The sequence below is a fragment of the Rana temporaria genome, chromosome 8 (assembly GCF_905171775.1).
Source record: "Rana temporaria chromosome 8, aRanTem1.1, whole genome shotgun sequence".
NCBI classification, from domain to species: domain Eukaryota; kingdom Metazoa; phylum Chordata; class Amphibia; order Anura; family Ranidae; genus Rana; species Rana temporaria.
The window spans coordinates 163,869,111-163,997,688 of NC_053496.1; the positions used below are offsets into that span (position 1 = coordinate 163,869,111).

The 128,578-nt window shown below is 44.8% G+C and overlaps 2 protein-coding genes across 3 annotated transcripts; both read right to left on the reverse strand.

Annotated features, from left to right (window-relative positions):
* Positions 1 to 2,430: 2,430 nt before the first annotated feature.
* On the reverse strand, positions 2,431 to 13,144 carry LOC120910726 (cobalamin binding intrinsic factor-like). 2 transcript variants are annotated; one of them, XM_040322464.1, is made up of 4 exons: positions 13,013 to 13,144; positions 8,432 to 8,576; positions 4,021 to 4,139; positions 2,431 to 2,601 (listed from the first exon to the last, which is right to left on the reverse strand). In XM_040322464.1, exons 1-4 carry the CDS (start codon positions 13,077 to 13,079, stop codon positions 2,540 to 2,542), a joined length of 393 nt encoding a protein of 130 aa, XP_040178398.1. In that variant the 5' UTR covers positions 13,080 to 13,144; the 3' UTR covers positions 2,431 to 2,539. The 2 variants fall into 2 exon arrangements, with proteins under 2 accessions (XP_040178398.1, XP_040178397.1); XM_040322463.1 differs by having other exon boundaries at positions 2,431 to 2,606; positions 4,026 to 4,139; positions 13,013 to 13,140.
* A 12,068-nt stretch (positions 13,145 to 25,212) lies between these two features.
* Positions 25,213 to 71,105, reverse strand: LOC120909330 (cobalamin binding intrinsic factor-like). Its single transcript, XM_040321081.1, has 10 exons — positions 70,885 to 71,105; positions 70,601 to 70,789; positions 57,561 to 57,710; positions 53,373 to 53,525; positions 47,963 to 48,135; positions 38,841 to 39,024; positions 34,384 to 34,528; positions 32,216 to 32,334; positions 25,836 to 25,992; positions 25,213 to 25,382 (listed from the first exon to the last, which is right to left on the reverse strand). Exons 1-9 carry the CDS (start codon positions 70,955 to 70,957, stop codon positions 25,931 to 25,933), a joined length of 1,248 nt encoding a protein of 415 aa, XP_040177015.1. The 5' UTR covers positions 70,958 to 71,105; the 3' UTR covers positions 25,213 to 25,382; positions 25,836 to 25,930.
* Between the last annotated feature and the right edge of the window lie 57,473 nt (positions 71,106 to 128,578).

Genomic DNA, 128,578 nt, shown 5'->3' on the forward strand with positions numbered 1-128,578 from the left:
AAATAGAGACGGTTTCTGAACCAAAGCCTGAAACGGTGCATGAGACCAAATCCGGATGTAGTTTCTGGGGAACAGAGCCTTTGGAAAGTATCTACTCCAGGTTGAGACGGAAAATATGCCCTCCAAAAAGGCTGACGTATGATACCTTTTGGGGAAAATTCTGATGAACTTATCCCTACTGCGCAACGTTCTAGTCTAGCATCCACCTCCTTTATTGAACCTTTAGTAAAGGATGACTTTGATCCACCCCCTGACACTACTGGGTGGGCCACTAACTTGTTACTGGCCTGCCACAAGATTAATATGACTTTGCCTGACAATGTATACAGTATAATTTAATGTTAGAAGAACCTTCTTTGGATCAGTTGTTGGCTGTTACTACTTCTGGTTTGTCATATTATTAACCATTCACTTTCTTATGATACAGTAAGATGATCCCACAGGTTTTTCTGTCTTGGGAGACCAAAGACTTTCAAGTGGGGGGATGTAGCTATATGGACTACAATTGCAAAGTGTGGCAATTCCCCCATCATTTCTATGTATTGTTTTGTCCCTCTAGTGCCCAGCATCACTAACTGACATCATCTCTGTGAGCCAAACCAAAGGCATTGTGGTATTAATAGTTCCTCAGAATGGCAATTGCCAAGCATGACTATACACCTGGACTACACGTCCCAGGGATCTTTGCTACCATCAGAGAAATTGCCGGGAAGAGCTATAAAAGAAGCCAGAGACCCACCCCACGCTCTCTTCCACCTGGGCCTCGTGTGTGATGGACCTCTCTGTACAGGGAGAGTGAGGTCACGGCCTACCACACAGTGTACAACATTCCAACCTGGCCGAGAAGGGCCTAACACTGCTTGCTGTTCATCAGACATCTATCCAGCACCACCTCCACAGACCGACAACCCACTCTTTGTGCTTTGCATCAGACGATTATAGCAAGTGGTTTCGCTGCAAGGACGCCTCCCTGGGAGCTGCTGTTCCAAAAGGCACTGAATCGGCCTGGTCGTTGGCGAGAGGGCAATTGTCCACCTTTTTAACCCTTTATTGTTGCTTCACTGGCACACTGTGTACAGACAGCTTTACCCCGGGGAAAACATTTTACTGCTTTTCTAAACACTGTACATAGACACCTGTTGCATCAACCATGTCAAGAAATACAATTGCCTTGTTACTGCACCTTATTGGATATAGTTAATGAGCTTCGATTGCTGGTGAAGACCATCAGGCCTGCAACTGGGACATTGCTGTCAATACTACTTAAAGGGCCCTCACACCAGTCCTGTTTGTTTTGACCTCTCATTAGGATTAAAAGTTAAATAGGCTGGTTCCCCCTTTAGAAGTATTGCCAGAATTAATGCCTAACTCTTGGTTATCCTTTCAGGTCATGTTCAAGTGGTACTCCATTGTACATATCCTTCTCTCCAACATCAGTGCCTGACCTCACAAATGTGCTTCTGGAAGAATGGTCAAACATTCCCAAAGACACACTCCTAAACCTTGTGGACAGCATTCCCAGAAGAGCTGAAGCTGTTATAGCTGCAAAAGGTGGGCCAACTCAATATTGACCACTACGGACTAAGACTGGGATGCCATTAAAGTTCATGTACATATAAAGGCAAATAGAAGAAAGAAAGTCACCGCTCCAGGTGGGTCTACTATACGGTCACACACTGTTACAGGATTCCAAGGGTGCTGGCGGTGCACTAGACAAGCATAAAAGATAGATGAAGGATGGATGGCCGCACTCCAAAAACCGTACAGGTTGTCTTTTATTAAATGAACAGCAGATACATCACCAGATCAAAACAACAGGAACAGGGGAACAGCCGACGTTTCGCACAAAATCAGTGCTTATTCAATAAGCACTGATTTAGTGTGAAACGTCGGCTGTTCCCCTGTTCCTGTTGTTTTGATCTGGTGATGTATCTGCTGTTCATTTAATAAAAGACAACCTGTACGGTTTTTGGAGTGCGGCCATCCATCCTTCATCTATCTTTTATACATATAAAGGCAGGTGTCCCAATACTTGTGACAATATAGTGTATGTCCCAGGTACTGTGAATGAATGAATGAATGACTTGTATAGCGCTGCACATGCAAACTGAATCGCCTCTAGGCGCTTTTTCCAGCCAGTGTCTGCTTGGCTGGTGCGGTCATTTTACCCCGTAGGATCTCGAAACACACTTGGGACACACAGTAATACACACATATATACATATATATACTGGGCCAATTTGGACAAGATCCAATTTACCAACCAGCATGTCTTTGGAGTGTGGGAGGAAACCGGAGTACCTGGAGGAAACCCACGCAGGCACAGGGAGAACATGCAAACTCCAGGCAGATGGTGTCATGGTCGGGATTCGAACCAGCGACCCTTTTGCTGCTAGGCGAAAGTGCTACTCACTACACCACTGTGACTTATTGAGGTGAACAAGTATGTGCCTATTGGCTCCTTTTATTTAGAATAAAACAATCTGATAAATTTATATACATGCAATTCAAAAATGTAAAGTAAAAAATTGATTAGCGATCAGAATTTGCTGAAGACAGCAATGATGTGCTCATTGTTGCTGGGTATGTAGTCACTGACACCTACAGAGACAAAAGAAAATATGGTAAAGTACGCTACGCAAGTTTGCATTGTAAAATTTAAATGAGGAACCCCCCCCCCCCCCCCAAGCACTCCCCAACCCAATACACTATCCAAACATCTATAGATACAGCATTACCTATGAAATGAAATCAAGGATAGATACTCGATTCAGGGCTCTAATCCCCCTCTGTCACGGATGACTGGAGCAGGTCGGAGGTCCTTTACAGTTGTAGGCTTTAAGAATATACTCTACAGCAACTCCATTTATCCTTCAGTCTAAAAAAAGAGACCCTGGAAACATCCCAATGCATTTCGTTCATCACTATAGGGTGACTCTGATTAAGCTCCTGGCCAAGTGAAATGCGTTGGAGTGTATGCATCTTGGATAGATTGGTCTCTTGGTTGGACTGATAAATAAATGGATATGAAGTGTTGACTACAGTGAGACGTTCTCTTTCTTCTTTTGAAATGTCAAAATAAAAGTTAATTTTTAAATTGCTTGAAAATATCTTTTAATAAACATCCTCTATAGCCGCCGGCTGTATCATGGGAGCATGCCCGCAAGCTAACCCCCTTGGGAGAGAGCTTCCCATGAAGGGGGTTAGCTGATGCGGGGAGGAGCCGAGACAGCCGCCGAGGGACCCCAGAAGACCAGGATCGGGGCCACTCTGAGCAAAACGAGCTGCACAGTGGAGGTAAGTATAACATGTTTGTTATTATTATATTTTTTTATATTTGAACCTTTACAACCCCTTTAATTACTTTGCTTGTACAATGCACTTTGAACAGTTTGCACCCCTGATGAAGCCACAATTCGTGGTGAAACCTGTAGGGTTGGTTGTGGGGAGCACTGAAAACTTTTTTTTTTTTTTTTTGGTAGACTGGTGCAATAGGAGCGAATTTTTAGGAAAGATAACAGAAAATAACAGAAAAAACCCAGCTGGAAGAATTTAAGATGTATAGAGAGAAAGGAGGTAGCAACAAGCTGAACAGTAAAGATACAATGTGGAGATGCACAGAAATATTGTTTGTTATTATTTTGCACAGACATACACATAATGCTCCTAAAACACCTCTCAGCTGCAGGTTTGAAATGTTAAAAGGGAAGTAAATTTGTAGTGTACTTAGCCTTAGTAGGCCCGGATATGCTCTCCCTGCAGTTCTGCAGAGGCGGATACTTACCTGAAGCTACTCGGTGGAGAAGTTAACAGCCTAGCCTGTCCAATGCCACAAAGTCCTTCCTCATTGACTCCAATGCATTTTTTTTCAAATTGGCAAAATATCATCAAAATTTCCTAATACTCCCCCAAAATTTCAGATAAAGGAAAATTGCTGGTCATTAGCTTATGATTAGAAATCTGCATTTCTATTCAGACCCATAATAAGGGACGGCACACTCAAGTGTACTGAGTACTCACCTTCCATCAGTTGATTGTTACCACTAAAGAACTGCCAGTATGTCTTTTCATTGGTGCTTGCGGCAAGTTTGCCAATGGCCGTAATGTAAACTCCGAAAGGGTATTCTTGTGTCTGGAAGCTGAAGTATGGTACAGATGATAAAAGTGAACAATTAAGGGATACAGAACTTTTATAGAGCTACATAGTTAAGGTAAAAAATGACACATATCCTTCAAGTTAAAAAAATAAATAAAAATGACCATGCCAAAATATAATTTTATCCAGAGAAATCAAACAACCAGTCTTGGTCCAGTTTGTTCTTACTTGGAAAAAAATCCTTCCTGGGTCACCAAAGGCAAACAGATACTAAATGGATCAATGTTCTACAATGCTATTTCTTACATAGTAGTGGTGCAACGGATCACCGTTGATCCGTGATCCGAATGGGTCACCCCCTTCGGATTGGCACGCTATGCGATCCGCGGACTGCCCCCGCGGCCATAGCATTAGGAAAGGCCGCGGCTTCGGCCTAGCTCTGGAGCCGCGGCCATCTTGGTACACCCGGCGGCGGCCCTCCTCTCTGTTTACACCCACAGAGGAGGAGGAGCCTGTGCTCGAAGGACACACACGCCGCTGTCTGAGGTCTGCACTGAGGGGGTTACTGTCTGAGGTCTGCACTACTGGGGGGTTTCTGTACTGTGGAGGGGGGGGGGGTCTGTACTGAGGGGGGGACCATAGTGGGTGGGGGGGTGACACCATTTTTTTTGGCACCGGGTGACACCAACCCTAGTGACGTCATTACAGTGGGGGGGGATGTGGATATTACAGTGGGGGGGGTGTGGATATTACAGTGGGGGGGGTGGATATTACAGTGGGGGAGGGAGATGTGGATATTACAGTGGGAGATTTTTTTTTTTTTGCTGATCCAAAAAATGATCCGATCCGTGACTCCTGATCCGAGGAACGATCCGAACCGTGAGTTTTTTGATCCGTTGAACCCCTACATAATAGCCAGCTATATTTTGTGAATGTAGAAACACCTCTAGACTTTGAAGAACCTACTAAATTAGCTAAAACTAGGCTGTGTAGGACCCTTCTAGGTAGGTGCTAGAAGAGAGTATTGTTTTGAGTCTTTCTACTGACCAGGAAGATTGCCAGGTAAATTTACAGGTGAAACTCAAAAAATTTGAATATCGTGCAAAAGTTTATTTATTTCACTAATGCAACTTAAAGGGTGAAACTATTATGAGATAGACTCATTACATGCAAAGCAAGATAGTTCAAGCCGTGATTTGTCATAATTGTGATGATTATGGCTTACAGCTCATGAAAACCCCAAATCCACAATCTCAGAAAATTAGAATATTGTGAAAAGGCGCGATATTCTAGGCTCAAAGTATCCCACTCTAATCAGCTAATTAAGCCAAAACACCTCAATAGGTTCCTGAGCCTTTAAATGGTCTCTCATTCTGGGTCAGTAGGAATCACAATCATGGAAAAGACTGCTGACCTGACAGTTGTGCAGAAAACCATCATTGACACCTTCCATAAGGAGGGAAAGCCTCAAAAGGTAATTGCAAAAGACGTTGGATGTTCCCAAAGTGCTGTATCAAAGCACATACATTTTTTTGAGTTTTACCTGTAGATGCTTTCTGCCTACTAGGGAGCAGGGATTCATCGATGGGGTCTGCTCATGGTGTCTGAATGTTTTACACTGGTCCAATAGGGGGGCATATTGGACAGTGGAAGGGAACCTGACAAATGAAGGCACAGGCCTTGTTAAAGTCCTGGCTATTGGCAGAGGAAAGTGCCGCAGTGCATGCTGGGTGACTGTATAAAGGCCAAGGGCACATGTGCTTGGGGTCTTCAGATGGAGAGCGGGGTTCCGGAGGGAGGGGGCGACTGCCCCTCCTCTGTAGAAGCTGTTGTGTGGCCTTGGGTGTCTGACCTGAATAAATCGCTTCCCTAACACTGACCCGCCTCTCAGCCAATCGGGTTACCTGTCACCTGATTGGCTGAAGCGACAAGCGCTAAGATTGGACGACTATCAGGTGTCCAATCATAGCAGAAGACATGGAGGACTCGAAGGGAGCGTGGAAGACAGCGCCATGACCCGAGACAAGTAAGTTTGGGGGGAGGTTGGAGGAGCTCACTGGCAGCAATTGGTCGGGCACAGTAGCAGTAGCGGCAGTTAATGAAGAACACTGGCAGCAATTGATGAGGGACAGTAGCACCAATTGATGAGCACACTGGCAGCAATTGATGGGTACAGTAGCTGTGTTTGATGGCACAGTGGCAGCAATTTATGGGCACAGTGGCTGCGCTTGATGGGCACAGTGGCTGCGTTTGATGGGCACAGTGGCTGCGTTTGGGCACAGTGGCTGCAATTGATGGGCACAGTGGCTGCGTTTGATGGGCACATTGGCTGCACTTGATGGTCACAGTGGCTGCGTTTTGTGGGCACAGTTGCTGCGCTTGTTGGGCACAGTGGCTGCGCTTGTTGGGCACAGTGGCTGCGCTTGATGGGCACAGTTGCTGCACTTGTTAGGCACAGTGGCTGCGCTTGATGGTCACAGTGGCTGCGTTTTTGTGGGCACAGTTGCTGCGCTTGTTGGGCACGGTGGCTGCGTTTGATGGGCACGGTGGCTGCGCTTGATGGGCACGGTGGCTGCGCTTGATGGGCACAGTGGCTGCGCTTGATGGGCACAGTGGCTGCGTTTGATGGGCACAGTGGCTGTGCTTGATGGTCACAACAGTGGCTGCAATTGTCATTCTGTTGGGCACAGTGGCTGCGCTTGATGGGCACAGTGGCTGCGTTTTGTGGGCACAGTTGCTGCGCTTGTTGGGCACCGTGGCTGCGCTTGATGGTCACAGTGGCTGCGTTTTGTGGGCACAGTTGCTGCGCTTGTTGGGCACGGTGGCTGCGTTTGATGGGCACAGTGGCTGCGTTTGATGGTCACAACAGTGGCTGCAATTGACATTCTGGTGACATTGTTATTTACTTAAAGTGGAGGTTCACCCAAAATCTTAGGGCCGGATTCACAGAAAAAGTACGCCGGAGTATCTGCTGATACTCCAGCGTACTTTCAAATTTGCCGCGTCGTATCTTTATTTGTAATTCACAAACAAAGATACGACGGCTTTTGGCTAAGATCCGACAGGCGTACGGCTTTGTACGCCTTCGGATCGTAGGTGTAATTCTCCTGCGGCCGCTGGGTGGAGTTAGCGTCGTTTTCCAGCATCGGGTATGCAAATTAGCGGATTACGGCGATCCACGAAGGTACGCGCGTTCGTCGCATTCTCTTACGCCGGTTTTCCCGTCGTAAAGTTAAGAGTGCTATTTAGATGGTTTAAAATTACACCATCCATGTTAAAGTATGGCCGTCGTTCCCGCGTCAAATTTTTTTTTGCGTAAGACGTCCGGGAATACGAAATTACGTTACGCACGTCGCCGTTCAAAAAACACGTTGGGGCGCCGTAATTCTGCGCAAAGCACGGCGGGAAATTTCCTAGCGGAGTATGCGCAGAACGTTCGGCGCGTGAACGCGCCTAATTTAAATGGTACACGCCCCATTTGAATTAGGCGGGCTTGCGCCGGACGGTTTTACGTTTCCCCCGCCGCAAGTTTACAGGCAAGTGCTTTGTGAATCAAGCACTTACGCCGAAAACTTGCGGCGGTGTAACGTAAACGGGATACGTTACGCCGCCGCATTTGTACCTGAATCTGGCCCTTAATTTTTAACCTTAGATTCCTGCTCATTTTGTCTAGGGGAATCGGGTGTTTTTTTTTCAAATCGAAGCTGTACTTACCGTTTTAGAGATAGATCTTCTCCGCCGCTTCTGGATATGGTCTTTGGGACTGGGCGTTCCTATTTGATTGACAGGCTTCCGACGGTTGCATACATCGCGTCACGATTTTCCTAAAGTAGCCGAACGTCGGTGCGCAGGCGCAGTATAGAGCTGCACCGACGTTCGGCTTCTTTCGGCTACTCGTGACGCGATGTATGCGACCGTCGGAAGCCTGTCAATCAAATAGGAACGCCCAGTCCCGAACACCATACCCGGAAGCGGCGGAGAAGATCGCTCTCTAAAACGGTAAGTACGGCTTCGATTTAAAAAAAAACACCCGATTCCCCTTGACAAAATGAGCCTCAATCTAATGTTAAAAATAGTTTTTCGGGTGAACTCCCACTTTAACCTGTCAATGATCTTAATGTTATGGCTGAATAACATATACAGCCTGATAAAAAATAAATAAAATAAAAAAAATTGTCTGGAGTTGGGTTTTTAATGACCTCTAAAACTATAGGCCTAGAGAAAGGTTCTAGCAAGGAGTGCTGATAAACGCTCGCTGAGAACCGCGCACGTGTTTCATTATCAATAGTCAAACAAGAAGCGGCTTTTCCTCAAAGTCAAATGGCAAGTTCTCACCTGAATTCCTTGGGGTTCAGTTCAGCAGCTTTCTCCATGACCTGCAGTAGCGTGGACCCGTCTCTCACTTCTACAATAATGGAATCCTTAAAAAAGTTCCCTACTAAGTCATTCACGACTGTGAACTCAATTTTGATTAAGCCAACTGCATGGATAGAAAAGAGAAAAACAGCGATGAGTAGAGATATTGAGGAGGAACACATAAACCTAAATCCAGTATCCAAACCAACTGTTTTGTATGGTAACAACACACATACTGATATAACTTTTTTTAATTTTTTATTTTCAATAAAAAAATATTTTTTTCATGTATTTCCCGCCCAGCCCAATTCTGATATTACATGTAAAAATCATAATTTTTGCTGGAAAATTATTTAGAACACCCAAACATTAAATATCTCTTTTAAACAGAGGCCCAACTAAATAAAATAGTTTGGTGTTGCAATTTTTAATGTCACATGGTATTTGCGCAGCAATTTTTCAAATGCAATTTTTTTTGTAAACAAAAAAAAAAAACACTTCACTTCAGCTCCGGAAGATTTGAATGCTCAATGACCGAGCCATTTTTTGCGATACGGCACTGCGTCACATTAACTGACAATTGCGCGGTCGTGCGACTCTGCACCCAAACAAAATTGACGTAGTTTTTTTCCCACAAATAGAGCTTTATTTTGGTGGTATTTGATCACCTCTGCGGTTTCCTATTTTTTGCACTATAAACAAAAATAGAGCGACAATTTTGAAAAAAAAAAAAACACAACATTTAGTACTTTTTGCTTTAATAAATAGCCCCATTTTTTTTTTTTAAAGAAAGCTAATTATTTCCTTAGTTTAGTCCGGTATGTATTCTTCTACATATTTTTGGCAATAAAAATCACATTGGTTTGCGCAAAAGTTATAACATCTATAAAATAGGGGATAGATTTATGTCATTTTTATTATTATTTTTCTTTTTTACTAGTAATGGTGGTCTGCGATTTTCATCAGGACTGCGACCTGGTGGGCATATCGAACACTTTTGATACATTTTTTGGGACCACTGGCACTTATACAGCGAGCAGTGCTATAAAGATGCACTGATTATTGTGTAAATGCCACTGGCAGGGAAGGGGTTAACACTAGGGGGTGATCAAGGGGTTAACTGTGTTCCTGTTCTGCCTCTCGTGCCGCCGGCCGTGAGCATCGAGCAGCAGGCGTGAGCATCGCTATCCTGCTTAAAGGATCCGACGTATGCAAATGGTGTTCCGCGGCACACAGTTTGAGAATCACTGTTGTAGCTGCAGGCATCATCCCGGTAGAACCCCTGAAATTCCAGTTGCTTAACCACTTAAGGACCGCCTCATGTACATATACGTCAGCAGAATGGCACAGGCAGGCACATCCACGTATATATAAGTCCTCTGCTTGACGTGGGTCGGGGGTCCGATCGGGACCCCCCCTGCTACATGCGGCGGTCCCCGTGGCTTCAGGAGCGATCCGGGACGACGGCGCGGCTATTCGTTTATAGCCGCTCCGTCGCGATCGCTCCCCGGAGCTGAAGAACGGGGAGAGCCGTATGTAAACACGGCTTCCCCGTGCTTCACTGTGTCGGCGCATCGATCGCGTCATTCCCTTTATAGGGAAGACACGATCGATGACATCATTCCTACAGCCACACCCCCCTACAGTTGTAAACACACACTAGGTGAACCCTAACTCCTACAGCGCCACCTGTGGTTAACTCCCAAACTGCAACTGTCATTTTCACAATAAAGAATGCAATTTAAATGCATTTTTTGCTGTGAAAATGACAATGGTCCCAAAAATGTGTCAAAATTGTCCGAAGTGTCCGCCATAATGTCGCAGTCACGAAAAAAATTGCTGATCGCCGCCATTAGTAGTAAAAAAAAAAAAATTAATAAAAATGCAATAAAACTATCCCCTATTTTGTAAACACTATAAATTTTGCGCAAACCAATCGATAAACGCTTATTGCGATTTTTTTTTACTAAAAATAGGTAGAAGAATACGTATCGGCCTAAACTGAGGAAAAAAAATGTTTTTATATATGTTTTTGGGGGATATTTATTACAGCAAAAAGTAAAAAATATTGCATTTTTTTCAAAATTGTCGCTCTATTTTTGTTTATAGCGCAAAAACTAAAAACCGCAGATGTGATCAAATACCACCAAAAGAAAGCTCTATTTGTGGGGGGAAAAAGGACGCCAATTTTGTTTGGGAGCCACGTCGCACGACCGCGCAATTGTCTGTTAAAGCGACGCAGTCCCGAACTGTAAAAACACCTTGGGTCTTTAGGCTGCATATTGGTCCGGGGCTTAACTGGTTAAAGAGCCAGTCAACACAAAAATTATGCATGGAGCCTGGTGGGCTGAATCAGCTGCTGGATTCTTTGTGTTTCCCATCTACTCCAGTTACATTATCTTTATTATATATAAAAAAAAGTTCCATCAACAGAGCCCCCAGGAGAAGAAACTGTCAAATGTAACAATACTTCAGCATCTCCAAAATAATGAAATATGAGTTTTTCGGTGGATTGACCCTTTTAATTAATTCATTGACTGTAAAATATCACAAACACTATCATCAAGATTTTTGTCGGTCTAAAGCTGGATACATACTATACATTTTTTCTGTAGATTTTTTTCTTTTAGATTTACCAAAACCATATATTATGAGGTCAAACCTTAATGCCGCGTACACACGGTCAGAATTTCGGATGGAAAAAGTCAGATTGGAGCTTTTCATTGGATATTCCGACGGACTTAGATAGAGAGCAGGTTCTCAATTTTTCCGACAGAAAATTCCTATCCCCAATGGGGAAAAAACACGCATGCTCAGAATCAATTCGACACATGCTCGGAAGCATTGAACTTCATTTTTCTCGGCTCGTTGTAGTGTTGTACATCACCGCGTTCTTGATGGTCGAAATTTGTTGTGACCGTGTGTATGCAAGCCAAGCTTGAGCGCAATTCCGTCGGGAAAAAAAACATAATTTTTTTTTTTTCAGCAGAAAATCCGGTCGTGTGTACGTGGCATAAGAGTTTCAATTTGTATGCAATCAGGCAGGCCCTTGCACTACATGGTTTTGGTAAGTCTAAAGAAAACAACAAAAGTTGTATATTGTGTATGGGGGTCTTAGGTTTACTGAACTTGATTGGGTACTTCAAATTTAAGTCGGCCCCTTGACATTTACATAGTTGAGGTTGGAAAAAGACACAAAGGTACATCTAGTTCAACCAATAAAAGAAAATACATAACAAACCTCCATATACAGAACCTTATACCTACAATTGATCCAGAAGAAGGCAACAAAAACCCTATTAAGCATGATACAATCATAGGATCCCCCGAGGCAATCAGACTCTCCCTGGACTAATAAATACTGGCATTGGGGTGGATTCAGGTAGGGGCGCGCAAAACTGCGGCGGCATAACGAATGACATTTACGTTACGCCTCCGCAAGTTTTACGGGCATGTGCTTGATTCACAAAGCAATTGCCTGTAAAGTTGCGGCGGCGTAGCGTAAAAGGGGCCGGCGTAAGCAAGCGTAATTCAAATGATCCCGTAGGGGGCATGGATCATTTAAATTAGGCGCGTTCCCGCGCCGAACGTACTGCGCATGCGCCGTCCCTAAAATTTCACGACGTGCATTGCGGTAATTGACGTGGCAAGGACGTCATTGGTATCGACATGAACGTAAATGGCGTCCAGCGCCATTCACGGACGACTTACACAAACGACGTAAAGTTTTCAAATCGCGACGCGGGAACGACGTCCTTACTTAACATTGGCTGCACCTCCTAATAGCAGGAGCAGCCTTACGACGAAAACGACGTACGCAAACGATGCAAAAAACTACCGCCGGGCGCACGTACGTTCGCGAATCGGCGTAAGTATGTAATTTGCATACTCTACGCTGACATCTATGGGAGCGCCACCTAGCGGCCAGCGTCAGAATGCACCCTAAGATACGACGGCGTAAGAGACTTATGCCAGTCGTATCTTAGGCTAAAGTCGGCGTATCTAGCTTTCTGAATACAGAAAGTAGATACGCCGGCGCTACTTAGCAATTACGCGGCGTATCTATGGATACCCCGGCGTAATTGCTCTCTGAATCTGGCCCATTATTGTCTATTAATATCAAGTTATATTTCGTGCATCTAGCAATATATCCAGCTCTTTGGAGAAAAAAAAAGTCTACCAAGCTGACCGGAACTAACTTACTATGAAGAGCAATGTGGGGGGTCACTATGGTCTACTCATGTGTTAATACATGGTGATCAGACCCCTCCCACCACATAGCCTTTTCTCTAGAGAGAATAAATTCAGTTCCTCAAATCTTTCCTCATAGCTGAGCTCCTCCATGCCTCTTATCAGTTTGGTTGCCCTTCTCTGCACTTTCTCCAGTTCCCTGATATCCTTTTTTCGAAATGGTGTCCAAAAATTAATAGAAATAAAAAAAATATATTTTGCTTAATTTGGAAACTGCATTAATCAATGATGAAAATTAATTGCTAATCTTATCACAGCTAAAAGGAGTTATCAGCATTATAAACAAAGGTCCACAGGTGACCCTCTTACCGTCTTCTTGTGCTCCCGTGTTCTGGAGGCACAACAGACAAACCACACCGAGCAGATAGGCCAACATGTTTCCTCTTCTGGACAGAAATTTGGACAAATTTTACACCTATGCTATCAACTCCTCTTTATATTCTCATGTGACCACCCAGTCACGCTCTCCTCTTACTCAAGCCACCAGTAGAACACGTCTCATTATCGAAAACCTTTATCTTTCGACTAAGCAAATAAAAAGTTGGAAACTAGGTTCTCCAGGAGAGATTTGGCTGTGTACATTACTCTGCATGTAAAAGCCTGCACAGTACAAGGTCACCTCTAACATATTAAAGAGGAGTTCCACCCAAAAATGGAACTTCCTCTTAACCCCCTCCTCTCCCCCTTACATGCCACATTTGGCTGATGTTTAGCATTGGTTCTGAGCATGTGTGTTTGGACTTTAGTCCGATGGACTTGTGTACGGACGATCAGATTATCCTCCATCGGACATTTGTTGTCAAAGTTTGAGAACATGCACAGCGAACATTTGTCCGTTGAAAAACCAACAACAATTGTCCGATGGAGCATACAGACGGTCGGATTGTCCTATAAAACAGGTCCGTTGGGCCGTTGATGAAAAGTCTGATTGTGTGTATGGGCCTTTAGAATTCTGTGTAAAGAAATAGCTGGTTGTTAAGCAGCAGGCCTGCTTCCTTAACAACCATGAGTAATCATCTGTTAGCGGGCTTCCCCACTGACAGATAAATGTAATGAAAAGAATACCGGCATTGTCCGGCAATAATTTTTTTTTTTTAAAACAGCGTAGGCCCCCCAAAATCCATACCATACCCTTATCCGAGCATGCAGCCCGGCAGGTCAGAAAAGGGGGGGGGGGGGACAAACGAGTTCCTCCCTCTCCTGAATCATACAAGGCCACATGCCCTTAACATGGGGGGTGGATGGGTGCTTGTTGATGGGGACAAGGACCTCTTCCCGACAACCCTGGGCTGTGGTTGTTGGGGTCTGCAGGGGGGGACATATCGAAGGGTCCCCCAGATCCCACCCCCCATGTGAATGGGTAACGGGTACATCGTACCCCTTCCCATTCACCGAAAAAGGGTAAAAAAATAGTAACACAGGGACAATTTTTTGACAAATTAATAAAAAAAAAAAAACAAGTGTCCCCACTGTAGATCCGTCGTCAATCCTGCCGCCCACTGACCCAAAAAACAAAAGTGAAAAAAACTTTTTTTTTTTTGCCGTCACCGAGGCGCTATGCCTACTGCAGGCTCCTCCGTTTGACAGTTCTTTTATAGGGCCACCAGGTAATGTAGACAGGTGGCCCAACCCATTCCCTAAAATATTATTGTCAAACGGAGGAGCCTGCAGTGGGCATAGCGCCTCCGTTTCAGCAAGAGCGTTTTTTTTTTTATTTCCGGGTTGCGTAATTGACACATGGGGGACAGTTTTTTTTATTTATTTTTTTAAATAAAGGCTTTGTCAAAAACTGTCTCTGTGTTTTTATTATTTTTTGAGAGTTTTTTGCCGAATGGATAAGGGTACAGTGTACCTGATACCCATTCACATGGGAGGGGGGCAGGATCTGGGGGCCCCAGATTGTGATAAGCCCCCACCCACAGAGCCTGATAACCACAACCCAGAGTTGTTGAGAAGAGGTACATCAACAGGAAAAAGTGCTTTGGGATGGGGGGGGGACGCAGAACCCCCCCTGCCCCAAAGCACCTAACCCCCATGTTAAGGGCATGCGGCCTGATATGGTTCGGTGGGAGGGATGCTCGCTCGTCCTCCCCCTTTCCTGATCTGCTGGTCCGCATGCTCAGATAATGGTCTGGTATGGATTTTGGAGGTGAACCAATACCATTTTTTTTTTTCATTTTGGCGTAGGGTTCCCCTTAAAATCCATACCAGACCCGAAGGGCCTGGTATGGACTGGGGGGGACCCCGATTTCATTTTGCTTAGCATTTTTCTATTGCCGGGCAATGCCAGGATTCTTTTCTTTACATTAATCTGTCAGAGGGGAAGCCGGCTGAAAGATGATGACTTATGGTTTTTAAGGACACAGGTGGCCGGCTTCCCGGCCCGATGCTTAACAACCTGCTATTTCGTCATACAGAATTGTATTGGTCAACATACGATTCACCGATTTCTAATCGTTCTGAAAAGTTGGAATTCGTTGAAAATTAATAAATTAACCAAATTTTTACGAAAACGAAATTTAACGTAAACAAAACAAAATTAAACAGATTCCAAAACCAAATGAAACTAATTTCATAAGGAAACTGAATTTATAACAGTACAAATCTCTCTGAAACTAAACAAATGTTTCCGTTCTGCACATTTCTACTATTTATGCTTTCCTCAGCCAACCACTGAGCATTCTTCCCAGGGATTGGCTGAGACCACATAAATATTCAGGCCAACGGTCTACTATAAGGTGACCAGATTTTTTAAATGAAATCCGGGGACATATTTTTTCTTTACTAGTAATGGCAACAATCAGCGACTCTCTGCCCGTCGCCGCCCACTTCACAGCCTCTCAAGTCTTACTCTTCGGGCCCCGGCTACTACTGGATGGGGAGCGGAGGAAGATCACTCCGCCAGGGAAGGCAAGGAGATAGGCAGGTGGCTGGCCAGGATTTGAGCCAAGGCAGAACGTGCAATGGAAGTTGAATGGGCATGCGCCCAAAACGGAAGAAATATTCTCTCCGCTCTGACCAGCACATGATCATCAGAAAGGGGCACAGATAATGGGAAAAATACAACCCCCCCTATGCTAGTAGGCACGGCGGAGCGGGGGTGTGTAATTCTAATTTTTTTATTTTAATTTTGCACTGACTGGGGCAGATCCACAAAGCGAGTACGCTGGCGTATCTAGTGATACGCCGGCGTACTTTCAAATTTCCCGCGTCGTATCTTTGTTTTGAATCCTCAAAACAAGATACGACGGCATCTGGGTTAGATCCGACAGGCGTACGGCTTCGTACGCCTTCAGATCTTAGATGCAAATCTTGGGCGTCCGCTGGGTGGCGTTTCTCTGTCGTATTCCGCGTTGAGTATGCAAATTATCTATTTCCGACGATCCACGAACGTACGAGCGGCCGTCGCATTCTTTTACGTCTTTTCCGTTCGGCTTTTTTCAGCGTATAGTTAAAGCTGCTATTTGGTGGCGTACGCAATGTTAAGTATGGGCGTCGTTCCCGCGTTGAATTTTAAAATATTTGTTTTTGTTTGCGTAAGTCTTCCGTGAATGGGGCTGGACGTAATTTACGTCCACGTCAAAACAATGATGTCCTTGCGACGTCATTTAGCGCAATGCACGGCGGGAAATTTAGGGACGGCGCATGCGCAGTTCGTTCGGCGCGGGGACATGCTTCATTTAAATGAAACACGCCCCCTACTCGCTGATTTGAATTAGGTGCTGTTACGCCGCGAGAGATACACTACGCCGCCGTAACTTACGGCGCAAATTCTTTCTGGATTCAAAGCTTCCAAAAGTAAGTTACAGCAGCGTAGCGTATCTCACATACGCTGCGCCCATGCAATTGTATGTGAATCTGCCTCATTGTCTTTGAAATTGCCCCTGGGGACAAAACCAGGGACAGACTTGGTCCGGGGACAGTGTCCTCAATCAGGGGACTGTCCCCTGAAACTGGGGATGTCTGGTCACCCTAGTGTACTACTTCCAGCCTGCTACATTCTAGAATCCACTAGAAGGCAGGGAGAAGTAGTCAAACCTGCAGCCAGTGGGACCCAGAGCAGCCAAGAATAATCACACACTGCTCCAATGTTTACAGAGGAGCCAAAAAAATAAATAAAATAAAATGGGTTGCTAGAGAAGCTCAGGTAAATCTAGGTGGGCGCTACATATGCACCCTACATGTCCTGCAGTAGGGGGTGAACAGGTTCTGCAGGACAAAACAGTGGTTGGGGCACACCACCTCTAGGCAGGGCATGTCTGTTTTTTCCTATCTAATTGTATCCATGCTATTCTACCAGAGCCCATAGAGGGAGGTAATGTATGAAAATATCTGTTCTCTCTCCTTTACACATACAGTATATTATTATTTTTTTCGCTGTATTGAACTGCATCAGGTGATTATTGTTTTGTAGTATACTGACATCTAGTGGTAGTTTTGGGCCACTACAACTTAGATTCAACTTCTTTGTCTTATTAACTACTTCATCATATGAAACACTTCCATTATAGATGGATTTGTGTCTTTTTTCAACCAGACTAAGGGGCAGATCCGCAAAAGAATTACGCCGGCGTATCGGTAGATTTTAAATTTCCCGCGTCGTATCTTTGTTTTGTATCTTCAAAACAAGATACGACAGCATCTCGGGTCGATCCAACAGGCGTACGTCTTAGATCTAAGCTGCAATTTTTCGGCAACCGCTAGGTGGCGTTTCCGTCGATTACCGCGTGGAGTATGCAAATTAGCTAGTTACGGCGATCCACGAACGTACGTCCGCCCGGCGCATTTTTTTACGTCGTTTGTGTTCGGCTTTTTCCGGCGTATAGTTAAAGCTACTGTTATGAGGCATACTCAATGTTAAGTATGGCCGTCCTTCCCGCCTAGAAATTTGAAATTTTTACATAGTTTGCGTAAGTCTTCGCGAATAGGGATTTGCGTAGAATGACGTCACCATCTGAAGCATTGGCTTGTTCCGGGTTAATTTCGAGCATGCGCACTGGGATACCCCCACGGACGGCGCATTCGCAGTTAAAAAAAAAACGTAGTTTACGTCGGGTCACAACGTATTTACATAAAACACGCCCCCATCACAGCCATTTGAATTCCGCGCCATTACACCGCCAAAGGTACACTACGCCGCCGTAACTTACGGCGCAAATTCTTTGTGGATTAGAAAAAAAAAAATAAGTTACGGCGGCGTAGTGTATCTTAGATACGCTATGGCCGGCGCATAAATGCGCCGCTGTACGTGAATCTACCCCTAACTATTTAACTATGTAATACGGGGTATTTTCACCTCCTGCCTGCTCAGCTTTCAGCGCTGTCATGCAGCACTGTACCCATATTAAATTTTTTTGCATTTTTTTTTTCACACAAATAGAGCTTTCTTGTGGTGGTATTTAATCACCACTGGGGTTTATTTTAAAATTTTGCTAAATAAATGAAAAAATACTGAAATTTTTGAAAAACAAAATTTGTTTTTCTTCTTTTCTGTTAAAAAACTTTGCAAATAAATAATTGTTCTTCATAAAATTTAGTCCATAATTTATTCTACATTATGCTACATTTCTTTGGTGTAAATAACCCAAATCAGTGTATATTATTTAGTCTGTAGGAAAGTTAAAGGGCCAGAGTCACATAGGTTACGCGGATCTAAAGATCCGCTAACCTATGTGATTTAAGATCCACCGCCGCAAGTTTTTGAGGCGAGTGGGTAATTCACAAAGCACTTACCTCAAAACTTGCGGCGGCGTATGGTAAATCCCCCCGCGGAATTCAAATTCCGAGGCTAGGGGGAGTGTACTATTCAAATCAGGTGTGTTCCCGCGCCGATCGAATAGCGCATGCACCGTCCGCAAATTTACCCAGCGTGCATTGCGCTAAATGACGTCGCAAGGACGTCATTGGTTTCGACGTGAACCTAAATGGCGTCCAGCCCCATTCACGGACGAGTTACGCAAACAACGTAAAATTTTTAAATTGCGACGCGGGAACGACGGCCATACTTAACATTGGCTGCGCCTCATAGAAGCAGGGGTAACTATATGCCGGAAAAAGCCGAACGCAAACGACGTAAAAAAAAAGCGGCGCTCGTTCGTTTCGGAATCGGCGTAACTGCTCATTAGTATAATCGTCGCGTAAAAGATAGGGAAGCGCCACCTAGCGGCCGGCCTGGAATTGCAGCCTAAGATCCGACGGTGTAATACAGTTACACCTGTCGGATCTTAGGGATATCTATGCATATCTGATTCTATGAATCGGTCGCATAGATACGACCGGCACAACTCAGAGATACGACTGTGTATCAGGAGATACACTGTCGTATCTCTATGTGAATCTGGCCCATAGAGTCCACAAACTATGGTATGTATCTGAAAATCGATCGATCCAGATGTACCGCCTATCTCATTTCTTGAGGCAAGAAAACGCCAGGACAGTACAAATACTCCTCAATTGATCTTTTTGAATAGTTGAGAATCTGAGATAGTGGGCCAGATTCACGTAGATCAGCGGACCTTTAGATCCGCTCGATCTACCTGATTTAAGATCCGCTCCCGCAAGTTTGAGAGGCAAGTGGGTAATTCACAAACCACTTACCTCCAAACTTGCGGCGGCGGATCGTAAATCCCCCAGCGGAATTCAAATTCCGCGGCTAGGGGGAGTGTACTATTTAAATCAGGTGCGTTCCCGCGCCGATTTAAATGAGCATGCGCCGTCCGTGGAATTTCCCGGCGTGCATTGCTCCCACTGACGTCGCTAGGACGTCAGTGGTTTCGAAGCTTACGTAAACGACGTCCATCCGTATTCGAGAACGACTTACGCAAACGACGTTAAAAAATTTAAAATCGACGCGGGAACGACGGCTATACTTAATAGCCTCTTAGAAGCAGGGGTAAGTAAACGCTAGGGAAAGCTGCTACGGAAACGTCGTAAGAACACTGCGTCGGGTACGCGTACGTTCGTGAATTCGCGTATCTCGCTGATTTACATATTATTCGACGTAAATCAGCGGGAACGCCCCCGGCGCCATTTTCAAATTGAAAATAAGATCCGACAGTGTAACACAGTGTAACACTGTCGATCTTAGCCATATCTATGCGTACCTGATTCTATGAATCAGGCGCATAGATAAGACCAGTGTAAGTCAGAGATACGATGGTGTATCAGGAGATACACCATCGTATCTCTTTGTGAATCTGGCCCATTGAGTAAGAAGCATGACACGTTTTTTTGTACCTGTACTTTTTTGTAAAATGTATGGGGAAAATTAAGATTTTTTTTTTTTTTTTTTTTTTACATATTGTCACCAGGTGTGGCGGTGATCAGGGACACAAACTTTTATATTTTACCAAAAAAATTGTAAAAAAATGTGTTTGTGTGCACTAAACTTAAAGGCTAAGTGCACCTTGACTCCCCATTTATCACCACCCTCTGAACTCACCCTTGTAGCCGGTTTTCAATCCATGTCGGCACCCTATGGTCCAATGGACCTTATTTTGTACAGTAAACGTTTATAGGGAACTGTGCCAAATGCTTTTGTAAAATCCAGATACACCACGTCTATGGGCCTTCTTTTATCTAGATGGCAACTCAAGGTTAATAGATTGGTTTGGCAAGAACGATTCTTCATGAACCCATGCCGATTACTGCTAATGAAATTACTAAAATCTTGTATATAGTCGATTATCATCCCCTCCAAGAGCTTACATACTATTGATGTTAGGCTAACTGGTCTGTAATTCCCATGGATGTATTTTGGGCCCTTTTTAAATATTGGTGCTACATTGGCTTTTCTCCAATCAGCTGGTACCATTCCAGTCAGTAGACTGTCAGTAAAAATTAGGAACAATGGTCTGGCAATTACTTGACTGAGTTCCCTAAGTACTCTTGGGTGCAAGCCATCTGGTCCCGGTGATTTATTAATGTTAGGTTCCCAAGTCTAATTTTAATTCTGTCCTCTGTTAACCATGGAGGTGCTTCCTGTGATGTGTCATGAGGATAGACACTAAAGTTTTGGTTACTGAAGCCCCCCGATTCCCTCGTAAAATCTGAGGAGGAGAATAAATTCAATACCTTCACCATCTCCATCTGTCCTTCCTCATTCTTTATAGGGCCAATATGGACTGTCCTCCCTTTTTTAGTGTTTACATACTTAAAGAATTTCTTGGGATTTTTTTGCTTTCCTCCACAATGCGTCTTTCATGTTCTAAATTAGCCGCCCTAATTGCACCCTTACATTACTTGTTGCATTCTTTATAAAGTCTGAATGCTGCTGATGATCCCTCAACCTTGTATTTCTTGAAGGCCTTCTCCTTTGCTTTTATATGCATTTTTACATTGGAGTTAAGCCATCCAGGACTTTTTGGCATCGGATAATGCCCATATTTAATATGCTCTTAAAGCAAACCCATCTCTCCTCTGAGTTCTTTGTTTTTAAGATTTTATCCCAATTTATATCTTCTAGCAAGGTTCGTAGTTTTGGAAAGTTGGTTCTTTTGAAATTCAGTGTCTTTGTATTCCCCTTATGTTTCCTATTAGCGTGATTTATACTGAAGTCAATTATCCTGTGATCGCTGTTATCTAAATTGCCCCCGTATTTCCACATCAGTGATCAGGTCTGTATTGTTGGTAATCAGTTGATCCAGTAATGCTTTATTTCTAGTTTGTGCATCTACCATCTGACCCATAAAATTGTCCTACAAGACATTTAGGAACTGGCGAGCCTTAGATGAATGCATGGTTCCCTCCACCCAGTCTATGGCTGGATAATTAAAATCCCTCATTATGATAACACTTCCCATCCTTGCTGCTAATCCAAATTGTTTTATGAGATCTGTCTCCCCCTCCTCCCTCAGGTTAGGGGCCTATAGCATACTCCTAGTATTATTTTCCCTTTAGCTTCATCCCTTTGGAGCTCTACCCATAAGGATTCCACCTCCTCCCTTAGTGATGTCACCACTCACATCACTTGTACATTATTATTGATATATAGGCATACCCCTCCCCCTTTTTTTTTGCCAGCCAATCATGAGAGCTGTTGAACCAGGTCTCTGAAATTCCCACAAAATCCAAATCCTCCTCCATGAGTGCAAAAAACACAAAAATGCCTCTGGTAGTGAAAGAATAAAAAACACCACACTCCTTGAAAAATCCTTTATTGCCCTACATTGTAAATCCAAAGGTCGGCTCCTGTCCCCTCTGTGATCCCTCTGGTGCAGGTGGCCCATCTGTGTGTGAGAACAGCGGAGGGGAGGGGGCAGTGCAGAGTGTACGGCGGCTATTGGAAAAGTTCTTGGCAGGGGATACTGAGGAGCAGCTGGGTGTCGGGAACAGTACCTGGTGTGCCTGGGGAGCCCTGCTCCAATGGATTATCACGGAGGCCAGCACAATCAACTGATCTACACTGTTCATATGGGGGGGGTGTGAGTAGTGCAGGAATCAGGTAGGTTAGTGTAGTGGGGAGTATAGGAATCCGGTAGGTCAATGTAGTGGCGTAGCGTGGGGGGTGCAAGAGGGGGCACTGCCCCGGGCGTAAAATTTAGAGGGGCGCTGTCACGAATGTGGAGAGGAGGGAGCGCCAACAACAGATGGGACATAGTAACATATGCATGATGTCATCACTCCAGGCTTTACCAGACATTATCAAGCACGCTCTCCTCTTCCCTACAGCCACCACTGTCTCACACAGTGGATCATATGACCAGACTGGAGCTAGCTGAAAATAGGTATGTCCATGGGTCGGGGGGCACAAATTACTTGCCTCGCCCCAGGCGCTGACAACCCACGCTATGCCACTGGGTCAATGTAGTGGTCAGTATAGGAATCATGTAGATCAGTGTAGGAATCAGTTAGGTTATTGCAGTGGTCAGGTATGTCCAGGCCCGGATTTACTCCCTTTGCCACCCCAAGGCCAGGTCCTTCAATGCCACCACCAACACCCCCCCCCCCACACACACACACACACACACAATCACATAGGGGGCCTTCATCCAGACCAGCCCAGGGCACAACACATCAGGGTACAGTGCAAATCAGGGCACGGTCCAGAGCTCAACGCATCAGGGCACAGCATGGCCCACCACGTACAGGGCACAACACATCGAGCAGGGGGCACATGGCACATCAGGGCACATAGTTTACCAGCCAGCATGCAGAGTAGCGCAGGAAGCGTGTGTAATAAGTTCACTCTCATGTCACTCTGCTCCCCGGCGGCCTCTTCTCTCTTCTCATCCATCCCAGATGATGTCCCAAGCAAATGGGGATGAACGAGAAGAGAGGAGGGGCCACCAGGGAGCAGAGTGACATGAGAGCAGCACCGTCCCTGCACCCACTGCCACCCCGAGGCCTGGCCTCGGTGGCCTTGTCTGGAATCCGGGCCTGGGTATGTTCGTGTAAGAATCAAGTTGGTCAGTACTACTGTACTAGTGGAAGGGACTCGGAGTGCCAAAAGTCTGGTGGGGGTGCAAATTCCTTGCCTTGTCCCGGGCACTGACAACCCACACTACACCACTGACTGCATATATAATTTGAGGAAAATATGCGTATAAAATAGTTTACCATTTGCCAATAAAAAAATAAATATATCCCCGGATTTCATTTAAAAAATCTGGTCACCTTACCCCATGTGTCCAGTGTTCCTCTTCCTAACACTGAAGCCTAGGACCTTACTGTAATTACAGTGGAACCTTGGATCACTCGCATAATCCGTTCCAGGAGAGTGTTCGTAATGCAAAGCACTTGCATATCAAAACGAGTTTCCCCATAGAAGCCAATGGAAACGAAAATAATTAGTTCCGCATTGACTTCTATGGCATGCAATACCACATGTGGCCAGAGCTGGGGGGGCGCTGATGAGCCTCGGAAATACTCAGGACAGCTCGACTTTTCCGAGTATTTCCGAACGGCTCCACTCGGCTCCGGCACCCCCGCACCTCTGGCCAAATGCGGTACTGCACACCGCTGTGGCTTGAATCCTGCTCGTGTTGTGAGATAGCACTCGCAAACCGAGTCAGGATTTAAAAAAAAATGCTCGTATTGCAAAACGCTCGATAACCGCACTGGGTCTCTCTCTCCATACTGGCCGAGACAGCAGCAGGAGCCATTGGCTCCCTCTGCTGTTAATCACAGCCAGTGATGAGAGAGTGGGGGGCAGGGCCGAGCCCCGACTCTGTGTCTTATGGATATAGAGTGGGGGCTCAGGAGCGAGCACACACCTGTGCCCCCATAGCAAGCGCCTTACTATTGGGGGCACTGGTCAAGGGGGAGGAGCCAGGAACGCAGACGGGAGACCTGAGAAGAAGAGGATTGGGGCTGCTCTGTGCAAAAACCATACCTCCCAACTTTCTGAGATGGGAATGAGGGACACCTATCAGCAAAAGTATGCAGGCATAGGACACACCCCTTGCCACGCCCCCTTAAAGGAGAATTGTACAAAAAAATAAGATTGGTTAAACCCACAAGTGCTTTTTTTACCACTAATATTCCTTTATATTGGATTTTGGAATTTACAAATGCAGCAATTTAGAAATCAGATGAAAGTTTAGTGCTGGTAAACACTTTTTGATAGATAAAAAATGCATTTTATATACATCTATATAGATCAGACCAAAATGAGGGACAAATGAGGAGGAATGAGGGACAGAGGGACATTGCTCCAAATCAGGGACAGTCCCTCGGAATCAGGGACAGTTGGGAGGTATGCAAAAACCATCACACAGAGCAGGTAAGTACGTTTTCCCTCCCAGTTCAGTGTTAGTTATCCATAATTGTTCATTGTGTGCAATTCTCCCAGTATGGAGTTTTTTTTTTTAACATTTCTTATCAGTTTTGTATGTATTGCAGTTTCACAACATAAAGGACAAATTCAGTAAATGCAACTACAAGAAAAGTAAAGTTTCTTCTCCTTTATTGAAGAGTTAAAGCGTAACGCAACCTTATCTGAGCACCACAAACTAAAAAAATGTTTTTAATGCATTTTTTTATATTCAAAGCAATTTCATCCATCCATGTCTCCATGCATTTCTAGCTGTGGCCATCTTGAGTAAGGGCAGATGATTCATTTAGCATTTACTTCCTGGAATCCATATGCCCTTAGCTCAGTGAATAGAAGAAAGAAAGTCACCGCTCCAGGTGGGTCTACTATACGGTCATACACTGGTACAGGATTCCAAGGGTGCTGGCGGTGCACTAGGCAAGCATAAAGGTTGAATGAAGGATGGATGGCCGCACTCCAAAAACCGTGCAGGTTGTCTTTTATTAAACAAACAGCAAAAGCATTACCAGATCACAGCAACAGAAACAGGGGACAGCCGACGTTTGGCACAAAATCAGTGCTTTTTCATGCCATGAATAAGCACTGATTTTGTGCGAAACGTCGGCTGTCCCCTGTTTCTGTTGCTGTGATCTGGTAATGCTTTTGCTGTTTGTTTAATAAAAGACAACCTGCACGGTTTTTGGAGTGCGGCCATCCATCCTTCATTCAACCTTTATGCCCTTAGCTCAGTCATGCAGGCAGGAGGATGCTTAGCTCAGATGAAAGAATAAAATGCCCATGAAGACTCCTGAGATGTATGACATCACTTGCCTAGGCCAAAAACCAGAAAGCAACTGAAGACATGTAAAAAAAAAAAAAAAAGTAAAGTAAATATAATATACCTTCATATCTATTTAATGTTAACAGCTTAAAGCGGAGTTCCAACCACAATTAGCATTTTTTAAATGTATGTCCTTTCATCCTGCGTTTTTATAATATAGATCCGGTCACTTACTATTTTACAATCCGCCGCCGATCCGCATAGATATTCAAAAAAGATAGTTTATAAAACTATATCTACACTGTTGCCATTTTGCTTGTGGGCATTGTGAAGCCTACAGGCACTTACTTCCTGGAAGTCTTGGATGGGGAGTGATAATTGGACAGCGCACTGCATCCTGGGAAATGATGACACACATTTCCCAGGAGCATTAGAGGGAGATGATGTCAGAATCCTAGGTGGATTCAAAGGCAGATTTCGTGGGACTGCATAGCAACAGGCATTTCCAGATGAGTAAAAAAAAAAAATATGTTTTTTTTCTTTTTTAGTCGTAAGCTACAGTTTAAAGCAAAAGATTTTTTTTTTTATGGAACCTCCACTTTAAGGAATAATAAAATGCTGATTGAGAGAGTTTAGTTCTTCTTTAAAGTTGTTAAGCCAGCACATGGAGATATATTCTAGAAGGCCAATATAATTAGTATTTGCTGAAGATGACGGTGATATGGTCATTTTTCTTGGGTATGTAGCTACTGACACCTAGAAGGGCAAAAGAGAACATTGTAAAGTAAGCTTACACATTCATAACTTAAACTTAAAGGGGCAACAGGACCCCCCACCCCCCCCCCCCCATCGCAAGACTTATATTGATCTGTCCCCACTCCTCTACTTCCTACTTGGAGCCACATGGCCTCATCACTATAAGTCTCCCGGTTCTGCTCCTTCCTTAAATCTCCATTCAATTCTATGGAGAGGCTGTCCGCTTTTGGGACAAATAATAGACAACCTTTCCAGAGGAATGAATGGGCAGCTCCCACACAGCTTTACATGCAGCTGTGACTCTTTAATCTCCATGACTGGCATTTGTGGGGGATAATACCAAGACTTCTGCACCAAATATATCCTGTTGGAATTAATCTTAACCACTTAAGACCCGGACCTTTAGGCAGCTAAACAACCCGGGCAGTTTTTGCGATTCGGCACTGCGTCACTTTAACTGACAATTGCGCGGTCGTGCGAAGTGGCTCCCAAACAAAATTGGCGTCCTTTTTTCCCCACAAATAGAGCTTTCTTTTGGTGGTATTTGATCACCTCTGCGGTTTTTATTTTTTGCGCTATAAACAAAAATAGAGCGACAATTTTGAAAAAAATGCAATATTTTTTCTATAATAAATATCCCCCAAAATTATATGAAACATTATTTTTTTTCCTCAGTTTAGGCCGATACGTATTTGTCTACCTATTTTTGGTAAAAAAAAAAATCGCAATAAGCGTTTATCGATTGGTTTGCGCAAAATTTATAGCGTTTACAAAAAATGGGGTAGTTTTATTGCATTTTTATAAAAAAAAATTTTTTACTACTAATGGCGGCGATCAGTGATTTTTTGTGACTGCGACATTATGGCGGACACTTCGGACAATTTTGACATATTTTTTGGACCATTGTCATTTTCACAGCAAAAAATGCATTTAAAATGCATTGTTTATTGTGAAAATGACAATTGCAGTTTGGGAGTTAACCACAAGGGGGCGCTGATGGGGTTATGTAGGACCTCATTTGTGTTTCTAACTGTAGGGGGGTGTGGCTGTAGGTGTGACGTCATCGATTGTGGTTCCCTATAAAAGGGAACACACGATCGATCACGGCGCCACAGTGAAGAACGGGGAAGCTGTGTTTACACACAGCTCTCCTTGTTCTTCAGCTCCGGGGACCGATCGCGGGACTCCGGCGTTGATCGGGTCCGCGAGTCCCGCAGCCACGGAGCTTTGGACCGGGTCGCATGCACATGCGCGACCCCACGGCTGGGCTTAAAGAGCCACGTACATGTAAGTGGATGTGCCCAGCCATGCCATTCTGCCGACGTATATCGGCGTGAATGGGTCCTTAAGTGGTTAAGCAAATTCTTGCAAAGTGTTATGCCGCATATTTCCGACAAGAAATGTTCAATGTGAGCTTTTGGTTGGAAATTACGATCGTGTGTAGGCCCCATCGGACATTTTCTGTCAGAATTTCCGACAGCAAAAATTTGAGAGCTGATTCTCAAATTTTCCGACGGGAAAAGTTCTTGTCGGAAATTCAGATGGTCTGTATGCAATTTCGACACACAAAAATGCTACGCATGCTTGCAATCAATTAGACGCATGCTCGGAATCATTGAAATTTATTTTTCTCGGCTCGTCTTAGTGTTGTACGTGACAGCGTTCTTGACGGTCGGAATTTCCGACAACATTTGTGTGACCGTGTGTTTGCAACACAAGTTTGAGCCAACAATCCATCTGAAATTCACGAAATTTTCGATCGTGTGTACGCGGCATAACTCAGATGTCACACTCCTAAACAGCCTGTGGACTGGATCAGCAGATAAAACATGGCCTGAGCCTGAGCTCCACAAAGTCCACGACCTCTAATGCATTTCACTCAACACAAAGGGCTTAGTCATAGAGGTTGACTAAGCCCTGTGGGTGGAGCAAAATGCATCAGTAAGCATGGCCCAGGAGGAGCCTAGGCTAAGGCCACTTTCCATCCGCTGATCAAGTACACAGGCTGGTTGACTAAGCCCTATTGAGTTTGCAGCATGAGCAATGCTTGTTTAGCTCATTATTTATTTTATGTATGCTGCCATGTTGGCATCAGGAACATGGAAACTTGTATCAAATACTTACAGTAATTACATTTTCCTGGTGCCAGTCCATGGCAGCATACAAACCCTCCCTTTTTTCTTCTTGTTCTTTGTACGGAGAATGAGGGAGGTTGTTCTCAGTCAGACTTTTATACTTGTGGAGGCTTTGGAGGGGTCCTGGTGCTCTTGCACGTATGCATTCTGTGCCATATGTAGTAAGTTGCCTTACTTGATATGTTTTCCTATATACATGTTATGTGCTTTTATGTGTTTATGACACTTATTACTGTTTATATTTTTAGACTGTTGTCCAATCTGTTGCTCTTGAGAACCCCCAGACGAAGACCCTTGAGTCAAAACGCGTAGGGGTACCTACGAAACTTTTTGGGATCTAGAGCCTTTTCCTTTTTTAGAAGAAAGTCCTATTATTCTGTGCAAAATTTGTATTCACTGTTGCATGTATTTTATTATTGTCTTACGATTGTATTTAACCACTTCATTACTGGGCACTTAAACCCCCTTCGTGCCCAGACCAATTTTCAGCTATCAGCGCTGACGCATTTTGAATGACAATTGCACGGTCGTATAACACTGTACCCAAATTATATTTTTGTAATTTTTTCCCACAAATAGAGCTTTCTTTTGGTGGTATTTGATCATCTCTGTGATTTTTATTTTTTGCGCTATAAACAAAAAAAGACAGAACATTTTGAAAAAAAACGCAATATTTTTTACTTTTTGTTATAATAATATCCCAATTAAAAAAAAAAAAAAAAAAAATTCCCTCGGTTTAGGCCGATACGTATTCTTCTACATATTTTTGTTAAAAAAAAATTGCAATAAGCGTATATTGATTGGTTTGCCCAAAAGTTATAGCGCCTACAAAATAGGGGATAGATTTATGATTTTTTTTTTTTTTTACTAGTAATGGCGGCGATCTGCCATTTTTTTGTCAGGCCTGCGATATTGCGGTGGACGTATCGGACACTTTTGACACAATTTTGGGACCATTCACATTTATACAGCGATCAGTGCTATAAAAATGCACTAATTACTGTTTAAATGTGACTGGCCGTGAAGGGGTTAACACTAGGGGGTGAGGAAGAGGTTAAATGTGTATCCTGGGTGTGTTCTAACTGTTTGGGGGGAGAGGACTGACTGGGGGAGGTGACCGATGATGTGTCCCTATGTACAAGGGACACAGATCGGTCTCCTCTCTCCCTGACAGGACGTGGAGCTCTGTATTTACACACAGAGCTCCACATCCCTGCTGTCACCGCCGATCGCGGGTAACTGGCGGACATCACGGCCGCCAGGCACACGCATCGGCTGCCCAGTGATGAGCCGGGCACAGCGTTTCCCCGCTGCGCGCCCCCAGCGGCACGCACGGGGAATGTAAACAACAGAACGTGCAGGGACGTCCACCCGGCACTTGAGAGCCGCGCTGTGGATGTTTTTCGTCTATGGCGCGGATCTCAAGTGGTTAATAAAAACTATATTTGTATTTTTTATATATGTGGCGGCTTTCCAATAGTCCCTTCCATAACCCTTCTTTTTGATTATACTTACCGGGATGTAGCACCATCATGGCTACCAAACTGATCATTCAGATAAGAATTTTTGATTTCAGACTTTTAAAGACTTAAATAGGTCCTGTGGCTGGTGATAGGGGAGGAGCTATATCATGTATATTGCCATGGATTGGTGTTAGGAAAGGAAAATTACCATAAATATTTGATACAGTTTTCAGTTTTTTGCTCTCTTTGTCCCAATGGGGTGATTTACCTTCCCTTCCTGACCAATAGCCAAAACAGGAAGCAGGAAGAAATCCCTGAAAATTAAGGGAATTTCTTGGGGATCACCAAAACTAGTGTCCTCATTGGAAGATTTCACCACTATTACTTTTCTGGGGACTACTCAAAATTTGAGATTTTCTTTTTCTTTCACTTTCAATGATAATGGGAAACAGGAGACATAGAGAGGGTGAATCACTCTAACAGGGACACAGACCGAAATACAAATTAACAGGTGTTCTAATCCCTCTCCACTTGTTGGAAGGCAGCATGATTTAAAATCATTTCTGGTATTTTCACCCCCTGGAGGATACAGGCAGATGGCTCCCAAGTTGGAATGTAACCAATTACGCCTCTAACTGTGCATTACAAAGCCTGATTCCGGGCCGGCTAGGGCGAGAGGATGGGAATCATTGATTACCACTCTGCAAGCAATCTTCAAAGAGAGCTATGGCTGCCAAGATAATTGATGATAAAGATCAAAGGAGCAACCGATACTTGGGGATGATATATGGACAATGCTGCCCCTAGAGGCCAAAACGGCATGACGGATAGTAATATAATCTATTGAGGAGGACTGCCCCTGAACACTTTGATTTGTCCAAAAAGTTAGGCTGGCAATGGGGTGGGTCTGGATGATGTGTGATTGAGGTTTAAAAAGGTCTGTCTAAAACACAGAGCCCTCATTTGCCATTTTGAGCCCAGCTGATGAGTCTATTAGGTGGATTCAGAAAGACTTAGGCTGGCGTATCAGTAGATACGCCAGCCTAAGTCTGAATGTGCGCCGGCGCTAATTTAAGCGTATTCTGGTAACCAGATACGCTTAAATTAGGATCAGATACGAGCGGCATAAGTATCTTACACCGTCGTATCCTAAAGTGTAATTTTTAGGCTGACCGCTAGGTGGCGATTCCATTGCGGTCGGCGTAGAATATGTTCTATTCACGAACGTACGCCCGGCCGACGTAGTACAGATACGCCGTTTACGTAACGCATTATCAGGCCTAAAGTTATTCCATCAAATAGCTGGAATAGTAATGTTAAGTATGGCCGTCGTTCCCGTGTCTAAATTTGAAAATTTTACGTCGTTTGCGTAAGTCGTCCGTGAATAGGGATTTACGTCCACGTCAAAACCAATAGGACCGTGCGGCGTACTTAGCCGCAATGCACACTGTGATATGTACACGGACGGCGCATGCGCCGTTCCAAAAAAAGTCAATCACGTCAGGTCAACCCAAATTAACATAAAACACGCCCCCTCAGCCTATTTTGAATTGGGCGCGCTTACGCCCGCCGCATTTACGCTACGCTGCCGTAACTTAGCAGGCAAGTACTTTGTGAATCATGTACTTGCCTCGCTAACTTACGGCGGCGTAGTGTAAACACGATACACTACGCCGCCGCAAGGATAAGCCTGCCTACCTGAATCTAGCTATATGTCTAGAGGATTGTGATAAGTATTTTTGATGATCTGCTGTTATAACTTTTTGATGTTAGAACATTCCTATTTTCTTGGGAAATAAATTAAAGATATTGTTTTACTAAGCAGTGTGTTTACTTTCATAGATAACCTTATATCATTGAGCTTATCAGAGTCTTAATAGACTAGCTAATTATAGGTGTAGACAACTTATTACATATCAATAGATAGAGGGAATCTGTAACCACCTTTTGGAAGAATAATTTGTATATTGTAGCAATTCACCTTTTAGTTATACTTTTTCTGTATTACTTTCGGTGCATCCATCTTATTTTTACCTTCCTATCTGACTGCAATGCATTTTGCTAAAATGGCAAAATTTCTCTGATATCTTCCAATATTTCCCAATATTTCAGTCCAGTCATTTGCTCATTGCTTATAGTCTGCATTTCTATAATAACAAACCGGGACCAGAGGATCCACAGTGTGTATTAGTTTCACAATAGGACGAGCAGCAGTCTTGCTTACAATTTTTTTTTATTAATACCAAACTTTCATACATAAATAGAAAACACAATTTTGGCATTTGTTCTTAATGGTGAGTTGTGGAGGCCATTCTATGTTTTCTATTTATGTATGACATTTTGATATTAATAAATATTTTTTGTGGGTGAGACTGCTGTTGATCTTATTGTGGAACTACTAAACACTGAGGAACTTCTGGTCCCTGTTTGCTATTGTGGATAGCTTTTTAGTTCCTAGGACGCCACCTAAAACATTTTTAGGTGAGTCGTTATCACTTTGAATTTGGACACTGTTGGAGTACCCACATGTCCTGGGCTGGATCCTGTTTTTATGTATAGTTTAATCTGTATTTCTGCTCAGAGCCGTAATAAAGGATGGCGCGCCTAAGTCTACTGACTACTCACCTACTTCCAGTGGTGTGTTATCGCTAAAGAACTGCCAGTAGGTCTTATCATTGGTGCTTCCAGCAAGGTGGTTAATGGCCGTGATGAAAACTCCCCAAGAGGAATCTTGGGACTCGAAGCTGAGGCATAACAAGGCACATAAAAGTTAAGTGTTCAGACATACAACACTTTTATATACATAGTTAAGGTAAAGCACAGTAAAGTTGTCTTATAACAGAAGGTATTCAAAAGTCTCATGCCAATATATAAAAAAACTATAACACATACAGTAGCAACCAGTGTAGTGTCCCTTGATAATACCATTCTGGAAAGAAGTCCATGAGTGTATTGTCAGGATCACTACATACTTTTTGGAGTTCTCCCTGGCACAGTACTTATTGCACTATACGGTATTGCCAAGGAAACATTACATAGTCACTAGCAATGCACCTCGTTAACGCCGCCACACAGTGTGTCCCCTCGAAATGGAAATCTACCTCTGCCTCCACGTTGCAGGACTGGCACCTCAGAGTGAATAGAATTAAAGACATGGAACAACTTATGCATCGTGCTAATGACACACATGATAAATTTCGAGAAACATGGGCCTGTTGGATTCATTACAGGGAATCCTTGGCCTTAGTGGATCCACCATCCCCTGCTGACACATCCACGGCCCGGCCTTCTGGGCATTGACGTCTATATACCGTGCACAGCTGAGCTCTCCCCTCCCTCCTGGAAATCCCCCCCCTTTTTTTTTTCTCTTTCTCTCCTTCCCCAACACTCCACCCCACTTACTGATTGAGTCCCATGCCCTGGGGCCTCACTCCGTCCACAGACAGCTCCCTATGGGGTGGGCGTTTGGTTATGGGGGCCCTATCTGGGCTCGTGGACGTTTTGACATTCTAATGTGCTCCTCTTCCCTAGGTCTCTCGACAATGTCTGATCAGTTGCTTACATGCTGTATCTGTACCGTTTCTACGATTGACGCAGTCTGACCTTACTTGTTTGTATCTACCCCTGTTCCTTACGTACTGTACTGCTGGTTGCATCCAGTAATGGAATTGGTTGTATTACTTGCTGAATACTTAATAAAACAGTTTTAACCAAAAAAAAAAAACAGTGTAGCCTCAACGCCATTGGTATGAATAAACTCTTTAATTTGATGCAGAGGAAACCTTAACGGGTGGATGCTTAATTCATTTTTTTCCCCATGAAGATCCCTCAGGATATCTATACATATAGCCATCTCAAAAGGTCATAATGATGGTGGAGCACCCCTACAGGAATCTTAGTCTAATACCACGTACACACGATCGGCTTTTGCCCGGCCAGAGTAAAATAGAACTTGTTCTATATTTAAACTCTGATGGAATTCATTGGAATTTCCGATGGAATTTCTCCGATGGGGCATACACATGGTCGGAATTTCCTATGGAAAAAGTCCGTCTGACTTTTCCATCGGAAATTCCGATTGTGTGTACACGGCATTAGTCTACACTTGATCTTTGCAAAAGGACTGAGAAGGACAGTGTTTTGAGTTTAATCACCAGTAGTGGTTTGTGTTTTGAATTGTATTACGGAAATATTGATTCCCAGCTAGATTCCATGTTATATAGCCCTAAAGAGACTATAGTATGCAACCACTTGTTACTGTACCAATATTTAACCACAGAGACACTGCTGTGAAGTCTGAGCCCATGTTTGTGCAACTTTCATATTCTGTTTTAGCTCATTCAGGAGTGTATGAATGTTCTTTAGCATTCTGACCAGTGGCAGCTGGTGCTCAATATTTTGGGGGGGGGGGGCAAACAACTGTGCCCCCCTACTTGCACTGCTGACTCCTCCCCCCCGGGAGAGATGGATAGAAAGGCAGGGGTTTAGAGGTCTTACCATGAGGAGGAAGACGATATGGATCCAGGGTAGGGGCTGTTGCCCCAGGAGGTTCTGGGAAGAGCCAGGGCTTCTCCTCCCGGCCGAACAGGATTAGGCGGGGCAGCACCCCTACGCACCTTATGGATGGGCCGCAACTGATTCTGACCATGTTTTGCACCAGTTTATTATACTTCAAATTACAGTTGCTCTCGGTCTGGTCATTTAGCTGTTTAAGCATCTGGTTACACTATTGCCTAAACTCCAAACATCAAATAGGAAATAGTTTTTGTCATTGTTAGACTGGAAGTTCTCACCTGAATTCATTAGGATCTTGTTCAGCAGCTTTTTGCATGACCTGCAGTAGAGTTGATCCTTCTTTCACTGCTACGATAGTAGGATGACAAAAATGTTCTCCTATTAAGTTATTCACAATCGTGTATTCCACTGAGATTAAGTGAGCTGCATAAAGGTGGAAGACAAAAAGAGGTTATGAATACAGATGATGAGAAACACAACTTTAAAAGGAATTACAGGCTTTGTGTTGTAGCTCTCCAATACAACTTACAGGCGGTCCCCTAGTTACAAACGACTCCTACTTACAAATGGGGGGTGACAACAGGAAGTGAGAGGAAATCTACCCCTAGAAAGGGGAAATTCACTCCTGCAATGCCGCGTACACACGATCTGGCTTTTGCCCGGCCAAATCACATCGGAATTCCGACGGAATTCCATCGGACAAAAATAGAACATGTTCTATATCTAAACTCCGATGAAATTCATCGGAATTTCCGATGAAAAAACTCAGATGGGGCTACACACGATCAAAATATTTGATGGAAAAAGTCAGTCGGACTTTTTCCATCGGAAATTCCGATCGTGTGTACGCGGCATTAGAGTTATTATGGGAAAAAGGAACCTCCGCTGATGGTTTATCACCAAAGCTTGTTTACAGAACAACCCAAAAGCCAATTGTCGTCAAGACAAATAGTGAGGTGAAATCTTTTGAACAGGGGCACAGACAGCAAAACAAACATTACAGAAGTGATAACCCTTTACTATGCTATCCAAAAAGCTTAAACGTTTTTTTTGGCTGGAGCTACACTTAAAAAATTTACCTGTTCCGACTTACAAACAGATTCAACTTAAGAACAATTCATAGGCCCCATACACACGATAGAATCCATCCGCTGAAAAATCCCAGCAAATGGGTTTCAGCGGATAGATCCTATGGTGTGTACACTCCAGCGGATCTGTTTCCGTGGATTTTTATCCCCTGGGATGGATTTCCAGCGGAAAAATATTTGATGACATGCTATCAAATCTATCCGCTGGAATCCATCCCAACGGATGGATCCGCTGGTCTGTACAGACTCACCGGATCCATCCGTCCGAAGGGATCCCCCGCATGATTCGACGCATGCGTGGAATTCCTTATATGACAGCGTCGCGCACGTCGCTGCGTCATAATCGCGGCGACGGCGCGACACGTCATCGCCAGAGGATTTCGGCGCGGATTTCAATTCGATGGTGAGTACACTCCATCGCATGGAAATCCGCGCAAATCCTCGAGAGGATTTATCCGCAGATACGTCTAAATTACCTTAAAGGGCCTAAAAGTGGTGGTAAAGCCGTGGGCTGAGTCAGCTGCTGGCTTAAGTCTTGGGTACTCCAAAAGTAACATCTCCCTGTCATAATTCTCTGATCAGTCCTATCCACCTGGGAGTTTTGATTATTCCTGACCACTTTTAGCTTCTTCTGTTACATTCTAAATATTATAAAATCCATATAAAATCCAGCAGGAATAGTACATTTTAATGGCACAGCGGGTCTGCGTACCCAGTAACTTGGACACCCCAGGAGATGGGAGAAACTGTCTGGTAGTAGTGCAATTCTCTATCATCTACGAAATGAAATATGAGTTTTGGGTGGACTGATCCTTTTAGGCCCCGTACACACGACCGAACATGTCCGCTGAAACTGGTCCATGGACCAGTTTCAGCGGACATGTTCGGTCGTCTGTACGTCCGACCGGACAATTTTCCGGCTGATCGGACAGGTTTCCAGCGGACAAATGTTTCTTAGCATGCTGGAACCATGTCCGCTGGAAGCCTGTCCGTCGGACATGTTTGGTCGTCTGTACAGACTCACTGGACATGTCCGCTTGGCCGAAAGCCCTCGCATGTGTCGAAGTGATTCGACGCATGCGTGGAAGCATTGACCTTCCAGGGCCGCGCACGTCGCCGCGTCATCGTCGCGGCCACGTCACCGCATATCGTGTCCGCGTGGATTTCTGTTTGATGGTGTGTACAACCATCAGACAGAAATCCGGCAGCGGACATGTCCGATGAAAATGGTCCGGCGGACCGTTTTCATCGGACAGTCCGTCCGTGTGTACGAGGCCTGAAATCAACAATTGTAAAATGTCACTAAACCTACTATCATAATTTGTGGGGGTTAAAAACCTACAAAATGTTATTGGATATTTGAAATGTGAAATAGTTCTGCCTCTTATTATTACATTTATATATGGTGAAAAATAAATTGCTATTCCTATCACGGCTCAAAGTAGGTATCAACATTATGTCCATAAATCAGCATTAAAGATGTTTTGTCCATTTAAAGGTTTCTAACAAATGTCTAATTGAATATTAATGTGGTGTATATATATACACACATTCCCTTGTCTACCCCATCTCTAAGCCCAGATGGGTGAAACATATTAAAGAGACGGACCCAGGATGTAGGATGTCGTGTCTATCAACAAAGCTGTTGAGCTTTTGGCAACGTCATTGGTGTGTAGCCCTTTTCTTTCAAAAAGTGGAAATGTAATTCCCCTAAATTAAAAAGTATATTCCCCTAAAGTGGGAGTAAACTCCCAAAAATGCATTATAAGGCTTACCTATCGGTACTGAAAATATATCTTAAATGTGCGCCGTTTAGAAGATATTCACTGCACATGCAGCCAGTGACATCACCTGGCGCATCGGCTCTGAAGGAACGGCCACCCGGGTCGTTCCATCAGAGTCCTGTGCCATAAATAGCGACTCCCGCGTGCATGTGTGGGAGCAACATCATTGTGGCTCTGGGCAATCATGCAGCGGGAGTCCACAAACCCGGAAGGAAAACTGGGTGAAGATGGAAGCCCTGTCAGCGGTGACAGCTCGCCACTGGAAGGGCTTCGTTCTAAGGTAAGTTTGTGCTAGTATGTGGTTTAATACTGCTTGAACCAGTTTAAATTGGAGCAAGTGTATCCATTGGACTATTTCCTCTTACCTCTTGATCTGGCGACAACTGTAGAAGCACACGTTGCCACCCCATCTGCAGGTCCCTATCTGCCCTTTTGCATTGTATTGCTAAAAACTCATGCTTTGTGCCCATACCATTCAAACTAAGCATGCCCTGACATGGTACCAAAAAAAAAAAAAAAAAAGATGCCATTAAAGGACCAAGCACCAAGAACTATGGGCCAGATCCACAAAAACCTGACGCAACGTAACTTTTTCAATTTAAGTTACACGGCCGGAAAATTTCTACCCAAGTGCCCGATCCACAAAGAACTTACCTAGACATTTTCGGCTGTGTAACTTAAATCCGGCCGGCGCAAGGCGTTCCTATTCAAATGGGGCGAGTCCCATTTAAATTAGGCGCGCTCCTGCGCCGGCCGTACTGCGCATGCTCATGACATAATTTTCCCGATGTGCTTAGCGCGGTTTTACGTTGCGCCGGGTTTTGAGAATCGCGACGGGCGTAAAAAAAAAAATACGAGTTGCGGCGGGAAAAAAAAAAGACGGCGACGCGGGATAGAAGGGTCTACTTTTACAAGGCCTAAACAGTTTAGGCCTTGTAAAAGCAGCCCTAATTTTACGATTGCAAACTAATACTTACGGAGAGAAAAAATGAAGCGTAAAAGCTTCAGTGCTAATTTGCATACCCGAAGCGGCATTTCGACTCGAAATGCCCCCAGCGGCGGATGCGGTACTGCATCCTAAGATCCGACAGTGTAAGTCCCTTACACATGTCGGATCTTCTCCCTATCTTTTGGAAACTGATTCTGTGGATCAGTTCCAAAGATAGAAACAGGGATACGACGGCGTATTAGTAGATACGCTGTCGTATCCCTTTTGTGGATCTGGCCCTATGTGCCAACCCCCAACCAAATTAATAGAGTCTCATTAATTTCCTAATGTACATTTTTGTAGCCATGTTTTTTTTTTTATATACTAGACATTGGTTAAAAAAAAAACTAATGGCATCACCTAATGGTAAAAAGTGTTGCAGCGAAAATATGTTGCATTCCATGGAGAATTCAACAAAATGGTGTGGCTCTTTGCACACAGACACCAACTCCCTGTTGTATAAATGTGAATGAGATGGGTAAAAGATGGCTTCTGTTCTCAACCTGTAGTGAACTCCTCAGATGTGTTTCACTCTTTTCTTCTACGATTAAACCCCAAAAGGGTGAAACGCGTCAGTGGAGTTTTCTACAGGTAGAGAACAGGAGCTGAAGCCGTCTTTTTACCCATCTCATTTACATTTATACAAAAGGGAGTCTGTATGCAGATGGCCACCATTTTGTTAAAGTCTGCTAGAGCCAGAAACGCCGATCTTGTTAGTCTCGCACCCGTCTATGCACATGCTGATTTGGGGGGGGGGGGGGGGGCATTCAAGAGGTACTTTTTTTATTGTTTTTGGATTCCATGAAGAATACTACTTTAGAATTTGATGTATGTGAATCGGTGCTTTGTATTACTAAATTAAATAATTGAATTACCATCATCTTCTGGACATTGCAGACTCTTCACAGAGACATAGCTTGTACCCCACAGGAAAGGCAGCACCTGGGCAGCAGCGATGGGCAAGGAGAACGTCTTCTTGGGTATTAGGTCAAGCACTTTTTGTATTGTTCTAGAACAATTCCAGTTCACTAAAAAATACTTCTCTGCAGCCAACAAAGCCTAAAAAAACAAAATGGAGACACAGGATTTTAACCTCTTCCATACAGGGCAGTTATACACACCTCCATACCAGGCCTATTCTGGCACTTCTCTCCTACATGTACAAATCATCATTTTTTTGCTAGAAAATTACGCAGAACCCCCAAACATTATATATGTTTTTTTAGCAGACACCCTAGGGAATAAAACGACTGTCATTGAAACCTTTTATTCTGCACGGTATTTGCACAATAATTTTTCAAACGCCTTTTTTTTGGAAAAAAATTGTTTCATGAATTAAAAAAATAACAAAACAGTAAAGTTAGCCCAATTTTTTTGTAAAATATGAAAGATTATGTTACACCGAGTAAATAGATACCTAACATGTCACGCTTTAAAATTGCGCACACTCATGGAATGGCGCCAAACTTCGGTACTTAAAAATCTCCATAGGCAACGCTTTGAAATTTTTTACAGGTTACCAGTTTAGATTTACAGAGGAGATCTAGTGCTATGAATTGTTGCTGGCAGTCTAGCGCACGCGGCGATACCTCACATATGTGGTTTAAACGGCGTTTACATATGTCGGCGGGACTTGCGTGTGCGTTCGCTTCTGCGCGCAAGCTACTGGGGACAGGGGCGTTAAAAATTTTTTTTTTTTTTTTTTACATATTTATTTCTTTTTTTACACTTTTTTATTTTATTTTATTTTTTTTATTATCACTTTTATTCCTATTACAATTGTACAATTGATTGTAAACATCCCTTGTAATAGGAATGTGTGTGACAGGTACTCTTTATGATGAGATGCGGGGTCAATAAGACCTCACATCTCCAGGCTGGAAAGCATGAGATCGTGAAAAAAAATTCACAGATCTCATGTTTACCGTTGCTTAGCAGCCGCAATCGCGGCTTTGTTTACTTACGGGGACCCGGGCGTGACGTCATCACATCGCGCCCGGGTCCTCCGACGGTCATAGAGATGACTGGTGACCATCTGGTCACCAGTCATCTCTATGCTTCCTGCGAGCGCCGGACGATTCGTTCTCCGGGCCCCCGATGGCACGGGAGAGCCCGGAGAAGCACCGGATGGCGGCGGGAGGGGGGGGATGTCCCCTCCCGCCGCCTGTAAGAACGATCTAGCGGTGGAACCGCCGCTATGATCGTTCTTACGTTGTGCAGAATCGCCGGCACAAGAGAAGGATATCTGAATGATGCCTCTAGCTGCAGGCATCATTCAGATATCCCCCCCACAAAGCCCAGGACGTCATATGACGTCCACTCTGAACGGCAGAGGTTCTTTGTGGACGTCATTTTACTATGGGCCGGTAGGGAAGTGGTTAAACTAAGAGAAAGCACTGCTATATCGGCAGCCATGGCAAAAAGTTTTGAGAATGACACAAATAATAATTTTCACAAAGACTGCTGCCTTCGTTTTTATGATGGAGTTTGCATATACTCCATAATGTTATGAAGAGTGATCAGATGAATTGCAATTTCAAAGTCCCTCATCCCATAGAAATATCTGCACTGCATTTGTGAAGAAGGCTTCAGGGCTCCCAAGAAAGTCCAGCAAGTGCCAAGACCGTCTCCTACAGTTAATTCAGTTGCAGGATCGGGGCACCACCAGTGCAGAGCTTGCTCAGGAATGGCAGCAGGCAGGTGTGAGTACATTGGCACACACAGTGAGGAGAAGACTTTTGGGGGATGGTCTGGTGTTAAGAAGGGCAGTAAAGAAGCCACTTCTCTCCAGGAAAAACATCAGGGACCGACTTATATTCTGCATAAGGTACAGGGATTGGACTGCTGAGGACTGGGGTAAAGTATATTTCTCTGATAAATCCCCTTTCTGATTGTTTTGGGCATCCGGAAAAAAACCTTTAGGTAGATTCACGTAGGGGCGCCTAACTTTAGGGCGGCCTAGCCTTTTTAGGCTACACCGCCGTAAATTAGTTAGGCTAGTAGTGATTCTCAAACCACTTACCTACTAATTTTCGGCGGCGTAGCCTAAAACGAGCGGGCGTAAGGGCGCCTAATTCAAATGACTTGGAGGGGGGGCGTGTTGTATGGAAATGAGGCTTGACCTCACGTTTGACGTTTTTTGACACTGCGCATGTGCCGGGCGACTACATTTCCCAGTGCGCATTGCGGCTAAGTAGGCTGTATGGGCCTATTGATTTAGACGTGTACGTAAACGACGTAAATCCTGATTTGCGGACGACTTGCGCAAACGACGTAAAAAATTCGAACCTCGCGGCGGGAACGGCGGCCATACTTAACATTGTTATTCCACCTCATAGGTGGAATAACTTTAGGCGGCCTATCCCTTACGGAAACTACGTAATGCGGCAGTGTAGGCCTGGCGTACGTTCGTGAATCGGCGTATCCCCTCATTTACATAATCTATGCCGGATGCAATGGAAGCGCCATCTAGCGGGCAACCGAAACATTGCAAGCTAAGATAGAACGGCGCAAGCCAGCCTATCTTAGCTTTGTTTAAGTGTATCTCTGTTTGAGAATACACTTAAACAAACGCCGGCGTAGATTCAGAGTTAGGTCGGCTTATCTACTGATAAGCCGGCCTAACTCTTTGTGAATCTACCTACTTGTCCGGAGAAGGAAAGATGAGCGCTACCATCAGTCCTGTGTCATGCTAAAAGTAAAGCATCCTGAGACCATTCATGTGTGGGGTTGCTTCTCAGCCAAGGGAGTGGGGGGCTCACTTACAATTTTGCCCAAGAACACCGCAATGAATAAAGAATGGTACAAAGACATCCCCAGAGAGCAACTTTTTCCAGCATGATGGAGCGCCTTGCCATAAGGTAAAAGTGATAACTAAGGCCCAGATTCACAAAGCACTTACACCAACGTATATTAAGTTACGCCGACGTAAGTGCAAATGTGCACCGTCGTATCTGTGCGCAAGACCCACAAACAGAGATGCGCCTAAAAATAGGCTTCACCCTCAAGACGTAACTTGCTTATGCTGACGTAGAGTGGGCGCACATTTAGGCTGGTTGCATGGTGCCGCTCCCATTGATTAGCTATTCAAACATGCAAATGAGGGAAATACGGCGATTCACGAACCTGCGTGCGCCCGACGCAGGCTACGAGAGGTGCGCGTAAGGCCTCGTACAGACGGGCAAACATGTACGATGAAAACGGTCCGCCAGACCGTTTTCAGCGTACATGTCCGCCTGGAGATTTCTGTATGATGGCTGTACACACCATCATACAGAAATCCGCGCGTACACGATATGCGGCGACGAGGCCACGCCGTCGCTGCGAAGATGACGCGACGACGTGCGCGGCCCTGTCAGTTTAATGCTTCCACGCATGCGTCAAAGTCATTTGACGCATGCGAGGGATGGCGGCCGCTCAGACATGTACGGTAAGTCTGTACAGACGACCGAACATGTCCGACGGACAGGATTCCAGCGGGCATGTTTCTAAACAAGTTTAGAAACATTTGCCCGCTCGAAAAAGGCCCGGCGGGCAAATGTATGCTGGAATCCTGTCCGCTCGGCTGTACAGACGACCGAACATGTCTGCTGAAACTGGTCCGCGGACCAGTTTCAGCAAACATGTTCGGTCGTGTGTACGGGGCCTTAGTTGTACGTCCGGCGTAAAGTTATGCCCCATAAAGGAGGTGCAACCCAGCAGCAGACATGCAAAGGTCTGCACCAAGGAACACAAGCCGGCGCATTTTACGTTGGACGTGTGTCTGGCTGGGCGTAGGTTACGTTCACGGCGTACGCAGTGATCCGGCGTATCTTAGGCAGTTGTTCCGACGTGGTTGTGAGCAGGCGCAGGGGGATGCGTTCACGTTACGGCGCATGCGCAGTTCGTTATAAGTACTTGTCTGGCGCTCGGCCCATCATTTGCATGGGGTCACGCCTCATTTGTATGGGTCATGCCCACTTCCACCTATGCCGGCCTGCACCTTTGATACCCACGCCACGCTGGCGCAGCGTTGGGAGCACTGGCTTTCTGAATTCCATGCTTGCCTCTCTGCGCTGCGTCGGCGTAGTGTACATGGGTTACTCTACAGCGGCGTAATGTGCGCCATGCTCTCTGTGAATCTGGGCTTAAGTGGTTTGTGGAACAAAACATCAAAAATTTGGGTCCATGGCCAGAAAACTCCCCAGACCTTAATCCCATTGAGAACTTGTGGTCAATTCTCAAGAGGTGGGTGAACAAAAAACCCCACTAATTTTGATTGACAGCATGCCAATGCGAATTGCAGGGGTCTTGATATAGAAGGGTCAACACTGCAAATAATAACACTGAAACTTAATGTAATTGTCAATAAAAGCCTTTGACACTTATGAAATGCTTGTACATATACTTCAGTATACCATAGTAACATCTGACAAAAAGATCTAAAAACACAGAAGCAGCAGACTTTCTGAAAATTTATATTTGTGTCATTCTCAAAACTTTTGGCCACGGCTGTATACTGTGTGAAAATGTTTTACAATACTGTCATCCTATTCAAGTGCATTTCACTCTACTAGAGCAAAGCCTAAAAGGTCCAAATATCATTAGGTTCTGTCAGAAATTCAGAGCTGTATATAAAAGTAGGATTGATGGCTTTGCACCACATCCCCAATGTCATATGCAAAAATCAGGGGAATTAAACAATCTTGGTACATTTAAAGGTGCCACAATGTCATCAAAAACAACAAAAACATTTATTAAATGGGTTGTTTATATTTTTACAAATACTGTATGAATAAAAATATGACATTCAAGCACATAAAATATTAACTACCGTATTTATCGTCGTATACCGCACACTTTTTTCCCCTTAAAATAATGGGAATATTGTGGGTGCGCGATATACGCCGATCCATGCTTACTGCGCTGTGTTTGAACGCCGCCGCCGACATATACCGAGCGCAGTACACTCGGGTACACTCGGCCAGGCTCGGCTCCCCTCGCGGTCACGCCCTGTGCCGCCTCCTAGCCTTTATGCGAGAGGAGCAGAGCGTGGCCGAGCATGCCCGAGTGTACTGCGCTCGGTATATGTCGGAGGCGGCGTTCAAACACAGCCCGGGAAGCGGGGATTGACTCAGAAACAGCGCGGGAGAAGCGGGGAGGACACCACCAGGGCCGCAGACGGATGCCGGACCGGACAAGGCCGCCGATGGACACCGGGCAAGACACCGACGAGGGGCATTCAAACTGTAAGTATTTTCTTTTTTTCAGGAAATTTCCCTTCCAGGTTGGGGGTGCGCGCTATACGCCGGGGCGCGCTATACGAAGATAAATACGGTATATGGTATAACAGTTATTATATAAATCAATTATCCTTCCCATTTGGCTTACCACCAATCTACTCCCAGAGAAGACTAACAATATGCAGATCTCAATGTTGGTGGTGGCAGAACACGTTAACCCCTCACAGTTACTCTTGTTGGGAGCAGGACTGGCCCTGCTGTTAAATATAGTTTCATATTTTTTAATTACATGCCCCTGTTAAACAGGGGCAGAAAACTTGGGCCTTTGGTGGTGGTGGTTCCCTAAGGCAAAAATATTGTTGGAAGCTAGCATCATCATGATTGAGGAGGAATAGGATAGGCAGTCTTCAAGGGATCCCAGATCTATAGCAAATTCAATCCGTTACATCAGCATCAGATGCTTGATAGCTGCTGATCCATGAATGTGAGCCTATCAATTGAGTGTGTGGACAAGCCCTCTCTTTGATCCGTTACAAATCCTCCAGCAGAACTGAATGTGCGTTCAGAAAGCACACTGGATGCAGGATAGGCCAGTAGCTCAATTGCATATTGAGCAAGTTCTGGCCAGTGGTCCAACCTCAAGACCCAGTTACTCAGTGGATGCTCTGTTGGAAAGGTCTCCAAGTCTGCTCTTTCCCCTAGATATTCCTCCACCATATAATGCAGATCCTGGCGATGGTTGCTGGAACCTGACCTTGGTGTTGAGGACTGAAAAATAATTTAAAGGCATCGGTCAGCCAGCCACATTCTCCACCACTCTTCCTCTGACTGAACGAAGCCTCAGAAACACGTTGTCCAGCACCAGGAAATGGTAACCTCAGAGGGTCTGGAAATGCGTTACACACACTTTTCTGCAGGGCCTCCTGAACATGTTTCATCCTCTGCAAAGGCAGGATGAGTTCTGCAACCTTACCCTTTTAAAAAAAAAAAAAATTATACATACCTGAAGTGCCTGTTGCTAGGCAGATCGTCCTAATCTGCCACTTCCTGATCCGCGGTCCGTCTTCTTTCTTCTGCTCCTCGGCTTCCTCCTGAGGAATGGGGGAGCCAAGCGTTTACTCGGCTTCGGCTGCCATCATCGCGGGCACCCTGGACAGGTAAGTCTCCTTATTAAAAGTCAGCAGCTACAGTGTTAGTAGCTGCTGACTTTTAAAATTTTTTTTTCAACCGGACCTCTGCTTTTATACCACGAATCCTAGGGTCCTTTCACAGGCTTTGCACAATCAGGGAGGCCATGCAGCCTAAGTTTGCAGAGGCATTTGATTCTCTGGGTCACTAAGGATCACATTATTTATAACTACCTCCTCCCAGCCACGTACAACTCCTTGGGTTGCCTTGTGGCCTCTGCAAATGGTGACAGTGCATACATCCTTGATCAGTAGCAACTGGAGTAGCGAAAATAATCCAAGCTCATTGATGAGTTCCAACTGGTAAGCATGTCACAAATGAGGCGGTTGATGGGCAGGTTGCATTCCCTTTGAATGTCAGCCAGCCGAGCAAGGGCATTGTATGACCGACGGAAATGACCAGACTTTTCTGGCCTGCCTCAGGAGATCTTGTAAGCCTGGGTACCTGATCAAGAAACACTGCACAAACAAATTCAGGACGAGTGCCAAACATGGAACATGGGTCAAGTGTCCCTATTGGAGGGCGGAGAGAAGGTTTGTGCCATTGTCGCATACAACCATTCCTGGCTGAAGCTGGCATGGTGTCAACCATCTCTGAGCCTGCCCCTGCAAAGCTGACAGAAACTCTTCCCCAGTGTGGCTCCTGTCCCCTAGGCAGACCAACGCATGACATCTTTTTGCCTGACTGCTTGTGTAGCCCCTTGAGCATTTAGGGAGCACTGCTAGTTTAGAAGACAATTCTGCAAAAGAGGTCATAGAGGAAGAAGAAGAGGAGGGAGGGGAGCATACAGATGTTGTGGCAGAATCACCACTAGCTTTTTGGAGGTATGGTGGCGGAACAAGCTCTGACACTAATGATTAAGCATAGGATGAATGTGTGAAACGTGTCTACGTGACTCTATGTTGGTGTCCTTGATGTTATCACGGTGATCAATAAAAGGGCAATCGGTACCTCCGGATGTGCAGCTGTTTTTTCTTTGATTCTTCAAGTTTACCACGGAGGTGGCACCCTGAGAGAGGTTCCATCTAGGCTTGATACATGTACCTGGAGCAGCGGTTCTTTTTCTTTGGGACTTAAGCTCCAACATTGAACCCTATCCTGCATCCATCTTTCACAGCTGACAGCAGAGTTACCGAGTGTGCCGTGAAGGAAAGGTAACATCCTTGCCCATGCCTACTGGACCATGAGTTAGTGGTAATATGAACCTTACTGCTGAATTCCCTGTGCAACGAGGCTAAAACACTGCCTACGTGGCAGTAGAGAGCCAGAATGGCCTTGCATGAAAAGAAATGTCATTTTGGAACCTGCCACTGTGGTACAGCATATTCCACAAATTCACGAAAGGGGGCTGAGTCTACCACTGAAAAGGCAGAAGTTGCAGTGCTAGCAATTTGGCCAAGCTAGCATTCAGAGGCTGAGCATGTAATGGCTGGGACTGAATTTCTTTTTACGGTTCAGCATTCGGAGTAGGGAAATTAGCCTGCTGAAATCAACTGGTGGTGTACTGCTAGCAGATCATCCCCTCCCTCCTTATCACTGGAGAAAACTTGGCAGTATTCTTCAGCTTGGGGAACATGACTGCCAGTTTCTTGTCCTTCTGTGGCACCCCCTCTCTCTAGGCTCATGTTACTCCCTTCCTCCACTTGGGAACCAACATCAGAACCTTCAAATTGCTGCGCACCCTCCAGCAGCATGTAACCGACACTGTGGTCGAATAATTCTGGGGACTTCTCCATGCATGAGGGTGGGGCTATGGATGGAGCAACTATGGACAAGGAGCCAGTGGAATAGGCTGCTTTGGCAGCTGCGTTGGAAGGCAAACTACTATGAGCCTGGGTTACGGATGGCTTTGTTAATCCACTTCACCAACTCTTCTGCATGTTATGGCTCAATAACACAGCCAGCAGCAGAAAAAAAGGCAAGCGTGTCCCATGGCCAGTGCATAAGTCCCACGGCCAGAGGATGCTCCACCACTATTGACTGTAGACATAGAGACTGCTTGCCCTCTTTTAGTGGCCTGTGAGAGTCTGCCTCTCCTTGGTAGCCTTCTGGACATGATGGGAATTTTTTAATTTCACAGCACACTATACATACAGTATTCCTGCAGTATGGGGGCACATGTATATATCCTGGCAGTATGGGGGCACATGTATATATTCATGCAGTATGGGGGCACATGTATATATCCCAGCAGTATGGGGGCACATGTATATATTCCTGCAGTATGGGGGCACATGTATATATTCCTGCAGTATGGGGGCACATGTATATATCCCAGCAGTATGGGGGCACATGTATATATTCCTGCAGTATGGGGGCACATGTATATATTCCTGCAGTATGGGGGCACATGTATATATTCCTGCAGTATGGGGGCACATGCAATGCAAGGAGATCAACTAAAAGTAGTTGTATCTGTATGTGCGTTATAATTAATCGAAATTAGTCGATTAATTGATTAAAAAAAAAAAAACGATGAATCGAACACAAACATTTTAATCAGTAACAGCCCTAAGTTTTTTTATATACACTTATATATGTATACTTATGTATACCTCATCCTAAACATACAAGTTTACTGTCCATACCTGTGCAGCTAGGCCTGTGCTGTAAGCATTGCCGATAAGTCCGTCTTCTCGATGCTCCAAAATATAACCCAAGAGACCAGCCAGGGTTGTCCTCACTTCTGTAAGTGTTTGTTCAGGGACATTTTCCATGCCAAGCACACAAACCAACCCCATCACTACTACGGCTGCGGTGTCTGTGAAGGCAGAGCTTTGGTTATGCCAATACTGAAAACCTTTGATGTCAGATAATAACACATTTTCACCTCTTTCCATCAGTGCTGCTGACTACAGCCTCTTTTTGCTGCTGTAATGTTGTCATCTTCTAGTACACTTTCCCAGTTGGGACTGTAGAATATTTTTTTAACAATCGAATTAGCATAGATTTTTTTTAACCAAAATATATATATATATATATATATATATATATATATATATATATATATATATATATATATATATATATATATATAATCTAAAGCCTCTCACACACGGTACAATTGTTGGCAGGGGATTGTCTGTTGACAGACTGTTGTCCTAAAATCTTACCGTTAGTACGCTCCCTTTGACAATTGTTGTCCAATTTTCAGCCAACAAATGTTGGATGGCAGGCTAGTAAATTTTCTGCGGACAACGGCTTGACGTCTGATTTTCGTATGGTCAGTACACAAATCCGTCACACAAAATTTGAAAGTACAAACACGCATGCTAGGATTTAATGCTCACCAAACACAGAGGGTTAGATTCACGTAAATGCGCTCCTTCTTACGGTGGCGCAGCGTATCGTATTTACAACTTACAGGAGCAAGTGCTGTATTCACAAAGCACTTGCTCCGTAAGTTGCGGCGGCGTAGCGTAAATGTGGCCGGCGTAAGCCCGCGTAATTCAAATGTGGAAGGGGGGCGTGTTTTATGCTAATATGTGATGACCTGACATGATTGACGTGATTTACGAATGGCGCATGTGCCGTCCGTGTACATATCCCGGTGTGCATTGCTTCAAATGATGTCGCAAGGACGTCATTGGTTTCGACGTGAACGTAAATTACGTCCAGCCCTATTCACGAATGACTTACGCAAACGACGCAAAAAATTCAAATTTCGAAGCGGGAACGACGTCCATACTTAACATTGGCTGCGCCACCTAAAAGCAGGAGCAACGTTACGCCGAAAAAGCGTTACGCAAACAACGTAAAAAACTACCGCCGGGCGCACGTACGTTTGTGAATCGGTGTAACTAGGTAATTTGCATACTCTACGCTGAAAACGACAGGAGCGCCACCTAGCGGCCAGCGTGAGAATGCACCCTAAGATATGACGGCGTAAGAGACTTATGCCAGTCGTATCTTAGGCTAATGTCGGCGTATCTTGCTTTCTGAATACAGAAAGAAGATACGCCGGCGCAGATTTGAATTTACGCGGCGTATCTATAGATACGCCGGCGTAAATTCTCTCTGAATCTAGCCCGAAATTAGCAAAAGAGGCCCAAAGGGTGGCGCATGAGAGATGAAATTCCTCGTAGTACGTCACGACGTTCGTGTTTGTGGCACAACAATTTGTGTAACGTTAGTATGCAAGATAAGCTCCTGGCACGCGCCCTTTTGACAAAAATCAGATGCTCGGTTGGCCAACAATCATACTGTGTGTATGAGGCTTTACCCTCTGAATATTACCTTAGAAATGGGTCCACATATCATTTAAAACAGTGGCATAGCAACCCATGATGCCGCTATGGAGAAGGAAGCTCCTCTAGGGAGGTTTTCTGAGGTCTCCAATTCAGAAAAACACCGGATCATTCATTTGGTAGTCACAGATCTCCTACTCACGCTCTCTATATGAGTGACTGTGAGTAAATGTATTGCCTTCAGAGTCTTTGGTCATTCTGGCAACCTGTCACGATCAGGCGTCGGGCTTGAAGGCCAATTGCTACAGCAGTTGCAGGACTACCACTGACCAGCAAGATAGGTACACAGGCCTGGCAGATGACAAAGGCTCACCTGAGGTGCGGAGTCTAAGGCCCAGATTCTCAAAGGACTTATGACGGCGCAACGCCATGTATGCCGTCGTAAGTCCTAATCTGGGCCGTCGTATCTATGCGACTGATTCTTAGAATCAGTTACGCATAGATAAGCATTAGATCCGACAGGCGTAAGGCTCTTACGTCGTCGGATCTTAAATGCATTTTTTTTTTTGCCCGCTAGGTGTCGCCGACGTAGTTTTCCCCGTCAAGTATGCAAATTAGCTAGATACGCGAAATCCCGAACGTACGCGCGGCCGACGCAGTGAAGTTACGAAGTTTACGTTAGGCTTGTATATGAGGCGCAGCCAATGTTAAGTATGGCCATCGTTCCCGCGTCTAAATTTTAAAATTTACGTCGTTTGTGCAAGTCGTCCGTGAATGGGGCTGGACGCCATTTACGTTCACGTCGAAACCAATGACATCCTTGCGACGTAATTTGGAGCAATGCACCCTGGGATATTCTTCGGGCGGCGCATGCGCAGTGCGTTTGGCGCGGGAACACGCTTAATTTAAATGCTTCAGCCCCCTACCCGGCTAATTTGAATTAGGCGGGCTTGCGCCGGGTGATTTACGCTACGCCGCCGCAACTTTACAGGCAAGTTCTTTGAGAATAAAGCACTTGTAAAACTTGCGGCGGCGTAACGTAAATCCGATAAGTTACGCCCGCCCAGGAAATTCTAAGAATCTGGGCCTAAGATGCAATGCAGGCATAGCTCTGCAGAAAATTGTGGGTGTGGCCAAATTACAGTAACAGCGGGAGGGACCTAAACGGCTATCGTAAAATAAAACCTCCGCCTATGCTGCTATGGGTTAAAAGTGTGTAATGAGGCCCGGTGTAAGGAACATACAGAGCACAGAGGTCAGGAGTAAGTAACACACAGAAAACAGAGAACAGGAGTAAGTAATGCACAGAGTACCGAGGTCAGGAGTAGGTAACACACAGAAAACAGAGAACAGGAGTAAGTAATGCACAGAGTACCGAGGTCAGGAGTAAGTAACACACAGAAAACGGAGAACAGGAGTAAGTAATGCACAGAGTACCGAGGTCAGGAGTAGGTAACACACAGAAAACAGAGAACAGGAGTAAGTAATGCACAGAGTACCGAGGTCAGGAGTAGGTAACATACAGAAAACAGAGAACAGGAGTAAGTAATGCACAGAGTGCAGGGGTCAAGTGTAAGTAATGCACAGAAATCAGGAGTAAGCAACATAAAAAGAACAGAGGTCAGAAATAAGTAATGCACAGAGTGCAGGGGTCCGGTGTAAGTAATACACAGAGTACCGAGGTCAGAAGTAAGTAACACAGAAAACAGAGAACAGGAGTAAGTAATGCACAGAGTGCAGGGGTCGGGTGTAAGTAACACCCAGGAATCAAGAGTAAGTAACATACAAAGAACAGAGGTCAGCAATAAGTAATACACAGAGTGCAGGGGTCAAGTGTAAGTAATGCCAACATTGCAGAGGTCAGGGGATAGCAATGAAAAGATTGTAGGGTTTAGGAGTATGTACCACACAGATTACAGAGGTCAGGAGTAGCTAACACATGGATTGCAGTGGTCAGTCATAAGTGACACACAGAGAGGGAAGCCAGAAGTGTGTAGTGCATGGAGAGCAGAGGTCAGGCATATTTAACATGTGCACAGCAGAGATCATCAGTAAGTAACACAAGGAGAGCAGAGATCAGTGGTAAGTAATGCATGGAGTAATGCATGTAATGCATAGAGGTCATCAGTAAGTAATGCATGAAGAGTAGAGGTCAGAAATAACACATGGAAAGCAGAGGTCAAAAATTAGCAAGACATGAAGAGCAGAGATCAGGAGCAAATTATGAAGAGCGAACAGAGCTCAGGAGTAAGTAACAAGTGGACAGCAGAGGTACGTATTACATGGAGTCCAGAGGTCAGGAGCAAGTAATGGACAAAAAGTAGGAGGTTACACATCAGCAACACACCAAGAGCAGATATCAGGAGCAAGTAACGAAAAAAAGAACAGAATAGGTCAGGAGTAGGTAACAGGTGGACAGCAGAGGTCATCAGTAAGTAATACATTGAGTTCAGAGGTCAGGAGTAAGTAATGCACAGAAAATGGAAGTCAGACATTAGTAACGCACAGAAAAAAGAGATCAGAAGCAACTAATGCAGAGAGGGCAGAGGTCAGGAGTAAGTTATACACAGAGGCCCAGATTCAAGAAGCAATTGCGCCTGTGTAACCATAGGTTACACAGCGCAATTGCTTACTTGCCCTGGCGTAACGAGTGCTCCTGATTCAGGAACCTTGTTACGCCGACTGCAGCCTAAGATCTGCGCGGCATAAGGCTCTTATGCCCGCATATCTTAGGCTGCATTCTTGCGATGGCTGCTAGGGGGCGTTCCCATTGTGCTCAGCGTATAGTATGCAAATTGCATACTAACACCGATTCACAACGTTGCGTGAGCCCTGCGTACGCAATTTACGTCGTTTCCATACGGCGTTTTTTGCGTAAGGCTGCCCCTGCTATTAGCAGGGGCAGCCAATGTTACGTATACCCGTCGTTCCCGCGTCGCGAAATTTGAATTTTAAGTACTTTGCGTAAGTGATTCGTGAATGGCGCTGGACGCCATTCACGTTCACTTTGAAGCAAATGACGTCCTTGCGACGTCATTTGCCGCAATGCACGTCGGGAAAGTTTCCCAACGGAGCATGTGCTCTACGATCGGCGCGGGAACGCGCCTAATTTAAATGATTCCCGCCCCCTACGGGATCATTTAAATTGCGCGCTCTTGCGCCGGGCATTTTGCCGGCGCACCCGCGCAATTTACGGAGCTTCTGCTCTGTGAATCGAGGGCAGCGCAAAAAAATTGTGGGGGCGCAGGGCAAAATCGTTGCCCTGCGCCTCCATAATAAATGCGCAAATCTAGCTGAATCCGGGCCAGAGAGCCAAGGACAGGAGCAAATAGTGCAGAGCGTGCAGAGCACAGGGGGTCATGAGTAAGATGCACAGAGTGCAGAGGTCAGAAGCACATATTACTGTGCAATAAGTGCAATTGCAGTATATTTAAAATATATTGCACCTTGTACTTTAACTTGGCTCACTGGTTTCCCACATGGTGTCCATCTGTTACCTTCCCTATGGTAGGCAACCCCTGCATGCAATATGCAAGCAACAATTGAAAATAACTTTGCTGGAGCCACCCATGCATGCACAAAAAATAGGTTGTCATTCATGCACAGGCTGTTCCAGCAGTATGTATTTCAAATGACACTTGTGCAATGCGACTGGAGTTGGGTCCTGCGCCCTGCAAGATTTAGGGTACACTGCCAGGCTTTGCATAATCTATATCATTTTGGCAAAATACATTGATGTTAGTTGAATATTATTAACTGGGTGTGTTTAATATTGCAGAAATCTGAGCATAGGTCCAGTTCATATACTCACCTACAGAACCACACACCTCTGGTGTAGTGTGGTTGGCCACAATGCATGCTGCTGAAATAGCATAAGGGCTGGACATGGTGCAGAGACCGATAAGGTCAAGACCTACTTGGTACCAAGTGGTTATTACGGATGCCTTTGGAGATGGCCCATTTTCTGTAATAAGAATCACTGATTATTCATAGATTCTAACAAACTCATAGTCAACCTCACAAGAAAAAAAAAGTGGACATCTAATTAGTTACATATCTTTAAAGAGGGGGCGAAATATGAAAACCTTCTACATCATTTTTGGGGGTCTTCTCAACAGTAAGAAAAGAAAAAGTGAGTATTTCCAGTTGGGACAGCAAAAAGAATCCTACAGAGGCCCTAAAACATTTCCCCACTAGAGTCATAATTGAAATATGATATTTTTAATTTGCACTAAAGCCATCACTATTTATGGAAAAGTACAGCCAGGCAAGCCTCAGTTTTGGGTGCCGTATATTAGACTTTAATACCCTTCCACTGTTCCCCAGGGATGGACTGGCCATTGGGACTACAGGGAGTTTCCCGGTGGACCGATGGCTCAGTGGGCCGACTTCAGTGACAGCAGACCGTCGCCCCCCTCCGCTCCTCTGTCTCTCCCTTCCCGCAGCGCTCAGCTCCTCTCCCTCTCTGCAGCGCTCACCTGGGGGGAACAGAGAAGCAGGGGGAGGACCAGAGGAGCAGGGGGGGACCAGAGGAGCAGGGGGACGACAGAGGAGCATGGGGGAGGGGACATACAGCTGACTCAACAGCTATGGCCTGGGAGTTTCTCACTTCTGCCTAATCTTGTCCCATAAGGGGGGGCACCAAACTGATTCTTTGCCCCGGGTGAAATAATGTCTAGCTTCCCCACTGGTACTGCCTATAAAAGTACCAGTACCAGCCGTTCTACTCTAATAAAGTAGAATGGCTAGTGGCTAGTGAAGGGAGAGAGGGGGCTTAGGGGGCGCGGGGGGGGGGGGGAGGGCGGGAGTTGTCCGGCCACCATGAGAGAGACCTGTCAAAGTGGGCCAGTCTGGATGAAGTCCAGGGCCAAATTTTTTTCCCAGTCCAGCCTTGCTGTTCCCCCATCTCTATCTCTCAGTTATAGGCACAACAGCCCACCAAAAAAGGTGTGGAGTGTTTTTTTTAAATGCAATGCAAACTATAATGATTTTTGTGACTTTTATGTGGACAAATAAACATTAAATACATGACAAAGGACATGTTGAGCACTGTTGGATAGCTACTCAGACATCATAAGAGATGCTCCCTGACACCAAGTTGGCTATGTCTGATTGACACTGTAAAGTGAATGTAAACCCGTACATACAAGTCACTGGCCACAGGTGATACACAGCTATGAAACAAATCCTCCTACATAAAGTTTACCTGTCTATCTGCAGCCTTCCCTTCTCTACATCTGTTCAAAATGCTGAATTATAAAGTTTGTCTGAGAGTTCAGAAAAAAGGGGGCGGAGAGCTGAAGTCAACCTCTGCAGAGCTCAGCTGATTGTAGAGAAGGGACACACCCCTCCACACAGGAACAGAACTGAGGCTGTCGGTCCCTCCCCGTCACCATTTTTTTCTTTGCGTCGGGAAAACTTGTCAGAAGTGATTCAGGTTGATAGCAGAGCAATGAGGCAGCAGAAAAAAGTGATACTTAGTGCTCCTAATTGATACAAATACACACTATACAGTGATATGCTTCGTTCATGTTTCATGTCTGAGGTTTTCAACCACTTTAAGCTGTTAAACCCTGTAAACAATTACCTTTTAGCCACTTGATGCACATCCACAATACATTTATTGTGGGCAGGCGGCAGCTACAGTCTAGGCAATGTACCCATATGTCACTGTGCGCTTTCAGGTTTTTGGGTGTGCGTGAGCATGCCCCCTTCTGACACATACGATTTGTCAGCAGGTTTCAGCAAATGATTTTGACCCTATACCTGCGTATCGGTCTGTAGTGGTCAATCCCACACAGAGTTCTGTGTTTACAAACACATAGAGCTCTGTACACAGACTGTGATCTGGCTGTTTCTTCTCCCTGAGGCCGGAATCACACTAGTGCGGTGCGAATTTCATCTCTCTTATCTCTGCAGAGAGATAAGAGAAGTGTTCAGCAGATTAGCAACATTTTAGATGCGAATTTGGAGACCTGGGAGAAGTTACGGGTGAGAGGAGAGTGGGGGAGAAGTGTATTGAGCTGAATGAGAGAAATTCCTGAAGAGAACTGAACACATCTGCGAATCAGCTGCGTACCCATAGAAGATAATCGGCTTGAATTCGCACCTGAGCCGCACCGCAATGCCTAAAAGACGCACGCGGTTTTACTGCAATGCGCAGTGTGAATGCATCGCACATATGTGAACCAGCCTCATTGAAAACAATGTATTTAGAAATGTTCTGCGTATTGGATGCGGTTTAAGCCACACTCAATTCGCATAGTTGTGAACCTGGCCTGAAATCAATTGTGAGTTCAGAGAGAAAAAGAAATAAAGGCTGTGAGCAAAAGCAGCACACATTACACTTGTTAGGAACATGGTTAACCCCTTGTTGAGCCAGTGTCATTAGTACAGTGTACAGTAGTATCACCGATCACTGTATTAGTGTCACTGTTGATGTCAGTTTCAATTAGTGTCCCTGCTAGCCAGTGTCTGTTAGTGCCAGATTGTTGGCCACATTATCACAGTTACACCACCATTACTAGTATAGAATCAATAGCTGCATAAATTCCAGTATATATACACCATAGTTTGTAGACCCTATAACTCACACAAACCAATTAATATACACTTACAGTGGAACCTCGGATTGCGAGTAACGCGGTTAACGAGCGTTTCGCAATACGAGTACAGTTTTTTTTTAAATCTCGGTTTGCAAGCGTTGTCTCGCAAAATGAGCACGATTCAGGCCGAAGCTGTGTGCAGTACTGCTTTAGGCCTCCGTTGGGGGGGGGGGTGCCGGAGTCAAGCAGAGCCGAATGTCACCGATCGGCACCATTCGAAAATGCACGACTGACCTCAGCAAATCTCGGGTAGGAAGTCTTTCTGAGGTTTGCCAAGGTCAACCGACGTGTCCTCGGGCCTTTTCGTGCCACTACGTGTAGCAATATGGTTACATTTAATGAAGGTACAACATTTAGCAGCTTACATGGTTGATGATTAAAGAGGCACATCTAAGTATGCAGGCATCCGGGGTAAAGCTGTCCACATAGACTGCCCTCCTCACCACCAGCTCTCACTGCTGTCAGTCTGCAAGCGTGACCAGGAAGACTATCCTGCAGTAGAGCGATCTGAAAGCGAGGCTTGAACCGCTCGTGGAAGGGATGACGTTGATGGCGATACGGAGAATGGTCTATGTGGACAGCTTTACCTCAGATCCCGGCATAGTTAGATGTGCCTGTTTAAATCATCAACCATGTGAGTTGCTAAATGTTGTGCCTTCATTAAATGTAACCATATTGCTACACTTAGGCCCGGTACACACGAGCAAACATGTACGATGAAACCGGTCCGTCGGACCGTTTTCACCGTACATGCCTGCCAGAGGGCTTCTGTACGATGGTTGTACTAACCATCGTACAGAAGTCCGCGCGTAAACAATACGCGGGGCGTGTCCGCGTCGTCGCCGCGACGATGACGCGGAGACGTGGGCGGGCCTGCCATTTAAAGGCTTCCACGCATGCGTCAAAGTCATTCGACGCATGCGAGGGACGGCGGGCGCCTGGACATGTACGGTAGGTCTGTACTGACGACTGTACATGTCCGAGCGGGCAGGATTCCAGCGGACGGTTTTAAAACACGTCCAGGAATATTTGCCCGCTGGGAAAAGGCCCGGCGGGCAAATGTTTGCTGGAATTCGGCCCGCTCGCGCCTACACACGACCGAACATGTATGCTGAAACTGGCCCGCGGACCAATTTCAGCATACATGTTTGGTCGTGTGTACGGGGCCTTAGAGGTGACTCTTCTATTTTATGCTCAGTGGTGACATGACGCTACTCTTATATCAAGACATCGCTTGTAGTTGATTGATTAAATTGATTAAAAATGTTTGCTTGTCTTGCAGAACGCTCTCAAACCAAGTTACTCTCAAACCAAGGTTTTACTGTATTTACACAAATATCTACAGTATACATACTTTTTTAACAATATTAAGGATTCTTGTTTCTATAACTTACCAAAAGCATGCAGCTCTTCACGAGTCTTGTTCTCCAGAAGCTGGACAAGGTTAATGCTTCCTTTTTGGACAGAGATGTTGCTGGGATCAACACACGAAGAGCGAAGAGCCAGAACATAAAGGGCCACTTTCCCTGAGGTAAAGGGCACATCTACAGAGAAAGAGAGAAGGTCCAAATGAATCATCCAGAAGACAACCAACCAAAGACTGGACAGCTGGCCATGTAACCAGAAGAATACAAAGGATGAGATTTTTTTAAGTTTTTAAGAATAAGATACATTTTCTCCATAAAACAACCGTGGCATAAACAGCTATGATCATTTCAGGCGAGTGTTCATGGTTATACACTAAATGCACCCTAAACTCTGGCTTTACTTTGAATGAATGAATGAATGAAAAACTTATAAAGCGCGGCGCATGCGAACTGAATCGCTTCTGGGCGCTAGTTGTTCGTGTCTCATGACATCAAAAGAGCAGAGTTTTGATTCGTCTTCTGAAAGTCAGGTGGTTTTCCTCCAACCGAATGCTGGTTGGTAAAGCGTTCCATAGTCTAGGACCCTGAAAAGCAAACCTTCTTTCTCCTTTGGACTTGTATTTGGTTTTTGGTACCCTGACCAGATTTTGGTCGGTGGATCGCAGAACGCGATTCGAATTGTGAGGTTCTATCTTGTCGCAAAGATATTGCGGAGCCTTCCCATGGATGCACTTATGTGTCAGGCAGAGTGCTTTAAATGCAATTCTGTCTTTTACTGGCAGCCAGTGAAGGGTTCTCAACGAAGGTGAGATTGATTCCCATTTTTTTTTCCCAGTCACCAGTCTGGCGGCCGTATTCTGAACGACTTGCAGACGGGAGATTTGGTACTTTGGGAGTCCGAGGTACAGGGCGTTAGCATAGTCCAGTCTGGAATTCACGATTGTTCCCACCACGACTGCTACGTCTTCTTTGGGGATAAATGGAATAAGTCTGCGTAGTAATAGGTATGTCTTTGATCAGTGAACACAAACCAAGGCTGCTTGGGGCCTGGTTAATTGACCATAGATCGAGAAAGAAGAAGAGGGAAGGTTGTTTGGGACTTTAAAGGCACTAGTATACAACAATATAAAAAATATATATAAATATTTATTTTGACAGATTATATTAATACAAATTGTACAAAAGATATACAAAACAATTGGGACAAACCCCACTAATCAGATTGATCACAGGACCATTGTCTAACTGGTGGAGTCGTAGTCTCGACCGGTTTCGCAGTGTAAAACTGCTTCTTCAGGAGAATGTCTATAGGGTATATAGGTGAGATATGGTAAAATAAAAGAGTAATAGCAAGCAATTATATACAATAATTTAATAAAGAAATTTCATGAACTCAGTGTTGCGTCTTGTAGGAGAGTCAAAAGACTACTCACCTTAATTTGCCAAGGTGATCGTGGATCGGCCAGGGCGGTGGCCCCCTAGGGCGCACGTGGGGGATAATAGGAACGGGCTCTGATAGAAAGGGTTAATAGATTATTCCTAGTAATGGGTGTATTAAGGGACGGTTGTGCAAGAGGAAGAAAAGTGTGGTGGAAAAGTAAGGTTGAGGGAAAACGAAAAAATAATAAAAGAAGAAAAGGGAGAGAGAGTGAGGAATAAAGGGGAAAGGGGGAGGGGAAAGGTGGGGGGGAGAGGGAGAAAGGGGGGGGTAAAAAGAGTAGAATGAAAAAGAGAAAAGGAAGAAAAAAGAGGGTGTAGTTGGGAATAGAATATGAAATAAGAAGAATGGGTGGGGCAGGAAGGAAGGAATGGGGAGGGGGAGAAGGAAAGGAAAAGGTAAGAAATAAAAAGGGGACGAGGTTGGAAATTAGAAAAATAAGAAAAACTTAATCAGAATAGAGTGGAAATGGGAAAAAAGAGGGGGAAAAGAGAAAAAGGAAAAGGGGAAATATAAAACAGAGAAAGGGGGAAAGAGAGAGAAAAGAAGGGGAAGGGGGAAGGAAAGAAGGATTGGTTAAGAACTGGGGGGACAAAGAAGGGGGAAAAAGTTAGTTGAGCACAAGGGGAAAATGAAAAAGAAGAGAGGTCATTATGGGGTGGTGAATAGTGGAGATCCAAAATGCCCAAACAGAGGACTGAAAAGGACAACCAAAAAGAATTGATAATTCAGCAACAGGACACCAGGGGGTGACAATCAGGAAGTGGCAATCAGTGCTGGGATGGAGGGGGTTAAAAATAATAAACTCCAGCTTACCGTCCAGGATAATTTAATCAATTTAATTGATACTGGGGTGATGGACACATAAAAGTAACAGGTATATACCGGTAAGCAGTCAAGAAGCCAGTGTGAATAAGCACCGGCAGGAACCAATCTAAGAAAGATGTGACATCAAACAATTAGTTGGAAATAATTCTTCCAAGGTAATAGACTGGCGCAGAGGTAGTTGGTGCGGGGTCGGTATATATAAGGTTTGCTTACCACAGAGTGTGGAGTGTCAGTCCGTCCCCAGGGAGAGCTCCGCCGTGCATCTCACTACAAGCCGCTCGTGGAGCAGCTTAAGTGAGGAATCCCAAGGCACGTCATACGTCACGTGGGCGTGACGCAGACGTGACTCACCGTTCAGACGGCCGCGCATTGGTCAATGCGCAGCCTTGCAGACATGACACCCAATGGCCGAGGGCCGGGTTCAGTGCTGCAAACAGCGGGCGCCAATTGGAGCCCGTGGTCTGAAGGGTCCAGCGTGCGCCAATCAGGAGACAGGGGGCAAGGCCAAGGCCGGCCCGATCACATGATGCAGGTCCTAGGCTGACAAGGCACAGCACTGAGACGTATAGAGGAAAATTACAACATAATCATTGATATACAAGTATCATAAACGTTTGATTGTAAATATATACAGGGGGATATACCTGCAATACTTTTCATTGTGGAGTCATTAAACAACAGCAATTCAAAAAAATTCAGGAAAGAGACAATTGAAACGAAAAAGATTCAAATGAGATGTAACAGGCATTTATAATATAATGGTGACATTGAAAGGAATAAAATTATAAGCAGTAATAGAAATGATAATTGAATAAATTTGCAAGTGGTGGGGTGCAAGGAGGATTTGTTTGAATACAAGATGACGTTGTAATGGAACAATCAAGTATATCAAAAAAGTATATCAAAAAATGACTATGGGTGAATGAATAGTCAATCAATCGAGGTCCCCCCTAAATGAAGGACTTATATGAATTGACCTCATTCAAACCTGGATAAGTCATAGCATTCAAGTGTTCTATCCATAAACATTCCTTTTGGAGAATGGATTTATCCCAGTCGCCACCACGTGGATGTGGTGGAATGACCTCTAATATAAGGAATCGTATCACTGTCAAGTCATATCTGTGATAAAGTCCTATATGGCGTCCAATGGTAGTCAATTTACCCACCCCTGTGTCATACAGGTGGTCACCAATGCGTTGGCGGAATTCTCTAATTGTTTTTCCAACATAAAAGGCATTACATTTGCACACCATTAAATAAACCACGCCCTTGGTGCCACAGTCAGCAAAGAAGGAAGGAGAAAAAACTTCATTATTAGGTAAAATAAACCGTTTGCCCTCCAATATCCACGGGCAACGCGGACAATTGCCGCATTGATAAGTTCCCCTGAGTGTTGGAGGGGATGGGCGTTCTTGTGAGTAATGACTCTGAGTAAGTCTGTCTCGCAGTGAAGACGCACGGCGATAGACCATTTCAGGATGTACTTTCACATGTTTGGACAAAGTGCTGTCATCAGTAAGAATATGCCAATGTCTGTTGAGGATGTCACGTAAGACATTGTGATGGGCAGAATAAGTAGTGATAAAGCGTACAGGATTGTTAACTGGAGTGGTTGTATTTCTCTGTTTAGGTGTATCATATAATAATGAATTCCTAGAGCGTAAACAGGCCCTATTATAGGCTTTTTTAAGGTTTGTCCGGGCATAGCCACGGTCAAGTAGGCGCAACCTTAGTGCGTCTGCTTGCTTTTTGAAATCGCTGGGTAGTGTACAATTCCTGCGTAGTCTTAGATATTGGGCGAAAGGAATACTTCTAATTAATGGCTTAGGGTGGGCACTGGTAGCAAACAATAAGGTATTTCCAGCCGTAGGTTTGCGGTACAAGTCCGTATGTAGAATACCGTCACTATGTTTGATGACAGTCAGGTCAAGGAATGGGACCCGAGTGTCATCAAATTGGACGGTAAATCTAAGGTTAAATCCATTTATATTGAGTAGACGTACAAATTCTAGTAAGGACTCCGAAGTACCGGTCCAAATGATAAACAAATCGTCTATAAATCTATACCAAAGTAAAACCTGATCCAAAAATCTTCGGAAAATATCGTTGGCATGTAATGAACGTTCCCAGCCACCAAGATATAAATTGGCGTATGCTGGAGCGCATGATGTGCCCATCGCTACGCCCTGATTTTGCAAAAATAATTCGTCGTTGAACGTAAAGTAGTTTTTTGTAAGAATAAATGATAATAGCTGTAAAATAAATTTAACCAATGACCATGAGGTGTTTTCCTGTTCATATAAAAAGGACCCAGCCATTCTGACACCCTGCTCGTGGGGGATACTCGAGTACAAGGCCTCGACATCCAAGGCCACGAGCAGGGCGTCAGGAGGGACTTGGGTCCCTTCAACATGTTTCAAAAGGTCAGCGGTGTCGCGAATGTATGATGGAAGGCTCGTGACATGAGGCATAAGGAAGGCGTCTACAAATTTACTAGCGTTATCTGTAAGAGATCCCATGCCGGACACGATAGGTCGGCCGGGGGGATTTTGTACGTTTTTGTGCGTTTTAGGCAAAGAGTAAAAGGTGGCTAACCGGGGAAATTTGGGGATCAAGTATTCTAAAGTATCCTTATCAATCAATCCTAAAAAATAAGCATCTGTACAGAGAGACCTGAGTTCTGTAGTAAAGTTAGATACAAAGGTGGAAGGGATCCGACTATACCAGTCGGTGTTGTTCAATATTGAATAACACATGTTTTGATAAAGTTCATGAGTCATAAGTACAATATTTCCACCCTTGTCTGATTGCTTGATTACAATATCGGTACATTTTTGCAGAGATTTAAGGGCTCTGGTCTGTCTGATGGTTAAATTAGGAGATATTGTATGCCATTCCTGTCTTTTAAGATCTCGAATTGTAGCTTGTACAAACGCCCAAATCGATGGGCAGGTCATAAGGTCAGGGAATCTCCTAGAAGGGGGTCGAAAGGGTTTACGTGGAGGTCTAGTAATTGGGACAGATACAATGGGATCATCTACAGCGGTCGATAATGAATCGGTATCACCTGGATTGCTCTCATCATATAAGAGCATTAGGTCTCGGAGGGCACGGAATTCGTTCATAGTGAACTGTTTGGTTCTTTCAGCTAGTTCACGTTCTAAATTGATTAGGCCACGGTCTCTATCAAAAATGAACTTATATGTTAGGTTGCGAGCAAACAAATAAAGGTCTTTGATAGTATGAGTAATTTTCAAGGGATCAAGTGGGCAAAAGCCTAAGCCAAGCTGTAATACTGAGGATTGATCCTCGGATAGTATTAATGGGGTCAAATTAATTATGTTAAGGCTGGTATTTTCAGAGGAGTTGGTTGTAATGGGGGCGGTAGGTTTGGCATTGATTTTAGGACAAATGTATCTAGGTTTCCCTGCTGCTTCTTCAGGTCTAAAAAAATGGCCTCATCGTTGGTTTTTGTATATTTATTAGTCATCAAAGATGAATTAAGGACTTTGGGTATTGCTCCATGTAGGGATGTGGATCTACCCAAGTTATCAGTAGACAAGTTGGTGTCCACAAGATCCCGTGCAGTTGGTACCCGTGTCTTTATTGCCTTAGCAGTTTGTCTATCCTTTTTAGCTGGTAAAGGTGGGGGGGTAGTCCCTCCATATCGCAGCCTTTTTCGGGCGGATTTAATGCCCTTGGAAGTAGTGGGAGGTCTTGTTCCACTTTGTTGAGAAGTTAAAGAGGAAATAGAAGAGTCGGATTCCACTTCAGTGTTGGAATTACCAGGGTGTTGAACGCGTCTGTTACTCCTCCTATTGCTCTGATTGATAGACCATTTGTATGCATAACCATCTGCATATGCTGATTTATCTTTGTTGAATTTTGTTTGTTTACTCACAATAATGTCTCTGTTGAGTGTCTCTAAACGGGTTTTTAGTTCCTTCCATTTGTCGGTATATAAGGTATTACCGATCAAATGTTGGAATTGACTGTTTAGGTTATTGATTTCCGTATCGAGTAAGGTCATGTCTGAAGTATACTGAATCACTAATGACTTCATTAAATCAGTACTACACCCCAATAGGGTGGTTTCCCAATTCTTTTTGAAGTCAGGTGAAGGTTCCTTGATGGTAGGGAAGATTTGGATACGTAGTCCAATAGGACAGATGTTATCCAGTAAGTAACGTCTGAAATATTCAATATGCCAGTGTAAATGAGATTTGCGTTTCAAAAAAGCAAAGATCTTCCCGAAGTATACCTTAAGGTCGTCATCTATTTTGTGGGTATTGAGAGTAGAGGTTTGAATGGTAGTCATGAAACATGTCCAGTCAGAGCCAAGAACTTCCATGATATCTAGTTCGACTAAAAGGTCACTCCCATCATAAAGAAAATTACCGAAAAATGGATCTCCACAATAATAAATAAAATTAATGTTTAATAGAATTAGAGTGAGAGGCACTCATAGAGTAGACCTAAGTGAGTTGTTAAGCTCAAAAATTAGGTTCTACAAAGAGAGAAGCGGGTGTGTTATCCACCCAGTTTAATAGTCAAAGTTGTGAGTATTGCCTCATTAAAATTAAATAACAAGATCTATAAACTATGCCAACATCCCTAGTGTTTGTAATAGGTATGTCTTTGATCAGTGAACACAAACCAAGGCTGCTTGGGGCCTGGTTAATTGACCATAGATCGAGAAAGAAGAAGAGGGAAGGTTGTTTGGGACTTTAAAGGCACTAGTATACAACAATATAAAAAATATATATAAATATTTATTTTGACAGATTATATTAATACAAATTGTACAAAAGATATACAAAACAATTGGGACAAACCCCACTAATCAGATTGATCACAGGACCATTGTCTAACTGGTGGAGTCGTAGTCTCGACCGGTTTCGCAGTGTAAAACTGCTTCTTCAGGAGAATGTCTATAGGGTATATAGGTGAGATATGGTAAAATAAAAGAGTAATAGCAAGCAATTATATACAATAATTTAATAAAGAAATTTCATGAACTCAGTGTTGCGTCTTGTAGGAGAGTCAAAAGACTACTCACCTTAATTTGCCAAGGTGATCGTGGATCGGCCAGGGCGGTGGCCGATCCACCGGCGGCGGTGGCGTAGTAGGCGCAACAGATGGTGCGCTCCGCTGACTACTGACCCTATTTGTGCGTCCATTGTCATGAAGGTGTCGAAGATGACCCCGAGACTTTTGACTTTGGAGCTAGGGGTGATGATTTGGCCCAGAATGGGCGGGGGTGTCCAGGTTGTTGCCAGTTGACTCTTTCGGCTGGCGTGAAACATAAGGAGTTCTGTTTTTGAACTGTTGAGTTTAAGATAACTCTTGGTCATCCAGTTTTCTATCAAAGAGAGACATTTCTCTAAACTGAGATGATGATCCTTTTTGTTGCAGATGCGAAAATACAGTTGCGTATCGTCTGCATAAGAGTGATAGAGTAGTTCTTGGCTACTGATAATATCAAAGAGAGGGCGAAGATAGATGTTGAAAAGCACCGGTGACAGGGGGGATCCTTGGGGGACTCCACATGACACCGTGCGCTTTTCCGACGTGAAACAACCCAATTTAACTGTTTGTGATCGGTTTTCAAGAAAGGAAGAAAACCATGGTAAATCACCTTCTGCGACTTCTGCTACCTTGGCTAGTCGCATCAGTAACAGTTTGTGGTCTACCGTGTCAAAGGCTGCGCTTAGGTCCAGCAGAACCAGGAGACAAGATTCTCCTTCGTCTGCGGCCTCGAGGGCATCGTCCCATATTTTGAGTAAGGCCGTTTCTGTCCCGTGTCCGGGACGGAAGCCTGATTGTAATGGATCCAGTAGATTGTGGGTATCTAGATGCTGTTGCAGCTGTTGTACCACTACTTTCTCCATTATCTTGGAGAGAACATTTAGGCCTGTTATGGGACGGCGGTGAGTTGGGTCCTTGGGATCCAGGTTAGGTTTTTTCAAGATGGGCTGGATTGTGCCCTCTTTCAACAGGGATGGCACTGTGCCTTCCTTAAATGACTGGTTTATAAGCTGTGTGATGGGTGGTGCCAGGATGTCGGCACATTCCTTCAGCAGTTTGGTGGGGATGATATCATTGGGCGATGTGCTGTTCCGCAAAGCACCAATGATATTTTTTGTGGTATCGATGGAGATCGGTTCCAGAGTGAACTTTGTTGATTGTAGAGCGTTTCTGTGGGTGTTTTGTGGTTGATTGACGGTGGGGTTGAGGGGGGTATTGTTTTGCATGATGCTTTCCCGGATTCTTTCAATTTTGTTGATGAAGAAATCCGATAGTTCATTGCAGAACTCTTGGGTGTCTGAGTTGGGGACTTCAAGACATCCTGGGTTCATGGTCTGGGTGACCATCTTGAAGAGTTCGCGGGGGCGGTTTAGGGCGCTGTTAATCGCCATAGAAAAATTATGTTTCTTGGCTTTGAAGATTTCTTTATGATATCGTGTTGTTATTGCCTTGTAGATGATGAGGTTATCCTCTGCAGGACTTCTTTTCCAGTCGGCTTCCGCCCTTCTGCGCTCTTGCTTCAGAAGCGACAGCTGGTTGTTGAACCAGCCGGACTTTCTTTTTCGGATGCAGGCTTTGCGTTTCGGTGCTACTAAATCGGCTGACTGTAGCAGGGCTGCGTTTATGGCATCCAGTGTATCTGCGGCTGTTTGATGTGGATGGATTGTAGGAAACAATAGCAATAATCAAAGAAAATAGTATAGATGATTGATTTTTCCTAAAAATCTGGGCCAGGGGGTGCTTGCTGAGAGTGCATCCTCTCTTCATCCAAGTAAAATTGGGTCTTGGTCTAATGTCTGTTGATAGTAACAATTACTGTATGGCTGGAAAACCCTATAAGGGTTAAAGCAGAGTACATTTCTACATAATTGCAAGGCTGTGTCTGATTCATACAAACACCTCTTACACAATACAGGACAGACCTGCTATTGTTTTTTTTTTTTACAAAAGATTATTACAATAAAGATTTTGATAAAATGTAAGGGGTGGAAAGGCGTACCGTGTACCCACCTTCTAATAGCTGTAATTTGAGAAGGTGTACCACCAGGGGCGGACTGACAACTCATGGGGCCCCCGGCAATAGAAGATTATGGGGCCCCCAGGCAATAGTTTATGGGGCAACACTGGGGTAGATTCAGGTAGGGCTGCGCACTCTTACGCCTCCGTAAATTACATGCGATACGCTTCATTCACGAAGCAGTAGCTCCGTAATTTGCGGGGGCGTTCCGTAAAAGTGGCCGGCGTAAGCGCGCGTAATTTAAATGATCCCGTAGGGGGCGTGGATCATTTAAATTAGGCGCGTTCCCGCGCCGAACGTAGTGCGCATGCTCCGTCGGGAAACTTTCCCGACGTGCATTGCGGTAAATGACGTCGCAAGGACGTCATTTGCTTCAACGTGAACGTAAATGGCGTCCAGCGCCATTCACGATTCACTTACGCAAACAACGTAATTTTCAAAAATCACGACGGGTATACTTAGCATTGGCTGCCCCTGCTAATACCAGGAGTAGCCTTACGATGAAAACGACGTACGCAAACAACGTAAAGATCGAACGCCGGGCGCACGTACGGTTGTGAATCGGCGTGAGTATGCAATTTGCATACTCTACGCTGACCACTACGGGAACGCCACCTAGCGGCCAGCGTAAGAATGCAGCCTACGATACGACGGCATAAGAGCCTTATGCCAGTCATACCTTAGGCGCAACTAAGCAATTACGCTGCGTATCTATGGATACGCAGACGCAATTGCTTTCTGAATCTACCCCACTGTATACACACACGCACATACATTATACATACACAGTATATACACACAGACAAACAATATACACACACAGTATCATAGGTGTGCACAGCCTATTACATTAGGGTGTGCACCCCAAAACTCAAACACACATGCGTATATATATATATATATGTAGGGCAGTAGGGCAATGACAGCATCAGTATGACAGTTGATGGTGTCAGTCAGTGGGCAGGGACTGTTGTCAGTAGTTTATTTTTATTCTTTTTTTATTATTACTTTTTACAATATTTTTTTTTTTTTTTTTTTACAATAGTTTTTTATTATTTTCTTTTACAATTTTTTAGGAGTACCATTGGGGGGCTTTGGTGAGATACCAGGGGCCTAAACAGACCCCATATATCTTACTTTTGAGACAGGGAAAGGGGCTGAGGACTGAGATTCCTGAGTCCCTTTCTCTGCAGCCAAGCAGCAGGGGGAATATGTGCAGCACAGGGTGATTAGGGTGTGCCTGGGCACTCCTGGCATACCCTGTGCGCACGCCTATGCACAGTATACATACCCACATAATACACACACTGAAAAGGTACTTCAGGGGCGGGGAAGCTATAATCTTGGGATTTTTTTTAAAAAAACACAGATTTTTACATACTTTCCCTGGTTTTACTGGAGGCTGGCAACCCTGATGGGGCCCCTAGTGACATAGGGGCCTTCGGGCAGTGCCGAGAGCCGATTGGTCAGTCCGCCCCTGTGTACCACTCACATTCTGTTCCAGCAACCAAAAGTAGGATTTTCCCTAGTTTTTTCTTCTATTTAGGACAGAGATAGCAATTAAAAATGTAAAGCTTGCATTTACCATAATATCACATGTGGGCCAATGCCTAAGGCCGCGTACACACGGTCGAACGTGTCCACTGAAACTGGTCCGCGGACATGTCCGACCGTGTGTACGGCCTAGCGGACAGGTTTCCAGCGGACAAAAGTTTCTTAGCAAGCTAAGAAACTTGTCCGCTGGAAACATGTCCGTCGGACATGTCCGATGGTTAGTACACCTAATCGGACATGTCCTCTGGTTATGACGTGTAACCAGCGTCCCGAAATCCCGCGCATGCGTCAAATTGATTTGACGCATGCGTGGAAGCATTGCACTTCCGTGTTTGAGAACGTCGGTGTCTTCTACATCACTGCGTTCTCTGTCCGCGGGGATTTTGGTCTGATGGTGTGTACACACATCAGACCAAAAGCTCCCAGGAGACATGTCCGATGAAAACGGTCCGCGGACCGTTTTCATCGGACATGTCTCCTCGTGTGTACGGGGCCTAAGGCAGCAGGATGAACATTGGCAGTGCCAAACCCCAACATTTACAAAGTTGGTATAACTTTTTGATCCCTTTTTTCTAGCCCCCCTGTGGACAATTTTGGCTAAATTCAGCAATAGAACTGGAGGGAAAGGGAATAAAACAAACCAGAACATGATTGCCCAAAAGAGGCATTGGTACTACAAAAAAATGTTACATAGTTAGGTTGAAAAAAGTCCATCTAGTTCAACCAAAAAAAAAAAAAAAAAATCATACAATCCCATATAGGCAATCTTTCACACACAGTTGATCCAAAGAAATGCAAAAGAAAAACCAGCAAAGCATGATTTAATTTGCTACAGCAGGGGGGGGGGGGGTTCATCCTGATCCCCCCAGAGGCAATCAGATTTTCCCTGGGTCAACATTCCCTATAAATGTTAGCACAGATTTAGATTATGTACATTTAGGAAAGTATCCAGGCCTTTTTTTAAAGCAATCTACTGAGCTGGCCAGAACCACCTCTGGAGGGATTCTATTCCACATCTTCACAGAAACCTTTCCGTCTTTGGAGATGAAATCTTTTTTTCTCTAGACGTAGAGAATGCCCCCTTGTCCTCAGTGATGACCTTAAAGTGAATAACTCAACACCAAGTTCACTATATGGACCCCTTATATATTTGTACATGTTGATCATATCTCCCCTTAATCTCCTCTTCTCAAGAGTGAATAAATTCAGTTCCTCTAATCTTTCCTCATAGCTGAGCTTCTCCATGCCTCTTATCAGTTTGGTTGCCCTTCTCTGCACTTTCTCCAGTTCTCTGATATCCTTTTTGAGAACTGGAGCCCAAAACTGAACTGCATATTCCACATGAGGTCTTACTAAAGATTTGTATAGGGGCAAAATTTTATCTTTCTCTCTGGAGTCCATACCTCTCTTAATACAAGAAAGGACTTTGCTCACTTTGGAAACCGCAGCTTGGCATTGCATGCTATTACCGTGTTTCCCCAAAAATAAGCCCGGTCTTATATTCATTTTGGCAACAAAAGACACAGTAGGGCTTATTTTTGGGGTAGGTCTTACCATGTAATGTGCTGTCTTCTCTTCCCCTCTCTCGACCTGCCTGTTAGGAATCCCCAGTATGAACTTAGTTAAAATGCTTGTAAAATCTTGTAATCCACTCTATTACTGTAGTATATAATGTACAATGTGTGTATTTCTGTAATATAATTGTGCCAAATACCTTCATTATAGCACCGCTCTGCGCTTTTGTGACCTGCCGGAGCTCTCTTCCCTGCCTTTATGTTACAGAAACACACACATTGTACATTGTGTACTAATGTAATACAGTGGGTTATAGGATTTTAAACTAGGGCTTATTTTCGGGGTAGGGCTTATATTGCAGTCCTCCTGTAAAATTACGCTAGGTCTTATTTTAGGGGTAGGTTTTATTTTCGGGGAAACAGGGTATTAAGCTTATGATCTACCAAAACCCCCAAGATCCTTCTCCCCCCGTTGTACTCCCCCTAGTATGTATGATGCATGCATATTCTTAGCCTCCAAGTGCATAACTTTACATTTATCAACATTAAACCTCATCTGCCACTTAGTCGCCCAATTAGACAGAGCATTGAGGTCGGCTTGTAAATTGGCGACATCCTGTAAGGACGTTATTCCACTGCATAGCTTGATGGACAGCTAAAAGAAGGAAAGATGAAAATTACTTACTTTTTGACACTCTATCCACTGCATCATTTTTCAACTGTTCGATTAGCATGTCTTGGGCTGTCGGATCCTTGACCTGTCCCAGGTTAAGTGCCAGAAGGACGCTGGGATCAGGAGGGACACACGGCCCCACGCTACGAGCCATGTTAATGGCAAGGCTGGTGACATAAGACTTCTTGGTGTCAGGAACATCTGCAAAAAAGATGGAGATCCATTTGATTATTTTTTTTATCAGAATAGAAGCCACGTTTTGTCACTTTCCATCTTCTGATATTTATCATACTCACTACAGGTGTTAACAGCTTTGCAGAAACAGGTAACGCTGAGTAGCACAAGGCATAATCCAAGCCAGTTCTCCATGTTGACAATGTCTTACAAAGGACAAGTTCTGTCTTATATACCGGTTATTGTCTTTGCTTTTTTAAATCCCTGGATTGAAGCCAATCTACCTCCCAGTTTATATATTCCACCTTCTCTTAGCAAGATGTAGCTAGCTGACTGTGACGCATAACACAGCACTGAGGGATTACGCAGTACAAGGCACGATTAAGCTCGGCCAACTTTTAGAGAAGGGAGTATTGATTGCAAAATTTATTGCAAAATATCCATATGAAAATTTCTGAGAAGTTAGCCACCTTTAAAGCAGAACTCCAGGAAATCATTTTAACACACAGTTTAAGTACATATGACTTTCATAGGAAGATGTTAAGAAAAGGGTTAGATTGTATTGAAAGTCAAAAGTTTTGATTGTAGTTTTGGGTGAGAGCCTGTCTTAACCACTTAAGGACCGGATCAATATGCTGCTAAATGACCCAAGGGGTTTTTACAATTCGGCACTGCGTCGCTTTAACAGACAATTGCGCGGTCGTGCGACGTGGCTCCCAAACAAAATTGGCGTCCTTTTTTCCCCACAAATAGAGCTTTCTTTTGGTGGTATTTGATCACCTCTGCGGTTTTTATTTTTTGCGCTATAAACAAAAATAGAGCGATAATTTTGAAAAAAATTCAATATTTTTTACTTTTTGCTATAATATAACATTTTAGTTTAGGCCGATACGTATTCTTCTACCTATTTTTGCTAAAAAAAATTGCAATAAGCGTTTATCGATTGGTTTGCGCAAAATTTATAGTGTTTACAAAATAGGGGATAGTTTTTTTATTATTATTTTTTTTTTACTACTAATGGCGGCAATCGGCAATTTTTTTCGTGACTGCGACATTATGGCGGACACTTCGGACAATTTTTACACATTTTTGGGACCATTGTCATTTTCACAGCAAAAAATGCATTTAAATTGCATTGTTTATTGTGAAAATGACAGTTGCAGTTTGGGAGTTAACCACAGGGGGCGCTGTAGGAGTTAGGGTTCACCTAGTGTGTGTTTACAACTGTAGGGGGGTGTGGCTGTAGGTCTGACATCATCGATCGAGTCTCCCTATAAAAGGGATCACTCGATCGATGCAGCCGCCACAGTGAAGCACGGGGAAGCCCTGTTTACATACGGCTCTCCCCGTTCTTCAGCTCCGGGGAGCGATCGCGAGGGGGCGGCTAGAAACGAATAGCCGCGCCGTCGTCCTGGATCGCTCCTGAAGCCACGGGAACCGCCGCATGTACGGGGGGGGTCCCGATCGGACCCCCGACCCACGTCTAGGCAGGCACGAACAGGTACGTTGATGTGCCTGTCCGTGCCATTCTGCCGACGTAAATGTACATGCGGCGGTCCGGAAGTGGTTAATTTTGAGTTGCCACTAGAGGTGTACTAGATGGGACATTTTCAAAAAAGGACACTAACAGGAAAGTTCCTTCATTTTGAGGGAACTTTCTCTTACATCCTGTTGTGCATACAGGACAGCGACATACCCATCTGTCACTGGACTAGAATTGGGGGAACAGTTCAAGCCAAGCAAAAGTTCAGCTGAACATCGCCTGTTTGCCGAAAACCTGAATTTATGGGGGCGATCGGCTGCCAAGCACCCCACAATGCACTGCATGCTGCATGTTGATGGGGACAAGAGCCTCTTCCCGACAACCCTGGATGGGGTGGTTATGGGGGTCTGTGGACAGGGGGCTTATCAGAATCTGAAACCTTTAACAAGGCCCTCCTATGTGAATGAGAAGGGGTACATTGTACCCCTTCTCATTCACCAAAAAAAGTGTAAAAAATAAAGACAGGAGGCAGTTTTTGACAATTCCTTTATTAAAAAATAAAAAAACAATGTTCCCCGATGTAGATCCATCGTCAATCATGATGCCCGCTGCACCAAAAAAAAAAAACGCTCCGTCACAATAATAATAGGTAAGGGGCGGGGCCACCTGGTGGCACTGCACCCTTGTGTTGTCACCAGGTGACCCTGCCCCTTATTTAACCACTTAAGCCCCGGACCAATATGCTGCTAAATGCCCAAAGGCGTTTTTACAATTCGGCACTGCGTCGCTTTAACAGACAATTGCGCGGTCGTGCGATGTGGCTCCCAAACAAAATTGACGTCCTTTTTTCCCCACAAATGGAGCTTTCTTTTGGTGGTATTTGATCACCTCTGCGGTTTTTATTTTTTTGCACTATAAACAAAAATAGAGCGAAAATTTTGAAAAAAATGCAATATTTTTTACTTTTTGCTGTAATAAATATCCCCCAAAAACATATATAAAACAATTTTTCCCTCAATTTAGGCCGATACGTATTCTTCTACCTATTTTTGGTAAATAATATCGCAATAAGCGTTTATCGATTGGTTTGCGCAAAATTTATAGCGTTTACAAAATAGGGGATAGTTTTTTTTTTTTTTTTTTTTTTACTACTAATGGCGGCGATCAGCGATTTTTTTCGTGACTGCGGCATTATGGCGGACACTTCGGACAATTTTGACACATTTTTGGGACCATTGTCATTTTCACAGCAAAAAATGCATTTAAATTGCATTGTTTATTGTGAAAAATGACAGTTGCAGTTTGGGAGTTAACCACAGGGGGCGCTGTAGGAGTTAGGGTTCACTAAGTGTGTGTTTACAACTGTAGGGGGGTGTGGCTGTAGGACTGACGTCATCGATCGAGTCTCCCTATAAAAGGGATCACTCGATCGATGCAGCCGCCACAGTGAAGCACGGGGATCGCTCCCCGGAGCTGAAGAACGGGGAGAGCCGTATGTAAACAAAGGCAAGGACGCACCTGTACGCCCATTTGCCTGTACGTGCCATTCTGTGAACGTACATATACATGCGGCGGTCGGCAAGTGGTTAAGAACTGTCAAACAAATTCAGCGGTTAACCTTCCTTGCGTGCAAAGCTTTTTTTTTCTTTTTGGGTTCGGTGGTGCTGCAGCAGGTTCTATACACAGTACAGACTTTACAGGCAGACTAGGGGACCCCCCCGGGGACCCCCCCCCCCAGGCACTATATTTAAAGGAATTTTTCATTTTTATTGTTTCACTTTAAGCATCATTAAAATCCCTGCTCCTGTAAAAATTATAAAAAAATTGCATTGATACCTGTCCCCCAGGGCAGTACCCTGGCCCCCCATACCTCTTTTTTTATGGCCAATAACTTGCATATAAGCCTTCAATATGGGCACTTTTTCGGTTCCCTAAGACTTTGATGGATAGGGTTGGTGTCCGAACTTTTGCGATGTTCGAGAGATCTGGTGCATTACCCCAGTATCGTTTTTTACAGCTGGCGGTCGTCTATCTTGTAATAGCAATCGGAGCCGCTCGATTGCAATTACAAGCAGCCGGAGGGGATGTCCCTTCCCACGGCTCTCTCAGGCTCTGTAAGCGATTACATGACATCACTTTCAGTTTACTTGGAAACCATCAGCGCCATTTTTTTTTTAATTGAAAGCATTCGAAAACACTGATCTTGGTGTTTTGAATGCTTTTAAGTGCAGAGGGATTTGGGGTATTAAAGAGCCTAAATTCCTCCATAAAAAGTACTGTCATGTGCCTATTGCTGTCACAAGGATGTGTACAGCAATCAAAGTAAAAAAAAAGAGAGAAAAATTAAAGCAATAGTGTAAAAATACAAAATAAATTAATAATTAAAAATAAAGTAAAGTGCCCCTGTTCTCCTATGCTTGCGTGTTCTGGTCCTGCATGCACACAAACAGTGATCGTTCCACACATGTGAGGTATCACCACGAATGTCAGATCCTGAGCAGTAATTATAACACTAGACCTCCTCTGTTAATCTAAAGTGGTAACCTGTAAAGGCTCTTAAAGCATCCCCTGTGGATAGTCAATTTACATTGTTTGCCACTGTTGCACAATTTTAAGGCATGAGATGTTTGGTATCTATTTACTCTATGTATCATTTACAAAAAAAAAAAATGTGGTTATATGTTGTGTTTTTGCATTACAACTCTAAAAAATGTATTTTATCCCCAAAAAATTGTACAAATACCATACAACATAAAAAATTGCAAAATTCACCAATTTATTCTATAGGGCTTCTGCTTTAAATTATATATCAGGGCAGATCCACAAAGATCTGCATCGGCGCAGCGTATCTAAGATACGCTACGCCGCCGTAACTTACTTGGCATAAGTTGGAATCCAGAAAGAATTTGCACCGTAAGTTACGGCGGCGTAGTGTATTTCTCGCGGCGTAAGGGCGCGGAATTCAAATGCGGCGAGTAGGGGGCGTGTTTCATTTAAATGAAGCACGTCCCCGCGCCGAAAGAACTGCGCATGCCCCGTCCGTCAGAGGCACAGCTATGGGGGCCAGGTTTGCCCCCCAGCTTTGTGAATCCCTTCATGAGATGTTGGGAGAATTTCTTCATATAGAAAAATAATCTGTTTGGGGCAAACCTGGTCTTCTATGATATATATATCGATGACATTCTGATCATTTGGGATGGGTCTGACCAAGATTTAAGCAATTTCTTTGAATATTGTAAAGACAATCTCTTTGGTATAGAGTTTACATATGTCGTCAATAAAGATTGTCTAGTATTTCTGGGCTTAGAGCTTAAGGGAAATCCTTCTGAGGATATGAATAATGAACCATCTTGATAGCTTTGCATGATGACCATGGATATTTAAGAACAGAGAGAACTTTTAGTTTAGTCATGGATAGGTTCTTTTGGCCCAACATGAGAGTAGAGGTAGAGAGTTATTGTAACTCCTGTTTAGCTTTTACCCAGACATTACCCATTCAGGCTGCTCCCATGGGACACTTGCAGAGCCAGGGACCTTTGGAGTTGGTTTGTATTGACGTCCTGTGCCTGGAACCTGATACAGGTGGAAGAAGTAATGTCCTGGTGGTGACTGACCATTTCCCCTGTTATGCACAAGCCTACCCCACTAAAGATTAGCAGGCGACCATAGTAGCCAAAGTTCTTCATGCATTATGGACTGCCAGTTATAATCCACTCTGACCAAGGTTGGAACTTTGAGAGCAGGGTAGTCCATCAGCTGTTGTGTATAAAGAAGCTTTGGCATGCGCCTTATCACCCGCAAGGAAATCCTCAACCCAAGAGATTTAACAGAACTTTGTTGAATATGCTAGGGACTTTGCTTACTAAGAAGAAACAGCATTGGGGAATCGGATTGTAGTCCATGCCTACAACAGTAATGTGAGTGATGCTACTGGCTATTTCCCCTACAACTCATGTTTGGAAGAGAAGCTTGCCTTCCTATTGAACGAAAACTGAAAGATCCGACATAAAAAATGCTTTATTTTCGTTTTCGTTGCGGTAAAAATTTGATATAGAGAGATTCGACATTATAGGGAAAAGATTCGACATCATAGAGAAAAGATCCGACATTATAGAGAAAAGATTTGACACTATAGAAATAATAGATTCGACATTACAGAGAATAGATTTCGATTTATGAGAAAATAGATTCGACATTATAGAGAATAGATTCGACATTATTACTAGTCATAGAACATTAGAATTCTTGTAGGCAGAATATTCGAACGGAAATGTACGATTCAACGTAAAGATTCGACGTTCCGTTGAATATTCGTTTGACCATTCGACAGAAACCAAGTATTATTGGATTTTCGGACGAAAGCTATTCCCCAACGAAAAACGAAATAAATCAAAACGATTTTCGGGAGTAACTAAATAAATTTATTTTCCAAACGAAAACTAAAAGACGAAACAAAATATTCCAGTCTGCACATGTCTAGTTGACAACACTTCCTTGACTTCTCACAGGGGTTATGTTAAAAGGTTACGAAAGAATCTGCTGCAAGCATATGAAAAAGCCACGGAACATGCCTTGATCAGAGAACTAAGGAACAAAAATAATTTTGATTTAAAAGTGAGCTTGCAGGATTTGCAGCCTGGGGATTGTGTGTTGTTAAAGAACTTGGGGTACCGGAAAAACATAAGCTGGCTGACCAATGGCGATCACAACCTTATGTCATTTGTAAATTGCTTCCTGGGTTGCTGGTAAATCATTTCAGATGTGAGGGAAAGCAAGGGCCCTTGAAGATGTGGCATCTAAATAATTTGCTTCCATTTTCTGTCAGGATACCTCAAGCGCCCCCTTTGCCTCCTCAGAAATCAACCCCACCCAGGACCCGTTCACGACAATGAGATCCTGTACCTACTGTGTTGCAGGAGGAAGAAGAAGATAGTAAGGATGAGGAAATAGTACCTTACTGGCTGTGGCCTTCAGAAACAGAGACTGATGCAAGGACCGGTGGAGTGAGTAGAGGAAGAGAGCTGAATGAAGCAATAAGAAGTGTACCTAGTCCAGAAGTTGAGATTCTACCATCTTTTCAGGAAATTGACCGGATTAAGGTTGAAAGTATTAGCCCAACTTCTGAGAAAGAAAAAGGAGATCTGATCAACTTCATTAATCAAGCTTTAATACTAGACATGTGCACAGCAAAAATGTTCGTTTATTTCTGTTTCGTTTCTGTTCGTTTATCGTGATTCGTAACGAGTCGTAATTTCGTAAGACGTTAGTTATCGTATTCGTAACACTCTTTTTTCCGTTTCCGTTTTTTTCTGTTAGTTTATTTTTCGTTGAATCGAGATTAGTATTTTCGTTATATTTTGTATTCTGTCGCGTTCGTATTTTTAAAATGATTTTATTCGTTCCTTCGTTTTTACGTTAGTTTAATTTTCGTTGTTTTGCTATTCGTATTTACATTATATTTTCCATCATGCCGCATTCGTATTTTCGTAAGAAATATATTTTTATATATATTTTCGTTGCTTTATGATCATTCGTATTTTCGTGTCTAATTTCCTTTGATTGTAAAAACGTACTTTTGTAGATTTTATTGCATTCGTAATTCTGTTAGAATACATTTTACGTTTATTTGACACACTACTCTTCGTAATTTTGTAATTCGTACTTTACTGTGATTGACTTGACTGCCTTAGTTAGCACACACACCCTGTCTAGAATGAAGTCTGACGTAGAAGAAAACTAAAATATGTCAGATATTACAAATACAAATCTAGAAATTAGATGCACTGCAGTCTAACACAGAAAAAGACACAAGGAGCCAGGAGGTAATGAGAAAGAAGCTCATTGGGGGAAGGAACAAACTTCTTCAGAGGAAAGGGACAGCGCTCAGTGGCTATTGGTCAATGTCCAGAAATATTTCAGTACTAACGAAAGCTAATTTACATTATTTAGTATTTTCGTTGTTTTCATTTCCGTTTTCCGAAGATTCGTAATTTATTTTTCGTTAGTTTTGATTTTCGTTTTTTATTCTTTGTTCGGCATTTCGGTTGTTTTCTTTTCGGTCTTCGAATATTAGTAAGTTTGCATTTTTGTTCATTTTGTTTTTCGTAATTTTTTTTTTTTTTTTGGTTCGGTATTTTCGTTGTTTCTATGTTTTCGTTTCTTTCATCCTTCGTATCTTTGTTGTTTTTCATATTCGTTATCTTGAAAATATCGTTATTCGTTATTAATTGCGCTAAACCATTCGTTCATTCGTATGTTAACGAATCAACTAAAATAATGAAAATTTACGGAAAACGTATTCATAACTTAAAAAATTGCACATGCCTATTTAATACCACTTGAGCTAGATTGCCCTTCAGAGCTTGAAAGTAGGGAATGCCAAACACCTGTCAATGAGGTCATTGAGAAGATTGATCCCCATCTTCTACCACCTTGCCCTCAATCTGCAGTTAAGGATTTTCCCCTGGAATCATGCAGCCTTGCCCATGCCAGAAACTCAGCAAGTAATTCCCACCCAACACCTGAAGAGCATTTCTTAATTCGGCTGAGAATATACATCCTCCAACGAGACTCACTTATGATACTTTGGGGGAAAGCTCTGATAAGCTGATTCCTACTATTCAAAGGCAAGCTCCCCCCCCCTACTGTCAATTGGGTAGGGGGTGACACTGCTCTGACCTCAAACACTTATGGGTTGGACACAGCAATTGTCCTGGCCTGTTCGAAAAATTATTTTGAATTAACTGAAAGTGTGTGTATATACAGGTGATACTCGAAAAATTTGAATATCGTGCAAAAGTTCATTTATTTCACCAATGCAACTTAAAAGGTGGAACTAATATATGAGATGGACTCATTACATGCAAAGCAAGATAGTTCAAGCCTTGATTTGTCATAATTGTAATGATTATGGCTTACAGCTCGTACACCCCAAATCCACAATCTCAGAAAATTAGAATTTTGTGAAAAGGTGCAATATTCTAGGCTCAACATGTCCCACTCTAATCAGCAAATTAAGCCATAACACCTGCAAAGTGTTCCTGAGCCTTTAAATGGCCTCTCAGTTTGGTTCAGTAGGATTCACAATCATGGGAAAGCCTGCTGACCTGACAGTTGTGCAGAAAACCATCGTCACCCTCCAGAAGGAGGGAAAGCCTCAAAAGGTAATTGCAAAAGAAGTTGGATATTCCCAAAGTGCTGTATCAAAGCACACTAATGCCTTGTACACACGGTTGGACTTTTGACCATGCAAAAGTCTGCCATGAGTCCGTCGGAAATCCGACGGAAAGAAAGAGAACAGGTTCTCTATCTAAGGGGTGGGGCCAGGGGTGGGGCCCACGCTGTCCTGTTTCCTCCGCCGCGTGGGCCGCGAGGCCGCTCTGGAGAAGCTGTCACGTACCTGGGATGTGAGCCTGACGTGCAGAGGAAGGCCTCTCGTACAACTCCGGCTCGCGGACTACAGGCAGTGATACAGCAGCCACAGGAGCACGGTAGGGTATGAGTGCCTGTAAACAGTTCAATAGTCCCTGTAGTAGCTGTGGTCAGCAGGCAGATAGTAGATGAGCCGACACGATGCTTGACTGGTGGCAGGCTGAGATGAACCACGGAGCCGTACCAGATGCAGGCTTGCAGGGCTGGGAGCTGTAGCAGGCTGGATGAGCGAGATGCAGGGTCAGACGGGCCGGGTCGGTAATAATCAGGCAGATCAGGCATAGACGTTAGGCAGAAGAGACGTCAGGTCACAAGCCGAGTAGTACTGGAAGATCATCAGACAGAATCAGCAGGCAGGATCAGAGTCTAAGGGAAGCCGGGATCAGAACAGGCAGCAAGTACTCACAGGTAACAACAAGCTGGATCAGGATCAGAGGTCACACAGGAAACAGGACCAAACAGCAAGGAATCTCTGTAGGAGCCTTGCTTAAATAGCCTGCCTATCTTCAGTATTAGTGACAGGTGTGTGTCTTAAAGTGCTAGTACGCATGCGTGCATGCCGGGCGCTTGCATGGAAAGCCTGTCTTCCCTGATAGAAGCCTGGACGAATGCCCACTGAGCTCTATCGGTAGGGATTATTCCTTCCTTCGCAGGGGGGGGGGGGCGCGGGAGACTACCTGTCTGATGCTGAGCTCTGGGGGAGGGGTCTGGCAAAATGCGTTGGAGGCGGAGACCTCCGAGCTCGTGCAGTCTCCCTCCCTCGGTACCTGCTGCCGCCTTCGACCGTGCCAGCATTGGCCCCAGGGTCTCCTGTAACCAACCCGAGCCCCGTGTCGCTGCTTCAGCCCGTAACTGGGTCAGAAGCTGTTCTACATTGGACATGCTGCTGCTCCCTAAACTTTCCCTCACGCTGTGGTTACCAGGGGGAGGGGCCTGCTCCTTTTCTTAACTCCTGCCCCCTCCCACTCTAAACTCTACCAATTCACATTCTCCTACTAGCCCTGTACCCTGTTTCCCCTGTCATGACAGTCCTGTGACTATTTATTTTGCTCCGGGCTTTTCTATCCTTGTTTTATTGATTGCATGTAATATTCAAATATTCTGAGATTGTGGATTTTGTGTTTTCATGAGCTGTAAGCCATAATCATCACAATTATGGCTTGAACTATCTTGCTTTGCATGTAAGGATTCTATCTCATATTCTAGTTTCACTTTTAAAGCGGAGGACCCCCCAATTTTTTTTTTAAAAGCCAGCAGCTACAAATACTGCAGCTGCTGACTTTTAAAAAATCAACAATTACCTGTCCATTACTCGGTCCTCGGATGCTGCCGCCACCATGCTCGGTGAGAGAATAAGGAAGTAAAGCCTTCACTGCCCAATTCCCTACTGCGCATGCGTGAGTAGCGCGGCACGCCGTTACTGGTCCCCGCTCTCTCCTGGGGACAGTGTGTTTCCCAGAAGACGCGAAAGGGCGTGACTCCCGTGGGGGTCAATACCCGGAAGTGGTGCAAATACCTGTTTTATACAGGTATCTGCACCCTCCTGAAAGGTGCCAAATGTGACACCGGAGGGGGGGAGGGTTCCGAAAAGTGGAAGTTACATTTTTGGGTGGAACTCCGCTTTAAGTTGCATTAGTGAAATAAATGAACTTTTGCATGATATTCTAATTTTTCGAGTATGGCCTGTATATGGTTCCAGCAATATCCAGATGTGTGTCACTATTTGCTGAGTTTAGATTGTGGTTAATGTCATTATAGACCTGTTAATAACCTTTTCCTTCCATAATATTTAAATACTTTGTATACAGGGGGGAACTAATGCGCAAAACCAACCTAACCATAAGCAACTAAGTAATAGTCAATATAAAATATCGACACAATTAAATAAATGCTAAATTAAGAAAGCAGCAGCCACTACCAAAACAGTGCTCACGCGCCAAATGACATATGTAGAAGGGGGGTGTGTAATGGCGCTTGCCAGTGGAAAAAATAAATTAAAATAGATGTCAAATAACGCACAGCAACATATAGATATTGACCAAAGGGATCCAATATATGTGTTCCACTCCTATTTTCCTCAAAAGCCCTTCATAGCATCCACAACTAAGATGTGAAGGGTGGGAATAGTGAGATTGATAAAATGAAATGAAGACTAAAAATAATGATTTAAAGTCAATAAATAATGTGAAAAATAATTATAAATCCTGTGCTTACACCAAAATCGACAAAACAGTGATGTCGTGAATAATAATGATCATGTGTAGTCCAAAAAACACACAAGGTGGAACCTCTCAGTAGTGTTGATAAAAAAGAAACAAAAAAAATGTACATTTTTGCTAAAATAAAATTAATAAATGTTCATGCATAAGAAAATCTATATAAAAATAAAATTATATATAAATAAAGTTCAAGATGTTCACTGTTCCAAGTAAATTCCAGCGCTTGATAGAATAATCAAAAGGTGCAAAAAAACTGTAGTATATAATACAGTTGATAAGGTGCTTGATTCCAAAAATTCCCAAAGGTGCAAATAGTGTTTTAAAATTATATATAATTAGTGCTGCAATCCACCGCACGATACTCCAGTGTAGTTGTGCAGACCCAAAGTGAAGGTAACACTAGCCTCTCACCTCACAACAGGTTAAACCAGCCTGTTAGATGTAATTAGAGCTCAGCAGCACACACTCTGGATCCAGGAAGGCTAAGGTCATTCCAAACGTCCGGCAAAAGGTTCATCCAGACCACTCTCAATGAAAGTAAAATGCAAACTCCATAGTGTAGTAAATTCAGTACAATTTAACCACTTGCTTACTGGGCACATATACCCCCCTCCTGCCCAGGTGAAATTTCAGCTTTCGGCACTGCATCGCTTTAACTAACAATTGCGCGGTCGTGCGACGTGGCTCCCAAACAAAATTGACGTCCTTTTTTCCCCACAAGTAGAGCTTTCTTTTGGTGGTATTTGATCGCCTGTGCGGTTTTTATTTTTTGCGCTATAAACAAAAAAGTGAGACAATTTTGAAAAAAATACAATATTTTTTACTTCTTGCTATAATAAATATCCCAATTTAAAAAAAAAAACAAACATTTTTTTTTCTCAGTTTAGGCCGATACGTATTCTTCTACATATTTTTGGTAAAAAAAAAAAAAAATCGCAATAAGCGACTGGTTTGGGCAAAAGTTATAGCGCTTACAAAATAGGGGACAGAATTATTATTTTTTAATTATTTTTTTTTACTAGAAATGGCGGCGATCTGCGATTTTTAATGGGACTGCGGCGTTATGGCGGACACATCGGACACATTTTTGGCGCCATTCACATTTATACTGCGATCAGTGCTATAAATATGCACTAATTACAGTATAAATGTGACTGGCATTGAAGGGGTTAACACTAGGGGGTGAGGAAGGGGTTAAATGTGTGTCCTATATAGTGTTCTAACTGTAGGTGGAGGGGGGGTGACTGGGGGGGTGACCGATCTGTGTCTCTATGTACAAGAGACACAGATCCGTCTCCTCTCCAGAGACAGCGCCGCTGTCTCTGTGTAAAACGGCAATGAGAGATGATCTCATATGTTTACATATGAGATCATCTCTCATTGGCCGCACAGATCGCATCGCGAACGGCCACTCTGATTGGCCGTTCGCGGCGATCTGTAATTGGCTGTGTCCGAGGGACACGGCCAACACAGATTTTCCCCGCAGCGCGCTCTGGAGCGCGCGCGGGGACCGCCCTAAGGGGCGGACGTCAATTGACGGCAGTTTGGAGATTGGGATCCGCACTGTAGCCGTCAATTGACGGCAGGCGGATCCCAAGTGGTTAATAAACAAATAGAAGCACTCACATTTAAAATCGATGTAAACAGCATGCAGATGATTTACAGCGAATGTTCAGTAGATAGGCAGCAGATCTCTGCTCTCGGCCGCGCTAATCATAGGTATCATACCTATGATTAAGTAGCGTTGATCTGCTACGCAACGCGTCAGGTGAAGGAGAAGTGCCGTTGGTGACGTCATCTCCGCTCGCGGCCGAGAGCGGAGATCTGCTGCCTATCTACTGAACATTCGCTGTAAATCATCTGCATGCTGTTTACATCGATTTTAAATGTGAGTGCTTCTATTTGTTTATTAAATTGTACTGAATTTACTACACTATGGAGTTTGCATTTTACTTTCATTGAGAGTGGTCTGGATGAACCTTTTGCCGGACGTTTGGAATGACCTTAGCCTTCCTGGATCCAGAGTGTGTGCTGCTGAGCTCTAATTACATCTAACAGGCTGGTTTAACCTGTTGTGAGGTGAGAGGCTAGTGTTATCTTCACTTTGGGTCTGCACAACTACACTGGAGTATCGTGCGGTGGATTGCAGCACTAATTATATATAATTTTAAAACACTATTTGCACCTTTGGGAATTTTTGAAATCAAGCACCTTATCAACTGTATTATATACTACAGTTTTTTTGCACCTTTTGATTATTCTATCAAGCGCTGGAATTTACTTGGAACACTGAACATCTTGAACTTTATTTATATATAATTTTATTTTTATATAGATTTTCTTATGCATGAACATTTATTAATTTTATTTTAGCAAAAATGTACATTTTTTTGTTTCTTTTTTATCAACACTACTGAGAGGTTCCACCTTGTGTGTTTTTTGGACTACACATGATCATTATTATTCACGACATCACTGTTTTGTTGATTTTGGTGTTAGCACTGGATTTATAATTATTTTTCACATTATTCATTTCATTTTATCAATCTCACTATTCCCACCCTTCACATCTTAGTTGTGGATGCTATGAAGGGCTTTTGAGGAAAATAGGAGTGGAACACATATATTGGATCCCTTTGGTCAATATCCATACGTTGCTGTGCGTTATTTGACATCTATTTTAATTAATTTTTTCCACTGGCAAGCGCCATTACACACCCCCCTTCTACATATTTAAATACTTTAATGTCTCCACCTCTTTGGGGACCAGAATTTAGCTGCATCCAGAGGGACACCTGCAGACAGCATTCCCATCTACAGTCGGAGGCTGTTCTGGGTCCTCCAGCGACGCCTGCACTTCAGATCCGGGTAGGCCGCGGCGGGGTGTGATGGAGGTTGGACACCATTCCCAGAGCCAGGATCCAGAGAGAGTTCTTGAAGCAGTCATCCTTATCTGCACCGTTAACAGCAATCTCTGTGACGCCAGTGGTGAGCGGGCATTTGCCCATTTAGTTCTTTAAGACACTGCATATAGACATAACTCACTCAGCCCAACTTTCTGGTACTTGTGGTACTACTAAAGCCAGTTTATTCTTTTCACTGAACGCTGTATGCAGGCATCAGACAAGTATGGAGCCGTAGTGAAACGTAGGTGGAGTACAGCATGACAGGGTGTAGGTAACTGGCAGTGGGGAAGAGGTTAAAGGAATGGGGGTGGTCAGCAGAGTAGGAGTCTTACTGGATTGGAGGATGCAGCAAAGGGGAGGAGTTGGCTGGATTCGTTGGGAGAGAGGAGGAGGGGGCAGCAGCAGTCTAGGAGAGGAAGCCTGCAGGGAAAGTCATCCAGCATCCTACAGCGGTACGTTTGGCCTGGTTAGACAGTGAGGGACCATGAGTGAGGTAGCTAGCTTGTTAGAGCAGCTTAAGGCTGTGGCGGAGACTCATGGAGCGGACTGGCTACAAAGCCAGATTACCGCGTCTCTGCGGGGGGTACAGCAGGGCCCTCCCACCACGCGGCCTGCATCCACGCGCTCCAGGCGGTCTATTCCGCCGGAGCGTTTTAGCCCGGACAATACCCCCAGGTCACAGAGGAGGGTGAGGAGCCCCAGTCGGTCCCCGTCGGGCCCCCCCGCGAAGCAGGCCCAGGCATCCGGTTCCCGCGCGGGGGGGGGGGAGGGCGCAGGGCGCGCAGCGCGGCGATTCCCGGGGTTCTAGGCCTCCTTCCCCTATAGTAGTTCGGGTGCAGATTCATTCGGCTGCCCCCACTGGCGATGCTCCGGTCGGGGGGGCGGCCCGACGCGGGAAGGATCCTCCAGCAGGCGCCGGCCTAGCGCGATCCACAGGCGGCGGCCTAGCACGTGGCGAGGCCTCCACTAGCGGTGGGGGGGGAGCGGCAGCAGTAGATTCGCGCCAGTCGGGAGGTCCCGCCTCCAGGTCTCGGCAGGGGCCTGGGAGGGTTGACCGGAGAGAAGATGGTGCTCAGGCCGCGTCGGCGGTGCTGAGGGACGAGCTTATAGAGGAGTTCAGCAGCGATGGAGAGGAGAGCCCTCGGGGGGGGGTCGCCCCCGCCCCTCTCACTACGCCAGCTGTGTCCAGAGGTCGAGGTGGAAGAGGAGAAGAGCGTCTGCGGCCACACGGGCAGGCGGCGGTGCTATCCAACAGCAGTGAGGAGGGGGAGCTGACGGAGGACCCCCTGGAGGACGAGAGAGCAGCAGGACTTTCGGCTGGAGGACCGTCACGGCCGCGCCGACCTGGTAAGACCAAGTCTCAACGTTCTATGGGGGGAGGTGGGTCGGTTGGGTCACATGAGATTAGTGGGGGGGTGGCGGTGCTTAACCACACGGGGGAAGGGGGGGTCTGGGATGCTTTGCGGGAGCTTCTGCGTAGGTTAGATGGGAGTGCCCCCCAAGTTCCAGCCCCGGTGAGTCCATGGGTCCCTCCCGCACAGGTGGGTCTCCCCACGGGGTCAGCACCCCTTTTGCAGGCAGCGCAGGTACCAGTGGTTACCCCCCCCACACAGACAGCACCCACAACAGGAGTTGCAGGGACGCAGACAGAGAAGGACAGCGAGGGATCTGCGGCGACGCGGAAAGACAAGGACAAGGATAAGGACGTCGAGAAAGTCCGGTTGGACGACGCGGCAAGGGGAGAGATTTACATTTGTTTTGAGGGGCCGCTAGGGGCCCACCTGAAGCCGGAGGTGAGGGAAAAAATTGCAAAAGACGAGTTTGTGGAAATATTTTCACTGCTCCCGCTGGAAAAATTTAATCTCGACCGGGTAAAACCGGACGAGAGTAAAAAAGATGAGGAGGAGAAGCGCAGATACAGGCTGATTCCACGCACGTTTGCGAATTGGCTGCAAGCGTTTGCGATTTTTGCGAGCGTAATTGGGGAAAAGGCCCCCGAGAACTGCTCCGCACTGTTTTGTTACCTTGATGCCATTCATGAAGCGCATAGGGTTTATGGGGGGTTAGCATGGCTGCGGTATGACGAACAATTTCGTCAGCGTAAGGCAGTGCGGCCGTCCATTCGGTGGGACCATAAGGACATTAGTTTGTGGATGAGGTTGATGACCAGGCCGGCGAGCCAGTCTTTTCCAGGGGGGGCCGGCGGCACTTCCGCCGCGGGATCGCCGGCCCTTAAAAAGAAAGGGGTCTGTTGGCAGTTCAATGACGGAACCTGTAGGTTTGGCGGGTCATGCCGATTCAAACATGAGTGTTCAGGATGTGGGGGGACACACGCCTTTAACAGATGTTTTAAACAAGGGAAAGGACGTTCCGGAGAGGGCGCTGGAAAAGGGACTGACGCCGGTGAGACTGGGAAGGATGCTGCCTTTTCTAAGTAAGTATCCGGATAGGGCGGCGGCGGGCTTGTTGGAAGCGGGCTTCAGGGAGGGTTTCGTGATCCCTAGTACGATGCTGGAGGTCCCTCCGGTGTCGGGGAATTTGAGGTCGGCACTGCTCCATCAAGGAGTGGTGTCGGCAAAACTGGCCAAGGAAGTGGCGCTAGGCCGGATGGCTGGCCCATTTCCGGAGCCGCCGGTAGCGGGCTTGATAGTGTCCCCGCTAGGGGTGGTTCCTAAGAAAGAGGCGGGGCAGTTTCGGATGATTCATCATCTGTCTTACCCAAAGGGGAATTCGGTGAATGATGGTATTGACCCGCAGCAATGTGCGGTTACCTATACGTCGTTCGATGCGGCGGTTTCCTGGGTTCGGAAATACGGCAGGGGTGCCCTGATGGCTAAGACGGATGTCGAGTCGGCATTTCGGCTTTTGCCGGTGCATCCCGCCAGTTTGCGTTTGTTAGGATGTCACTGGCAGGGTGAATATTTCGTTGATCGTTGCCTGCCGATGGGGTGCTCCATTTCCTGCGCCTTGTTTGAGGCGTTTAGTTCATTCTTTGAATGGACGGTCAGGGAGGTGGCGGGGGTGAATTCCGTCGTCCATTATTTGGATGACTTCCTGTGTGTGGGGCCCCCGGAGTCCCGCTGTTGCGGGGTGTTGCTAGGCACAGTGCAGTACTTGGCGGAGCGTTTTGGCATTCCCTTGGCGGCGGACAAGACGGAGGGCCCGACGTCGGAATTGGTTTTCTTAGGGATCACTATTGACTCCATGGCCATGGAGTGTAGGTTGCCAGAGGACAAAGTGGTGGCGCTGCGGAGTGAGGTAAGTGTAGCTCGGGTCAAGAGGAAGATTCGGTTGAAGGAGCTGCAGTCTTTGTTGGGAAAGTTAAATTTTGCCTGTAGAATCATTCCTATGGGGCGCATTTTCAGCCGGCGGTTGTCGGCGGCCACGGCGGGGGTTCGAGTGCCGAACCACTTTGTGCGGCTGACCGCTGAATTGAGGGATGACCTTAGGGTTTGGGGGACCTTTTTGGATTCCTTCAATGGTCGCTCGGTGTGGCAAACAGGACCGGTCAGCAACGCTGATTTGGTGTTGTTCACAGACGCGGCAGGGTCAGTTGGTTACGGAGCTTACTGTCAAGGTCGGTGGAGCGCTGAGCCCTGGCCGGAGGCATGGAAGGAAGCGGGTTTCCTTCGCAACTTGGTATTACTGGAGTTATTTCCCATTGTGGTGGCAGTGGAATTGTGGGGGGAATCTCTCAGGAATAGGAAAGTGCGGTTCAATTGCGACAACATGGGGGTGGTGTGGGCCATTAACAATCTCTCGGCATCCTCCCCCCCAGTGATCAGGCTGCTGCGTTACCTGGTGCTTAAGTGTTTGAGGATAAATGCTCTGATTTATGCGGTGCACATTCCCGGAGTGGATAACAGATTGGCGGATGCTTTGTCTCGTTTCCAGTGGGAAGAGTTCCGGAAGTTGGCACCGGAGGCCGAAGGGCTGGGAGAGCCTTGCCCGCAGAAGTTGTGGGCCATTGCACTGGAGTCGCCGCAGGACTGATACGGCAGTCGCTCAGCGAGGGAACATGGAGGGCATATTCCAAAGTGTGGCAAGAATGGGGCGCACTGAGGGAGGAGGTAGGAGGGTCGGAGGACCCGGAGGAGGTGCAGGCGTTAGTTTTGTTTTTCATCTGCAGCAATTATGAACAAGGTACTTCGAGAGCAGCCATAGGTAAAAAAATGTCGGCGTTGGCGTTTTTATTCCAAATGGCGGGCCTCAAGGATTTTACGAAATCCTTCGTGGTGCGCCGGGCGTTGAGAGGATACGGGAGGGGCGGTCCTTCCAGGGATTCCAGGCGCCCGGTCTCATTTGCGGTTTTGGATACTGTATTGGGAAAGCTGGGGCGGGTATGTTCGTCACCTTACGAGCAGATACTATTCCGGGCCGTTTTTGTGTTGGCCTTTTTTGGGGCATTCAGGGTGGGGGAAATAGTGTCTCCTTCCAAGGCGGTGGTGGGTGGACTACAGTTTCGGGACATCCAGTGCTCCGAGGAGTCGGTAGCGATCTGGATTAGACGGTCAAAAACTGATCAGCAAGGGAAGGGAGTAAGAGTGGAGTTATTTCGGGGGCATTGCCCGTTAACTTGCCCAGTGGTGACGGTAAGACAATTTTTGGGGGTTCGCCCACAGGGAGATGGTGCCTTCTTTGTGCATCAGAAGGGGGAGTGCCTGTCGAGGTTCCAATTTACAGCGGTCTTTAGGAAGTGTCTAAAGGAGGGAGGTTTGGTACCAGGGGAGTATTCGGCACACTCATTTCGCATTGGGGCAGCAACGGAGGCGTCAAGGTGGGGTTTGCCTGCAGATTCTGTAAAGCGGATTGGCAGATGGGAATCTAACAGATATAGACTGTATGTTCGTCCTCATTTGTTATGAATATGCTGACTGAGGTGGTTATGATATGTCATGTTATGTGTTAGTTGGGGCTTTTTTGTTAGGTATTTTCAATTTTTGTCATTTCAGATCCCCAAGGATGCCTAGTCTGGATTTTGGGACATTCATTTGTTTTTTGGGGGGCAAGGCGGGCGGATGTCAAGCCGGGGGGTAGACAGCTGGGTTTGCCCAGGGAGGAAGGAAGGGTCAGGTGGATTGGTATCCGGGGCTTGATGTGGCAGAAGGTAGTACCGGAGGTTCACAGGGGCGCAAGTTTAGACCGGGTCCTGGACATTTTGGTAATACATGCGGGGGGGAATGACCTGGGCATTCGTCCTATGCGTCAGGTTATTAAGGACATCCAATGGGATTTCCGGCGGCTCCGGGCCTCTTTTCCCGACTTAATCATAGTCTGGTCAGATATTGTGGCTCGTATGGCGTGGAGAGAGGCTCGGTCGCTGGAAAGGTTAGATAAGGCCCGTATAAAAGTAAACAGGGAGGTGGGCAGGTTTGTAGTCCAACAGGGGGGGGTGGCAGTTCGCCATCCAGAACTCGAAGTCGAGACCTGGAGGTATTTGAGAGGAGATGGGGTGCATCTCAACCCGATCGGGATCGATCTGTGGGCCCTGGGATTGGAGGAGGGCATCAGGAGGGCTTTTTTTCGTTTGGCGGCGGGCACAAGTGTGAGGTGTCTCACTTGTGCCGCAGTGGCGGTGTGTGCCCTGACGTTTTTCTAAAGAGAAGGATGGTTGGGTACAACGGTAGGGGCACGTTTCAGGGATTGAGTCCCCCTCGGTGGTCTGGTGTCAGTCTGGACCACCAGGGAGAAGTGGGTGGGTCTGTGGTCAGCTAGGGTCCTCGAGGCGGTGGTTGCGACTGGGGACATGTTGTTAGCTACGAGGGTACCACAGGCCTAAAAAGGAGTGATCAGTGGGTTGTCAGGGGGCTGACAACCAAGGAATGGTAAAAATGTTTATTTAAAATGTTGTTGTTTATATATTTGGGATTGGGATATATATATATATATTTTTATATATATATATACAATTATTTTGGTTATTTTGTTAAATAAAGGCCGAACAGGCCATTTTAATCCAGCAGGTGTCAGTGTGGTCATTTTATAGAGAGTTAAGGGTTATATGTATTTGTGTTGGTTGGTGCAGTAAGTTATCCGGCTGCCCTAGTCATGTGCCCTGTTTACGTTTCTACCATCCGTAATCTTATTGAATACAATAATATTAAACCACATAGGAAGAGTTTGGAGTAAAACAAGGATAAACCACAGAACTAAATTTGTTCTACTATACCATCAAGGATCTCCATATTCATAGTACTTCAAAGCTTTCCGTATTTTAAGGAGTAATTTTCAAACCCTTTTTATCCTCTTCTTATTTGCTTAAAGGAGTTCTAAAGGCAGAAGTTTTTTTTTTATCTTAATGCATTCAATACATTAAGATAAAAAAAAAACTTCTGTGTGTAGCAGACCCCCAGCACCCCCCTAATTACCTACCTGAGCCTCTTCTCTCTGCAGCAATGTCAAAGATCCCCTCAGCCATCCAGGACACTCCTCCTTATTGGCTGAGACGGAGCAGTGGCGCCATTGGCTTCCACGGCTGACAGTCAGCCAATCAAGGGATAGAGGGGGTGGGACCAGTCCGGGCTCTGTGTCTGAATGGATACACAGAGCTCTGACTCAGCTTGGGTGTCCCCTGTAGCAAGCTGCTGGCTGAGGGGCACTCAAAGATTTTTAAAACCTTTACAATCACTTTAAAGCGACTAAAGTTATTTTTTAAGCACAAAGGGTCTGCTCTTACTTTTCCTGGAACTCTATTTAAATAAGTCATTCACTTTGAACACAATAGTTTGAATAGTGTTTGTCATGTTGTGTTGATGTAATGGCCTGTGGGTTTAGGAACCAGAAGGGAGTGAACCTGACATAGAAAGTAGAGTGTCAGTTCCCTACCCTTCTGCCAACCTGTTCACATAGGCTTTGTGACAGAAATAAGGTCTAACTGAATTCAGGTCATACTGTCTACTTTGTATTTCTCTTTGCTACTGAAAGGTTCCAAATCATAAATAGTGTTATATTGTTCAGATAAAATACCTTTATGATCTACAGTGTTATGTTATGCACTTTCGTGTGTCCCTTTTACAACAAACTTGAACAGTTTCACTGGTATTGGTGACAGTTGGTAAAATGACTGAACCCAGGGTGTCAGAGGTATTGGAGGACTTGCAGAGTTGGGGCAACCAGTAGGGTACAGATTCTATCAGCGGACTTCACGAGGGTGGCACTGCATTACCAAACAAAAATGAAAGGAAAATGTGAGCGAGGGGCGTTTACCCACGTGGTTTCCTTGAAGCTCCACTGGTAGAGCCCGTTAGTGCGTTCCCAGCAAGCAAAGTAGCGATCGTAGCGTGCTTAGCACTGTGCAGAATTACAGGCCTCCTCAGACCACCATCCAGAGCACTGTGCAGCATTACAGGCCTTTTTAGACCACCATCCAGAGCACTGTGCATTACAGGCCTCTCAAGAGTTTCAACTCATGACATTCCAGAGCACTGTGCATTACAGGCCTGCTCAGACTGCACAGAGCACTGTAAGTGTGCACATTACTGGCCTCCCCTTAGACCACTGTTCAGAGCACTGTGTGAATTACAGGCCTCTTCTGACCACTGGCATCCAGAGCACTGTGCATTACAGGCCTCCCCTCAGACCACCATACAGAGCACTGTGCAGCATTACAGGCCATCTTCAGACCACCTATTAGAGCACTGTGCATTACAGGCCATCTTTAGACGGCCTTTCAGAGCACTGTGGTGCATTACAGGCCTCCTCAGACCACCATCCAGTCCACTGTACAGCATTACAAGTCTCCTCAGACTACTTTCCAGAGCACTTTAAGCATTAGAGGCATCCAATTGCCACTGACATCCAGAGAACTGTGCATTACAGGCCACCATCCAGAGCACTGTGCAGCATTACAGGACTTTTTAGACCACCATCCTGTGTGCATTACAGGCCTCCTTTGACCACTGACATCCAGAACATTGTGCATTACAGTATACCTCTCAACTTTCTAAGATGGGAATCGAGGGACACCTATTAGCAAAAGTATGTAGAGATAGGACACACCCCCTGCCACAGACCGCCCAGAGCACTGAGAGTGTGTACATTACAGGTCTTCCCTCAGATTACCATCCAGATCACTGTGTGATCTGGATGGTAAAAAGGTTGATGAAGCGATAGAGAACTTTGCGGTATCAGGCCTGGATATAGATAGAGCAATCCTGCTCTCAGCAGCACAATAATAGCAATCACTGTTCGCCGCCACTCTAGCCAGAGTGGGTGAAGTGCCCCCGGACAGACTTCTGCCACAAGCCTGGCAGCCGAAGTGTCACTTTATGTTGCTGGGAGGAACAGGCCTCTGCCAGAGGCCTGGCTCTAGGGCCTCTGCCACAGGCCTAACACTTAAATGAGCTGAATGAATTGAGCTGATCCTCCCAGTAGATCAAGTTAGGGTCACCGGGTGACAGTTGAAATGTACCTGCCAATGTCCCGGTCACCAGATGGTTCGTTCAAGCCCTGTTGGACAACCTGCCTCCGAGTTCTCCTCAAGCTGATCCCCCAATCGAGCGGCACCCAGCCTGGGATCTTCTCAGTAAAGCGGGCGACCCAGTAAGTCACTGGGGCCCCTCTCTACAATATGGAGCTCCGCGTAGCATGTGACCCCGGCCTGGAAGGCCATCGCCGGGGTCCGTTGGATGCGCGCACCCTAAAGGTGGATGCCGCACCTGGAACCTGGAACCCGCGGGGTAAACCAAGAAATATGGCGTCTGCCACAGATATACTCCTCCCAGCATGCTCCGCGAGGGAAAACTCCTCTAATTGGCTGCTGGGGAAAAGTGGCTCTGCAAGAACCACTCTAGCGCCACCTGTCGCCCAGGGGTGGAAACAACACCCCTGGAGCGCAGTCTGACCTACAGGACAGTTCAGGAATGACAGCAGCCCACAATTTAGCAAATTGGGAATGGGAGCAAAATAACTCTCCCATTCCTCACTAACTTTAGCGTAGTGCCCATACTGAAAGTAAGGGGGCGCTACATAAAGAAATGCTTAAATAATGCATTACAACTAAACCCATTTGATTATAGATAACTAAAATAATTTGGGACCTATAGACTGTGTTGATGCTAAAATTAATCTGCTTTTATTTTGCCCTCCCTCGTCCTCTCTTTCCACCTCATCAACATGCAGGGGTGGGCATAAGGAGTGCAGGAGTGTGGGGGGTGCCCCCTCACCGCATGCCAACTCCATATAAGTGACTTGTAACCAGCAAGCCACACCTTAATATCTGTTATGACAGCAACTGCTGCCATGCTGTGCTCCAACATGCCCACTCTTGCCCCCCTATCTACCCACAGCTGACACAAAAACACACAGTGCATGTGCAACAATTTTTTATTTGTTAGAATGCAAGCAATTGGCCACACCTGTGCTGTGCATATGCAAACCATGGACACTTGAAGCAAAGGGGCAGAGAATGGGCACAGGTGGGTGCACCCATTATACAACATTCATTAGGAGCAGGGGGGGGGGGGTGGACAAAGATCTGTATCCTTGCTCTGGGCACTAGAGGAAACCCTCCCGTTACTGTCAAAATGCTAATGAAATTTTCAAACAAAACTTTTCAGTTTCAATTACAATTTATTTTGATGGGTGGGTGTCAGATTGGTGGATGCGGTGTCCCTAGGTAGATTACATTGGCATGCACACTGTATTAGTTAATGTCACCCTGAGATGCTGGATTTCCATAAATAAAAGAACTGTAATCCAGTTCCAGAATGAGAGGGGTAGACTGGGGACGGTCAGACTAAGAAAGCAAATGCCTAGATCAGAGGTGGCAAACACAAGGCCCGCGGGCCAAATCCGGCCCTCCAGGCCATTTCATGTGGCCCTCGCACCTCCAGCCCTCCCCCATTCCTACTCTAGACCCTTGCTTTCTGCTTTCAAGCAATGCATCCAGTTTCTTCCCAGCAGCAGCATAAGGAAAGGGGGTGCACTTTGATGTAAGGGAGAGTGGGGGACTCAACTTCTGATGGTGGGGTGGCTATTGACACCTAATGTAAAGGGGAGGGGGATGCGCTGGACATCTAATATTACAGATACAACCGGCCCTTTTGAGGACAATCATAATGCTGATGAGGCCCACAATGAAATTGAGTTTGACACCCCTGGCCTAGATGATTCCGGAGGTCCACCAGTAGGGTGACCAGTGACCACGTGTCCCGGATTGCCCGGGACAGTCCCACATTTTGCAGGTCTGTCCCGGGTACCTTTATTCCAGGATAATACAGTGTCCCGGAATGAAACTGACACAGCCACCCCCCCCAGCCAATCTTATGCCCCCAAAAAAGGCCGCCACATCACCGCTTTACTCACTGAGAGTACTTGTCCTGGCCCGGGAATGCCTGGAGGAGCACAATCCTGCCCTCTGCTTGTGATTGGAGAAATCATAAATCCCGCCTCTTGTGTCCAATCACTGTGCTGTGATTCGTTACAGCACAAGCTGATTTTTGGGAAGGGAGGGTGTCCCTGAATGGTAGTTTGGAAATGTGGTCACCCTATCCACCAGCCAGGAAATGAAGTGGGCTACAGTATATTCTAAAGCTCACAGGGAGAAGCTCACAGTCTACAGTGAATTCATAGTAAGCAAGTTTAGTATAGGAGAGGAGCCAAGTTCAGCCCAGTTACTGCTTATTATAAAAGATAAAAAAATAAAAAATAACAACTATAAAAAAATACTACGTCTTCTTTGATCAACTTTCTAATCAGCTGTTAATGAGTAATATGTTCTGCCATGAAGTAAACAGAAAAGGATGATGAAATCCGGAACTTTCTTCTTGTCAGGATGGTAAGACATGGGGAAATAATTTCAGATTGCACAACACTGTACAGCTCCTAGAAGGAAGAATTGAGTCATTTTATTACACAATGGCAGGTGATGCTGAATCAAAGGCATTTCATGTCCCCATATAAAGCTAAACTAACAGACTTGAGAAAGACTACAAAAATATTGCAAATTTGTCGCAAAAATATAATAAATTACTTTAGCCCTTTCGTGACTATAGGTTATTGATGCCTAGATGCCCAGGTTGATCTTAAAGGGGTTGTAAAGGTACATGTTTTTTCACCGATTCTATGTATTAAGGTGAAAAAACATTCAGGGGTAGATCCACAAAGAAATTCCGCCGGCGTATCTATTGATACGCCGGCGTAATTTCAAAAATCCTGCGTCGTATCTTTGTTTTGAATCCTCAAAACAAGATACGACGGCATCTCGGCTTGATCCGACAGGCGTACGTCGTCGTACGCCTTCGGATCTTAGATGCAATTTTTCGGCGGCCGCTAGGTGGCGTTTCCGTCAAAATCCGCATCGAGTATGCAAATTAGCTATTTACGGCGATCCACGAACGTACGTCGGCCCGGGGCAATTTTTTCCGTCGTTTGCGTTCGGCTTTTTCCGGCGTATAGTTAAAGCTGCTATACTGAGGCGTTCTCAATGTTAAGTATGGCTGTCATTCCCGCGTACAATTTTGAATTTTTGAGGTCATTTGCGTAAGTCGTTTGCGAATAGGAATTTGCGTAGAATGACGTCACTGTCGTAAGCATTGGCAGGTTCCGGTTTCATTTCGAGCATGCGCACTGGGATACCCCAGGGACGGCGCATGCGCAGTTCCATAAAAACGTTGTTTACGTCGGGTCACAACGTATTAACATAAAACATGCCCCCATTAGATCCATTTGAATTCCGCGCCCTTACGCCGCGATAGATAAACTACGCCGCCGTAACTTATGGCGTGGATTCGTTGTGGATTCAATTTAAAAAAGATAAGTTACGGTGGTGTAGCGTATCTTAGATACGCTGCGCCCGGCGCAGATGTCTGTGGATCTGCCCCTCAGTGTTTACTTACCTAAGCCCAGGAAAATCCGGCGCCACGAACACGCTCGATTGTTGCCCGGGTTTCTCGGCTCTTCTTGGCTCTTCATTGGATAGATTGATAGCAGCATAGCCATTGGCTTGCGCTGCTGCCAAATCCAATGACACAGCGCGTCGGGGACGGGGCCAAGTGATACACTTAGCGTCAACTGGAGCGCACCCGCAAGCTAACCCCCTCGAGAAAGAGCTTCCCAGAGGGGGTTAGCTCTTGTGGGGAGGAGCCGCGAGAGCCGCCGTGGGACCCCAGAAGAGGATGTTTTTACATATTCTACAAAACATATAACAATTAATTCACTAAATTCACAATATTAAGTCTTTTAGTTTTTTTAATTTATGTATTATTTGTAATAGTTGAACTTTTCATAGCTTTTTATCTGAACCCAAAAACAAAACATTTAATGTAGTGTCCTCCTAGTTAGACTGACAGTTAAATTTTGTTTTTTAACTACTGCTGTAATCACAGGAGCAGGGATTGTTTAGTTTGGTCTGCTCAAGGCTTCACAGACTGGGGCTTTGATTGCTTCCCCCTGCCCCTTAAAGAAACTTCTAGAGCTTAGGGAGGGATAATTCAAATACCCAGCCTGAATATTTAGTAGCGCCTAGCCAATCCATGAGAAGGTGTGCCAAGATGGTGGCTGGGTTACTGTTAAATAGTCTGGATCTCTGGGAAGCTTGTCTTTCCCCCCTGTGGGTATAGATCTGTATGCTGAGAAGAGTGGTGGACTGCTTATCCTTGTACCCTTCCTGGACTTTCTGGACTACCTTGCACCTGTGGACTGATTATTGACAGGATCTTGCGAGTAGAGCCTGTTTACCTGTGCTAAAGCTGATTTATGCACTTTGGCCGTTAACCATGTGTAGCAAGGTGTCACTTTGCAATGTGACCGATAGACTACAGTTTGTAATTGAGAAGGAACTCAGCTCCCTCTGGTGGTCAATTGTTTTACTGCCACCACTTGTACGGTTTTATTACATTACAACAATGCATTATGGAACTTGAAGTACAGGGAGATGAAGACTCCATTGCCTTGGGTGTTTAACAGACTGCGATACCCACAGTGCTACTGTGCTACCCAAAGTGCATTGCATCATGCACAGCCTTCTGGGAGAAGCTACTTAAAGGAAGGGGAGGCTTGCATCTGGTCTCTTGGGACGGCAACTTCCTGTGCTGAGGCCTGCTTCAAGGAAGCTTAGGCCTCAGAAGCCTGGGTCTCCAGCGCGGATCTGTGTATTTGTGAAGTGAACTGCGCTAACTTATATTTATATAAACATTTTACCACGACTGATCCTGTGAACTTGTTACTCAAAAAACAAAAAGTATATACATGTGTCTATGGTTGTTAAATTAATGTGCAAACAATCAACACATAATGTGGAATAAATACCAATACAGTGCCCTGTGCCAAACTATAACATATGGATTTCTCAATCCATCAAAAAAAAAAAAATGTGAAATAAATCTCCCAAAAAAAAAAATATATATACTACTATTACAATCCACAGATTGAAATTGCTCCAAGAAAGCAAGAAAAATGTATTGTATACGACAAAAATATATAAAAAGTAAAAAGATATATATGTGCTAAGAAAGTCCTTAATAGATAATTTCTTGCAATGATGCCCAGCTATGTTTCCACCTTCACCGCAAATAGTGTTTACACCATCACCGGATAAAATGGCCACTCACCAGATGGACCCAGAAATCTGCCTTTGGTTCATATGGATAACCACTCCCTCTCTCAGGTGCATCAGCAATCACTCCCAATGCTTTGGCTGTAGTCTTGTTCTATATCCACTCATGTGACATATAAAAGACTATCATGGTGTAGTATATCAAATAATTTATTATGATTAAAACATATAGTTATTCCACTCACATATAAAAGTGCCTTGGAGCCGGCACTGAGCTGATCCAGCCGTAAATAGGAGTATATAAATGTACGAGTATGTCCTGGTCCGCACGTGTGATGCCTCACTTTGTCGCTTGCGTTCCCAGCCTCGGTATACTCAGACTGGGCATGACGAGCTGGCAATGGTCCTGCAGCCTCTATGCATTTCGCAACCTAATGCGTCATCAGGAAGCTGCCTCATTCCAGGAATGGGGAGTGCAGCCTTCTAAGTATAATGAGAATAAGAAATGAATGGAACTAAAGTGGGGGAGGGGGAGCTATGTGAAATGTACAAAAAAAAACTAAATAAAATGTTGCCAGCAGGTTTGCACCAGCTGCAGTGAACAATAGCCAGTAACTAAAATGGCGGCCAGTCCACTTCCTGTAAAATGGAGTTTGGACTTTCTGTCGGAAGTTGCAGTAGTCAGGGAATTACCAGTAGTCAAAATGGCGGATTTGGTGCTTCCTGTTGTATGAAGCATATGATAGGATAACAAGTAGCACAGGGGGGTATAAAAAGATTGACGAGCACCAATGAGGCAGCTTCCTGATGACGCATTAAGTTGCGAAATGCTTATGCGACGAGCCAGAACCGCAGGGGAACACGTGAGGTGCACGGTGGGCCGAAGAGAGACAGCAATAATACAGTTCATCGGTTTACTCACGGTTAGCAGAAAGCCTCCCTGGGCCGGTCGCACAGTGAAAGGAAAGACAGCACGAAATCCTCCGGGGCACGCTCTGCGATAGGGAAACGCCAGCCAAGATGGTGGTTGAGGTGCCCGTGATGACAGGGGTGTTTAGAGTGCTTGTGGCGGCTGGGTCCCTTGATGATATTTGTCGTGACGCCAGTACCGTTAATGGTGGTACAACCAGTTGTAGTAACAATGTTAAAGAATGAGGTAGACAGTGGCAGAATACAACTCACAACTTTTACTATGTCTGGTTTTGGTTGCAGTACAAACATCCAGTTAGAATACAGTCTCTGGGTAAATAGAGGAATTCTGCTGATCCACTGCTAATAGGCTTTAGTAGGCCTGGACTCAGGCTGTGGTTCAGTAATAATGCTTACTTGTGTCTGGTCCCTTTTGAATCCAGTGACATGGGTGAGGTTGCCGGAGGCTAATAAATCCTTCACCTTTATACTCAAAGGTCTTTGCTGCCGATTAATGGCTTTTATCCTTTGATTTTAGCAGTTTAAATGTGTCCCTTCTCTGGACTGACCTTCACATTCTCCTTTCTCTCTCCACACTGCTTCCTGTACTGAACAACTGACCACAGATAAGCCTGAGCTGGGATAGATTTCCCAGAGTGGTGCTATCCCCATCTTGTGGTGGGAAGTATGAAGCACACCTGACCAGCCTATGAACAGGGATACCACAGGTATACAATGCAAAATGACATGCAATATAGCAATGACAAAGAAGTAATACTTTTGCAGATCCCACATGTCCTGAGTGGGACGCTGCATACCCCCATGGTAAAACGTGTGTCGACCTCGGCACACTTTTGACTCGATGTTGTGTCTTCCTGTAAGATATAAGAGAGAGGGAAAAGCATGCATGCATAGGAGATAACAATATAACCCCATTCTTGTACTTCTTGTATCTGCAAGTAAAATGGGTTAGGCAAACATATCTCAGGCAACAACGAAATGTGACAAAAGGTGACAAAAAGGGGTGTAGTTTTTCCTCTGAAGACTGGTATGTATGGCAAAACCAGAATAGTCCACGATGAGATGGAAAAAGGAAAACAAAGCAAAAATAACATCTCAGGAGGCTCACAGGGTATGAGTCCGTTCCCTGGGCACAGGAAAATGTCAACAGATGAATATCACGGAGGCTCAGGTACGTGAAAGTCTATCTCCGGGTGCAGGCTTGAACGTTGCAAAACAGTAGGTAAGTAGTCCTTTTGAAAAGTCCTTTAAAGGAAATAAACATAATATCCCAAGTAAGTCTTCTTCTCACTCTGGAACTTCAGACGATGTAAGGATGCACTCAACGATGAGATGACAGAGTTGGTAGTCGACTTCTCGGCTGCTGGTGCAGGTAATCCTCCAAACGGACAGGTGGTCGTCCTCTTGTAGTTCTGTCAGATCTTCTTAGCGGCTGAGTTTCTACAGGCCTTGTTTCAAGGGAACTTGGTGTCTCTTGAGCTGTAGTAGACACTTCTTGAGGTAGCTCCTCTGGTTGAAGTGCGGTTGTATTGGTCTTGGCAGGCACTAAGATATTGAGCCATGGTGTAAGGAACCATTGTAAAGGATCAGAGTCTAATAATGCTTTTCCAAAAGACTGTAGTGGATTCTCTGAATCAGATGATTTTGTAGGCTCCGGTTCTATGGATTGTGTTTCCTCTTGGACAGCTTCTTCTTGAAGAGTTTCTTCTTGAGTACTTTCCTTGAGACATAACTTAAGGCGATTGCGATGTACTACACGTGATTTGTTTTCTTTAGTGATCTCATAAGTATCAGTCTCTGGATTGAGAATAGCTGTAATGGTGTAAGGTTCTCTCTCCCATTTGCTATCTAACTTGCTGGTGCGATGGTTGTTTTTTAACCATACATGGTCACCAATTTTGAGAGGTTCTGCTTTGGCAGATTGGTTATAATCTTTTTGTTGCTTTTCATGAGCATGTTCCATGCGATGTTGAACAATTTCTTGTGCATCAATTAGACGTCTTTGGTGTTCACTCACCCAATCAGTCTTTGGTAGAGGGTTGATTGCATCAGGCACTTGTACGCCCAAAGTATGGTCAGCAGGTAGTTTACCTTGTCGGCCAAACATGAGATAGTAAGGTGTATACCCAGTAGAACAGTGAATGGTGTTATTGTAGGTGTACATCAATTGAGGCAATAGAGTAGGCCAATCACTTCTTGTAGCAGGTGGTACTGCTCTTAACATCTCAATTAAAGTTTGGTTCATTTTCTCGCAAAGTCCATTCCCTTGAGGGTGGTAGGCTGTGGTCCTGATTTTCTGGCAATTGTGAAGTGTACACAGTTCTTTGAAGAGTTGCGACTCAAAGGCAGATCCCTGATCTGTAAGGATTCTTTCTGGGCATCCATATGGCAATAGGAAATGTTTCCAGAAGGCATCTGCAGTTGTTCTAGCGGTCAGGTCCTTGACAGGTACGGCTACAACAAATTTGGTATAATGATCAATGATGGTCATGGCGTATGTGTAACCTGAGCGACTTGGTTCCAGCTTCACATGGTCAATCGCAACTATTTCTAGCGGTGTTTGGCTTACAATGGGATGTAAGGGTGCTTTTTGGTCATGTTTTTCATTTCTTCCAACAGCACAGGTGGAACATTCTCGACACCACTTTTCAATGTCTCCTCTCATCCCAATCCAGTAGAATCTTCTACGGATGGTGGCTTCTGTCTTCTGCACGCCAAAGTGTCCTGATTGATCATGATACATCTCAAGAATGATTCTTGCATCTCGGCGTGGTATTAAGATTTGGTATAGACAATCCGAGGTAATTGGGTCTAAAGTTCTTCTTAATAGTAGGCCCTTCTGTAGGAAGAGATGTTTTCTGTGTCTCCAAAGTTTTGACAATTCTGGATCAGCACTTCTTCTGCGAATTCTTTCAGGTGTTCTTCCGCTGGTGAAGAAATCTTGCAGTTCTCCCAACACTCTGCTTTCATTTTGCAGCTTGATCCACCTTTCTTTGTCCACTTGGGATCTTGGATCCACTTGTTGTTGAAGATTAAGGACTTTTCTTCCTTTGATGGTGATAATGTCTTGTTGGGCAAAATTTTTGTAAAAAGCTGGCATTTCTACCTCTTCCCAAACATCTTCCTGTGTAGTAGGGTCTTCTTGGGTAGGCAGACGGGATAATGCATCCGCATTTTCATTTGCTTTTCCTGTTCTGTATTTTATGGTGAAATCGTAGTTAGCTAGGCGTGAGGTCCATCTTTGTTCCAATGCTCCCAACTTGGCGGTATTCAGATGTGCTAGCGGGTTGTTATCTGTGAAGGCCACAAATGGTGTTGCGGCAAGGTAATCTTTAAATTTTTCTGTAACAGCCCACACGAGTGCGAGGAATTCCAATTTGAAGGAACTATAGTTTTGGTCGTTTCTTTCAGTACCTTTAAGAGATCTACTAGCGTAGGAAATAACTCTTTCTTTTCCTTCCTGTACCTGCGATAGGACAGCTCCCAGACCTTTCTTACTAGCATCTGTGTAAAGATGAAATGGCTTCTGGTAATCTGGATAGCCTAGGATTGGTGGTTCTGTTAACTTCTTCTTTAGGAGCTGGAAGGCAATTTCTCTTTCTGTGTTCCATTCGACTGGTATTGGAGACTTTTGGTACCTCTTAGGATGTCCTCTCAGAAGTTCTAATATTGGCCCCGCAATTTGGGCAAAGTGAGGAATAAAGCGTCTGTAGTATCCTGCGAAACTGAGAAAGCTCCTCACTTCTTTCACTGTAGTAGGAGTAGGCCAATTTCGGACTGCGGCTATCTTCTCTGGATCCGGTTTAACACCTTCAGAGCTTACAATATGCCCTAAGTATTTGACTTCTGTCTTCAGTAGATAGCACTTAGATGGTTTGACTTTGAGTCCATGTTTAATGAGGATTTGAAAAACTTCGGCCAAATGTTTCAAGTGATCTTCATAAGATTTGGAGTAGATGATGACATCATCTAAGTACAACAGGACGGTTTCAAAATTTTTGTGTCCTAAAAAATGCTCCATTAATCTTTGAAAGGTTCCGGGCGCATTGCAAAGTCCAAAAGGCATGCGGTTGAACTCAAATAGGCCCATCGGGGTGGTAAATGCAGTCTTCTCACGATCTTCAGGTGCCATGGGTACTTGCCAGTATCCACTGGTTAAATCAAGGGTAGAGAAGTAGGCTGAAGATCCTAAAGCTGTCAAAGATTCCTCGATGCGTGGTAAAGGGTAAGCATCCTTGTGGGTGATTTGGTTAATTTTTCTGTAATCCACACAGAATCTGATGTTACCATCCTTATTACGGACAAGAACTAGAGGTGCAGCCCATGGACTATGGCTGTCTCTAATGACATTGGAGTCCTTCATCTCTTGGATCATTTGCTTTACGGATTGGTACATAGTTGGTGGTATAGGCCGATATCTTTCCTTGATCGGTGGGTGTGAACCTGTAGGAATGGAGTGCTTGATAATATCCACTTCTCCATAGTCTGTGGGATGCTTACTGAAGGCAAGGTGAAGCTCCTTCACAATTTTTAGTACTCCCTCTATTTGGTCTGCTGGTGTGGAAGCATCTCCCACATGAAGTTCTTTCCACCAGGATGTGTTTACATTTTGGTCCTGGGGGTTCTGTCTCTTGGGAATTTGCTCTGTGGTAGCCGTAGCCACACTGATGACATCTTGAAAAGTGACTTGGATTAGCTGTGCAATAGGAAGGTGTTTTGATAGTGTTACACTGCTATCACTCAAGTTTAGGAGTCGTATAGGCACTTTACCTTCAGAGACGGTTACTAGGCTCCTTGCAGCTCTAACTAGAGGATAGTCTTCCAAAACAACAGGCTCTACCAGGGCTTGGTAGTCTTGACCTTGGATTCCGACTACAGCTCGGCACCACAAGAGAGTTTCGGTGTTGGGTTTGAGGATCACAGGTTGTTTATCCCGGATGCGGGCACAGCAAATTTCTCCTTTTTCGTTGGTGAATCTCTGTTGAGCATTTAGTACACGGATGGTTTGTTGGATCACCTTCTTAGAATCAGGAGGGGCAGTAGGCACTAACTGGTGCAAGGCTTCTAGCATCTCAACATAACAGTTCCTAAGGACATTCATTCCTAGGACTATTGGAGGGTTAGGGTTATTGTCTCTGACTTGTACCACAATAAGGCCTTGTCGAGGTAGTGTAGTTCCTCCTACTTGAATGGTAGGTTCCCAATAACCATGGACTGGTATGGGTTTGCCGTTACTGGCTATGAGACTCAGCCAGGATTCTGGAGGCTGGGTAAGCTGATTTTGATCCCAGTATTTTTCAAAGGCTGCTTGTTGGATGGTGGAGACTTGGGATCCGGTGTCAACTAGGGCAACAAAAGGAACTCCATTTATTTGAAGTGCCACTTCAGGACGGGATCCAACGTATCTTGGCATCCAGTGGGGATCTTCTGGACCTATTGGTTTACCTCCCGAGGGGTGGTCCTTGGCCTCGGGGGTTTTCCCGTTTAACTGCCAGCAGGTTGCTTCTGTATGGCCTGGTTTGTGACAGTACGTGCAGATAGGCCGCTTAGGGGTACTAGTGTGGTCAGGGGGGCGTCCGCCAGAATTTCTGGAATAAGTCTCTCTAGAATTAGAGGGGAAGAGTCTTCTGGACACAGGTTTCTCGTCCTCTAGCATTAATGGTTTTTCCCATTGTTCCAATTTCTGGTGGACTTTCTCCAGACTTTTAGTCAGAAAACGGACTTGCTCAGTCAAGGCAGCAACTGCGTCAGGAACTGGAGCTTGGGTTGCCTGACTGACTATAGGTAAAGACTTTACAGGGGTAACCAGCTGTGATACAGGCACGTCAACAGATCTAACAGGTTCTGTTGGTGGGCTTTTTCCCAGTATGCTGATAGCTAGTTCTTTAAAATCTAAGAAGGTAGCGCTTGGATGTTGGGCGGTTAACATTCTTAGTTGGCTCTTTAGATTGTCTGTATGGACGCCTTCAATAAATTGTTCTTTCAGGGTTTTGTCCTGATTTTCTGCCTCACGGGGGTCTACTTGGACAACAGCTCTAAGGGCTTCCTGCAAAGATAATGCAAAGTCTCTGAGTGACTCACCAGATTGCTGTCTCTTGCTGAAGAACCTCATCTTGACCTCTGACACGGTTCTGGGTTCAAAGGTGGTGTAGAGACGTTGAAAAATCTGCTCCATGGTCTTTCTCTCTGAGCTCGGCCAAGATTTCACTTCTCTGAGCGCAGCTCCTTCCAATTGCGCAAGAAGAATCTCCATCTGTTGCTCTGGGGATACAGGGTACAATCTGAACATAGCCAGAATTTTTTCTTTAAAGTCCCTTAAAGTATGAATTTCCCCAGAATATCGTGGGAACCAGGGGGCCCCAAAATAATAAGGCATGGTTAAAGGCATTAAACTTGGTGCTGCAGCGGTTGGTATTGCATTGGGACCGACTGCGGCTGATGCAGGGGGTCCTCTGAGGTCGGGCTGCATGTCATCTCCTTGCACAGACATGGTAACAGCAGGTGAGTTCTAGTTAGGTAAGTCAAATGCATTTTTAGACACTTTTTGTGCGGTGTTGCTATGGGCAACCGCTGTCTTGCGGGTGTATGGCCCTTTAAGAACTTAATGCCAGCTGAATGCAATGCTGCAGCGATGTTGATTTTGGGTCTCTGGCAGCCATTTTAAGTGAATGGAAATAGTCAATTCAAATACTGCATGCAGTTTTGTTAACACACAAATTGGATGCTGCGATTTTTATGCTGATAACTGGGATAACGCTTCCATGCAATTTTTAAACAGTTTAAACAGTTCTGTGGCCCCACACAGCATGCAATAAGTAAATAGTCTCTCAATAAAGCAAAGGGGCTTATTCTGATGCGACAGTCTTTTAGATAAGGCGCAGGGGTAAAAGATCCTGTTCGTGACGCCAATTTTTCTTATGCGACAAGCCAGAACCGCAGGGGAACACGTGAGGTGCACGGTGGGCCGATGAGAGACAGCAATAATACAGTTCATCGGTTTACTCACGGTTAGCAGAAAGCCTCCCTGGGCCGGTCGCACAGTGAAAGGAAAGACAGCACGAAATCCTCCGGGGCACGCTCTGCGATAGGGAAACGCCAGCCAAGATGGTGGTTGAGGTGCCCGTGATGACAGGGGTGTTTAGAGTGCTTGTGGCGGCTGGGTCCCTTGATGATATTTGTCGTGACGCCAGTACCGTTAATGGTGGTACAACCAGTTGTAGTAACAATGTTAAAGAATGAGGTAGACAGTGGCAGAATACAACTCACAACTTTTACTATGTCTGGTTTTGGTTGCAGTACAAACATCCAGTTAGAATACAGTCTCTGGGTAAATAGAGGAATTCTGCTGATCCACTGCTAATAGGCTTTAGTAGGCCTGGACTCAGGCTGTGGTTCAGTAATAATGCTTACTTGTGTCTGGTCCCTTTTGAATCCAGTGACATGGGTGAGGTTGCCGGAGGCTAATAAATCCTTCACCTTTATACTCAAAGGTCTTTGCTGCCGATTAATGGCTTTTATCCTTTGATTTTAGCAGTTTAAATGTGTCCCTTCTCTGGACTGACCTTCACATTCTCCTTTCTCTCTCCACACTGCTTCCTGTACTGAACAACTGACCACAGATAAGCCTGAGCTGGGATAGATTTCCCAGAGTGGTGCTATCCCCATCTTGTGGTGGGAAGTATGAAGCACACCTGACCAGCCTATGAACAGGGATACCACAGGTATACAATGCAAAATGACATGCAATATAGCAATGACAAAGAAGTAATACTTTTGCAGATCCCACATGTCCTGAGTGGGACGCTGCACATAGAGGCTGCAGGACCACTGCCAGCTCGTCATGCCCAGTCTGAGTATACCGAGGCTGGGAACGCAAGCGACAAAGTGAGGCATCACACGTGCGGACCAGGACATACTTGTACATTTATATACTCCTATTTACGGCTGGATCAGCTCAGTGCCGGCTCCAAGGCACTTTTATATGTGAGTGGAATAACTATATGTTTTAATCATAATAAATTATTTGATATACTACACCATGATAGTCTTTTATATGTCACATGAGTGGATATAGAACAAGACTACAGCCAAAGCATTGGGAGTGATTGCTGATGCACCTGAGAGAGGGAGTGGTTATCCATATGAGCCAAAGGCAGATTTCTGGGTCCATCTGGTGAGTGGCCATTTTATCCGGTGATGGTGTAAACACTATTTGCGGTGAAGGTGGAAACATAGCTGGGCATCATTGCAAGAAATGATCTATTAAGGACTTTCTTAGCACATATATATCTTTTTACTTTTTATATATTTTTTTGGTATACAATACATTTTTCTTGCTTTCTTGGAGCACATTCAATCTGTGGATTGTAATAGTAGTATATATATTTTTTTTTGGGAGATTTATTTCACTTTTTTTTTTTGATGGATTGAGAAATCCATATGTTATAGTTTGGCACAGGGCACTGTATTGGTATTTATTGCACATTATTTTTTGATTGATTGCACATTAATTCACTAACCATAGACACATGTATATACTTTTTGTTTTTTGAGTAACAAGTTCACAGGATCAGTTGTGGTAAAATGTTTATATAAATATAAGTTAGCGCAATTCACTTCACAAATCTAAACCCAACCTTTAAGGTTGCACTTTGTATTGCTCCAGTGCGGATCGCCTATCCTGAGGGGGATTCTTGACACAGTGTTTGGCCTACATTCCACGGGAACCAGTGTCGCCTGTCCACCAGCACTTTGTGACGGCTGCGCGGAGGACCAGAGACTGCCAGTTGCGGAGAGGCCGAGAACCGGGACACTACAGACGGAGCAGACCGGAGAGGCGAGGCCTCATTGGGTGAGAAGGGCACCTGCCCAACGATATAATAACTGTATTGCAGGAAGGTGGATCTCATAGACTCACCATTGTTGTTTGGAGGTTAACACGCCACGTGCAGGGATACATTGCATCCGGCAGTGACTGTGCATTAAAGGAATTGGCGCCCGTGTCGCCAACATGCCACATTTACTTTGAGTTTTCATTTCCATTTTCTTTATCCCTATTGGATTACAAATTGTTAACGTGCACCAACTAATGCTAGCGAAGACTTCAGTTAACCGGAAAGAAAGTCTGACTAACTAAGCTATCATAGCAGTTCATGTGTCCAAGAACTGCCCGCTAGGGGGAGCTAAAGAGTCATAGACTCATACACATAGCATAATTATTTTATACTAATTTTGTACAGTATTGTTGTTCCTGAGAGCTGGGTGAGGCCTGGTGGAGAGGCACTCCAGTGCTGATAGTACTGTATTGGGGAAACCCCCTCCACCGCGTTCTTACACAGGTCTGTATTTTGGTCAGTGTTATTTAAACCTGTTCTTAATCTTTATCATTGACTCTTGCAGGGCCCTGTAAGAAGTCAACTCTTGTTGTTTAACTGTTTAGTTTTTTTTTCTACCAAGTAAACACTTCTTGGTTAAACTGCATTTTGTGTGGAGCCTTATCTATTACCATTTGAACAGGTGGTCAGCACAAGGTAATAACATTCAATTGTATTTTTATCAGGGTTAGATTTTGGACCATTTTCATGACAAAAGGGCCGTGGGGTTAGATTTTGGACCATTTTCATGACAAAAGGGCCGGGGGGTTAGATTTTGGACCATTTTCGTGACAAAGGGGCCGTGGGGTTAGATTTTGGACTATTTTCATGACAAAAGGGCCGGGGGGTTAGATTTTGGACCATTTTCGTGACAAAGGGGCCGTGGGGTTAGATTTTGGACCATTTTCGTGACAAAAGGGCAGGGGGTTAGATTTTGGAACATTTTTGGGACAAAAGGGGGTTAGATTTTGGTAATTTTCATCATTTTCGGGACAAAAGGGCCGGGGGTTAGAATTTGGCCATTATCATCATTTTCGGGACAAAATGGCCGGGGGTTAGACTTTGGACCATTTTTGTGACAAAAGGGTCGGGGGTTAGATTTAGGTAATTTTCATAATTTTCGTGACAAAAGGGCCGGGGGTTAGATTTTGGACCATTTTCATGACAAAAGGGTCAGGGGGTTAGATTTTGGACCATTTTCGGGACAAAGGGGCCGGGGGTTTGATTTTGGTAATTTTCAGACCAAAGGGGCCGGGCTTAGATTTTGGTAATTTTTATCATTTTCAGGACAAAAGGGCCGGGGGTTAAATTTTGGACCATTTTCGTGACAAAAAGGGCCAGAGGTTAGATTTTGGGGGGACAGAGTGCGGCCCCCCCCCCTCTCTTAGATTTTGAACCATTTTAGGGACAAAAGGGCTGGGGGTTAGATTTTTGTAATTTTCATAATGTTTGTGACAAAAGGGCCAGGGGTTAGATTTTGGACCATTTTAGGGACAAAAGGGCCGGGGTGTGTTTGATTTTGGACCATTTTAGGGGCAAAAGGGCCGGGGGTTAGATTTTGGACCATTTTAGGGACAAAAGGGTCGGGGGTTAGATTTTGAACCATTTTAGGGACAAAAAGGCAGGGGGTTCGATTTTTGTAATTTTCATCATTTTCGTGACAAAATGGCCAGGGGTTAGATTTTGGACCATTTTAGGGACCACACGGCCAGGGATTAGATTCTGGTCATTTTCATCATTTTCAGGACATAAGGGCCAGGGTTAGATTTTGGACCATTTTAGGGACAAAAGGGCCAGGGGTTAGATTTTGGACTATTTTCATGACAAAAGGGGCGGGGGTTAGATTTTGGTAATTTTCATAATTTTCGTGACAAAAGGGCCAGGGGTTAGATTTTGGACCATTTTAGGGACAAAAGGGCCGGGGTGTGTTAGATTTTGGACAATTTTAGGGACAAAGGGGCCGGGGGTTAGATTTTGGACCATTTTAGGGACAAAAGGGTCGGGTGTTAGATTTTGAACCATTTTAGGGACAAAAGGGCTGTGGGTTAGATTTTTGTAATTTTCATAATTTTCGTGACAAAAGGGCCAGGGGTTAGATATTGGACCATTTTAGGGACAAAAGGGTCGGGGGTTCAAATTTTGGACCATTTTAGGGACAAAAGGGGTGGGGGGTTAGATTTTGGACCATTTTAGGGACAAAAAGGCTGGGGGTTCGATTTTTGTAATTTTCATCATTTTCGTGACAAAAGGGTCGGGGGTACGTTTTCACGACCATTTTCACGCTTTTCGGGTCAAAAGGGCCGGGGGCTAGATTTTGGTTATTTTCATAAAAGGGGCGGGGTTAGATTTTGGACCATTTTCGGGACAAAAGGGTCGGGGGTTAGATTTTAGACCATTTTCGTGACAAAGGGCTGGGGGTTAGATTTTGGTCATGTTAATCATTTTCGTGACAAAAGGACCGGGGGTTAGATTTTGGACCATTTTAGGGACAAAAGGCCCGGGGTGTGTTAGATTTTGGACAATTTTAGGGACAAAGGGGCCGGGGGTTAGATTTTGGACCATTTTAGGGACAAAAGGGTCGGGTGTTAGATTTTGAACCATTTTAGGGACAAAAGGGCTGGGGGTTAGATTTTTGTAATTTTCATAATTTTCGTGACAAAAGGGCCAGGGGTTAGATATTGGACCATTTTAGGGACAAAAGGGTCCGGGGTTCAAATTTTGGACCATTTTAGGGACAAAAGGGTCGGGGGTTAGATTTTGGACCATTTTAGGTACAAAAAGGCTGGGGGTTCGATTTTTGTAATTTTCATCATTTTCGTGACAAAAGGGTCGGGGGTACGTTTTCACGACCATTTTCACGCTTTTCGGGTCAAAAGGGCCGGGGGCTAGATTTTGGTTATTTTCATAAAAGGGGCGGGGTTAGATTTTGGACCATTTTCGGGACAAAAGGGTCGGGGGTTAGATTTTAGACCATTTTCGTGACAAAGGGCTGGGGGTTAGATTTTGGTCATGTTAATCATTTTCGTGACAAAAGGACCGGGGGTTAGATTTTGGACCATTTTAGGGACAAGAGGGTCAGGGGTTAGATTTTTGCACAATTGTAAAATTGTGTATCTATCACTCTCAGTGCCATCATGGGGCCCCCAATTTCAGGGCAGCATGGGCTCAAGAACCAGCTGCTTTGGGGAAAGTGCAGGGGCCCCCCATGCAGCTGGGGCCCTTGGGCAGTGCCCAGGTTTCCCCCCTCATTAAGACAGCCCTGGTCTCGGCAGGCCTGACCCAGTGAAAAAACAGACCTCATCGAAACATGCTGAGACCTTGTGTGATGGGTGGTGACTGCCCCAAGAGGCCTACCGATGGCCGGGAGGCAGGGCTGTCCTAATGAGAGGGCACACCTGGGCACTTCCCAGGGGCCCCAGCTGCATGGGGGGCCCCTACACTTTCCCCAAAGCAGCTGGTTCTTGAACCCACACTGCCCCGAAATAGGGGGCCCCATGATGGCACTGAGGGGAGGCAGTCTGCCTTCTACCTACTTAATGTCTGTTTACCTGCACTGTCATCATTGTAGGGGCCCCAGAGCATTACTTTTGCCCAGGAGCCCATGATGCTATTAAAGACAGCCCTGCTGGGAGGCATTTGATGCCGTAGACCTCCCCCTTGGTGCACATAGTTCCAACTGACTAGTTCCTGTCACCCCTCGTACTCGAGTCTCCGACCTTCCAAAACCTAGAGACTAATGACTTTGCTGATAGGAGCCTGGAGGGCCAGTCCACCCTATTCAGTCCCATGGACTGTATTGACTTGCCTGAGAATAAAAACCGCAGAGATGTACAAATACAACCAAAAGAAATATGTAGCAGAATACATAATGACCTGAATTTAGATTTTTTAAATATTTTTATTGGCTATGTTTTATAGCAGAAAGTAACGTTTTTTTTTCAGAATTGTCGCTCTAATTTTGTTTATAGCACAACAAATAAAAACCGCAGTGGTGATCAAATACCACCAAAAGAAGTGAGTAAAAAAAGGATGTACATTTTGACTGGGTACAGCGTTGCACAATTGTCAGTTAAAATGACGCAGTGCCGTATCGCAAAAAATGGCCTGGTCATTAAGGGGGCAAATCCTTCCGGGGTGAAGTGGTTAACTTGTTACCAAATTATTGTGGGATGTTATATGTTTGTTGATTAACTTACTGTTTAATTAGGATAATTGGATTGGTGTTTGAAGTTTGCATTGTCATGTTAATATCCTCCTGTGGGGTTTAATCACTTCAGCCCCGGACCATTTTGCTGGTCAATGACCGGGCCACTTTTTGCGTTTCGGCACTGCGTCGCTTTAACTGACAATTGCGCGGTCGTGCGACGTAGCTCCCAAAAAAATGGACGCCCTTTTTTCCCACAAATAGAGCTTTCTTTTGGTGGTATTTGATCACCTCTGCGTTTTTTTTTTTTTGCACTATAAACAAAAATAGAGCGACAATTTAAAAAAATTAATAATATTTTTTTACTTTTTGCTATAATAAATATCCCCCAAAATATATAAAAAATATATATTTTTCCTCAGCTTAGGCCGATACGTATTCTTCTACATATTTTTCGTAAAAAAAATCGCAATAAGCGTTTATTGATTGGTTTGCGCAAAAGTAATAGGGCCAGATTCACATATACTTACGGCGGCGTAACGTATCGTCTATACGTTACACCGCCGCAAGTTTTCCGCGCAAGTGCCTGATTCACCAAGCACTTGCGTGTAAACTTACGGCGGTGTAACGTAAAGGCGTCCGGCGCAAGCCCGCCTAATTCAAATGGGGCGTGTACCATTTAAATTAGGCGCGCTCCCGCGCCGAACGTACTGCGCATGCTCCGTTTTGAAATTCCCGCCGTGCTTTGCTCGAAGTGACGTCATTTTTTTGAACGGCGACGTGCGTAACGTACTTTCGTATTCCCGGACGTCTTACGCAAAAAAAAATAATAATTGAAATTTGACCCGGGAACGACGGCCATACTTTAACATGGCTCATCTAAAGTTAAGCCATGTTAAAGCAGGCTTAACTTTGCGACGGGAAAAAATTACTAGTGACGACGTAACGAATGCGAAAACCGTCGTGGATCGCCGTAAAAGCTCATTTGCATACCCGACGCTGGAAAACGACGCAAACTCCACCCAGCGGCGGCCGAAGTATTGCATCCTAAGATCCGATGGTGTAAGTCAATTACACCTGTCGGATCTTAGGGCTATCTATGCGGAACTGATTATATGAATCAGTCGCATAGATACTCCCAGAGATACGACGGCGTATCAGGAGATACGCCGTCGTATCTCTTCTGTTAATCTGGCCCATAGCGTTTACAAAATAGGGGATAGTTTTATGGCATTTTTATTAAAAAAAATTTTTTTACTAGTAATAGCGGCGATCTGCGATTTTTAATCGGTACTGCGACATTATGGCGGACACTTCGGAAACTTTCTGGGGACCATTGGCATTTTTATAGCGATCAGTGCTATAAAAATGCATTGATTACTGTAAAAATGTCACTGGCAGGGAGGGGGTTAACACTAGGGGGCAAGGAAGGGGTTTATAATGTTCCCTCATTGTGTTCTAACTGAAGGGGGGTGGGACTGACTAGGGGAAATGACAGATCGCTGTTCATAAAACGCTGCGGGTGCCCATCGATGATCGCGCCCGCCGGACAATTGCGTCAGCACCGGGGGCGAGCAGGGGGCACAATGCAAAATCACATTATATTACATGATTTTGCACAGCCGAGCTGACATGCCGCTGTAAAACTACGGTGGGCGGTCGGCAAGCGTTTAAAGCATGTGTCTGCGTTTCAATAAACAACCTTTCCCACATCTTGGCTGTGCACAATGTTTTGGGTAAAAAGGGCTGGTGTTAGCTCTTTCCTCTGATTGGTTTGGAGGACAGGAGGCACTGTTTGGCGGAAGGAAGCAACTAGTCGGGATGCCAAGCAGTTCCGTTGTGATAGATCTGAATAAAATTTCTATTTGATAAGTTGAGCTTATTCTTTTATTAGAACCACTAAATGTTTCTCGGTTTATATTCTTTTAATTTCTTTTTATATTTTCATATTTCTGTTTATATATGCATATGTATGTATGAGAATGATCAATACTGCTTATTTTCCTTGATAAGTTCTATCAGATATTGTTTTAAAGTAATGAACTCAGCATTGAAAATACAAGGGAAAGCTGTTTTGTTCAGAAGCCTCTACATTTTCTCCTTCTGTTTTTCATCTTTGGAATGTGTGCTCCGGCCCATCCCCCCCTTCCTGTCTTCAGCCCACCATGTAAAATGGCGAATGCGTCTGAAAAAAAAGACATGAGGGGACTTTATGCCACATGACAAGAAGGGTGTGTGCAGCTAGTCTGGAATGAACTTGTAAGGAGAAACCACCCTTCTATATGAACTGACCAATGACAGACTCACAAGGGGGTGGGTGAAATGGGTGTGAATTATATGGGTTGACCATTGGGAATGCATTTTGTGATCTTGTGCTGATAATAAAACCAACTGTCTAGTTGGCAGCCATTCTCTCTGCTGTTGAAACGTTGGAAGGTGAGCATGTGGTCTGTTTTGTCCATAGATTGCACTGTTTCACCATAGTAATTTGAATCAGACGGTAGAATGGGTTAGCCCTGAGATTGTCAGGAAATTAATTAATGAGTCCACATCACCGTCACACACAGAGAGAAATTCACTATACCCAGCATGTACAACATTTGCTGCCTTACATAAGGGCCACCTGCTTGACACCTGTTTTTTTCACACTGCCATTATTTTGAACATGCCCCTTACAATTAATGATTGAATTTCACAGAATCAGCAGCATGCATGTCATGACCATTGGGTCTGTTGGTTTTCTATTACTCTACACCAGGGCTCAAAATTTCAAGTCCTGAGCTACTAGCCAGGCCTCAAGAGTTACTCGCCACCAGTTGCCCCACCTAATTCATACACTGCCCTGCGCCTAATTGCACCCGTAAACACGCCCTCGTAGATTATCTCATGGAATGACAATGTTTTATGCAGAATCAAGTTACAAAATTAAATATTACCAACAACAACTTTAACAAAATGGGACAGGGCACTGGGGGCAGACCAGAGGGACAGGGCACTGGGGGCAGACCAGAGGGACAGGGCCTCACTTCCCCCTTTTATTCAGGCTGGCAGAGAGGAGAGGAGATGCAGCACAGCGGGAGGGAGTACAATCCAGCGCTGAGATCCACACAACTGCACAGCCATTGACACCATAGCACAGCGACACTGACAGCGCACAGCACACATTGAGACCAGTCTGTTCACAGTGCTCAGGCTGAACTGCTGGACACTTACATAGAGCACAAGGAGAAGAAAACTGTACAAACTAGATGGCTGCCGCTCTCATGTCAGGGCAACTTTCAGTGAGCGCTGCACCGGAGTGGTAATTTTTGCAATCCTCCACCTCACTCATTACTTTCTGCTCTCCAGCTACATTGGTCAGGGCCCGGGGGAGGGGGGCAGGCTCAGAGAGGTCATACTGTTAGGTCCCATGGCTTAATGAGAATTGTAAGGAGAGCTCCTGTGTACTGCTCTGCCTGTGCGCGGCTCACCAGACTACTTTTCCCGAGCATGCACCTTTCCTCTTCGGCCGCCAATCTCATCAGGACTCTAAGTGTAGGCACAGATTGGAGGGAGATTGGTCATGCAGCCCTGTCATCACTCGCCCCCAGCTTAAATCCATTTGCCAAATGCTAGTAGGCGAGTGGAAATTTTGAGGGCTGCTCTACACCTTCTAGTGAATTAATTGCCATGTAGAAATACAATTCATACCAAAAACAGTGATTTCATGTCAGATAAGTACTTACCGAGGCCGAGATGCTGAGAGCGGTTCACCCTTGTCACTGAGCGCACTCCGCCCCCTGGAGGTGAGGCAGGGAGTGAATGACACAAAGAGGCACAGGCTACCCAGCAGGCAGAGTGGTCTTGAGTGATGGTCCTTGTAGGGTCGAGCAGCTGTGCAGACACTGGCAGATTACGAAACAGGAAGTCCAGAACCAGGTTGAGGGTCAAACACAGAGAACTGAAGAATATAATCGCTGGTTGAAGTACGGTGTCTAGGAGACACAAGGCAAGTCCAGGTCACAAGCAGAGGGTCAAGGCAAGGAGACAGGAAGCAGGTGCGGGTCACAGACAGAAGGTCAAACACTGGAGACAAGGTGGAGTCTGTTTAACCAGGCCGAGGGTCCGGTCCAGGAAAAGAGTAGACAAGTCAGGGGCAATCTGGGTCATGGCCAGATAGTCAGGTACAGGTAACATGATCAAATACAAACGAAAAGCTGAAGACAAACCAGCAACTTGCACAGTGGCTGTATATGATGGGCACAGTTGACTGTATATGATGGGTACAGTGGCTGTATATGATGGGCATGCTTGGCTGCATATGATGGGGCACAATGGCTGCATATGATGGGCAAAGTGGATGCATATGATGGGCACAGTGGCTGCATATGATGGTCACAGGTGACTGCATATGATGGGTACAATTGGCTGCATATGATGGGTACAATTGGCTGTATATGATGGGTACAGTTGGCTGTATATGATGGGGCACAGTGGCTGTATATGATGGGGCACAGTGGCTGTATATGATGGGGCACAGTGGCTGCATATGATGGTCACAGGTGGCTGCATATGATGGGTACAATTGGCTGTATATGATGGGTACAGTTGGCTGTATATGATGGGGCACAGTGGCTGTATATGATGGGGCACAGTGGCTGCATATGATGGGGCACAGTGGCTGCATATGATGGGCAAAGTGGCTGCATATGATGGGGCACATTTGGCTGTATATGATGGGCACAGTGGCTGTATATGATGGACACAGTTTGCTGCATATGATGGGCACAGTGGCTGCATATGATGGGCACCATGAGGCTGCATTTGATGTTTTTGTTTCAGAATTTTTCAGCCCCCCCAAAAAAATTTTAGCACCAGCCGCCACCTGCCACTAACAGTTGACTGTGGAATATTTAGTAACAAGGAAATTTCACGGATGGACTTATTGCACAGGTGGCAACCTATTACGGTACCACGCTTGAATTCACCAAGCTCCTGACAGTGACCCATTCTTTCACAAATGTTAGTAGAAGCAGTCTTCATGGCTAGGTGCTTGATTTTATACACACTTGTGGCCATGGAGGTGATTTTGTGGGGTTTCCCAATACTTTTAGCAATATCGTGTGTGTGTGTGTGTATATATATATATATATATATATATATATACACACACACACACGTATTAGAAACCTTCTAGTAGAGTGGTTGGTAAAATATTGCTGCACTGTTGTGCTGATATTTTTGGGAAGGCGTACAAACCCTGGTTTTAACTTTTTAATTTTTTTTCTTCTATTTTAGATTTCATGATGTCAGATCCTGCGAGTGAAGGCGTACCTCCTCTAATGAGCAGCACTCCATCTGAAGTCCCATCCGCAGTCCCAGTGTCGAATGTGCCTGTGGCATCGTATTTTCAGAGCATCAATCCTCCACCCCTCATGTACTACATCCCTCCTACAACCCAGACATGGAATGTCCCTCACTGTAGCACCACAATGGCATCTCTCAATCATTATACCCCAAAATACCAACTCATGTTCACCATTTTTCCAAACTTATCTGAAGGGAGTAAGTATTAAAGGTGACCATACGGCCGACAGTTTAGTCATAGATGGAGCCCAGGAAATCATGAGAACCACATCTATTTTTTGCAATAGACAATATGATATATAAGAGGAGAGCGGAGATGGAAGACACTCTTTGTTCTTGATTTATTATTATGATGTTTTTGTTGGTGCTTCTGAAGATTTTGAGAATATGAACACAGTGGCGGCTGGTGCTCAAAATTTTTGGGGGGGCGCAAACGAAAAAAACAAAAAAACAATTGCAGCCTCACTGTACCTATCAATTGTCACCACTGTGCCATGCCATCAAATGCAGCCACTGTGCCATCAAAACGCAACCACTGTGCCATCAAAACGCAGCCACTGTGCCATGCCATCAAAAACGCAGCCACCGTGCCATCAAAACGCAGCCACCGTGCCATGCCATCAAAACACAGCCACTGTGCCATACAATCAAACACAGCTACTGTGCCATCAATTGTCACCACTATGCCATCAAACACAGCCACTGTGCCCCCAATTGTCGCCACTGTGCCCCCAATTGTTGCCACTGTGCCCCCAATTGTTGCCACCGTGCCCCCAATTGTCACCACTGTGCCCCCAAATGTCGCCACTGTGCCCCCAATTGTAGCCACTGTGCCCCCAATTGTAGCCACTATGCCCCCACTTGTAGCCACTGTGCCCCCACTTGTAGCCACCATGCCCAGTACCCCCCCTGGCACTTACCTTTATGGCTTCTACGTCCCTCCATGTCACTCGTCCCGCCCTTGATGACGCTTCAGCCGCTGGCCCTGATAGGCACTTCCACACAGCCAGTCAGCTGCCGCTATTCAGCTGACCGGCGCTCAACATCCGGCCAGCTGAATAGTGGGCGGCAGACGTGAAAATACACTGTATGAATCTGTATATTTTACTGGCTGTGAGCGAGCCAGAGGGGGCGGCGCTTCTGCGTCCCTATGGACGCACCGCCACTGTATGAACGTTAAATATTTAAAATATTGCAGATTTACATCCAAAAGCTGTGTATTGCCCCCTCATTAAAGTGCATGTTCCCCTAAAAGTTCAAATTAGATAAGTGTGTATCACTCCAAAATAGGATACTAACATAACCATTAGAACAGGGGTTGGCAACCTACGGCCGCTGCTAAATGTCCAACCCGTCAGTGCACCTAATTCACTCATGTGCACCCAGCCTGCGTACATTTTAACCCCTTCATGCCGACCTGTACCGGGGTGATGACTGCAGCTGCACACATCACCCCGGTACCATTTTTTAGAGCCGACGGTTGGCTTTCTTGGGATAACAACCGATGCACCGAAGAAGCCTTCGGCGGCTCGCCTGGGCTCTTCCATCCCACTGGAGACCTGAACGAAGCCGGAATCGGCTTTGATTGGGTCTCGGATCTAGTAACTCGGAAGCGATGTCATGATAATATCACTTCCGATTTACAAAAGACTTAAAAAAAATACAGTATTCAAAAATGCCAAACTTGTCGTTTTGAATGCTTTAAGTCTTACCCCCTTCATAAAGAGTACCTGTCACTGCCTATTACTGTCACAAGGGATGTTCACATTTCTTCTGACAGCAATATAAGTGATCGAATGTTTTTTCTCAAAGGGACTGTGTAAAAATATATATATTTTTTTGAAATATGATTATTTTTCTAAAGCGCCCCATCCCTGTGTGCTTACACAGCTTGGGGGGGGGGGGGGGTATTTAATATGCAGGGGCTGTGTAATGTAAAAGGGGCCAGAGGTGCAGGGGAATGTATAATGTAAAGGGGTCCAGAGGTGCAGGGGCTGTGTAATGTTAAGGGGTCCAGAGGTGCAGGGGCTGTGTAATATTATCTTCATTTATTAGCAGATGAATGTGGCCCTCCATGCATTCACAAACATTGAATCCTGACCATAAGTGGAAAAAAGTTGCTGACCCCTAAATTAGAAGATACTTCAACACATTATATTATAGACAGTTTCAAATTCCAAAGTCTATTCCGCAAGGAACAACAAGCATACCAATGGCTAAAATAAATTAATATTCTTTCCAATGGAATGAGTTTATGCACATACGCTCCAAAACACCATATGCCTGTAAACGTGCCACTTCAAGACCGCCCACAGTACATTTACGTCATTACTTTAACGTTAAATACCATTGTTATGGTAACAGTCAGCTGCCATAACCCCCCAGTGTCTTTTTTTGTACTGCGGTTAATTCTGCATCTAATAAAAGTGGTCCCAGCGGTGGATTCACCACTGGATCACTTTTATAGGTGGCGGAAGATTTTTTTTTTTTGTAAATGTAAGATCTGAGATATTTTTGACCCAAGATCTTGCAATAAAGAGATGTTTTGTAATAGGAATAAAAATGATCAAAAAAAATAATTAATTAAAGGGACATTGTAAAAGTGTCATAATAAAAAGTAAGATAAATAAGAAAAAAAATTATGACATTTTTAAGTACCGTAGTTTCTTGCCATTCCACGAGTGTGCACAATTTTAAAGCATGACATGTTAGGTATCTATTTACTCAGAGTAACTTCATCTTTCACATTTTACAAAAATATTGGGCTAACTTTATGGTTTTATTTATTTTTTTATTTAAAAAAAGTGTATTTGTTTCCAAAATAATTGCGTTTGTAAGACCGCTGCCCAAATACGGTGTGACATAAAATATTGCAATGATCGCAGTTTTATTCTCTACGGCAGGTTTGGCAAACTCAAATTCATCAGGGACCGCATTAGCCAGTTGTATCTGTAAGGCCCCGTACTCACGACCAAACATGTCTGCTGAAACTGGTCTGCGGACCAGTTTCAGCAGACATGTTTGGCCGTGACCATTTTCGGGCGGATCGGACAGGTTTCCAGCGGACAACTGTTTCCTGGACTTGCTTTAAAACAGTCCGCTGGAAACCTGTCCGCCCGGACATGTACGGTCGTCTGTACAGACCTACCGTACATGTCCGGCCGCCCGCCATCCCTCGCATGCGTCGATTGACTTCGACGCATGCGTGGAAGCATTTAAAAGGCAGGCCCGCCCACGTCGCAGCGTCATTGTCGCGGCGACACCGCGTCTTCGACGCGGCGAGACCGCCGACACGCCCTGCGTATTGTTTACGCACGGACTTCTGTTCGATGGTGTGTACAGCCATCGAACAGAAGTCCCCGGGCAGACATGTCCGATGAAAACGGTCCGCGGACCGATTTCATCGGACATGTCTGCTCGTGAGTACAAGGCCTAAGACTATGGGCCAGATTCACAAAGAGATACGACGGTGTATCTACAGATACACCGTCGTATCTCTGACTTACATTGGTCCTATCTATGCGCCTGATTCATAGAATCAGTTACGCATAGATATGGCTAAGATCCGACAGTGTTACACTGTGTTACACTGTCGGATCTTATTTTCAATTTGAAAATGGCGCCGGGGGCGTTCCCGCTGATTTACGTTGAATAATATGTAAATCAGCGAGATACGCAAATTCACGAGCGTACGCGGACCCGACGAAGTGTTCTTACGTCTTTTCCGTAGCGGCGAAACAATGCACGCCGGGAAATTTCGCGGACGGCGCATGCGCATTTAAATCGGCGCGGGAACGCGCCTGATTTAAATAGTACACTCCCCCTAGCCGCGGAATTTGAAACTCCGCCGCAAGTTTGGAGGTAAGTGGTTTGTGAATTACCCACTTGCCTCCCAAACTTGCGGGAGCGGATCTTAAATCAGGTAGATCTATAGATCCGCTGATCTACGTGAATCTGGCCCCATGTGTCCACTATTTATTATCATAAATAATTGTCACTGCATTTGTTTATTACTGGTTTTATGGAGCGCAGGGTTCAGGAGTTTGCTGCGTACAAAATGCAGGATACAGGAGTATGCTATGGACCGTGTGCAATATCTGACCTCTGCACCCTCCACTCTCCTTCCATCCTCCCATCCACTCTGGGATGGGATGGGGTAGGATGAGATTGGATGGGGTGGGATGGGATGGGGTGGAGTGGGATGGGGGGGTGCTGTAGGACGGGATGGGGATGAGATGGGGAGGGGGTGGGGTAGGATGGGATGAGATGGGGTGGGGTGGAGTGGGGTAGGATGGGATGGGGGTGGAGGTGGGGTAGGATGGAATGAGATGGGGTGGGGTGGGATGGTATGGAGTGGGGAAGGATGGGATGGGGTAGGATGGGATGAGGTAGGATGGGATGGGGATGGGTGCAACGGATCGAAAAACTCACGGATCGGATCGATCCTCGGATCAGAGTCACGGATCGGATCATTTTTCGGATCAGCAAAAAAAAAAAATAATTATTGCCCCCACCTCACTGGGCATAGGATGCATTAAGGTGAAAAAACATTTACCTTTACAACCCCTTTAAATTTGCCCCAACCAAAAACCAAATCCCTTATTTTCAAAGACCTCAACAGATATATACGTAACCTCAGTTTAAAAAGACATTTGCATCTCAAACAAGAAAAATAAAAAAATGATATCTACAATGAGTCCACAATCAGTCCCAGTTTGTCACCTCACCAGATCAGTTTGATTTTGATATTGATGCTATTGATAGTCTAGATATGCTATCTACCAAGGATGAGTCTTTAAGATTACTTACACAACATTTGGCCACCATAGTTCATTCTTCCCTTAGAACCAAATGTATTTTCTACCCAGCACATGCCAAAGGTCCATATCTGAAAAGCTTCTAGAGAGTAGTTTATGCAGACTTATGGAAACTCTGCAACTCGACCTCTACCACCAAATCAAACAATCTTTCTCCATCAGAAATCAAAGCCCTTGACCAATTAATGCATGCACAAGATATTGTCATCAAATCTGCGGACAAAAGTGGAGGGACTGTCCTCCGAATAAGATGGATTATGTGGAAGAAGCAAAGTAACATATGTTAAACTCAATAAGAACCCTACAAGTGATTTTGCTAAGGAAGCTGACATGTTGATCTACACCAAACTGAAGGATGGCGTCATCTGCACAATGGAAAGCTCCTTCTTGCGTAAGGTATTCTACCAAATACTATGGGCCAGATCCACAAAGAGCCGGCGTAACGTAAAATTTCCCATTTAATTTACACTGCCTTAAAATTTCTACCTAAGTGCCCGATCCACAAAGCACTTACCTAGAAATTTTCGGCTGTGTAACTTAAATTCCGCCGGCGCAAGGCGTTCCTCTTCAAATGGGGGCGATTCCCATTTAAATTAGGCGCGCTCCCGCGCCGGCCGTACTGAGCATGCTCGTGACGTCATTTTCCCGATGTGCATAGCGCGAAATTACGCTACGCCGAGCTTTGTGGATCGCGTTGGGTCAATAAAGTTGCGTCGGGAAAAAAAAAGATACGGCGGGAATTTTTTTTTTTAAAACCAAAAAAAAAACGCGTCGCTGGACAGAAGGGTCTAATTTTATAAGGTGTAAACAGTTTACACTTTGTAAAAGCAGCCCTAATTTTACACATGCAACTTAATACTTACGGAGAAAAAACAAAGCGTAAAAGCTTCGTGGATCTCCGTAAGTGCTAATTTGCATACCCGAAGCGGCATTTCGACGCGAAATGCCCCCAGCGGCGGATGCGGTACTGCATCCTAAGATCCGGCAGTGTAAGTCTCTTACACATGCCGGATCTTCTGTCTATCTCTTGGAAACTGATTCTGTGGATCAGTTCCAAAGATAGAAACAGGGATACAACGGCGTATCAGTAGATACGCCGGCGTATCCCTTTTGAGGATCTGGCCCTATACTTTTACCATATTCCCAAGAATCACAAGAGCTCAGATCACCCCCAAGTAGACCCATTGTAGCAGCGATGGGTAGTGTTACCACAGGTTTCAGCTTTTATATAGACCAATTCTTACAACCCATAGTACATCAATGACAGTCACATACAGTCACATGTCCGAGATTGTACACATTTACTGTAACTTCTGTCAGGTGGGAGCCAACCTATGTGTGGCTCTCACTTCATGTTAATTCTATTTACACCTCCATTCCCCACAGTTTTGGCTTAATGGCCTTGGAACAATTTTTTGCTCTGGATCCATTAACCAACCCCCGGCAGACTGCTTTCATTGTGGAGGCATTCAAGTTTTGTTTGACGCACAATTATTTCAACTTTGACAGAGACTACTATCTGCAACAACAAGGCACCGCAATGGGGGCAAATTTTGCTCCATCATATGCAAACCTGGCTATGGGTTTCTGGGAGATCAACCATATCCATAAGAATAACCCATTCTCAGCTAATATTGTTTTCTTTGGGAGATATACAGTTGCAAGAAAAAGTATGTGGACCCTTTTGGAATGATAGGGATTTCTGCACAAATCTATATATATAAAACTCAACGTGTGTGTGTGTGTGTGTGTATGTATGTATGTATGTTCCAGCATCACGTCCAAACGGCTAAAGATATTAACATGAAACTTGGCACACATGTTACTTATATGTCAGCAACAAACATAGGATAGGTGGTTTAACCCTTACCCACCCCCATTTGCCATGGTCGGGGTTTTCCTTTAAAGTCCCATTCAACTCTATGGGAAATACATGTTACTTCATAACTTCCAAACGGCTGTAGATATTTCGATAACACTTGGTCACATGTTACTTATATGTCCACTTAAACTATAGGATAGTTAATTTATCCCTTAACTACCCCCATTTGTGAGGGTCGGGGGTTTTTGTTTAAAGTCCCATGCAAATCAATGGGAAATGTATGTTCCCACATAACTTCTGTACGCCTGGAGATATTTCAATAATACCTGGTACACATATTACTTATATGCCAAATAAAAATATATGACAGTTAAATTAACCCTTACCTACACCCTTATATAAAAGATGGGTATATTTATATTACTATGATTTTCCTCCCCAAAAGGTTAAGATAGAAAGACCGGGCAACGCCGGGTATTCAGCTAGTTAGTCATAAAATGTGATTTGATCTTCATCTAAGTCACAACAATAGACAATCACAGTCTGCTTAAACTAGTAACACACAAAGAATTAAATGTTACCATGTTTTTAATGAACACACCATGTAAACATTCACAGTGCAGGTGGAAAACATATGTGAACCCTTGGATTTAATAACTGGTTGAACCTCCTTTGGCAGCAATAACTTCAACCAAACGTTCCTGTAGTTGCAGATCAGACGTGCACAACGTTCAGGAGTAATTCTTGACACCATTCCTCTTCACAGAACTGTTTCAGTTCAGCAATATTTTTGGGATATCTGGTGTGAATCGCTTTCTTGAGGTCATGCCACAGCATCTCAATCGGGTTGAGGTCAGGACTCTGACTGGTCCACTCCCGAAGGCGTATTTTCTTTTGTTTAAGCCATTCTGTTGTTGATTTACTTCTATGCTTTTGGGTCGTTGTCCTGTTGCAACACTCATCTTCTGTTGAGCTTCAGCTGGTGGACAGATGGCCTTAAGTTCTCCTGCAAAATGTCTTGATAAACTTGGGAATTCATTTTTCCTTCGATGATGGCAATCCGTCCAGGCCCTGATGCAGCAAAGCAGCCCCAAACCATGATGCCCCCACCTCCATACTTCACAGTTGGGATGAGGTTTTGATGTTGGTGTGCTGTCTCCCTTTTTCTCCACACATAGTGTTGTGTGTTTCTTCCAAACAACTCAACTTTGGTTTCATCTGTCCACAGAATATTTTGCCAGTACTGCTGTGGAACATCCAGGTGCTCTTGTGCAAACTGTAAACGTGCAGCGATGTTATTTTTGGACAGCAGTGGCTTCCTCTATGGTATTCTCCCATGAAATCCATTCTTGTTTAGTGATTTACGTATCATAGATTCGCTAACAGGGATGTTAGCATATGCCAGAGACTTTTGTAAGTCTTTAGCTGACACTCTAGGATTCTTCTTCACCTCATTGAGCAGTCTACGCTGTGCTCTTGCAGTCATCTTTACAGGACGGCCACTCCTAGGGAGAGTAGCAGCAGTGCTGAACTTTCTCCATTTATAGACAATTTGTCTTACCGTGGACTGATGAACAGCAAGGCTTTTGGAGATACTTTTATAACCCTTTCCAGCTTTATGCAAGTCAACAATTCTTAATCGTAGGTCTTCTGAGAGCTCTTTTGTGCGAGGCATCATTCACATCAGGCAATGCTTCCTGTGAAAAGCAAACCCAGAACTGGTGTGTGTTTTTTAAAGGGCAGGGCAGCTGTAACCAACACCTCCAATCTGATCTCATTGATTGGACTCCAGTTGGCTGACACCTCACTCCAATTAGCTCTTGGAGATGTCATTAGTCTAGGGGTTCACATACTTTTTCCATCTGCACTGTGAATGTTTACATGGTGTGTTCAATAAAAACATGGTAACATTTAATTCTTTGTGTGCTATTAGTTTAAGCAGACTGTGATGTTCTATTGTTGTGACTTGGATGAAGATCAGATCACATTTTATGACCAAATTGTGCAGAAATCCATATCATTCCAAAAAGGGTTCACATACTTTTTCTTGCAACTGTATAGACAATATAATTGTCATCTGGGATCGTGCTCCGGACCTCATCAGTTCATTTGTCCAAAACTGCAATAATAACACATATGGGTTATCATTCACATTTGTCACTGATCCCACCACACTGGCATTCTTGGACCTAGAGTTGGGTCATGATGGCAATACTATCTGTGCCAAAAATTATGTAAAACCAACCGCCTTGCTGTTCATCAGTCCACGGTAACATCTGACCAGAGCACCTTCTTCCACATGTTTGCTAGAACCAAATTGAACTTTTTGGCCTAATAGCAAAACACTTTGTGGTGGAAAACTAACACTGCACATTACCCTGAACACACCGTGAAACATGGTGGTGGCAGCATCATGTAGTGGAGATGCTTTTCTTCAGCAGGGACAGGGAAGCTGGTCAGAGTTGATGGAAAGATAGATAGATCCAAATACGGGGCAATCTTAGAAGAAAATCTGTTAGAGTCTTCAAAAGACATGAGACTGTGGCGGAGGTTCACCTTCCAGCAGGACAACGACCCTAAACATACAGGCAGAGCTACAATGGAATGGTTTAGGTCAAAGCATATTCATGTGTTAGAATGGCCCAGTTAAAGTTCAGACCTAAATCCAATCCAATCCCCCTACAGTTAGAAACACATATGAGGTCACACTTAACCCCTACAGCGCCCTAGTGGTTAAAGCGGAGTTCCGGCCACAATTTCACTTTTTAAATATAAATACCCCTGTAATACACAAGCTTAATGTATTCTAGTAAAGTTAGTCTATAAACTAAGGTCCGTTTTGTTAGGTTGTTACAGCATTTAGACACTTTATAAAATAGAAATTGACTGGGGCCATCTTAAGTGTGGGCATCATGAAGCCAGACTGTATGACTTCCTGGATTTCAGCCTTGCAGATCTAGCACATGCTCAGTGATGCACAAGCAGTGTCAGATTAGGTTTCAGCACCTGTGCTGTCCAAGTCACATGATTCTTTGAGACTGGGGAGTGCACAGACTCCTGGAAAGTTACACCCACTAAATTCCCAGGAGTCTGTGCGGTGTAGGTTAGGAAGCATTAAGCACCTAGGTGCAGGAAGTGGGAAGATTAACTATTCTGCCTAGCAACAACACTTTGAAGGCATCTAAAAAAAAAAAAAAAAATTCGTAAAGGACTAATGATTTTTTTTTAAAACTACTGATGTAATGTTATATTTATGGGTGGAACTCCACTTTAACTGCTAAAATGCAATTGTATTTTTCACAGTAATCAATGCATTTTTATAGAATTTGTTGCTGTGAAAATGACAATGGTCCCAAAAATGTGTCAAAATTGTCCGATGTGTCTGCCATAATGTCGCAGTCATGAAAAAAATCGCTGATCGCCATCATTAGTAGTAAAAAAAAAATATTAATAAAAATGCCATAAAACTATATCCCTATTGTGTAAACGCTATAAATTTTGCACAAACCAATCGTTAAACGCTTATTGCGATTTTTTTTTACCAAAAATAGGTAGAATACATATCGACCTAAACTGAGGGAAAAAAATTATATCTTGTAACGGTCAGGGGTCAACGCCGTTTACGATATTCCATTCCACCAACCCACGACATGCTTATCCGACATTCCAACAATCCAGCAGACACGATCCATTACAATTCCCCAGACAAACGAGACACGCAGCTCTGTTTCTGGTTCCAAAATGAATGAATGCTTTAATGGTAAACTCTCAGCTTTTTATACAGTTAGAAAGCATGCTGCAGTAATCACAGGGACTCCACCCAAAACATCACACAATGGGTGCTTAACGAGTCCCCCTCAATCCACATCCCAGACAGACATTCTGGCACTGAATCTACATGAATCAATTACTATAGCTGACATGGCAGACATGACTTTTAGAGTGTGTTAACTCACAACACATATTAGCATCAATAGAACTTTCACACAATACAGGGCTAGTTAGCATAGCACAATGAAATATCTTAGGAGCCAGACTCAATTAACACCTCAACAGTCTATATGTCCCCACATGAATGAGTCACTCTGCTATTGACCTGTTGTGGACAGAATTAACCACCAAGATCTCCTGCAATACATGAATTATCATTAATGTCCCATCTCTTGTAATTCATGATATCATTTCTCAGTCATCCTATGCCCCTATCAGACATAGGATGACCCTAGACCCAAGAGTCATTAGTGAAGCTGGCACAGGAATTTCCCTGCATCCTTCAAAAGTCTCTGGGTATCATGGGCCATTCCGTTACATATCTTTTTTGAGGGATATTTATTATTGCAAAAAGTAAAA

What these genes read in the sequence shown, in the direction of transcription:
- LOC120910726 (XM_040322464.1), bottom strand. Translation starts at nt 13,079, where the DNA reads ATGTTGGCCTATCTGCTCGGTGTGGTTTGTCTGTTGTGCCTCCAGAAC. An exon ending in CTGAACCCCAAGGAATTCAG is followed by an intron (nt 4,140 to 8,431) that starts GTGAGAACTTGC and finishes ACCATACTTCAG; the next exon opens with CTTCCAGACACAAGAATACC. An exon ending in TAACAATCAACTGATGGAAG is followed by an intron (nt 2,602 to 4,020) that starts GTGAGTACTCAG and finishes TTGTCTCTGTAG; the next exon opens with GTGTCAGTGACTACATACCC.
- LOC120909330 (XM_040321081.1), bottom strand. Translation starts at nt 70,957, where the DNA reads ATGGAGAACTGGCTTGGATTATGCCTTGTGCTACTCAGCGTTACCTGT. An exon ending in CAAGATCCTAATGAATTCAG is followed by an intron (nt 32,335 to 34,383) that starts GTGAGAACTTCC and finishes GTTATGCCTCAG; the next exon opens with CTTCGAGTCCCAAGATTCCT. An exon ending in TAACACACCACTGGAAGTAG is followed by an intron (nt 25,993 to 32,215) that starts GTGAGTAGTCAG and finishes TTGCCCTTCTAG; the next exon opens with GTGTCAGTAGCTACATACCC.